Genomic DNA, 122,587 nt, shown 5'->3' on the forward strand with positions numbered 1-122,587 from the left:
GGATTCAGACATAATATCCTTCTTTGAGAAGACCAGACCACCTCTCTGGAGGACCACTTTTTAATTAAATTTTGGATGATCATCATAAAGAGATTACACTGTTCATAGGTTTTGTGTACTGCTGGAGATAAGATATAGATTATACACAACCACTTAATGATGATGGTGCACGTGACCTTAGTGTTTATGATCTATCACACTTTCTAGTAGGGGATTTAATGCATCCCGGAATGGCTCCATTACCAAACACTATCTAATAATCAGTTCTGTATTAGGTATATGTATTGATCTACAAATTTTTTTTATAAATATTTGCCAGGGTCTCAAATCAGGAATTGTATATGTCTGTGTGTGTATATATATATATATATATATATATATATATAGTACATTTGAGTAGTCGTATTAGTCCAGTGATGCACCTCGGGGTGGCGTTCTGTATTAGGGTAAGATGTCCGCTGTATGCCCTTGTGATGTGAGATGGGTGATTAATATTTGAGTCATATTTTCCAGGACCTTGGTGATTGCTGAACATTGGTGTATGGTTTAATCCCGGTTCCTGGAACTCTCTACTCTTTCACCCTTTTATCACTCTCATAATTGCATACTTTATTTTGTTCCGTGGTGCGGTCATATTTTTTCTCTCTGGGCATTGTGCAATACGGGATTTACATCTATATAGTTATCCTGAGTGTATATGTTTACATATGTTGGTATTTAATTGCTAGTATATTTCTGTACAGCCTATACCTTTTACATGTATATACACCCGGATGGGGGTCACTTCATTATCTCCCATTTCTTATTGATGTTCTGTAGCCCAGTTTTGCTTCTGTCCCTCATCCAGACGCCTTAGTAGTCTGTCCATTGTCGTTCCTTTTAAATTCTGTTTTTAAAAATCAGTCACTATTAATAAAGACTATATGTACTTTTTCACTATTTTATGTCTCTGTGTAATTTTCTTCGGTATTACTTGTATTTCTCTGTATACCAGAGACAAGGTTGGACCATAGGTCAGTATTTTGTGCCCCTCTTTTTTGGTTATTTTAAGATTGTAGATGTGCACCATGTCTGGTTTCTACTTGAGTACAAATCGAAGATTAGATCTGCTTTGGACTTGATAAAGGGAGGAATCCCAAAAGCTTGTCTCTACAAAATGCTGTTAGTCCAATAAAAAAGGTATTACAAGATACTGCAACATTTTATGATTTATATATATATATGTTTGGAATTAAAATTTATCTTGCACATTTCCATTTCCTCTTTCATGCTAAGACGGATATGTCTGGTAGATAAGGACTCCAGCTAAAATTATCTGGCCACTTTAGCAATGTCCTTTTATTTTCAAAAGAGCAGACCTGTCCCCTGAGCAAGGGGGCTTAGTCATGAAGTTGTCCTGTTATCAGGCATGTGTGGTGGGATGATGCGGACACAAAGCCTTCTTTGGTATGAAGTTCTCCTTATCTCACAAGAGGGGATGCTCTTCCTAATTTTCCAGCAATGTGTAGCTTAGCAGCTATTTTTATCAGGTTTATGGGGCCCTGAAAGGGAATGTTCCAGAAAGTAAGCAAGGATGGAGCACGTCGAGTTGAAGTTATGTGGAAGATGAAACCTGTAGTTTGTTGTCAACAATAGAAAGTTATGGGCAGCTATACGGAGCCCTATTCTAGGAATTGTATCATTTTACTGTCAGAATTAAGGTCTATGGAACTGGAACATATGTAGTCTTGCAATGTTACTCTTGTAAAGTCTAATAGCTTGTATAGACTAGTAGTATATTAGTAAGGCTTACATGGTGGTTTTGACCATATCAGGGGTCGTGTCACCAAAAAATCACACTGTCGCACTGAAGTAATTGGGGGTCAATGCAGTGTTGAAGGTAACTAAATGGGGTTGCATTGCAACTCACAAGCAGCAAGAATTGCATCATAAAGAGATTTCTTGCTACTGTCAGGTCGCAGTTGAGTCCACTTGTAGAACACAATGTAACCCATTCGGTTACCTTTGCCTTGACACAGCACGAGTGCAGCAGTGTGACACGGAGATTTTTGGTCAAGCGACTCGTTGCAGCAATGTGGCACACTCTCCAACAAGAAGCTGGTATTTTATTACCATAGTTTGGAGTTTTCTACTAGGAAACGTTTTTTTTGATGATAAACTGATCACCAGATATCCCACTGTTAGAATCCCAAAATACTTGGAGGAACCCAACTGCAAGTGTTTAATTCCCCTGCAGCGTCACCACAGGGGACATGAAACACATACCAGTTCTCACTGAAATCAGTAGGCTATCCATGGCTCTTTATAGCCACTTTCAGCCGAAGTGTACGTTCCCACCTGGCGTATTTGCTGCGTATTTGCTGCTGCGTATTTTATTTTCCCATTGAAGTCAATGGGTAGGAAAATACGCAGCAAATACGCAGCAAAATAAGCCAGGTGGGAATGCACCCTTAAAAGGGTATTTAAAATGGTCCCAAACAAGACAACCCCCTTTAAGACCAATACATTAAACAGTATGAAGACAATAATCTAAGGTCAGCCGCCAGATACTTAGCAACATCTGGGCACTGCAATAACTACAGATGTCTATGTGATATTGTACTGTGCATAGGTGAGAGAATCCGACCCTAAAATTGCACGTATAATAGCTTAGCCTAATGTCCTTGTGCCTGTGTAGACAACACTTAAGCCTTGTTTATGTCCAGACTATTTATTCCAAGTGCTTTTATACGTTTTTTTTTTCTTTGTTTCATTTTGTGCTCATTCTGATCATTTTGACAGATGTATTACTCTTTTCTTCCCTCATAGGGCGGATTAGGATACCTAAATGTTATTGCAAACATAGACAGTAATCTTCACATTGGATAGGAGGCTAATAGAGATCTTTGACTACAGAAACAGAGATTGTTACAATATCTTACTTCATATTAATATAGCTCCAGATAATTCTCATAAAATCGTATACTTTTTTTTACAATCTGAGGTTCAGATTTATATTAGTTTAATATAAAGGGGTTGTTTTGTCATTGACAATCACTTTCTGAATGCAGATGCCTTACTCCCAGATAACAGCTGAGTTTGTTGGAAGAGGCTGCAGAAAACTAAGGATACTCTTGAAGTAGCAGCTGCAGTGGAAATGTAGTGTCCTACGGCGGCCATTCAGATGAATGACCATAATGTAATACAAGGACGTCTTGAGTCCCTGAGATTCAGAGCCACCCCTAGGCTATGTTCACATGACTGAATTTTTGTGCAGACATTCTCCTGTGTGAACATAGCCTTACAGTGTCATATATTCATTCTGGCTCATAGAAGAGGTTCCCAAGCAGGGGTCCCCCTCTATGATACCTTTGTGCCCTATTAGGGCATGTAGAGAAGGGCACTCTTCATCAACCCCTTTTAAGAAAAAGGTTCATATGGATACAAAAAAACTTCCCCATACAAAATAGGCCATGCCTCGTGGCACCAAATAGCCCATCTACTGAATATTAATATTACTGTTTTGAAAATTCCTAAAGAATCTTCAGACTCTTTCAAGCAATATCCCTATGTGGATAAAACCTAAGAATATTGTATCCATGATAACATATGTTCGCTTAGGAGTATCTTGAAATGTTACACCAGGCAGCACACAACATTGGGAGCGTGACATAATAAAATGTAACAATCATACATACAGGACACAACTTATATAAAATTTTTGTGAAATTTATTTGGTGGAAATCACTAGGGGAAAAAAATCCCAAATAATTTACAACCGCACTTGGTATTTCCGAAGTGGGCAGTAACCTCTATGAGGACTCGAGGACATTCGAAGCGGCTTTTGGCCCATGATGAGTTTTCAGGTTCTTCATAGACAATTTGAATAAAGCAGTTGGGGGAGGGGGGGGGGAGTCGAGAGTTCATAGAGACCTGCATACAAATAGAACATAATTTAGAGACTGAATATTGGTTATTCATCCTTCATATACAAAAGCAAATGGGCAGTAGAAGGCATTACGTAGGGGAGAATTCAATCAGTGGAACATTACATTGATATAGGATTTAGATATAAGTAAAATTACCAAACACTTACCGCATTAACTTCAGCCAGACATAATGTGCTTGATAAAAGCTGAGGAAGAGAAAATATGAATGAAACGACATTCACAAATATTTTTTGTCACTTTGCCACTGCCAGTTGATTTCAGTGGATACTGTGCAATACCTCATCTCCCCTCTGAAGGCACTGCAGGGGAATTGAACACTTACTGTTGGGGTCTTTTGTAGATTACTAGCTGAATAATGGAAGCGCAAGCAACAGGATACCCTGTGATCTGCCTATGATTGAGGGACCCTTTTATTAGAATGCCTTACATTAGAAATGGCATTAAGTATGACCCTCAGCATCTCCTCGAGGCTAAGCTTCCTTAGTTTCATTTACAGTTGCATATGGATTGAAGAAGTGGTTCCTTTCTTAATACTTCATATTAGCATAAATTGAAACAACTTTGCTTGTACTGTATACATACAGTACAGACCAAAAGTTTGGACACACCTTCTCATTCAAAGAGTTTTCTTTATTTTCATGACTATGAATATTGTAGATTCACACTGAAGGCATCAAAACTATGAATTAACACATGTGGAATTATAGACATTACAAAAAAGTGTGAAACAACTGAAAATATGTCATATTCTAGGTGGAAAGTGTCCCCAAGTGCAGTCACAAAAACCATCAAGAGCTACAAAGATCCTGGCTGACATGTGGAGCGCCCCAGGAAAGGAAGACCAAGAGTCCCCTCTGCTGCGGACCATAAGTTCATCCGAGTCACCAGTCTCAGAAATCGCAGGTTAACAGCAGCTCAGATTAGAGACCAGGTCAATGCCACACAGAGTTCTTGCAGCAGACACATCTCTAGAACAACTGTTAAGAGGAGACTGTGTGAGGCCTTCATGGTAGAATATCTGCTAGGAAACCACTGCTAAGGACAGGCAACAAGCAGAAGAGACTTGTTTGGGCTAAAGAACACAAGGAATGGACATTAGACCAGTCGAAATCTGTGCTTTGGTCTGATGAGTCCAAATCTGAGATCTTTGGTTCCAACCACCGTGTCTTTGTGCAACGCAAAAAAGGTGAACAGATGGACTCTACATGCCTGGTTCCCACCGTGAAGCATGGAGGAGGAGGTGTGATGGTGTGGGGGTGCTTTACTGGTGACACTGTTGGGGATTTATTCAAAATTGAAAGCATACTGACCCAGCATGGCTACCACAGCATCTTGCAGCAGCATGCTATTCCATCCGGTTTGCGGTTAGTTGGACCATCATTTATTTTTCAACAGGACAATGACCCCAAACACACCTCCAGGCTGTGTAAAGGCTATTTGACCAAGAAGGAGAGTGATGGGGTGCGGCGCCAGATGACCTGGCCTCCACAGTTACCAGACCTGATCCCAATGAAGGCAAAAGGGCCAACAAGTGCTAAGCATCTCTGGGAACTCCTTCAAGACTGTTGGAAGACCATTTCAGGTGACTACCTCTTGAAGCTCATCAAGAGAATGCCAAGAGTGTGCAAAGCAGTAATCAAAGCAAAAGGTGGCTACTTCGAAGAACCTAGAATATGACATATTTTCAGTTGTTTCACATTTTTTGTTATGTCTATAATTCCACATGTGTTAATTCATAGTTTTGATGCCTTCAGTGTGAATCTACAATTTTCATAGTCATGAAGATAAAGAAAACTCTGAATGAGAAGGTGTGTCCAAACTTTTGGTCTGTACTGTATGTCATGTCTAAGTTCGAATAACTGAGAAATTTAGTATGAGCCATGACCATTATGATACCTTCGTAGTTAATGCATCCATTGGTATCTTCCTGTCCTGAAAGCAGCTGTTCCACTTCACTTTCTTGCAACTTCTCACCTGTATGTGGCAGACACAGATTGTGAATAGCATGTACAATACACATGTTTAACCTTAGAGAATGGTTGATACCAAGTTATGAACATGCAGCAATATTATTCACCTAAAGTGGCCAAGACATGGCGTAATTCAGCTCCCATCACAGTGCCATTGCTCTCTTTGTCAAAAACGCGTAGTCCTTCTACAAAGTCTTCATAGGAACCCTGGTCCTTATTTTTAGAGATGTGCTGAAGCATTGGAAGGAAGGTTTCGAAGTCAATGAGTTTGGTGTTTAATTCTGAAATAAGATAAATGTTTTAAAGTTGTATTTAGTGACATACCAAATGTAAAGCACAAGCAATAGAAGCAAACAGGTAAGTAGGGAACCGCCATGGAGTCACTAACTGAGCCAATTAAAATAACACAAATAAATAGTTATTTTGTTACATATTAATACTTTAAATTATGCTTTTTATATCTTCAGATTGTTCCATTGCCTTTTAGCCGTATCCAATACCCCTATCTTTATCACACAGTGATCCCATATGCATTATATATAGCAATAGTCTGATATAAACTTATTGAAATCTGGATGTCCTTTAGAATACCATGTACTTAATGGATCTAGATGCAGACAGCTGGCAGGCTTTGGTTATTTAGTCACCAAGTCTGAAATCTTCGATATGAGCAGCTTCTGAGATTTTCTGTACTCTGGCATTGACTGCGCATAACAACACACATACCACTGCTTAGTGAAATGTCAATGGTCCTCCCCTGGGTCAGCAGTAGGAATGTGATGCTAAATGTTGCGCTGCTAACCCCATGGCCATGAGTATGACCTTGTATGTCCTTTAAATACTAGGAATTAGATGATCAGATCCCCCACAAATAGAGTAAGTGAAATGGTTACAATCTTTCTGAGCCTTTTGTGGCCTTCATGCCCCCCACCCACCCTTTTTTTCATAGCTTGAAGTTGAGGGGGTGTAATCCCTCACATAAATAGAACAAGACATCATGCCAGGTGTAAGGGGCCGTGTTTGAACCAAATGGAAGGTATGTCACATAGAGCCAGAAAATCTTGGGACGTGCATATCAGTTTACCAAAGCAATACTATTTATAAGGTGGATTGTCTTATTCCGGCCATTTGCCCCATGCCTGGAGCCTTGCCATTCTCCTTCTATTTTCTACACTGCATAATAAAGATATATCGTCATCTACTTACTATAGCCATTGCATTGTTATGGCTATAAACCTACTCTGTCACACCAATTCTGAAGCAGTAGAGTAGAACACCCATAAAATCTCATAGAAAGAAGCCATGAAGACAAAAGACAAACCCTTTAAAGGGGTTGTGCGCTGCCCTAATTTTCAGAGCTCTGCTCTCAGCGTCTGGAAGTTCATTACTCCGAACGCTGTGTGCGGGCTTCCGTGTTCGCGGCCGCCGGGCACGATGTCACGCCCGGCCCCTCACCCGCCCCCTCGTGACGTCTCGCCCTGCCCCCTCGTGAAGTCTCGCCCCGCCCCCTCTAACAAAGTCTATGGGAAGGGGACGTGGCAGCGGTGACATCACGCCCGGCGGCTGCGAATACGGAAGCCCGCACACAGCGTTCCGAGTAATGAACTTCCGGACGCTGTGAGCGGAGCTCCGAAAGTCAGGGCAGCGCACAACCCCTTTAAAGGCTACATTTATTTTTATTTTTCGCATTGCAAGTATTATGCAATTTAATATGTTTTGTTTATACTATAGTTTTCCTGTACAGTGATCCCTCAACTTACAATGGCCTCAACATACAATAGTTTCAACATACAATGTTTTTTTCTGGACCATTGTAACTTGAAACCAGACTCAACATACAATGCTACAGACAGTCCAGATCTGTGAGACATGTCACAACTGGAGGAACTGACCAATCAGAACGGGCATTTTACTGGAATCACCTGTATTACTGAAGTGCATGGACTATAATTCGTCTGGTAGCGCCCCCTACAGTACAGGGAGGAACTACAAGTTCTGTACTACTCCTTACCTGTGCCAGGTTTAGCTGCTCCTTTGGACACCAAGTAAGGGTGGCTCCATTTGGGACACTGTGTGTACTGTATAGGACCCTGAAGAAGCTCCTGTCCTCTACTTAATCCTTTGTTTCCCAACCAGGATGCCTGCAGCTGTTGCAAAACTACAACTCCCAGCATGCCCGGACAGCCAACTGGGCATGCTGGGAGTTGTAGTTTTGCAACAACTGGAGGCACCCTGGTTGGGAAACACTGACATAGACAGTGATTTACAGTTCCCAGCAGCTCTTTCTTACTTTTATATGTAAGGATTTGCTTTATCTGTATTAGTTATCTACTTATTTTTCTTTATTCCTAGCTTTTTCCTATTTTTTGGGTGACATTTTGGGGCTTCAGAACCAATTACCAGATTTACCAGAGTTATGGTCTCAACATACAATGGTTTCAACATACAATGGTCATCCTGGAACCAATTAATAATGTAACTTGAGGGACCACTGTATTATAATACATTGCAAGCTTTTTGACGCCATTCGTTATCAATCCCATTCGCCATCTTTTTGTCGTATCAGTCTCCTGCCCCTCTTGTTTATTCCTGATCGCAAATTGTATCCTAATTCTGATCACATCAAATAAATTCAACTCAAATCAGATTTGAGCTTAGATAAATGTTAAGGAGGAGCTGAAGAATGAGACAAAAGCATGCAATGTATTATAGCACATGCGGAAACAATACAGTTTAATTAAAAAAAATCATTTTTAGTTAAAACCAAGAACAGATTTTTATTTTATTTGCATTCCATGTAATGGAATGAAAATCTGCAAAGAAGTCCCATTTTTCTAAGACCACCATCAGTAGGAAAAAAAATTATGATTGTTTATGTACTCCACCCCTTGTGTCTTTTCTTCTTTTTGTCATCCTATTAATGACTGTATTTTCCTCTTCCCCCTTGCTCAGTGCACAGTGAACATTGCCTTCCTTTAACCTAATGACGGCCATACAGCTTTATCAGATATGTGCAAAACACGTATTTAGTCGACAGATATTTCCCTTAACCCCTTAAGGACCGGAGGTTTTTCCGTTTTTGCATTTTCGTTTTTTGCTCCTTGCCTTTAAAAAATCATAACTCTTTCAAATTTACACCTAAAAATCCATATGATGGCTTATTTTTTGCGCCACCAATTCTACTTTGTAATGACGTCAGTCATTTTGCCCAAAAATCTATGGTGAAGCGGGAAAAAAAATCATTGTGCGACAAAATTGAAAAAAAAAACGCTGTTTTGTAACTTTTGGGGGCTTCCGTTTCTACGTAGTACATTTTTCGGTAAAAATGACACCTGATATTTATTCTGTAGGTCCATACGATTAAAATGATACCCTACTTATATAGGTTTGATTTTGTCGGACTTCTGGAAAAAATCATAACTACATGCAGGAAAATTAATACGTTTAAAATTGTCATCTTCTGACCCCTATAACTTTTTTATTTTTCCGTGTATGGGGCGGTATGAGCGCTCATTTTTTGCGCAGTGATCTGAAGTTTTTAACGGTACCATTTTTGCATTGATAGGACTTATTGATCACTTTTTATTCATTTTTAAATGATATAAAAAGTGACCAAAAATGCACTATTTTGGACTTTGGAATTTTTTTGCACGCACGCCATTGACCGAGCGGTTTAATTAATGATATATTTTTATAATTCGGACATTTCTGCACGCGGTGATACCACATATGTTTATTTTTATTTTTATTTACACTGCGTTTTTTTTTTTTATTGGAAAAGGGGGGTGATTCAAACTTTTAATAGGGGAGGAGTTAAATGATCTTTATTCACTTTTTTTTTCCACTTTTTTTTTGCAGTGTTATAGGTCCCATAGGGACCTATAACACTGCACACACTGATCTCCTATGCTGATCACTGGTTTCTCATAAGAAACCAGTGATCAACGATTCTGCTGCATGACTGCTCATGCCTGGATCTCAGGCACTGAGCAGTCATTCGGCGATCGGACAGCGAGGAGGCAGGTAGGGGCCCTCCCGCTGTCCTGTCAGCTGTTCGGGATGCCGCGATTAGCCGCGGCTATCCCGAACAGCCCGACTGAGCTAGCCGGGAACTTTCACTTTCACTTTTAGCCGCGCGGCTCAGCTTTGAGCGCGCGGCTAAAGGGTTAATAGCACGCGGCGCCGCGATCGGCGCTGCGCGCTATTAGAGGCGGGTCCCGGCTTCACTATGACGCCGGGCCCGCCATGATATGACGCGGGGTTACTGTGTAACCCCGCGTTATATCAGAAGAGCAGGACCAAGGACGTACCGGTACGTCCTTGGTCCTTAAGGGGTTAAAGGGATTATCCAGGAAAAAACTTTTTTTTTATATATAAACTGGCTCCAGAAAGTTAAACAGATTTGTAAATTACATCCAAACAATGTAGATAGAAAAAGCGGAGCACTCACCACATTAGGCTTCTTGATTGCGATCAGACTTTATTCATGTAGGGCACCCCCGCACCCCCGTCCGCACACCCCTGCTTGTATCCCCTGAAGACTACATGAATAAAGTCTGATCGCAATCAAGAAGAATGTGGTGAGTGCTCCGCTTTTTCTATCTACATTGTTTGGATGTGATTTATCTCTTACTACAAGCGTGGAAGCACCATTATCGGCATCTCCAGCGGTTGCAAGGGGACAGTACTATTTTCCGGTAGTTTTCCACCATACAGCGTTAATACAATAGTGCCGAGCATATTCTCTTTGTTTTATGTGTATAGATTTGTAAATGACTTCTATTAAAAAATCTTAATCCTTTCAGTACTTATGAGCTTCTGAAGTTAAGGTTGTTCTTTTCTGTCTAAGTGCTCTCTGATGACACGTGTCTCGGGAACCGCCCAGTTTAGAAGCAAATCCCCATAGCAAACCTCTTCTAAACTGGGCGGTTCCCAAGACAGGTGTCATCAGAGAGCACTTAGACAGAAAAGAACAACCTTAACTTAAGAAGCTCATAAGTACTGAAAGGATTAAGATTTTTTAATAGAAGTAATTTACAAATCTGGAGTGATGGTGGGACAGGACTTGATGCGAGGAGGTTGAGAGGCTCATCCTCACCCCCCCACCCCCCCGCTTCCTGCCCCCTCCATGGACCATACACATGCTGTTGGTCCGGGACACCGCTCAGCTGCGCTGAAAGCTGGGATGTGAGTGTGCTGGATGGCGGTGGAGCAGAGGGACCTGACCTGACACAGCAGTAGCGAGCGGGGAGCAGTGGACTGTGAGCGTAGTGGCCCCCACATGAACAACAGCACACACAGGTGCCGACAACGCTGTGATCTGGAGTGGAGGCCCAGAAGAGGCAGTGAGTGGGAGGAACCAGGATCTGTGTTGTGCTGAGAATGAGTGAGAGTGGGACCCAGCTGAGATTCGGGTGAGATCCTCTCATATCTGTGTTGTTATAAGGATGAAACCGCTGCCACAGTGAACAAACTGCACTAAAAGAATAGGTGTGGGGGCAAGTTTTGCTCGCTTAATAATAAATCCCCCTCGTGGCGATTATAGCTGTGGAGGTGATCGCTGCCACGTTCACCTTGTATGTTTAAAGCCGATAAAGAAGGTCCTTCTGCATAAGAAATAAGAATTTATCTATAAGAACTGGATTTGGGTGGAAAACCCTAATTGGGACAGTGTATTTTTTTTTCCTCTCCTGAGTATAAACGACACCTGGTGAAACACCTGTAGCACTGCAGGAGCAGGTCTATAGTCTGCAGATAACTGTGAAACACCTGTAGCACTGCAGGGGCGGGTCTATAGTCTGCAGATAACTGTAAAACACCTGTAGCACTGCAGGGGCGGGTCTATAGTCTGCAGATAACTGTGAAACACCTGTAGCACTGCAGGAGCAGGTCTATAGTCTGCAGATAACTGTGAAACACCTGTAGCACTGCAGGAGCAGGTCTATAGTCTGCAGATAACTGTGAAACACCTGTAGCACTGCAGGAGCAGGTCTATAGTCTGCAGATAACTGTGAAACACCTGTAGCAGGAGCAGGTCTATAGTCTGCAGATAACTGTGAAATACCTGTAGCACTGGAGGAGCAGGTCTATAGTCTGCAGATAACTGTGAAACACCTGTAGCACTGCAGGAGCAGGTCTATAGTCTGCAGATAACTGTGAAACACCTGTAGCAGGAGCAGGTCTATAGTCTGCAGATAACTGTGAACACCTGTAGCACTGCAGGAGCGGGTCTATAGTCTGCAGATAACTGTGAAACACCTGTATCACTGCAGGAGCAGGTCTATAGTCTGCAGATAACTGTGAAACACCTGTAGCACTGCAGGAGCAGGTCTATAGTCTGCAGATAACTGTGAAACACCTGTAGCACTGCAGGGGCGGGTCTATAGTCTGCAGATAACTGTAAAACACCTGTAGCACTGCAGGAGCGGGTCTATAGTCTGCAGATAACTGTGAAACACCTGTAGCACTGCAGGAGCAGGTCTATAGTCTGCAGATAACTGTGAAACACCTGTAGCACTGCAGGAGCAGGTCTATAGTCTGCAGATAACTGTGAAACACCTGTAGCACTGCAGGAGCAGGTCTATAGTCTGCAGATAACTGTGAAACACCTGTAGCAGGAGCAGGTCTATAGTCTGCAGATAACTGTGAAATACCTGTAGCACTGGAGGAGCAGGTCTATAGTCTGCAGATAACTGTGAAACACCTGTAGCACTGCAGGAGCAGGTCTATAGTCTGCAGATAACTGTGAAACACCTGTAGCAGGAGCAGGTCTATAGTCTGCAGATAACTGTGAACACCTGTAGCACTGCAGGAGCGGGTCTATAGTCTGCAGATAACTGTGAAACACCTGTATCACTGCAGGAGCAGGTCTATAGTCTGCAGATAACTGTGAAACACCTGTATCACTGCAGGAGCAGGTCTATAGTCTGCAGATAACTGTGAAACACCTGTAGCACTGCAGGAGCAGGTCTATAGTCTGCAGATAACTGTGAAACACCTGTATCACTGCAGGAGCAGGTCTATAGTCTGCAGATAACTGTGAAACACCTGTATCACTGCAGGAGCAGGTCTATAGTCTGCAGATAACTGTGAAACACCTGTAGTACTGCAGGAGCAGGTCTATAGTCTGCAGATAACTGTGAAACACCTGTAGCACTGCAGGAGCAGGTCTATAGTCTGCAGACAACTGTGAAACACCTGTAGCACTGCAGGAGCAGGTCTATAGTCTGCAGATAACTGTGAAACACCTGTAGCACTGCAGGAGCAGGTCTATAGTCTGCAGATAACTGTGAAACACCTGTAGCACTGCAGGAGCAGGTCTATAGTCTGCAGATAACTGTGAAACACCTGTAGCACTGCAGGAGCAGGTCTATAGTCTGCAGATAACTGTGAAACACCTGTAGCACTGCAGGAGCAGGTCTATAGTCTGCAGATAACTGTGAAACACCTGTAGCACTGCAGGAGCAGGTCTATAGTCTGCAGATAACTGTGAAACACCTGTAGCACTGCAGGAGCAGGTCTATAGTCTGCAGATAACTGTGAAACACCTGTAGCACTGCAGGAGCAGGTCTATAGTCTGCAGATAACTGTGAAACACCTGTAGCACTGCAGGAGCAGGTCTATAGTCTGCAGATAACTGTGAAACACCTGTAGCACTGCAGGAGCAGGTCTATAGTCTGCAGATAACTGTGAAACACCTGTAGCACTGCAGGAGCAGGTCTATAGTCTGCAGATAACTGTGAAACACCTGTAGCACTGCAGGAGCAGGTCTATAGTCTGCAGATAACTGTGAAACACCTGTAGTACTGCAGGAGCAGGTCTATAGTCTGCAGATAACTGTGAAACACCTGTAGCACTGCAGGAGCAGGTCTATAGTCTGCAGATAACTGTGAAACACCTGTAGTACTGCAGGAGCGGGTCTATAGTCTGCAGATAACTGTGAAACACCTGTAGCACTGCAGGAGCGGGTCTATAGTCTGCAGATAACTGTGAAACACCTGTAGCACTGCAGGAGCGGGTCTATAGTCTGCAGATAACTGTGAAACACCTGTATCATTGCAGGAGCAGGTCTATAGTCTGCAGATAACTGTGAAACACCTGTAGTACTGCAGGAGCAGGTCTATAGTCTGCAGATAACTGTGAAACACCTGTAGCACTGCAGGGGCGGGTCTATAGTCTGCAGATAACTGTGAAACACCTGTAGCACTGCAGGGGCGGGTCTATAGTCTGCAGATAACTGTGAAACACCTGTAGCACTGCAGGAGCAGGTCTATAGTCTGCAGATAACTGTGAAACACCTGTAGCACTGCAAGAGCAGGTCTATAGTCTGCAGATAACTGTGAAACACCTGTTGCACTGCAGGAGCAGGTCTATAGTCTGCAGATAACTGAGAAACACCTGTAGCACTGCAGGAGCGGGTCTATAGTCTGCAGATAACTGTGAAACACCTGTAGTACTGCAGGAGCGGGTCTATAGTCTGTAGATAACTGTGAAACACCTGTTGCACTGCAGGAGCAGGTCTATAGTCTGCAGATAACTGTGAAACACCTGTAGCACTGCAGGAGCAGGTCTATAGTCTGCAGATAACTGAGAAACACCTGTAGCACTGCAGGAGCAGGTCTATAGTCTGCAGATAACTGAGCTTCTCCTGTGATACAACAAGCTGAAAGTGTCCCTTGGAAATATTTAGTTGGTAATCTTCTCTGAATCTCCCTGCGCAGCGTATGAAATACACGTGACAGTCCTGGGTGGGACAATATATTGACAGCTGGAGAATAAGATGGCACCCAAGCTGAATAAAACACATAGCCCAACAAAGGACGCTAAAGCAGCTGGGAAAGTGGATAAATATTTTGTCTCGTCTCGGGGGTAGTGCCTAGAAATCGTGGACAAAATAAAACCAATGCAGGAGATCTGGGATTAGATGACTCTATAATGGAGAAGGAAGGGGGATGTTCCCCAACCTGCCCTAGATAAAGTATTAGCGGCAGTTGCTAAATGTAATACTTCCATAGATGTTCTGTCCAATCAAGTGGGGGTTATCGGGGTGGAAATCAATTTGATCAGGGAAGATCTAAAGAAAGTCAGGGAGAGGTGTACAGAGGTGGAGACGAGAGTGACGGGTGTGGAAGATGAGGTCCATAAGTTAAAATCTGAAGTACAGAGGATGTCAGGGGAGAACAAGTTATTAAATCAAAAAGTGACAGAATTTGAAGACCGCTCCAGCCGGGGGAACCTTAGAATCTTGGGTTTCCCAGAGGGAGCGGAAAGTAAAGATGTGATAACTTTTATCCAAACATGGTTGATTGCGCAGTGTGGGGAGGAAAACCTCTCTAAACACTTTAGTGTGATACGTGCGCATAGAATTACGTTCCAACCCCCGCCAGTAGGGGGCAGATGGAGGGGGGGGGGGGTTGAGGTTAGGGGAACCCAGGGGGAAGTTGTTGTTTTTTTCACACTTTTTTTATTTTTTATCTAAAAAAAAAAAAGCGATTTTTATTTTCACAAAACATTTTTTTTATTTAATTTTTTTCCTTTTTTCTTCCTTCTCACTACGGTGTTTATTGTGTTCAACTGGACTGTAAGAGAATGACCGCGGATGACTGTTAAGGCTGTGGTATGGAATGTACGAGGACTTGGGGATAAAATTAAAAGATCAGCGGTAATGGAAGTTATTATGAAGCACGCACCAGGTATAGTCGGGTTAGTTGAGACACATTTAACGAGAGAAACAGTAATGGTTTTGAAACGTAATGTTTGGGGACATAATTACCATTCTCTTCATACAGCATATTCACGGGGGGTTTCGGTGTTAATCCGTAGAAACTTAAATTGGGAATTAATTAGAAAAAGGGTAGATGATGAGGGGAGGTTTGTTTTTTTATATGGGAGACTAGAAAATGTAAGATGTGTATTAGCATTTGTATATATACCCCCGCCTTTCTCATCCGCGGTCCTTCTTAAATTATTTGATTTTTGTGTGAGTTGCGGAGAACGCCCTATGTTTGCCATGGGGGATATGAACTGCGTCCTAGATGAGAGGTTAGATAGATGGATGGCAAGCGGGAGTAAAGGAGAGGTGGGCTGCACCCCCCTGGCGAAAGTATGTAATCAACTGGGACTCAGCGATATTTGGAGGATTTACAACCCTCAAAAGAAAGAATATTCATGTTGGAACAAGACCTGTCAGACTATGTCCAGAATAGATATATGTCTGGGAAATGACTCTAGTTTAAATAAGGTGATAAAAATACATTATTGGGTTAGATGTCTGTCGGACCACGCGGCTCTAGAAGTACTGATAAAAACAGAGGAAGAGGTAGGAGATGGGTTCCAGAAAATTAACCCTCAATGGTTAAATTTGATAGAGAATGCCACAATAGAAAAAACTTGAGGGAGTTTTTTGCAAACAACTGGGGCACAACAAGTGACCGGGAGACCTGTAAAGCTTACCTAAGAGAGGAAATAATAAGAGCAATAAAGTGGGAAAAAAAGGAGTTTAAATCAAAAGAGGAGGGCTTAATAAGGGATACAGAGAAGGAATATACACAAAATCCATCAGAAGAGAGTAAGGAAAAATTAAATAAGCTACAAAATGAATTTAATGAATATATGTTGGAAAAGAGTAAAAATAAATAGATTTTTCAAGGCCAGCAAAGATTTGTACAGGCAGGGAAGCCTAACAAGTATTTGATGGCAATTGTCTCAAATCAACACACTAAGCAAAGAATTTCTGGGATAAGGAATAAAGAAGGAGATTGGTGTATAGAAAAAAAGGAAATAAGGGAATTTAGAGAATATTATGAGTTATTATATAGATCTGAATATAATAAGGAAAGAAAGGAAACGCTAAATTATTTGGACCAAATGGAACTCCCTAGACTCCCCGAAATGGAAAAACAAACCTTAGATGCTCCATTAACTAGAATAGAACTGAATAAAGCGCTAGATCAGATTAGGGGTAATACAACACCTGGAAGCGATGGACTACCCTTTGAGGTATATAGAAGGTTTGGCGGATTTTGATCCCGGCATTACATAGAGTGATTGAGACCAGCATGGTGACCGGGAAATTACCGGACTCAATGCGGGAAGCGGTTATAATATTGATCCTGAAAGAGGGAAAAGATAAAGAGGATATGGGGTCGTATAGACCCATATCGTTAATAAATACGGATATCAAGATTTTCGCCAAAGCATTAGCCATTAGATTACAGAGTCATATCACAGAGTTAATTCAGGAAGATCAGTGCGGGTTTATCCCGGGAAGAATGGCCCGACACAATATATATAGAGTCCTTACGAATTTAGATATGGGAAAATTACAGGGCGGGGAATCCCACTCCATCCTGTCTTTAGATGCCACTAAGGCTTTCGACAGGGTGGAGTGGGAGTACTTATGGGCAGTATTAGAAAAATGCGGCTTTGGGAAAACATATATAGACATGATCCGACTGTTATACTCCGAACCTAAGGCAAGAGTGTCGATCAATGGGAAATTATCGGAGCATTTCTCGCTCTCAAGAGGCACCAGACAGGGATGCCCTCTGTCCCCCTTGCTGTTTGCTATGAGCATGGAACCTTTGGCTGTTAAGATCAGAGAGGAGAAGGAGATTGGCGGGTTTGGTGCAAGGGGGAGAGAGGACAACATATCCTTATATGTAGACGATATCCTGCTTTTTTTGGAAAAACAGTCAGATCTGATAGGAGTGATGGAGATTATCAAGGAATATGGGAGTTTCTCAGGATTAGAAATAAACTGGTCCAAATCAGTACTCCTTCCATTAGGGGAGAATAATATATTCATAGAAAACGAAATAAACATATTAAAAAAAGACGAGCACTTTAAATACTTAGGTATACAAATCTCAGGTAAATTAGAAGATTATAAATTAAACCTAGAACCCTTAATACAGAACATGGAAAAGAAAATTAAAATATGGAGCAACTTCAAAATTTGTAAAGCAGACAATATTAATTAAAACTATTATGTTGCCGAAAATATTAAAAAAATTTTTTTTTTAAATAGTGTATTATTCCTTTTTTTTTTTTATATGTGGTGGTAATAAAAAAAAAATAAAAAATAAAAAAATAAGTAATTTACAAATCTGTTTAACTTTCTGGAGCCAGTTGATATATAAAAAATTTTTTTTTCCTGGATAACCCCTTTAATTCCCCCTCAACCCCTGAAACGTGCCCACTTAAAAAAAACTTTTTTTTTTTTAAATGAACTGGTGCCAGAAAGTTAAACAGATTTGTAAATTACTTCTATTTTAAAGAATCTTAATCCTTTCATTACTTATTAGCAGCTGTATGCTACAGAGAAAACTTTTTTGTCTTGTCCACAGTGCTCTCTGCTGACACATCTGTCCATGTCAGGAACTGTCCAGAGCAGCATAGGTTTGCTATGGGGATTTTCTCCTGCTCTGGACAGTTCCTGATATGGGCATAGGTGTCAGCAGAGAGCACTGTGAACAAGACAAAAAATAAATTCAAAAAGAAAAGAATTTCCTCTGTAGTATACAGCTGCTAATAAGTACTGGAAAGGTAAAGATTTTTTTTTATAGAAGTAATTTACAAATCTGTTTTATCTTTCTGGCACCAGTTGATTTAAAAAAAAAAGTGTTTTCCACCGAAGTACCCCTTTAACTCAGTTGTGTGTTCATATGTTTTCCAAAGGCCTAGGTGTATAAGTAGGGGCCTGGTAGTGTCTTACCTCATTTAAGGATAAAAAAGATTAGGTATATTGAACGTCCCATCCTCATCCCTCTCCAACAACTACCATTGAGACGCCACCAGAGAGTTGAGACGCCACCATAAACAGTATATGGATTGCCAGTCCTTCATCAGGTCCAGCCATTAACCATCTAATGTATATGGCCCACATAAGACTTTTTTTTACTGGAGTGGGTCTTCTCAGCCTTTGTGCCTCATAGCATCTATTAGCCTAATGCCATAATAATTACCTCCATTTTTCCAGGGCTACAAGCTATTTCACATTCACCACTAATGGAATTCTGAACTAGCCAGCTAACTTTCTACGTAATAAACATATCATTGAAAGTAAAATTTGCAGCAACTCATCTGGAGTCTCTTTTTGCTCTTACCTTCTGGTTTTGGTCTTCCTAGCACCTTCAGTACTTCTGCATTGGTGGGATTCTGTCCCAAAGCTCTCAAGACATCTCCACACTGCCCATATGTGATCTTCAGCTCCCCAGTTGGGGTACGGTCAAACAGCTGGAAGGCTTCTTTGAATTCTAGGAGTGTATGAAAGGAAAGATAAAAATAAAATGTCATCCCAAATGCTGTATCACTGATACCCACTTTACATAAACTCAAGCAGCTGGCAAAACTTCCCGTCCAGTTTGCTTTAGCAGATGAAGTACATTTAAAGGGGTACTCCGGGGAAAACCTTTTTTCTTTTAAATCAACTGGTGGCAGAAAGTTAAACATATTTGTAAATGACTTCTATTAAAAAATCTTAATCCTTCAAGTACTTATTAGCTGCTGAATGCTGCAGAGGAAATTCCTTTCTTTTTGGAACACTGATGACATCACGAGCACAGTGCTCTCTGCTGACATCTCTGTCCATTTTAGCAACCATGCATAGCAGATGTATCCTAAGGGCAGCATGGTGGCTCAGTGGATAGCACTTCTACCTTGCAGTGCTGGGGACTTGGGTTCAAATCCCACTAAGGACAACAATAAATAAAGTGTTATTATTATTATAATAACGTCAGCAGAGAGAACTGTGCTCGTGATGTCATCAGAGAGCATTCCAAAAAGAAAAGAATTTCCTCTGTAGTATTCAGCAGCTAATAAGTACAGGAAGGATTAAGATTTTTTAATAGAAGTAATTTACAAATATGTTTACCTTTCTGCCACCAGTTGATTTAAAAGAAAAAAGGTTTTCACCGGAGTACCCCTTTAATACTAAATAGGTTATTGGAATAAAGAAAGGAGGTCCAGCGCAGAAACTCGAGGAATACTGTGATTTATTCACATGCCTTATGGAACATCACAAAGAAACATCACAAAAAAAAATCAATAGGTTATTGATAGGACTTGTTTAAAAGAATATTTTTTTTTAAAAGAGTGTTTTTTTTTTTTTTTCGGAACAGCACTAGCCTTGCCCCAAATTCACTAAAACCATCTTATCCTTTTCACAGTGCAAACAAATATGGACAATCTTTAAATGTGTCTGATTTAGGCTAGATTTCCAAATAGGTTTTTTTCAGGTCATTTTTTGGAATACTGCCACTGCAGTTTTTGAGCCAAAGCCAGAAGTGTATATAAAAACAATAGGACATACAGTAACCCCCCCCCCCCCGACCTACGATGGCCCCGACATACGATCATTTCAACATACGATGGCCACTCAGATGCCATTGCATGTTGAAGGCTGCATCAACATACGATGCTTTTGTATGTCGGGGCCATCGCATAAACGGCTATCCGGCAGCGCTGACTGCTTCAGCTGCCCCCGGATAGCCATTTACAGTGCCCCGTGTGGTCCGCTGACGATCACTTACCTGTCCTTGGGGCTCCGGCGTGTCCTCTTCGGGATCCCCTGCATCGGCGGCGCTCTCCATCGTCGTCATCACGTCGCTGCGCACGCCGTCCCGTCATCCAATTGGAGCGGCGTGCGTAACAACGTGATGGCGGCGACGGAAAGAGAAGATGCCGGGGAAGCAGAGGCCTTGCCGGAGCATCGGGGACACCCCGGGGACGCGGCGACAGCGATGGAGGGCGACTTCCAGGACAGCGGTGACGAGCGGTGACGGTCCGGAGCGGCGGGGACAGGTGAGTACAACTTCCTCTACCAGTGGTCTTCAACTTGCAGACCTCCAGATGTTGCAAAACTACAACTCCCAGCATGCCCGGACAGCCGTTGGCTGTCCGGGCATGCTGGGTGTTGTAGTCTTGCAACATCTGGAGGTCCGCAGGTTGTAGACCACTGTCCTATACTTACATTGCACGGATCCCTCAACATACGATGGTTTCAACAAACGATGGTCCATTTGGAACGGATTACCAACGTACGTTAAGGGACCACTGTATACTTTTGACTTTGACATAACTGCAGTAACAGTTTAAAAAAAAAAAAAAAAAACGCCATAAAAAAAACACGTAGCCTTATCAAAGTGTCTCTGGCTGATTGATAAATCCAGTAAAATCCAAATTTTAGAATCATGCTTTTATTTTATTTATTTTATTTCATTTTATTTTTGTTACCCGAAATCACACCCTCTCAGAAAAGTGTTAAAAGTACGTAAAATCGAGCTTAAATGTGATGTGGTGTAAAGTCATGAGCCACAGTTTTTGGAGCAAAATTCCCCAAAAGCCCCAAAATTCAGGCTTATTTCATTGCAATAAAAAATCTGGGCGTGTGTCTGGTACTGCTGTTCAGCCCTATGAAGTAAATGAAATTCCAAAGATAATGTAGTTTTTGGGGAAAAATGCAACCCCCTTTATCTAATCCCAAGATTAGAAGAACTCTAGAGAATTATGGCCAAAGAAATATTATACCATTATCTAGTACTTCAACAGTGTGAGTGGGATAACAGAAGCAGCTGAACAATATCACTTACCCGAGCATTTACTCCCTTTGGGTGTCAGGTTACTATTATATGTGTTGGCTCTTAGCTAGAACTATTTATTTGTTCATTCCATTGGCCATTCCCTTCGTTTCAAATCCCTTCCATTGTGATTGGGGGGGGGGGGGGGGGGGGGTTCTAAAATAAACTCTCTCAGACGTTTACCATTAACCCCTCATAGGTGTCCTGAGTGATAAGACACTTTCAGTGGTTTTGTACTAGTAGTGATGTGGCAGCCCTAACTTCTGTTTCTGTTCAAAATATTTTTTGTTTAATTTTTATTAGAAATATTTTTGACAAATATTTTGTTAAAGGGGGTACTCCGGTGGAAAACTACTTCTTCTTTTTTTTATTTTTTATTTTTTTAAATCAACTGATGCCAGAAAGTTAAACAGATTTGTAAATTACTTCTATTAAAAAATCTTTATTCTTCCAGTACTTATTAGCGGCTGTATACTACAGCGGAAATTCTTTTCTTTTTGGATTTCTTTTCTGTCACGACCACAGTGCTCTCTGCAGACACCTCTGTCCAGAGCAGCATATAAGTTTGCTATGGGGATTTTACCCTGCTCTGGACAGTTCCTGACATGGACAGAGCTGTCAGCAGAGAGCACTGTGGTTGTGATGGAAAAGAAATTATAAAAAAGAAAAGAATTTCCTCTGTAGTATACAGCCGCTAATAAGTACTGGAAGGATTAAGATTTTTTTAAGAGGAGTAATTTACAAATCTGTTTAACTTTCTGGCATCAGTTGATTAAAAAAAAAAAGTTTTCCACCGGAGTGCCCCTTTAGGTTTTATTAGTGGTAAAATATAAAGTATACAATATTATATATTTTTTTACAATTTCTATTTTTTTATTTGCACATTGACACTTAAAGAAAAAATGCATTACCTATTTTGTTTCAGTTTCTTTGGAAGATAATATGTATGGTATATAGGTGGTGACTGTGGCGGGTGCACATTGGGTGCTTTAAAAATTTTTAAATTTGTAAATTTAAAAAGCAAACACAGAAGTGATGATAAGTCTGAGGGCTATCTTGACAGCTGGGTACTTGACCTGCTCATGCTAGTTTGCAGGTGCATGTGCTTTAACCCCTTAAGGACTCAGCCCATTTTGGCCTTAAGAATCAGACAATTAAATTTTTACGTTTTCATTTTTTCCTCCTCGCCTTCTAAAAATCATAACTCTTTTATATTTTCATCCACAGACTAGTATGAGGGCTTGTTTTTTGCGCGACCAGTTGTCCTTTGTAATGACATCACTAATTATATCATAAAATGTATGGCGCAACCAAAAAACACTATTTTTGTGGGTAAATTAAAACGAAAAACGCAATTTTGCTAATTTTGGAAGGTTTTGTTTTCACGCCGTACAATTTATGGTAAAAATGACATGTGTTCTTTATTCTGAGGGTCAATACGATTAAAATGATACCCATTATTATATATTTTTATATTATTGTTGCGCTTAAAAAAAAATCACAAACTTTTTAACCAAATTAGTACGTTTATAATCCCTTTATTTTGATGACCTATAACTTTTTTATTTTTCCGTATAAGCGGCGGTATGGGGGCTCATTTTTTGCGCCATGATCTGTACTTTTTTTTGATACCACATTTGCATCTAAAAAACTTTTTATACATTTTTTATATTTTTTTTTTAATAAAATGTATTAAAAAAGTAGGAATTTTGGACTTTTTTTTTTTCCGTTCACGCCGTTCACCGTACGGGATCATTAACATTTTATTTTAATAGTTCGGACATTTACGCACGCGGCGATACCAAATATGTCTATAAAAAATGTTTTTTCAGCTTTTTGGGGGTAAAATAGGAAAAAACGGACGTTTTACTTTTTTATTGGGGGAGGGGATTTTTCACTTTTTTTTACTTTTACATTTTTTTACATTTTTTTTTACACTTTAATAGTCCCCATAGGGGGACTATTCATAGCAATACCACGATTGCTAATACTGATCTGTTCTATGTATAGGACATAGAACAGATCAGTGTTTTCGGTCATCTTCTGCTCTGGTCTGCTCGATCACAGACCAGAGCAGGAGACGCCGGGAGCCGCACGGAGGAAGGAGAGGGGACCTCCGTGCGGCGTTATGAATGATCGGATCCCCGCAGCAGCGCTGCGGGCGATCCGATCGTTCATTTAAATCGCGAACTGCCGCAGATGCCGGGATCTGTATTGATCCCGGCACCTGAGGGGTTAATGGCGGACGCCCGCGAGATTGCGGGCGTCGGCCATTGCCGGCGGGTCCCTGGCTGCGATCAGCAGCCAGGATCAGCCGCGCATGACACGGGCATCGCTCCGATGCCCGCGGTTATGCACAGGATGTAAATGTTAAGTACCACCTCACCAGGACGTACATTTACGTCCTGCGTCCTTAAGGGGTTAAAGGGTCACTCTCATTAAAACTAATTTTTGCTATTGCACTCCTTATGGTAAATAAATATTTCTAATATGATCTGTTTAAAAAAAAAGAAGTTTTCTATGTTTTATTTGTGCTTAAAAAAGCTCAAGAGCCCATTTTCCCCCAACTCATACATAGACTTTGGACCGAAGTTCAAACACAGAAAGTGCAGCCTGGAGTGCTGATGGGGGGATGTCCAGCCTCATCCAATCATAGCTCCTCTCACACTTAACTGCCATATGCTGTTGTTTGGACACACACCCCTCAGCACTCCAGGCTGCACTTTCTGTGTTTGGGCTTTGGTCCAAAGTCTGTGTATAAGATGGGGGAAATGGGCTCTTGAGCTTTTTTTCTAAGCACAGATAAAGCATAGAAAACTTCATTTTTTTAAACAAAGTATATTAGAAATATTTTTTTATTTACCATAAGGAGTGCAATAGTAAAAATTAGTTTTAATGAGAGTGACCATTTAAGGCAGTGATGTCTGTACTGCCTACCGCCATATATCAGAATTTTTTTTTACTACCCATATCCCATATATAGTGGAAATAGAATTACAATGGCCAATGGAGGACACACAGTAGACTAAGGCTGTATTAAGCGCTGCGGAATCTGTAGGCGCTATATAAATAAATTATTGTTATTATTATTATTATTAACACATTGCATTTTTGGCTATGGTTAAAGGGGTTATCCAAAAATAGAAAAAACTGAGCTAATTTTTTTCAAAAAATGCTTACCGTCTATCTCCAGATTGGGTGTTGTTCTGCAGCTCAGTTCCATTGAAGTGAATGGAGCCAAGTTGTAATACCACACACAACCTGGAGACAGACGTGGAGCTGTTTTTGAAAGAAATTATCTCTGTTTTTCTATTCCTGGATAACCCCTTATGTGACATAACCCAATCCATGCTTTTCCTATAGATTGCTAAATTGAATTTTCAAAAGCATTTCATAAGCAGAGGACTGAAAATCAAATGGATTATGTGGACTTTGTAATGTGCTTAGCATTTTTTTTAATTTTTACTGCAGTTGTGAACCCAGACCAATAGTTCCCACACTGGACAGTGTGCAGGCTGGATTGTCGTGATTACGATATATATTATAACTGAATGGTGGGCCTATTGTATTAGATGGGCAGAAGTATGCCACTGATATTAGCAGAGGAAAGTGTAATATATATATATATATATATATATATATATATATATATATATATATATATATATAGCAACAGGAGAATACAGCAGCTGCTGTATTCTCCTGTTGTTGTATATTTAGTCCAGCAGCCTGCACCTGCAAGCCAGGTTTTTACAATAGTTTGGATCAATAGTGCTGGCCAATTTATTCTTTGGTTTTGTATATATATATATATATATATATATATATATATATATATATATATATGTATATGTATATATATATATATATATATATATTTATTATTATTATTATTATTATTATTTATTTATTTTTTTTTAATCAATTTTACTAATTGTAAGCCAGGCCGGCTGGTAATGTGTGTGGGTCCTGCCTGCTGCAGCACCTCTCTCCATGGCAGCATGCAACATGGGAAAGTCTATCCATGTCATCCCATTTCCCGATGTATATCCACCCTTGAACACTGGGGACAGAACATCATGGACGGTCTTTCTCATGTTACACGCGTGGTTTACAATAAGTCTAATAAACAGCAAAACTGGGAAAAATGATATATGACTGAGTTTCATATTTCCATGCCTATTAAACCTTAGTAATGAGTACCCCTAGGTTACCAACTCCTTTAAAGGGGTACTCCGGTGGAAAACATTTTTATTTTATTTTTTTAAATCAACTGGTGCCAGAAAGTTAAACAGATTTGTAAATGACTTCTATTAAAAAATCTTTACCCTTCCAGTACTTTTTAGCTGCTGTATGCTACAGAGGAAATTCTTTTCTTTTTTCATTTCTTTTTTGTCTTGTCTACAGTGCTCTCTGCTGACACCTGATGTCCGTATCAGGAAGTGTCCAGAGCAGGAGAAAATCCCCATAGCAAACCTATGCTGCTCTGGACAGTTCCTGATACGGGCATCAGGTGTCAGCTGAGAGCACTGTGGACAAGACAAAAAAGAAATTCAAAAAGAAAAGAATTTCCTCTGTAGCATACAGCTGCTAAAAAGTACTGGAAGGTTAAAGTAAAAATAATAATATTTTATTACTAGAAGTCATTCGCAAATCTGTTAAACTTTATGGCACCAGTTGATTTAAAAAAAAAAAAAAAAAAAGGTTTTCCACCGGAGTACACCTTTTAATCTAAACCAGTGTTTCCCAACCAGGGTGCCTCCAGGTGTTGCAAAACTACAACTTCCAGCATGCCTGGACAGCCAAAGGCTGCCCAGGCATGCTGGGAGTTGTGGTTTTGCAACATCTGGAGGCACTCTGGTTGGGAAACACTGATCTAAACGCTACTATGGGACCGCATTAGATTTGTTTATAGCAGCCTAACCCTTTAAGATGTCATCAATGAGCATCCGCCACTGACAAAAGTGTATCATTACAATAAAAAATATAATGCAAGAAATTACCTTCAATCTGATCTGCAGTGTACTCAATCTGTGGACAAAGGGAAGTACATGTTACTATTCATCAAGATCTGTCGTAATAGAGGAAGACAAATAGGCAACTGACCCTGTATCCATATACCGAGAAGCCAAAACTAACTAATCTTCTATCCACAGGATAGGGGATAAGTAGCTGATCGTGGGGGGTCTGACCGGTGGGACCCCATGTGATCTCCAGGACGGGACCACAGCTGTCAGTGAGGAGCGTGTGTCGTCTACCGGTACACGGCACCGGGCTCCATTCATTTCTATGGGAGCAACGATGATGCCTGGGTGCTGTACTCAGGTCTCTTCTGCAGCATGCACTCCTCACTGACAGCCATGTCCCATTTCACGGGGGTCCGAGCGGTCAGATTCCAACCAATCACATGAACGAGCCGGGAGAAGTCCAAGTCTTCTGGCCCTTTTTCAGAAGACCAAGATGGGCTCCCAATACAAATTATGGGGCCATCTTGCTCACATAGTGGGGAGGGAAAGAAGCATGTGGCAGCCAGACCCTGACCGATCAAAACATTTGACATGTCTCTAGGACTTGTCAAAAGATTATTATTTTTTTAAACTTGGGTATTTTTTAAAGGGGTACTCCACTGGCCAGCCTTCCAGCTGCATTCGGGACATTAAAGTTGTAGTCCAGTGGTGAAAAACTTATCCCCTAACCTAAGGATAGGGGATAAGTTTGAGATCGCGGGGGGTCCGACCGCTGGGGCCCCCTGCGATCTCTCTGTACGGGGGCCTGGCTCTCCGGCCAGACAGCGGGTGTCGACCCCCGCACGAAGCGGCGGCCGACACGTCCCCTCAATACATCTCTATGGCAGAGCCGGAGATTGCCGAAGGCAGCGCTCCGGCTCTGCCATAGAGTTGTATTGAGGGGGCGTGTCGGACGCCGCTTCGTGCGGAGGTCGACACGCCCCCTTCCTGCGCGCTGTCGGGGCTCCGTAGAGGAGATCGCAGGGGGCCCCAGCGGTCGGACCCCCGCGATCTCAAACTTATCCCCTATCCTTAGGATAGGGGATAAGTTGTTCACCACTGGGTCACCCCTGGACTACTCCTTTAAGTTCCAAATGCTGTGCACGCTGCGGGGATCGGCCACGCCCTCTCGTACTGCCAGGCCATGCCAATACAAGTCTATGGGAGGGGGCGTAACGGCACGCGCCGACCCCCACAGCGTTCGGAACATTAGATCCAAACGCAGCTGGAAGGCTGGTCAGTGGAGTACCCCTTTAAATCCCAGGACAAGCCCTTTACTCTACAAGGTGTGGACAGAATAATTCTAGATGATCACTTGTCCCCTTGATATTGTGTCTAAGTGTTACTAAACGTCTCTAAGTGATAGGATTCCCATCTACTTGTTGTGATATCTCATACATGGGCCAGTACCCTCTCTTGGCAAATCATCATGTGGCACGAGTTATCCTGTCATCCCCATATAAAACACCACAAAGGTATTCTCATTGGAATTGCAGAGGTACTATACAAAGTAAGTTTTTAAAGTTTATTTAAACAAAATGCATTATATTGTTGCGCAATTCATTTTTTTAATTAATCATGAACGCACTTTTTTTTGTGTGTGTGTGGTTTTTACACCACCTAATAAAAAAGAAAGAAAAAAAAGAAGAAAAAAAAAACAAAAACAAAAAAAAAAACCTGCAACACAAATTAAAACAACAAAAAATAACCACCATGGCAAAAAGAAGGCTTGACAAATACATCTAAAAAAAAATCAGACAGGAAAAATGATCCACCCGAAAAAAGGTACATCGTAAATTCCGACCAACTCCCTACAGTCTATATGACTTTTCAATAGAGATGAGGGAACTTACAGTAAATTTGATTTGTCACAAACTTCTCGGCTGGGCAGTTGATGCCTTTATCCTGCATAAATTAGTTCAGCTTTCCGGTGCTCCGGTGGGCTGGAAAAGGTGGATACATTCCTAGGAGACTCTTTTCTAGGACTGTATCCACCTTTTCCAGCCCACCGGAGCACCTGAAAGCTGAACTAATTTATGCAGGATCAAGTCATCAACTGCCGAGCCGAGAAGTTCGTGACAAATCGAATTTACTGTAAGTTCGCTCATCTCTACTTTTCAACATAAAAAATAGTAAAAACCCATGCTAAAATTCCTGGGATACTGCTGAATATTAAAACTACAACATTTTCTAATACAAGTTGTGTTTTCCCACCCTTCACAAGATCTCTGTTTGCTGTCAGTGAAAGTGAAAATTCTTGCTTGCTAAAAATCCTACAGGCATACTTCTCACAGCTGAAATGTTGCCACAGTTGTATGTCTAGACCAGTGTTTCCCAACCAGGGTGCCTCCAGCTGTTGCAAAACTACAACTCCCAGCCTTTGGCTGTCCGGGCATACTGGGAGTTGTAGTTTTGCAACAGCTGGAGGCACCCTGGTTGGGAAACACTGGTCTAGACAATCTTGTGTAATCCAAACAGTCTGGACTCCAGACCGATACATGTTACTTACTGTGATACATTGCACCAAACTATGATTTATGACAAAAAGGATAACCTACACTACATTGTATCAATTTTTATCAATTGTGTACCACAAAGGTCTATAACAGCTTTCAGCTTCTTTGAATAAGAACTTCCAGTGATGTAATTAAGTATTATCTATTCTCCACTTCAGTGTAGTCCTACAAATTTAGAGGGGCTGTATACTATCGTGCCCCCCCCCCCCCCCTTCCCCATAGTGTTGAATACTTACTGTGATACTTTTGGGGTCAAATGGAATCTCCTTTGGGGGCTCTGGTGGAGGAGGTGCGGGTGCAGCAGCCTTGGGGGCCTCCTTCTTGGGGTCTGGCTTCTTGGGGGGCATGGTGTGTGCGAGAAAGGGCTTCTTGGGATGCAATGAATGAGATGGGAGGAATGACAGAGCCAGGATGGTCACTCACCCCCCTCTTATAAGGAGGGAGAGGGAGCTGTGCTACTATAAAAGGAAGAGTGACAGACAGATGTCCCACATGACAGGTATTCCACATTGTTATCAGCCCCGACCTACCCTAAGACATTAACACTTCTCCTGCCAGATCACTGAGCTCATGGCCAGAACTGCACATACTACATATCTATTCTGTAATGGTGCTCATATTGGTTGTCACTCAGCTTTCTAAGGCCCCTTTCACACTCTAGAATTATCCATTTTAAAGATCTGTTATAATGATCTCTTAACAAAACCATTAAAAACGGAACGTTACAAAATCCCAATACACAGTTAATGGGATTTTTACATTATCCGTTTTAACCCATCATAGCCCGTTATTAATAACGGACGTTATTTTGTGACGGGAGAAGGTAACGGAAGAAATAGTGCATGCACTATTTCTTCCGTAACAAATAATGTCCGTTATTAATAACGGGCTATGATGGGTTAAAATTGATAATGTAAAAATCCCATTAACTGTGTTGGGATTTTGTAACGTTCCGTTTTTAATGGTTTTGTTAACGGATCATTATAACGGATCTTTAAAACGGATAATTCTAGAGTGTGAAAGGGGCCTTAGAGTTTTTGCACATCATAGAAATTATAGAATAAAAAGAGAATGTTCACTCACAGTCTGAGAGAGCTGGGTGAAAACCCCTATGGTATCTGTACGGCTAAGTTTCCACTAGTTTTTTTTTTTGGCAGTTTTTGGAATACCGCCGCTGCAGTTTTTGAGCCAAAGCCAGAAATGTATTCAAAAGGAATAGGACATATAAAGGAAGGACTTACACTTCTCCTCCCTTATGGATCCACTTCTGACTTTGGCTCAAAAACTGGAAAAGTGGAAACAGCCCAATGGTGATGATTGCCACCTAGCTTTCCTGGGGTCCTGGCCAATATAGAATTTATAAAAGTGATTGTTAAAGGGGTACTCCGGCACTTAGACATCTTATCCCCTATCCAAAGGATAGGGGATAAGATGCCTGATGGTGGGGGTCCGGCTGCTGGGGACCCCCGTGATCATGCACGCCGCACCCCGTTTATAATCAGTCCCCGGAGCGTGTTCGCTCCGGGTCTGATTATCGGCGACCACAGGGTGGGCGGCGTGTGATGTCACGCCTCCACCCCCTGTAATGCCACGCCCCCTCCCATAGGCTTGCATTGAGGGGCGGAGCGTAACATCACACGGGGGCGGAGGCGTGACGTCACACGTCGCCCACCCTGTGGTCGCCGATAATCAGACCCGGCGCGAACACACTCCGGGAACTGATTATAAACGGGGTGCGGTGTGCAAGATCACGGGGGTCCCCATTGGCGGGCCCCCCACGATCAGGCATCTTATCCCCTATCCTTTGGATAGGGGATAAGATGTCTAAGCACCGGAGTACCCCTTTAAATCCGTAGATAATAAAGAACAATGGGGGGGGGGGATATTGTGTTATTAGGGCTCTTTTTTTGCGCCTCAAAAAGTGTTAACTGTGTCTAATTTTCAGAAGTGTGTTTGGTCTTTTGAAAATTTGGTGCAAATAGCACTAGTTTTATATCAGGTATACTTGGTATTAACTGTGACATTTTTGTGCGCCAGAAAGCTGTGCTAAAATAGGGTGTTAATAGTACAAAAAGCCTAGCTACACCAATCCAAATCGGGTGCTAAATATCTGAATATGTGGCGCTAATAGTTTGCGCCACATTTTAAGCAAATATGGCACAGATAAAGCAAATAAAGTGGCTCTACTTCTTTGAATATCCGCCCCCAATGTCTACTAAAGGTTATGGAGAGCTTGATGAGAACCTTTATAGAGCCATAATGGTTGTCATATTGGTTGTCACTCAGCTTTCCTTGAGTCCTGCACATCATAGAAATTCTACAGCAAAATAAGAATGAATTAAAGTATGTTTACTTAGGGGCAGAATTGAGAATTCATTTTTAGTCTGGTAGAACTGGATCAAGGCCCCTACGGGAGCTGCAATGGTGGTACTATTGGTTGTCACCCAGCTTTTCCAGAACCCTAAACATCATACAAGTAATAGAAGTGTGGGATAAACCAATGCATACTTGTCAGAATATAGATTTTTGGTCCAGTAGAGTTGGTTCTGTTGGTTAACACCCAGCTTTTCAAGAAACCTTAACATCATACACGTTATATAAGTGTGGGATAAACCAATGTATAATTGTCATAATATAGAATTTTGTTCCAGTAAAGCTGCACCAACTGGTTGATACCCAGCTTTTCTAGTCAACAGAATATATTAGTAGATATAAAGAATGAAGAAATGCAAAACAAGGCAGACGTTGAGTCAGAGTCTGGGAGAGATAAATGGGCACAATAAGAGCTGTAATGGTGGCCACCTTGGTGGTCACTCAGCTTTTCTCAATACAACTAAGAAACATGCTGTATGCTGTAGTTCTGAAAGCTCAGCATCGCTAGGGGTGGCAGAAAAGAGGGGGTCACAGCTGTCTGTTGGTGTGGTGGCAATGCCAGACTTCCAAGGTCACACTGTATGAACAGCTGCGCCCATAAGTTATATAAATATAATATCAGCGCAGTATCCCATACGTGTGCAGACAGGGTGGTGGTGCGGAGCATGGCTCTGGTGAAGAGGGGGTTAGTCCTACAGGCATGTGTCTATTATTAGAGGTGGGATGTAAAGCATTATTCTCATTAGGAGCGTAGGCATGTTAGCTAAGGAGTCATCCCCCCCCCTTACTTAAGTTGAGATATCATTTACTGAAGGGAGGGGGTCATGTCCTCCAGCGCTGTGTGACAATGTGACAAAGAAGGTAGTACTCAAGTGACAAATGGCAAGAGATTAAGTGTGATCACATCTTGTCGGTGAGCATTATGCTTTAATTCTTTGGGCAAGGCAAATAGGAAGAAGCATAAAGATTTGTCAGCCATCTACTTAGGCGTTATTCTTTTCCAAGACACCAGATGTATGTATGGAGGCCACTTATACCTGGTGCTTATATAGATGTAGTATGCACATTCAACAAAGTGTCCCTGATAAACAGTGGAAAGACAGCGCCCCCTGATTTTGCTTCAGGAAGATCCCAAGAATAGTTTTAGATCAGTGAGAGCAGCGCTCAGATACCCTGTTTCCCCGAAAATACACCCTACCCCGAAAATAAGCCCTGGCTGGATTATCGGGGTGGGCTGCAATATAAGCCCTACCCCCGAAAATAAGACCTAGGGCCAGGGGTACTCAACTGGTGGACCACGGCCGCCAGTAATGAGGGCCCCCCATCCCCCCCCTCCCTCCCCCTTTGGCTGGTCCCTTGGCAAGTTAAATGAAGGGACGCTGCCGCATTAAAATGTCCGCGCGTATGCACACCGGACATCACGGACGTGTCCCTGCCCCGGCTGCTACCGGTAAGCAGCAGAAGGAGATCCCGCCGCCGCCGAGAGCTGCAGTTTCAGTTGCGGACGCTATGAAGGTGGGGAAGTGCTGGTTTATTATGGCAGAGGGGTGGGGGGCACTGTAGGAGTGTGGAGGATGACGGGAAGGGGAGGATGGGGGGCTGTAGCAGTATGGAGGATGGGGGGGCTGCAGGAGTGTGGAGGATGGGGGGGCTGCGGGAGGATGGGGGGCTGTATAGCAGTGTGGAGGATGGGGGGCTGTGGGAGGATGGGGGGCTGTATAGCAGTGTGGAGGATGGGGGGCTGTAGCAGTGTGGAAGATGGGGGAGGGTGTGGCATCCTCCACACTGATACAGCTCCCCATCCTCCACACTGCTACAGACCCCCATCCTCCACACTGCTACAGCCCCCCATCCTCCCATAGCCCCCATCCTCCACACTCCTGCAGCCTCCCATCCTCCACACTCCTGCAGCCCCCCATAAATAAATAAGCCCTACCCTGAAAATAAGCCATAGTGTGTTTTTTGTGACTAAAATTAATATAAGACCCGGTCTTATTTTCGGAGAAACACGGTAGTAGTAGCGTAGTCAGGAATATAAACAGTCAAGATGCAAAACAACAGGGGGCAAAAACGTGAACCTAGTCATGTGGCAATTGGTGAGAGTATTAGCATCTAAATCGCCGTTCATCAAAATTTCTGAAATGGTAAAAATTGTTAAAATTACAGATATCCTTAAAGAGGTACTCCCGTGGAAAACTTTTTTTTTTTTAAATCAACTGGTGCCAGAAAGTTAAACAGATTTGTAAATTACATCTATTAAAAAATCTTAATCCTTCCAGTACTTTTTAGGGGCTGTATACTAAAGAGAAATCCAAAAAAGAAATGCATTTCCTCTGATGTCATGACCACAGTGCTCTCTGCTGACCTCTGCTGTCCATTTTAGGAACTGTCCAGAGCAGCATATGTTTGCTATGGGGATTTTCTCCTGCTCTGGACAGTTCCTAAAATGGACAGCAGAGGTCAGCAGAGAACACTGTGGTCGTGACATCAGAGGAAATGCATTTCTTTTTTGGATTTCTCTTTAGTATACAGCCCCTAAAAAGTACTGGAAGGATAAACAGATTTGTAAATCACTTCTATCAAAAAATGTTTAACTTTCTAGCACCAGTTGATTTAAAAAAAACGTTTTCCACGGGGGTACTCCTTTAACCCCTTAAGAACCAAGCCCATTTTGGGCTTAAAGGCCTTAAAGGGGTACTCCGGTGGAAAAAAAAAACTGGTGTTAGAAAGTTAAACAGGTTTGTAAATTACTTCTATTAAAAAATATTAACCCTTCCAGTAGTTATCAGCTGCTGTATGCTCCAGAGGAAATTGTGAAGTTCTTTACAGTCTGACTACAGTGCTCTCTGCTGACACCTCTGTTCGTGTCACAAACTGTCCAGAGTAGGAGCAAATCCCATAGCAAACCTCTCCTGACAGGTCAGACTGGAAAGAACTTCACAACTGCCTCTGGAGCATACAGCAGTCAGTCCCCTCAATGTAAGCCTGTGGGAACAGGTGTGACACCTGCCACTCCCTCTCCCATAGTCTTGCATTGAGGGGGCGGCGTGTGAAGTCACGAGGGGGCGGGGCCGTAAAGTCACAATACTCTGGCCCCTGTATCGCGAGTCATCAGCATGGAGTGATATTCGCTTAGCACAGCTGAAGACAAGCGGTGCTGCAGGAAAGATTGCGGGGGATCCCCAGCGGCGGAACCCCCACGATCAGACATCTTATCCCCATGTGCCCCACAAAAGCCATACGCGCCGCATGGCGTTTCTGTGTCCAAATGTTAGCTGGGAGTCAATAGGGAAATATGAAATGCTATACCCCCATATATACCCACACCAGAAGAAACACTGTGTGTCCATATATGTTAGCGTTTTCATTGGCGTTTACCTCCTCTCCCAATCCTTCAATAGAAATCCTTGAGTCAAAAATGAAATAATCACATGACTTGTAATGGCAAAACACAGGGGATAAAATGCTGAATAAGAAACGGCTATACTAATACTTAATTTTAGGGAAAAACAAAACAAAAAACAGCATCATGGAGGAAATCAACTAAGGGACTGTTTTTGCAGTTTTTTTCAAGCCAAAAGAGGCCAAACAAAAAGTTGTTTCTGATCGTAGCCTTAAAGGTATCCTTCTCTATCCCCCTAGTTGCCTGATACCATCACGAAAAGTGGTTCCTTGTCTAAATATTTATACCATTCCTAATTAAGTCGGTGGGAATAATATACAGCAATCTACCCTAGTAGCACCTGCTAGAAGTCCTTGTAGGAGACTTGCCTGTGCTTCAGGAGATCTTCCTTATTTCGGATACTTAAAGGGGTACTCCGTGGATTATTATTATTTTTTTTAAATCAACTGGTGCCAGAAAGTTAAACAGATTTGTAAATTACTTCTATTAAAAAATCTTAATCCTTCAAATACATTTTATGGGCTGTATACTATAGAGGAAATGCTTTTCTTTTTGTATTTCTCTGATGTCACGACCACAGTGCTCTCTGTTGACCTCTGCTGTCCATTTTAGGAACTGTCCAGAGCAGCATATGTTTGCTATGGGAATTTTCTCCTGCTCTGGACAGTTCCAAAAATGGACAGCAGAGGTCAACAGAGAGCACTGTGGTCGTGACATCAGAGAAATACAAAAAGAAAAGCATTTCCTCTGTAGTATACAGCCCCTAAAAAGTACTGGAAGGATTAAGATTTTCTAATAGAAGTAATTTACAAATCTGTTTAACTTTCTGGCACCAGTTGAGTTAAAAAAAAAAGTTTTCCATGGGAGTACCTCTTTAAGGATAATCCAAATGAATTGTATTTTGAGAAGAGAGCCCTGTGAGTCCATGGTGCTCCTCCAGTCAGTACACAGGTGGTTTGGGGGTCTGTACAGCAGCAGCTCTGTGTGCCCGCCATTGTGATGCATCATCCTGGGTACATTTGCTATTCAGTTGCTAGAAGGTGACAACCTTTATGGGCGCTACAGTGATATTTATTTGTTCTTCTTTACAGATATAACTAAGAAACCACTGTAAGAACTTGACAAACAGGGAATGACTGAAAGACTGTCCGCATCCAGATGAAAATGAGACTTTCCGTGCTAAGCACGAGGGGCAGACACCTGACCCCCTACACTAAACTATTTCTCGGTTAGTATGACCTCTGCTTGGAGGACATAGCTGAGGGATGTTTCTGTCATCTCCATTCTGTAGCCACTACTTTCACAGATTTTTCTTCTTGGCTTAGCTATCTCTATGGTGTCCCTATTTTGTGTTAGCATACTAGGACATTATATTCCATTCTGCAGTTCTTACCAAAGCCAGGACTGAATTCCAGCAGAAGTATTACGAAAGGGAATCATTTCATTTGGGAGCCATTCCGCACAAAAAATAACTAACAGATCCATTGGAGATCTTGTAAATCATGGTCAGTTCTCTTTGCTTGTTTGGGTTTTTTGTTCTCCCATTGCAGTAAATGGATGAAAAACTGGAGAAAAGTGATGGAAACTGATGTTGTTCTTTCAGTACAGTGACCCCCCGACCTACGATGGCCCCGACATACGATCATTTCAAGATACGATGGCCTCTCAGAGGCCATCGCATGTTGAAGGCAGCATCAACATACGATGCTTTTGTATGTCGGGGCCATCGCATAAACGGCTATCCGGCAGCGCAGACTGCTTCAGCTGCCACCGGATAGCCATTTACGGTGCCCCGTGAGCTGCGGTGATGGTCTCTTACCTGTCCTTGGGGCTCTGGTGCATCCTCTTCAGGATCCCCTGCATCGTCAGCGCTCTCCATCGTCGTCATCATGTCGCTGCGCACGCCGTCCTGTCATCCAATAGGAGAGGCGTGCGTAATGACGTGATGGCGGCGACGGAGAGCGAGGATGCCGGGGAAGCAGAGGCCTTGCCGGAGCGTCGGGGACACCCCGGAGACGCGGCGACAGCGATGGACGGCGACATGCAGGGCAGCGGTGACGGTTCAGAGTGGCGGGGACAGGTGAGTACAACCTTTAATACCAGTGGTCTTCAACCTGCGGACCTCTAGATATTGCAAAACTACAACTCCCAGCATGCCCGGACAGCCGTTGGCTGTCCGGGCATGCTGGGTGTTGTAGGTTTGCAACATCTATAGGTCCGCAAGTTGTAGACCACTGTCCTATACTTTACATTGCACGGATCCCTCAACATGCGATGGTTTCAACAAACGATGGTCCATTTGGAACGGATTACCATCGTATGTTGAGGGACCACTGTGTATATCGTATCTGGGGCAAAATAATATACTGCAACCTGTACCAGATCATTGAGAAGGTTCTCACCACCAGTAACCCAACATTAGTGCCATTTCACTTCCGATTTTTGACCCTTCTGATGACCTTTGACTGATTCAATCCTATCTAGTCCCTAGATTAAAATAATTTTAATGGGTAGTGCTGGCTAAAGGTAGGCATACATTTTCGGCCAACAGTTGACACTCCTAAACTCTCCATAGATGTGAATGTTTGGCAGGGGCAGCTTATTTTACCAGAATAAGGTGGGGCGGTAAAATTCCTTACATCCTTCTCTCCACCAATCTTATGTGCCGGTGGAAAGTTGGGAGGAACCAATACACTTTCAACTGTTGTCTGAACCCAGAAGAGATTGAAGGTTAGCCAACTGTAGTCTAAGGTGTAAAGCCACCTTAATGGGGTATTCCAGTTTTTTGTATTTAACCCCTTAAGGACCGAGCCCTTTTTCACCTTAAGGACCAGAGCGTTTTTTGCAATTCTGACCACTGTCACTTTAAACATTAATAACTCTGGAATGCTTTTAGTTATCATTCTGATTCCGAGATAGTTTTTTCGTGACATATTCTACTTTAACTTAGTGGTAAAATTTTATGGTAACTTGCATCCTTTCTTGGTGAAAAATCCCCAAATTTGATGAAAAAAATGAAAATTTTGCATTTTTCTAACTTTGAAGCTCTCTGCTTGTAAGGAAAATGGATATACAAAATAATTTTTTTTTGGGTTCACATATACAATATGTCTACTTTATGTTTGCATCATAAAATTTATGAGTTTTTACTTTTGGAAGACACCCCATTATAAAAACTACACCCCCCAAAGTATTCAAAATGATATTCAGTAAGTGTATTAACCCTTTAGGTGTTTCACAGGAATAGCAGCAAAGTGAAGGAGAAAATTCAAAATCTTCATTTTTTACATTCGCATGTTCTTGTAGACCCAATTTTTGAATTTTTGCAAGGGATAAAAAGGAGAAAATTTTTACTTATATTTGAAACCCAATTTCTCTCGAGTAAGCACATACCTCATATGTCTATGTAAAGTGTTCCGCGGGCGCAGTAGAGGGCTCAGAAGGGAAGGAGCGACAAATGGTTTTTGGGGGGCATGTCACCTTTAGGAAGCCCCTATGGTGCCAGGACAGCAAAAAAAAAAAACATGGCATACCATTTTGGAAACTAGACCCCTCAGGGAACGTAACAAGGGGTAAACTGAACCTTAATACCCTACAGGTGTTTCACGACTTTTGCATATGTAAAAAAAATATTTTTTTTTTTACCTAAAATGCTTGGTTTCCCAAAAATTTGACATTTTTAAAAAGGGTAATAGCAGAAAATACCCCCCCAAAATTTGAAACCCAATTTCTCCCGATTCAGAAAACACCCCATATGGGGGTGAAAATTGCTCTGCTGGCGCACTACAGGTCTCAGAAGAGAAGGAGTCACATTTGGCTTTTTGAAAGCAAATTTTGCTTTGGGGGCATGCCGCATTTAGGAAGCCCCTATGGTGCCAGAACAGCAAAAAAAAAAAAACACATGGCATACCATTTTGGAAACTAGACCCCTCGGGGAACGTAACAAGGGGTAATGTGAACCTTAATACCCTACAGGTGTTTCACGACTTTTGCATATGTGAAAATTTTTATTTTTTTTTTACCTAAAATGCTTGGTTTCCCAAAATGTTTACATTTTTAAAAAGGGTAATAGCAGAAAACACCCCCCAAAATTTGAAGCCCAATTTCTCCCGATTCAGAAACCACCCCATATGGGTGTGAAAAGTGCTCTGCTGGCGCACTACAGGTCTCAGAAGAGAAGGAGTCACATTTGGCTTTTTGAAAGCAAATTTTGCTCTGGGGGCATGCCGCATTTAGGAAGCCCCTATGGTGCCAGAACAGCAAAAAAAAAAACACATGGCATACCATTTTGGAAACTAGACCCCTCGGGGAACGTAACAAGGGGTAATGTGAACCTTAATACCCTACAGGTGTTTCACGACTTTTGCATATGTGAAAATTTTTAATTTTTTTTACCTAAAATGCTTGGTTTCCCAAAATTTTTACATTTTTAAAAAGGGTAATAGCAGAAGACACCCCCCAAAATTTGAAGCCCAATTTCTCCCGATTCAGAAAACACCCCATATGGGGGTGATAAGTGCTCTGCTGGCGCACTACAGGTCTCAGAAGAGAAGGAGTCACATTTGGCTTTTTGAAAGCAAATTTTGCTCTGGGGGCATGCCGCATTTCGGAAGCCCCTATGGTGCCAGGACAGCAAAAAAAAAAAAAACACATGGCATACCATTTTGGAAACTAGACCCCTCGGGGAACGTAACAAGGGGTTAAGTGAACCTTTATACCCCACAGGTGTTTCATGACTTTTGTATATGTAAAAAAAAAAATTTTTTTTTACCTAAAATGCTTGTTTTCCCAAAAATTTTAAAAAGGGTAATAGCAGAAAATCACCCCCAAAATTTGAAGCCCAATTTCTCCCGAGTACGGCGATACCCCATATGTGACCCTAAACTGTTGCCTTGAAATACGACAGGGCTCCAAAGTTAGAGCGCCATGTGCATTTGAGGCCTAAATTAGGGACTTGCATAGGGGTGGACATAGGGGTATTCTACGCCAGTGATTCCCAAACAGGGGGCCTCCAGCTGTTGTAAAACTCCCAGCATGCCTAGACAGTCAGTGGCTATCTGGCAATACTGGGAGTAGTTGTTTTGCAACAGCTGGAGGCTCCGTTCTGGAAACAGTGGCGTACCAGACGTTTTTCATTTTTATTGGGGAGGGGGGCTGTGTAGGGGTATGTGTATATGTAGTGTTTTTTACTTTTTATTTTGTGGTAGTGTAGTGTTTTTAGGGTACAGTCGCACGGGCGGGGGTTCACAGTAGTTTCTCGCTGGCAGCTTGAGCTGCAGCAGAAAATTTGCCGCAGCTCAAACTTGCAGCCGGATACTTACTGTAATCCTCCGCCCATGTGAGTGTACCCGTACGTTCACATTGGGGGGGGGGGGGGAAACATCCAGCTGTTGCAAAACTACAACTCCCAGCATGTACGGTCTATCAGTGGATGCTGGGAGTTGTAGTTTTGCAACCGCTGGAGGCTCCGTTTTGGAAACAGTGGCGTACCAGACGTTTTTCATTTTTATTGGGGAGGGGGGCTGTGTAGGGGTGTGTGTATATGTAGTGTTTTTTACTTTTTATTTTATTTTGTGTTAGTGTAGTGTAGTGTTTTTAGGGTACAGTCGCACGGGCGGAGGGTTCACAGTAGTTTCTCGCTGGCAGTTTGAGCAGCGGCAGAAAATTTGCCGCAACTCAAACTTGCAGCCGGATACTTACTGTAATCCTCCGCCCATGTGAGTGTACCCTGTACGTTCACATGGGGGGGGGGGGGGGGGAAATACCTCCAGCTGTTGCAAAACTACAATTCCCAGCATGTACGGTCTATCAGTGCATGCTGGGAGTTGTAGTTTTGCAACCGCTGGAGACACACAGGTTGTGAAACACCGAGTTTGGTAACAAACTCAGTGTTTTGCAACCAGTGTGCCTTCAGCTGTTGCTAAAGCTACAACCCCCAGCATGTACAGACAGCAGAAGGGCATGCTGGGTCTTGTAGTTATGCAACAGCCGGAGGCATACTACATTGGCTGGGGATGCTGGGGATTGTAGTTATGCAACAGCTGGAGACACACTGGTTTGCTACTTAACTCAGTGTGCCTTCAGCTGTTGCAAAACTACAACTCTCAGCAGTCACCGACAGCCAACGGGCATGCTGGGAGTTGTAGTTATGCAACCACCAGATGCACCACTACAACTCCCAGCATGCACTTTAGCTGATTGTGCAAGCTGGGAGTTGTAGTTATACAACAGCTGAAGGTACACTTTTCCATAGAAAGAATGTGCCTCCAGCTGTTGCAAAACTACAAGTCCCAGCATGCCCATAAGGGCATGCTGGGAGTTGTGGTGGTCTGCCTCCTGCTGTTGCATAACTACAGCTCCCAGCATGCCCTTTTTGCATGCTGGGAGCTGTTCCTAAGCAACAGCAGGAGGCTGTCACTCACCTCCTGCTGCTGCTCCACGATGCCGCCGCACAGGTCAGTCCCTCGCCGCCGCCGTCGCTCCTGGGGCCCCAATCTCAACAGGGACGCCGGGGATCGGGGTCCCCAGCACCGGGGGTCGTCTTCCCGCACCCGCTCACGTCCTCCGGAAGAGGGGCGGAGCGGGTTGCGGGAGTGACACCCGCAGCAGGCGCCCAGATTGGTCGGCCGGGAATCCGGCCGACGAATCAGGGCGACCGTGAGGTGGCACCAGTGCCACCTCACCCCTGCTGGCTCTGGCTGTTCGGGGCCGTCTCTGACGGCCCCGATCAGCCAGTAGTTCCGGGTCATCGGGTCACTGGAGACCCGATTGACCCGGAATCCGCCGCAGATCGCTGGACTGAATTGTCCAGCGATCTGCGGCAATCGCCGACATGGGGGGACATAATGACCCCCCTGGGCGATATGCCGGGATGCCTGCTGAACGATTTCAGCAGGCATCTGGCTCCCCTCCGGCTAGTGGCGGGGGCCGGAAATGCTCAGGGCGTATCCATACGCCCTCGGTCCTTAAGGACTTGGAAACGGGGGCGTATGGATACGCCCTATGTCCTTAAGGGGTTAAATAAAACTTTCCCCCAAATATATATAACTTATTAATATAGTATACTTATTAATATAGTCTTATAACAAATTCTACTGGCTTCAGTATGGTTTTATGTAATTCACCCCTGATAGGAATTTGTGTATTTTTTTTCCATTTTTAATGTAGTATTGTCTCCAGGTCCTCCCCTGCTCTGAAGACAACACATCATCCTCTGCTGTGTTAGGAAACATGGCTGGATCATGTCTCTGATCTAAAGCCCTGATCCCTGAGTGATGTCATCACTTCTGTCCAGCCCCTTCAGCCTACATCACCATCTCCCTGTCATACAGATTTCTAAATATAACTTTATTGGGACAGTTAGGGACAAAATGGTGTGTTTGCAGCATCCTGCCATGCGCTGATTAATGCCACAAGCAGAGGAGCAGACAGGGTATGTATGACAGGTGCTCCAACCTCACTGATACAATGATATGCTGTAAAATGTTCTACAACTTAGACCCCCAAGACAGATGGATTATGTTCCAGAACTGGAATAGAAGGTAAGCAATTTTATATGCTTCCTCACCACTTTTATTTTTTTGACATGATGTTGCAGTGCCCCTTTAAGTCAGTACAGGCCACTGTTTGTCGCACAAATTCCACCATGTGCACAGTGCAGCAGAATCCTATTGAAATCAATGCAATTTCGCATGGATCCCAAAAGAAACAAAGGTGCTCTGCACTCACCACTAGATGCTCGATAAACGGCTTCCATATCGGGCTGATGCTCCGGCACGGTACACAGGACTGCGTGGCCACGGAGTCCTGTGTACCGTGCCGGAGCATCAGCCCAATATGGAAGCTGTTTAACCAGCATCTAGCGGTGAGTGCAGAGCACCTTTGTTTCTTTTGGGATACTTATTAGTGATTGTTTTTCCTTTTGTTTTAGCACCGCCGCTGCTGGAGATTACCTGGCCACCTGTTCAGTTGCTATTTTGTCCTGCTGAGGGTCTACATTTGAGAGGTATCAGTGCCACTTGTTTTTTCTATGGAATTTCGCATGGACATTCCGCCGTGTGGACATACCTACTCCTCACAGGTTCTGGACTGACCCTTAGAGAAACCAAGAAAAGTTTGTTTAATTCTGTGCAACCCCAACAAAGGACAAAGTCTACATTACAGGGTAACCAGTGCATGGAGCCATCTACAGCATTCATGATACCCCTGAATATATGTCAGAGAAAGTAGTGACCATGGGGGGGGGGGGGGGGGACATTTTTCAAAACATACTTTCAGCCAGCCCATTCTGACATGTATTCAAAGCAGGAAACAATAATCATTTTCCAATAGGATAAACTTTAGGTTAGATTTGATAAAGCATTTAAGGACAAGTTCCTGTAACAAACTAGAATGTTCTAGCAGCCAAGTGAGATCATGGAAAGTATCCTGACTGTCTCGTGAATGATGAGTACATCCAACCCCGGATCAGAAGATGGCCTCTCACTACCTCATCTGATCTGGTTTCATCCCTGGATGTAATATGCCCCTGCTGCTTTGGCCATGTACTGTCCATTGTGTCCGTGAATTTGGCAGCTTTGTCTTTGGAGGACGGACTAATTTCCCCTTAATTTGACCTTCCAGGAATTCACACTTGCTGTGTCAGAAGGCTCTCCAGAATGTCTTGTACCACCCAGGAGAGAGTGTGGTAACCAGATCCCATATAGGAGTGACTGGATTGCCTTCATTCTTGACATTAGACAGTGTGAAGGACACAGGTAGCATTACACTTTCATTAAAGGAGATGTCCGGTGCTCACTTTTCTTATTTTATCCGTTCCGGGCTGAAAAATAAAAGAAAACAAATTTTCTCTTACCTGCCTAGGCTCCCCCGGTGCTTCAGTACCGGTGTTCGGTCCCCGGGCTGTATTCTTCTTACTTCCTCTTAGCCCGGCACGTCACATGGAGCTTCAACCTATCACCGGCCGCAGCGATGTCCCGCCTCGCCCAGTGATAGGCTGAAGCTTCGTATGACGTGCCGGGCTAACAGGAAGTAAGAAGAATACAGCCCGGGGACCGAACACCTGTACCGGAGCATCGGGGGAGCCTAGGCAGGCAAGAGAAAGCTTATTTTCTTTTTTTTTTTGCAGCCCAGAACGGATACAATAAGAAAAGTGAGCACCGGACATCTCCTTTAAAGGGGTTGTCTGAAGATAGACACTTATCACCTATCTCTTGATTGAATAGAGTGACTGTCGAGCTCCAGTTCTATTCTATCTCTATAGGACTGATACATATAGCTGCATACAGTCTCCAGCAGTCCCAAAGAGATTGAACAGTGTGGCACACATGCTACCCCACTGCTCCATTTAGATGAGAGGGTTGGGACCCCTAGCGATCAGAAACTCTTCACATATCCTGTAGTAACTGGGTGGAAACACAGAACAACAACTCAAAACTATAAATGTAGTATGGTGTGCAAAAATTGACATGCTGGAGAAGTAAATGCATAGTTAAAGGGGTACTCTGGGTGAAAAGATTTTTTTTTTTTTTTAAATCAATTGATTCCAGAAAGTTAAACAGATTTGTAAATTACTTCTATTAAAAAAAATCTTAATCCTTCCAGTACTTATCAGCTGCTGTATGCTCCAGAGGAAGTTGAGATGTTCTTTTCTGTCTGACCACAGTGCTCTCTGCTGACACCTTTGCCTGTGTCAGGAACTGTCTGGAGTAGGAGAGGTTTGCTATGGGGATTTGCTCCTACTCTGGACAGTTCCTGACATGGACAAAGGTGTCAGCAGAGAGCACTGTGGTCAGACAGAAAATAACTACACAACTTCCTCTGGAGCATACAGCAGCTGATAAAAACTGAAAGGATTCATTTTTTATTATAACATTTAACATTACATTTTCTGGAGCCAGTTGATATGGAAAAAAAATAAATGTTTTCCACTGGAGTACTCTTTTCATGCATAATGAACCATTGGTGTAACTGTGCAGCTAATGTGCCCAAATAACTTTATGATAACAAAAAACTACAATGGAGGAAAAAAGTATTTAATCCCTGATGATTTTGTACGTTTTCCCACCAACAAAGAAATGATCAGTCTGACACCTCCGTCCGTCACGCCCCCTCTCATAGACATGAATGAAGGGGGCGTATCGTGACCTCACTAGGGGGTGGGACCGTGACGTCGCATCACCATCTGGGAAGTAGCGCCCAGCACAGAAAGGCGGGGGCTGCACCGAGATCACGGGGGTCCCCAGTGGCAGGTAAGATTAGATGTATTAACCTCTTTAATTCACTCTTGAGTCTCTTAGCTAGTAGTCAAATTATCAAGAGTATACAGGAAGATTTATTAAAACTGGTTAAGAGGAAAAGTTGACCGGATGCCCATAGCAACCAGTCAGAATGATTCTTTCATTTTTAAAGAGGGCTCTGAAAAATAATAGACGCAATCTGATTGGTTGCTATGGGCAACTGGTCAATTTTTCTTCTGCTTCGGTTTTGATAAACCTCCTCCATTGTTGCCTAGGCCTTTCCCCAAAATACATTGTGTAGTGCTTCTAGTAACCAATACAGTGGAGGGGCTTCACAAACAGGAAAGTATGCAGGACCATCTTTATTTATAATTTGACCCTGGGATCAGACCTTCAAGTGGATCACCCAGATACAGGTTGTGTTGTCCATATAGTAATACTCAATGACCTTCCCATGGATAAGGCACTTTGTTTTCCGAAGGAATGTTCTGTCAAGATGTGTTCTGCTGACATAACTATTCACAAGATACTGTATGGCCAATGATTTTATTGGCCGCACTTAAGATTTTGCTAGTTCATCAGCTCAGTGCTGGCCCTTTTACATGGGTCAATTATCAGGGAGTAGCTTGGCCTGTGTAAAAGGGTCTTAAAGGGGTACTCCAGGGAACTAAACCCATAGCCCATCCTTTCCCTCTCACCAACTTATGTATATGTCTAAATATCATTCATTAGCTATATACAACAGTTTTCCTCTTTCAGTTATCACTTACATGCAGGAAGTGAGAGATAAATGTAATTCTCAAATCCACCTTGTCTCCTCACTGAGACTAGCCCCCTCCCTTCAAGACAACACCACCTGATTTCTGTTTGGTCTAGAGCTCTGGCTGTACAGCCACACCTCCCCTCCCCCTCCCCTCCCTGTGTAAGAGCCTTGTGAGCCCTGAGAGAAGAGCAGAGAAGATTTTCAGTCACAGCTCAACACATAACGCTGTTCTTTTTTTTTTTTTTTGTAGATCTAATCCCTGACTGCTGCCATTCAGAGCACAACTTGATTTATTGCTGGGGGGGGGGGGGGAAGCATAGTCTGAAAGACAAGACCTGTACAGTGTGTGTGTATGTGTGTGTGTGTGTGTGTGTGTGTGTGTGTGCAGTATGAGCATGCACACAGATAGTGAAAGTTAAAGCAGTTGGCTGGCAGCCATTACACAGAGCTGCACTGACCTCTGTAAGTTGTAGTCTGTGCTGCAAGCAGGGAAAAGGTATTTAGGAGACATCAGGGGCCAAAGGAGCTGCCATATTCACATGGATAACTACACGGGACACAGAACAGGTATTGTGGTGGCTTTGGGGCATTTTTATTTTTCTTAACTTCCTTTTTTCTGGACTTAAAGGGGTACCTAAAAGTACCCCTTTAAGTCCAGAAACTCATTAACATAGGTGAGTAGACCTTTATTCTCCACACAGGTTAGTGTCCCAGAGATGACACCTGCAAAATAAGGCATTTTTGGTTGTCCTGTGGATATGCAAAAATGACTAAGTATAAAGCCTGATGGGCTGTGTTTGTGCGAGGGGCGGAAGTAATTATCGCTCCCTGCACTTCCAGGTGGGGCTCATTGGGAACAGGTGGGGGCGTGTGTATATAACTTCCCCCTCTCCTACAGGGGCGGAGCACGTGTCGTTTGTGGAACCCTCCCAACCCTCCCTTATCTTATTCCTTCACTATAGTGCATGCCCTCTATAGGCGTGCCCTCATTGCACGGTTATGGCACAACTCAGACCGCTATGCTAGGGTAAGATCTTGTATAGGTATGTAGGCAATCTTTCCTGTCACTAGTACACGTATGGAGCCCCGATCACAATTTAGGTATAAACCTTTAAAGGGGTTGTCTGGTTTAAAAAAAATAATTTTTAATTTTCAGATTACAGCAGCCAAGGGAATACATGTAGTATGGAGAACCAGTGGGATGGCTGACTGTCTGGAATAATGGGGCTAATAGTCTCCTGATTGTCATGACCGACTGGGGTTGGACAGGGAGAAGTGAGCCCTAAGCTTTCCCTAATAACCACTCTCCCTGCATACTTGCTATCCGCCCTAAATGGCGGATAAACAACCACGGTGCTGGTCCCTACCTGAGCTAAAGTGCAGTGGGCATAAGAACAAATAATAGACATAGTCGGTCACAGGCCAGAAACATGACAGGAAAACTACCAAACAAAGAGATATACCAGACATAATATAAACATACTAACAGGGCAGAATATAGTGTACTGACAAATATTTCAAAAACCGGAATCCAAATAAATGGCAATATGAATAAATGAACTAGACAAGGTATGGAATGAATAAACAGTAGAAACCAGGAAATGCAGGGGATGAACAGAAGAAATGAATGTTAAACACTAAACTGGTCAGGAACATACTGTAGAACACTGGACACACTGGACTCAGATAACTAACATAAACAGATTAAGTTCAGAGGACACAGATCAGTGAGTAAGCACAGAGGACACTATAGACCAATGGTAAAGCACAGATGAAACACAGTGATCATGTACTCTTTGATCAGTGCATGTACTAAAAACTCTAAAGATCAGCAAACAACTCTGGACACATACAAAGAACAAACTAGACACCCCACTCCATGAAAGGAGTAGACAGCAATAATAACTCCAGATAGACTTCTAGCCAGCAGGCACACTCCCCCGTGTGATCAGGATACTAGCCTAGAAGGAAACAGAAATATAATACAGGGAACACTAGACTGAGAAACGGATGAGTCTGAACAGACTCAACAAAACCAAACTCCAAACAACATGGAGAAACCAGAATACCAGAACAGGAACTATACAAACGAGACTCACAGTGTGAACACAGACTAAGATACAATGCTAAAGCAGAACGGACATACTATAATCCTAAAAACCGACAAAAGTACTACAGGCTAAAATCTATCATAAACAGAACTATTAACCATGGTTAAAACTATTAACCATGGTTAGAAATATCACAATATAAATACAAGGTGCATAATTAAAGGGGTACTCCCATGGAAAACTTTTTTTTTTTTTTTTTTTTAATCAACTGGTGCCAGAAAGTTAAACAGATTTGTAAATCACTTCTATTAAAAAAAAATCTTAATCCTTTCAGTACTTTTTAGGGGCTGTACACTAAAGAGAAATCCAAAAAAGAAATGCATTTCCTCTGATGTCATGACCACAGTGCTCTCTGCTGACCTCTGCTGTCCATTTTAGGAACTGTCCAGAGCAGCATTTGTTTGCTATGGGGATTTTTTCCTGCTCTGGACAGTTCCTAAAATGGACAGCAGAGGTCAGCAGAGAACACTGTGGTCATGACATCAGAGGAAATGCATTTCTTTTTTGGATTTCTCTTTAGTATACAGCCCCTAAAAAGTACTGGAAGGATTAAGTTTTTTAATAGAAGTGATTTACAAATCTGTTTAACTTTCTGGCACCAGTTGATTTAAAAAAAAAAAAAAAAAAGGTTTTCCATGGGAGTTTTCCATTTGACCCGACACTCTCCAACAACTATATACACAACAACTTTACAAGACATTTCGGATTGGGCTGCCTGAGGCCATCTACCCAATGCCTTGGCTACTGGGGTCCCTTGTTTTGACACACTTCCCCCCCAGAACTCTATACATAGACTCCAAACACCATGTTACATTTACATTTGGTTAACTCTGTCTCTTCACGTGTGTTGTGAAGCCATCAGGAATACCTTCTGGCCAGTAAAGTATCCTGCACGCTGGGACAGGAGAAAACATCAAACACACTCATTATAGACATGGGTGGACTGGAAAATATACAAGGCTACAGTCCTATCTAATCATTGACATTGGATTAGACTAAAGTAATAATAGTGTACTGACTACACTGGACTATGTGTGGTTCTTAACTTTTATTTATGAGTTACTCTTTGTACCTTGCTTGGAGTTATTCTTGGGTGGACCTTTGGGACCTATGCAACACCACTTCAGGAGAGTCTGGAACACTTGCATCTTCTGGAGCTCTCGGTACAGTTGGAACTATGACTGGTGTATAAACTGGAGCCAACGGTGACAGGACTGGAGCTGGAGTAGAAATTGATGTTGGTGGAACAGACCCCAAGGCTGGTGAGACACAGAAGACCGCAGGCTGGCTTTGGGAAAACATAGGGAAGTCCATAGATGGATGAATCCCCTCGCCTGGGACATACTCTCTTGCAGGTCTAACAGCTGGAGAAGATGATGCGGGGAGCACTGGCAGATCTTCTTTTAGACACAGTTTGATTCAGTTGTGATGAACAACTTGTGGCTCATACCCAGGCTTTTGTACTTCATACACGTCCGAGTCTGGATACGGCATGGCCTGTCACTGTGTATGGTTCAGTCTCCCAGATAGAGTCCAATTTATGGGTTCTTGGAGACTTCAGCAGCCACACTTTAGCGCCCAATTGAAGTGGTTTTGCAGAAGCATAATGGTTATAATCCTCCTGTTGTCTCTGCTGGGCCTCGCCCATCTTCTTGCTGACAATTTCTTTGGCCTCTTGGATTCTTCTCTGGTGGTCACAAACAGTCGCTTCTTTTGTTGCCACAGACATTTCAGCTCATAGTCACACTGTGTCCGGCGTAGAGGGGTTGGTACCTTTTTCGCCAGCAGGTAGTCCAACAGATCCCCCATGACTTGACTTTTGTCGAGTCTTCCAGGTGTATAGGTCTTCTTGAACCTTTTTGGACCTGGGCTTGCCATCCCTTAGGGCGGTCACAACATTTTGATTCATGAACCATTGATAAAATGGGGGCATCTCCCCATCTTCCCACAAGTCTTCGACAGGGAGTTCTTCGCCGGAGGTCATCTGAGACAGTACATCTGCATTGACATTCGACTTGCTGCTTCTGTACTTGATGGTGAAACTATAATTGGCTAATCTTGAAGCCCAACATTGTTCAATGGCACCCAACTTGGCGGTGTTCAGGTGGGCCAACGGGTTATTATCTGTGTAGACAGTAAATGGTGTGGCAGCCAAGTAGTCTTTGAACTTTTCAGTCACGACCCATACCAAAGCGAGAAGTTCCAATTTGAATGAGCTATAGTTTACATTGTTCTTTTCGGCTCCTTGCAGCCCACAAATCCCAGGAAGCTCCTTACATCTTTCACCGTGTGCGGGGTAGGCCAGTTCTTGACAACTTCCACTTTTTCAGGATTGGGCTGGACTCCCTCGGCACTGACAACATGACCCAGGTAGTGTACCTGAGGTTTAAGCAAGTGACACTTTTATGGCTTGATCTTCAGCCCATGCTTAATCAGGACTTAGAAGTTGTCTGACGGATGACTGAGATGCTCCTGGTAGGACTTGGAATACACAATGTCATCGTCCAGGTACAATAGGACACTTTGAAAATTCAGATGGCCCAGGCATCTTTCCGTCAAACGCTGGAATGTAGCAGGGGCATTACACAGCCCAAACGGCATACTTTTAAACTCGAACAGTCCCATGGGTGTCATGAAGGTTGTCTTCCACGGCCATGGGCACTTGCCAATATCCGCTGGTTAAGTCCAGGGTGGAGAAATAAGCAGCAGACCCGAGGGCTGTGAGTGACTCCTCAATCCTTTGCAGAGGGTAGGCGTCCTTATGTGTGACATTGTTCAGTTTCCTGTAGTCGGCAGAAAAGCGGATGGTTCCGTCTTTTTTCTTGACCAGGACAAGTGGCGCCGCCCAGGGACGCCGACTTTCTTGGATGACGTCTGCCTCTTTCATATCAGCCAGCATCTTCTTGACAGTCTGATACATGCCTGGTGCGACCGGGCGGTGTCTTTCCTTGATAGGTGCGCTGTCACCTGTGAGGATTCGGTGTTGGATCATTGACGTATGCCCGAAATCTGTGGGGTGTTTGCTAAAATCTTCATGTTACCTTTTGGCGACATTGATGACTCCCATGACTTCATCCCTTGGGGTAGTGTCGTCTCCAACTTGGAGTTGTGCCCACCAGGGCTCAGGAGGACTCACACTGGATCCTTCAGCCACTTGGACTGCACGCTGTCGGGCCACCATACATTCCGTTAAGATGTCCTTCGACTCCATGAGATACAACTGGGCTACTGGGGTGTATTTGGGTAACACAGTAGCAACATCAGACAAGTTGACTAACTGGACTGGAACTCTCCCATTGGTAACATTGATAAGGCTTCTCGCAGCTGGGACAAGAGGGTGGTCTTCTAGTTGCAGAGGCTCCAACAGGGCTTAATAGTCTCTATTCTTGACTCCGGGATGTGCACAACACCAGATGATAGTCTCTGTGTTGGGTTGCAAGGTCATCGACCTGATGTCTTGTACTCTAACGCTGCATATTTAACCTTGCTTGTTGGCAAACCTCCGCTCAGCTTGTAGACCCTTCAAGTGGTGCTGCGCAGCCTGCTGGCCTGAAGGGAACATATGGGGAATAGAGGCATGCAAAGCGTGTTCATGCCCAATATAAACTCAGCAGGCCCCTTATTTGTCATATTAGTTACAATCACTCCCTGCCCGCTAAGTACATGCTCTCCCAACTGAATGGTTGGCTCCCAGTATCCATGTCTGGGGACTGGTTGCCCATTACCCGCATCTACTCTGACAATGCCTCCAATGGTATACCTTCTACAATAATTTTTACATAGAGGCAGGAGGCGACATAAAGTGAGAGTCTTGACTTAGGTCGTTCTGGGATTGGACCTGAAGACTGTTTTCCTGAGGGCTGGTCCGCGACCTCAGGGGAAATCCATTTAAATCCCAACACTGTGTTATCCAATGTCCGGGTTTATTACAATTGGTGCAAAAGGGTCTTTTAGTCCCTGGGGGTCTACTAGGTGGAGGGTTTCAGGGGTTGCAATTGCGGGGAGCAGTAGCAAGGGTAGGTTTTCTATGCAGGGGTGGTTCACGGTCAGGTGGAACAGACCGGGTGGCAAGCTCCTTCACAACCTTAGTCAACAGTTCAATGTCTCGCCTAACACTCTGTAAATCCCAGACGGTGGTGAGCAGGGCCGCCATCAGGGGGGTACAACCCATACACCTGTATGGAGCCCGGAGCTCCAGGGGCCCGGACGTCCCAGGACCTTTTTTATTTTTTTATGGCTTGTCACCCCCCTGATGGCGGCCCTGCTTGTCAGTGAGTGACTGTGACTGTCACTCACTGACCGCTGGGTGCCCGCAAGGACTATGACCGGGCCTCATAGTCCTTGCGGGCCCGCACATTTATTTCTAGGGCGCGGGCCCCTTAAGAATGATGGCAGAGCCGGACAGGCCAAGGTCTGACTGGAGTAGAGAGGTCACGTACTCCGCGCAGGCACGCACGTCTACTCCAATCACCTGACCTGTCCACGTCCCTGCACGATCTCCTTCATCCTCCCCGTCCAGCACCAGGAGCAGCAGAAGCCTCATGTGGATTCTCCGATCCCGGCAGGGTAGGTGAACGTGTGTGTGTGTGTGGGGGGGGGGGTGTTATGGGAGTGATAAGAGGTGATGAGTGGTGCGGGGGGGGGGGGGAGTTGATGACTGATGAGTGGTGCGGGGGAGGGGGTTGATGACTGATGAGTGGTGCAGGGGGGGGTGATGAGTGGTGCAGGGGGGGTGATGAGTGGTGCAGGGGGGGGTGATGAGTGGGGCAAGGGGGGGTGATGAGTGGTGCAGGGGGGGTGATGAGTGGTGCAGGGGAGGTGATGAGTGGTGCAGGGGGGGTGATGAGTGGTGCAGGGGGTGATGAGTGGTGCAGGGGGTGATGAGTGGTGCAGGGGGGGTGATAAGAGGAGCAGGGGGGTGATAAGAGGAGCAGGGGGTGATGAGAGGTACAGGGGGGTTATGGGGGTGATGAGAGGTGAAGGGGGGTTATGGGGGTGATAAGAGGTGGGGGGGTTATGGGGGAGATAAGAGGTGTGGGGGGTTATGGGGGTGTTAAAAGGTGCAGGGGGTTATGGGGGTGATGAGAGGTGCAGGGGGGTTATCGGGGTGATGAGAGGTGCATGGGGGGGTGATAAGAGGTGCAGGGGGGGTTATGGGGGTATGAGAGGTGCAGGGGGGTTATGGGGGTGATAAAAGGTGCAGGGGGTTATGGGGGTGATGAGAGGTGCAGGGGGGTTATTGGGGTGATGAGAGGTGCATGGGGGGGTGATAAGAGGTGCAGGGGGGTTATGGGGGTGATGAGAGGTGCAGGGGTGGTTATGGGGGTGATAAAAGGTGCAGGGGGTTATGGGGGTGATGAGAGGTGAAGGGGGGTTATGGGGGTGATGAGAGGTGAAGGGGGGTTATGGGGTGATAAGAGGTGCGGGGGGGGGTTATGGGGGAGATAAGAGGTGTGGGGGGTTATGGGGGTGTTAAAAGGTGCAGGGGGTTATGGGGGTGATGAGAGGTGCAGGGGGGTTATCGGGGTGATGAGAGGTGCATGGGGGGGGGGTGATAAGAGGTGCAGGGGGGGTTATGGGGGTGATGAGAGGTGCAGGGGGGGTTATGGGGGTGATAAAAGGTGCAGGGGGTTATGGGGGTGATGAGAGGTGCAGGGGGGTTATTGGGGTGATGAGAGGTGCATGGGGGGGTGATAAGAGGTGCAGGGGGGTTATGGGGGTGATGAGTGATGAGGACACAGAGGATAAGAGGGGGTGTTTATGTATATGTTATGTGTATGCATGTGTGGCAGTATTGTATTCAGGGGTACAGTGTGTGGCAGGATTATATTTAGTGGGTACAGTGTATAGCAGTATTATATTCAGGGTACAGTGTATAGCAGGATTATATTTAGGTTACAGTGTGTGGCAGGATTATATTTAGTGGGTACAGTGTGTGGCAGTATTATATTCAGGGTGCAGTGTGTGGCAGGATTATATTTAGTGGGTACAGTGTGGCAGTATTATATTCAGGAGGAACAGTGTGTGGCAGGATTATATTTAGTGGGTACAGTGTGTGGCAGTATTATATTCAGGGGGTGCAGTGTGTGGCAGGATTATATTTAGTGGGTACAGTGTGTGGCAGTATTATATTCAGGGTACAGTGTGTGGCAGTATTATATTCAGTGGATACAGTGTTTGGCAGTATTATACTCAGGTTACAGTGTGTGGCAGTATTATATTTAGTGGGTACAGTGTGTGGCAGGATTATATTCAGTGGATACAGTGTGTGGCAGTATTATACTCAGGTTACAGTGTGTGTCAGAAATATATTTAGTGGGTACAGTGTATAGCAGTATTATATTCAGAGGGTACAGTGTGTGGCAGTATTATATTTAGTGGGTACAGTGTGTGGCAGTATTATATTCAGGGTACAGTGTGGGGCAGTATTTTATTTAGGGTACAGTGTGGGGCAGTATTTTATTTAGGGTACAGTGTGGGGCAGTAATATATTTAGTGGGTTCAGTGTATGGCAGGATTATATTCAGGGTACAGTGTGGGGCAGTATTACATTCGGGGTACAGTGTGGGGCAGGATTATATTTAGGGTACACTTTCTGGCAGGGTTATAATGATTACTGTCTTCATGCAGAGGATGAGGATCTGGTGAGTAGCCAATGATGTCTGGATGTCAGACTCTGCAGATGGAGCTGGAGGAAGACGTGGTCTCTGGACCAGATGAAGAAGAAAAGATAACAGAAAAGATATCACTCAAGTCAGAAGACGTCACTCAGGTCACTGATATCATTGTGTGTTCTCCTGACTGTCCCATCAGAGCTGTAGTCACTTGTAAGTTCTGCAGTGATGATGGGTAAAACTGTGTCCAATCTGTGTCTCTCCAGCTGTTACAAAACTACAACTCCCATAATGCCTGAGGCTCTCCAGACATGATGGGAGTTTTAGCTTTCCAACAGCTGGAGAACCACTTCAACCGAGGTGATCGGTGGGGGTCTCAGCAGTCGGACCCCCGCCAAAAAAATGGGCTGCTTATTATAAAATGCCCGGGCCCTGGGGGGGGGGGGGGGGGGTCAGGGGTAGGGGTAGGGAGCCCCGAGGTAATTTCTTTGCATTGGGGCCCTGTGGTTTCTAGCTACACCCCTGCGCACGGCAGCTGCGCATTGATACAGCATTGGGAGCAACGGTTAACAGCAGAAAGGGGCGTACAACAACTATATAGTAATACCCAAGAAAATTAGACATAATTAGAGACATAAAATAGTGAAAAAGTATATATAGTCTTTATTATTAGTGACTGATTTTTAAAAACAGAATTTAAAAGGAACGACAATGGACATACTCAGGGAGTATGAGGAAGCTTGTTGCGAAACAACGTTGTAGGGATGGCGTTCTGTATTAGGGTAAGATGTCCGCTGTATGCCCTTGTGATGTGAGATGGGTGATTAATATTTGAGTCATATTTTCCAGGACCTTGGTGATTGCTGAACATTGGTGTATGGTTTAATCCCGGTTCCTGGGACTCTCTACTCTTTCACCCTTTTATCACTCTCATAATTGCATACTTTATTTTGTTCTGTGGTGCGGTAATATTTTTTCTCCCTGGGCATTGTGCAATACGGGATTTACATCTATATAGTTATCCTGAGTGTATATGCTTACATATGTTGGTATTTAATTGCTAGTATATTTCTGTACAGCCTATACCTTTTACATGTATATACACCCGGATGGGGGTCACTTCATTATCTCCCATTTCTTATTGATGTTCTGTAGCCCAGTTTTGCTTCTGTCCCTCATCCAGACGCCTTAGTAGTCTGTCCATTGTCGTTCCTTTTAAATTCTGTTTTTAAAAATCAGTCACTAATAATAAAGACTATATGTACTTTTTCACTATTTTATGTCTCTGTGTAATTTTCTAGGGTATTACTTGTATTTCTCTGTATACCAGAGACAAGGTTGGACCATAGGTCAGTATTTTGTGCCCCTCTTTTTTTGGTTATTATTAACAACTACATAGTGGCAAATTGTGCCCCGGCCCATATAGTTGTTGTAGGCCCCTCTTTGCTAATAGTTTTCCCCCCTTTCTCTGAGAGGGGCCCAGGCCTACCACAACTATGGGGGCAACTATTAACAGAGGGCCTACCACAACTATAGGGGCAACTATTAACAGAGGGGCCTACCCAAATTAGATGGAGCCCCCTATATAGTTTGGGTAGGCCCCTCTGTTAGTAGTCTGGTGATAAGTTATAGATCGCAGGGGAGGTCCAAGCGCTGGGACCCAACCCCCCCCCCCCCCCCCCCCCGGTGTTCTCCTGCACAGGCCCCGGCGGTTTGGTGGAATCTGATGTCTGTACCCCGCAGGAAGATGCGGCCGGCACACCCCCTCCATGTATCTCTACATGGAACGGGGGGGGGGGGGGCTCAGGCCTTGAGCCGTGTGAGGGGCCCCGAAATTTCTGATGGCAGCCCTGGTGGTGAGTGGCAAAACAGGTGACACTGAAGCGGTGGATGGTGGTGGTGGTGGTATAGGTAAAGCTACCGCCCCTAGTTGTTCTTGGACAGATGCACAAGCTCCCTCTAACTCAGTCCCGGACTCAATCACTTGGATAGCCAGTCTCTTGAAAGCGGGGAATGACATGTTCGGGTTTTGGACCGCTAACATTCTCAGCTGGGCTTTTCCCCACTTATTATGAGCCCCATCAACAAATCTGTCTAGTAACACTTTATTGCCCTGCAAGGGAGATATATCGTCTAGTTTTTGAACAGTCTCTAGGGCATTCTGTAGAGCTACGGCACATGCTCTCAAGGTCTCACCTGACTTCTGTCGCCTTTCAAACAGATTTACCTCTAGGGGAGAATGTGACTCAAATACCTGGTACAGTGATGGATGTGATGGATGTGATGGAGATCTGGCAGCGATGTCTAGGTGCAGTGGAAGGTAAGTTGCTGTATATTTATTTATTTTTTTAACAAATAGTGCTAATATGGATGGGGAAGGAGGGGAGGTGTGTCTGTGAGTGTGTGTGTGTGTGTGTGTGTGTGTGTGTGTGTGTTTGTAGAGAAGGAAGCTAGCCAGTCAGCCTACCTGCCTGCCTAATCTAAAAAGGGGGGGGGGAGAGATCTACCTACCTAATATGAAGGGTGGAAAGGAGGGAAATCTGTCTATGTACATACATAACATAAAGGGGGGGTGAGATCTACCCAGGTAATGTGGCCTGCTTACCTACCCAGCTTATATAAGGGAACAGAGGGGGGCTAACTGCCATATGTGGGCATAGAAAGGGCTCAACTGCCACATGTGGACATATAGTGTGCCTAACTACTATATAGGAGCACGAAGGGGGCCTTACCTACAATATGTAGGCACAGAAGGGGCCTAAGTGCTATATGGGGGCACAGAGGAGGCCTAACTGCTAAATGAAGGCACTGTTACTATGTGAGGCAATATTGATGGGAAGTTTGAATAGATTTAACCCCTTAAGGTCCAAAGGCTTTTCGGTTTTTGCACTTTCGTTTTTCCCTCCTCACCTTTAAAAAACCATAACCCTTACAATTTTGCACCTAAAAATCCATATGATGGCTTAATTTTTGTGCCACCAATACTAGTTTGCAGTGACATCAGTCATTTTACCCAAAAATCTACGGCGAAACAGAAAAAAAAATCATTGTGCGACGAAATAGAAGAAAAAATTCAATTTTGTAACTTTTGGGGGCTTCCGTTTCTATGCAGTACATTTTTCAGTAAACATGACACCTTCTCTTTATTCTGTAGGTCCATACGATTAAAATAATACCCTACTTATATAGGTTTGATTTTGTTGTACTTCTGGAAAAAATCATAACTACATGCAGGAAAATTCATACGTTTAAAATTGTAATATTCTGACCCCTATAACATTTTTATTTTACCGCGTATGGGTAAAGGGGAGTAATTTGGACTTTTATTAGGGAAAGGGTTAAATGACATTTATTAACTTTTTTTTTACACTTTTTTTTTGCAGTGTTATAGCTCCTATAGGGGGCTATAACACTGCACACACTGATCTTATACACTGTTCACTGCAAAGCCATAGCTTCAAAAAGGGCTCTAGGTCTTCCCCAGGAAACTATAGACCGGTAAGTCTAACATGCATTGTGGGTAAATTGTTTGAAGGACTTATAAGGGATTACATACAGGAATACATAGGGGATAATAGTATAATAAGTGATAACCAGCATGGGTTTACTAAGGATAGAAGTTGTCAAACCAATCTAATTTGCTTTTATGAAGAGGTGAGTAGAAGCCTTGACAGAGGAATGGCTGTGGATATAGTGTTTCTGGATTTTGATAAAGCGTTTGATACTGTCCCTCATAGACGTCTGACAGGTAAGTTAAGGTCTTTGGGTTTGGAAATTTTAGTTTGTAACTGGATTGAACACTGGCTCATGGATCGTACCCAGAGAGTGGTGGTCAATGATTCGTACTCTGATTGGTCCCCGGTTATTAGTGGTGTACCCCAAGGTTCTGTACTGGGACCGCTGTTGTTTAATTTATTTATCAATGATATAGAGGATGGCATTAACAGCTCTGTTTCTATCTTTGCAGATGACACCAAGCTTTGTAGCACGGTACTGTCTATAGAGGATGTGTATAGGTTACAAGATGACTTGGATAGACTAAGTGTCTGGGCATCCACTTGGCAAATGAGGTTCAATGTGGATAAATGTAAAGTTATGCATCTGGGTACTAATAACCTGCATGCATCGTATGTCTTAGGGGGGATTAAACTGTCAGAGTCACTGGTAGAGAAGGACCTGGGTGTACTTGTAGATCACAGACTTCAGAATAGCATGCAATGTCAGGCTGCTGCTTCCAAGGCCGGCAGGATATTGTCATGTATAAAAAGAGGCATGGACTCAAGGGACAGGGACATAATACTCCCCCTTTATAAAGCATTGGTACGGCCTCACCTGGAATATGCTGTTCAGTTTTGGTCGCCTGTACATAAAAGGGACACTGTAGAGCTGGAAAGGGTGCAGAGACGTGCGACTAAACTAATATGGGGCATGGAACATCTTAGCTATGAGGAGCGATTAAAGGAGTTACAATTGTTTAGTCTTGAGAAGAGACATTTAAGGGGGGGGGGGGGGGGGGTATGATAAATGTATATAAGTATATTAATGGCCCATACAAAAAATATGGAGAAAAATTGTTCCAGGGTAAACCCCCCCCAAAGGATGAGGGGGCACTCCCTCTGTCTGGAGAAGAAAAGGTTTAGTCTCAAGGGGCGACACGCCTTCTTTACCATAAGAACTGTGAATTTATGGAACAGTCTACCTCAGGAACTGGTCACAGCAGGAAAATTTAACAGCTTTAAAACAGGGTTAGATACATTCCTGGAACAAAATAACATTAATGCTTATGAAGAAATATAAAATCCCTTCCCTTCCCCAATATCGCGCCACACCCCTACCCTTCAATTCCCTGGTTGAACTTGATTGACGTATGTCTTTTTTCAACCGTACTAACTATGTAACTATATGCATTTATCAGTGTTATCGGCGGTCGATTGCTCAAGCCTGCATCTCAGGCTTGGAGCAATCAATCGCCGAAGGGACGCGCCGGAGGAAGGGACCTCTGCTTGCGTCCTAGCTGATCGGGACACCGCATTTTCACTGCGGTGGTCCCAATCAGCCCCACTGAGCAACCGAAAGCGTTTACTTTTGTTTTAGACGCGGCGTTCAACTTTGAACGCCACGTCTAAAGGGTTAATAGCGTGCGGCATCACAATTTCTATTTTATTTTAAAATGATTTATTAAAGATATATAATTTTTACATGAATTTTTGTTATCTTCATTTTTTGTATAGTGGGGTCTAATTGATAGGTTTGTGCATTATTTTTGAGATTCCACATAGTGGTAATTACAACTAAATGGTCACTATATTTGTAGATTTATTAATCATTGGCGCTCCCATAGGAATAAATGGAGCGCGTGCAGTCTACCGGTAGACGACACACGCTCCTGACTGAGAGTGTCGGTGTCCTGGTGATCGCGGAGGGCCCAGCAGTCGGACTCCCTGCGATCAGCTACTTATCCCCCTATCCTGTGGATAGGGGATACGTTTTTTTTGTCGGCGTACTCCTTTAGAGGTGATATGACCATAGGCACCAGGAGATTGCTTTATCTTGCTCTTCCCTATAACCTGTGTCCCCCATCGTGCCTGATTTAATTAGTGTGTGAGTTATGTGATATATGTTTTGTTTTATAAGTCATTTGCATTATAAATGGTAATATGGAGTTACTGTGTCCTCCTATGACTTGTCTTGAATTTATCCTTACTCTTCCTTCCGCAATGAGGCAAATATGAATGAGTGTTGGAGTCAGACAAACATGACAAGTCTAAATGATCTGCTTTGTACTGTTGACTTCTGTATGAGAAACTTCACAATACAGTGTCACTGACATCCAGAGAGTATCCTCATGGAATGTGATCTTTGTCCTCCCTTCACCATGTTGCTTGTATTAACCCTTGTATTACTATGTGCAGGGAGGCATGATTTGAAGCTTTTAGGCACAAAATTTGTAAGAAACGGATGTCACTGTATGAACACATCTAACAGCAATACACACATACAAGGAACCTATGTGGACAGGCCATACAAACAAGGGCCTAAGGTGCCAAAATCAGTCAATGCTGTTGTGGCGGCTTAGGGTAGCGTGTATGGAGACTTATGGGTGATGTGACTATACTGAGAGTTTGTGACGCCAGGAGTGTTAACCACCACATTCCAAGGATGAAGTGGTTGCTGGTGCCAAGCACCGGGTAAGAAATATCACAAATGCAAGGCTAGGGTCAGGAGTGGCAACAGGATAATACAAGCAGAACAGTTAAAATTTTGTGCAATTTCGCTGAAGGATGTGTGGTGAGGGTGTTGGAAAGGGCAGATGTTTTTAAAGGGGTGATCCACCATGAGGTGATTTTAGTACGTACCTGCCAGAGAGTAATGGACATGCTTAGGAAGAATCTGCGCTTGTCTTGGGGCTAAATGGCTATGTTGTGAGATTACCATAACACACTGGCTATTTTTTTGTGAATTGGTATTTCCTGTTTGAGTTTTCTTTATTGCCTACAAATCCCATAATTCCATTTTCTTCCCTCTCGCACATCAGCCACCCCACCCATTGAAACATAAATGAGCTGCATCCATTCAAAAGACCTGTGGTTTTCAATCAGGGTGCCTACAGCTGTTGCATTAGTTGCAGATTGATCACTCCACCCATTGAAGCAGACAGGCTTCTTGTCATCAGCTGACTAGTGAGTCAGGTCTCAGCCGCATTGCAACCTAGGAAAAATCTGAGACAACAGTCATTTAGTATGCTGTTGAAAATAAATATTGGGGTGAAAATCACATAAGAATTGTGAGAAAACTGTCACACACAGGTACAGACACTATATTATGAACTACACTAAGTTTACAGCCACTGTAGCATAGTCAAATAAAAAAAATCCCTGGGATACCCCTTTAACCTTTAGGGCAGATGGTATTAACCCTTAGTGTTCGTGACGCCTGGGCTAGGTTATCCTCTACACCACCCGAAGTATGGCCGCTGGTTCCTGGGCCAGGTGCGGGGCAAACAATCACTCCGATGCAAGGTTAAAGTCTTTATAGCTCAGTTCAGGCCCAAGGAGATGCTCAGTGGACTTTAGCAGACCTGTTGGCTCTCTGGGACTTGTAGTGGACTTGGACTCAATGATGAAACCCATGCTGACTTTAGAGACTTGACAGACTTGGCAATACTGACTATACTTCTCCCCTGTATTTGTGCTTACCAGGCTTTGACTTTCACCTGTAGGGGTTACTGGTAGTGGCTGCATGGCTGCGTGACTAGGCCTTGGTCTCCCTCAGGAACACCAGACAACTCTCAGGTCTTCACTTGACTGTAACAGCACTCAGAACAGAACTGACTAGGCTACCTCCTCCCTGCTATATAAGGGAGCAATTTGGAGGAATCCCAACAAGTCACCTGTTCACTTGCACCTTCCCTGGTAACAGAGGTCTTAGTAACAATATTTAAAGGCACATTAACACATAAATGAAATACATTACCTTATTCATAACTTAATGGGTGAATAGAGTTCTGAGGAGTGTGGGGGCCAGGGGACTGGGACTGAGTCCACCTGATAGGACCTACAGGGTACAGAAGGGCAACTTCTCTACTGCACCACCACAGATGCTGTAAGGAACCACAGTTGCTATACTGGCACTTGTAGTCCTTTCCGACTAAGGCTTCTTTCACACTGCCGTTGCAATACAGCAGTGTGACATCCATCGGGGAACCCGCGGAGAATAGCGGGAGAAAAATTACATCATGCAATGTTTTTTCTTCCCGCTACTCCCATCAGAAAACAACAGAGCTCGACGGACCCAATAATAGTAAATGGGATCTGTCGGAACCCATTGTTTCCCATTGTGCCCCGTCAAAAATAACGTCTGTTAAGGCCAGAAAAAAAAAAAGGTGCCTAATGTACATTCCCCGGTGGGGCACAACGGCAGTGTGAAAGGGGCCTATGATGTGATTTGACTTTTCGGAACTTAACGTGGACAGACTTGACTGAGCTATCCTTGACGTGACTAGACTGACTGACTGAGACTTGACTTGAATAAGGCTTGACTTATCCGAAGGATAGGGGATAAGATGTCTGGGAACCCCCCGCGATCTCTCCTGCAGCACCCCCTGTCATCTGGTGCACAGAGCGGGCTTCGCTCCGTGCCTGAAGACTGTGATGCAGGGGCCAGAAAATTGTGACGTCACGGCCCTGCCCCCCATGATGCCTTGCCCCCTTAAAGGGGTACCCCGGTGGAAAACATTTTTCTTTAAATCAACTGGTGCCAGAAAGTTAAACAGATTTTTAAATGACTTCTATTCAAAAATGTTTACCCTTCCCGTACTTTTTAGCAGCTGTATGGTACAGAGGAAATTATTTTCTTTTTTTATTTCTTTTTTGTCTTGTCCACAGTGCTCTCTGCTGACACCTCTGTCCATGTCAGGAACTGTCCAGAGAAGCAGAGGTTTGCAATGGGGATTTTCTCCTGCTCTGGACAGTTCCTGATACGGGCATCAGGTGTCAGCAGAGAGCACTGTGGACAAGACAAAAAATAAATTAAAAAAGAAAAGAATTTCCTCTGTAACATACAGCTGTTAAAAAGTACTGGAAGGGTAAAGATTTTTTAATGCAAGTCTATGGGAGGGGGCGTGGTGGCCGTCACGCCCCCTCCCATAGACTTGCATTGAGGGGCCGTGATGTCACGATCTTCCGGCCCCTGCAACGCCAGTCATCAGGCACGCTCACTCCATGCACAAGATGACAGGGGGTGCTGCAGGAGAGATTGCGGTGGTTACCAGCTGCGGGACCCCCGCGATCAGACATCTTGTCCCCTATCCTTTGAGAACTTGACAGATGGACGACCTGGTCGATGGGACCCTGGTGAAGGGTGATGTCACTCAAGAACTGGAATCTTTACAGCAACTGGGTTTTTGGGCCTGTCCTCATCCAGTGAGGGATAGATCACACAGCAAAGGTGGGGGGAGCAGGGCAGGAGGCCCTGATTGGTCAAAGTGCTCATGTGATTCCCTATGCATCCTCTTACACAGTTGCAGTTAACACTTTACACGACAGAGAAAATACAAGTGAATTAAACAATAGAAATCACATCAGAATAAATTATAAAATGACATGATATTTAAACATGGAGTTGTGGGCCGGAGCACACACCATAAAGTGACATCCACCTGTCCATGACACAACATTGTCTGTAATACTCCTTGAGGAAGCCACACATTGTAGTGAAACATGTATAAGGTGGCAGTTTAGTGCTTTCAATTAGCAGTTCCAATGTCTACAATCACTAGCATAAATATAGCTACAGCTAACAGCGTGCAGATTTCAGTTGGCCACTGTGTAGTACCACTACAATCTGTCCGGTATCACAAAACTACGTGGTTCACCATATAACCAGTATAAGTGCTTTTATCTGAGTCTAGATTAACATACAATAAAAACTCTGGTTTCTTCCTACAGAGTCTAATGATAGGATGACCAGTTTGAGTGTTTATTACTGCATAAGGTTGTATACTACCTATCCACCTTGAGATCAACTGGTTTATCCACGTTAGATCTGCATAGTAATTGTATAAGAACAACAATAACAACAACCTTTTAGTCAAGTGACAATACATCTGGACAATGATTGCTGTTACCATAATAGCATGGTGTACTAATAGGATGTGTAAGTAAACTGACTGAGATTCATATATTTGGAATCTGCTGGCTTTAAAGGGGTACTCCGCCCTACCCCCCCCCCTCGTGATGTCACACCCTCCCTCTCAATGCAAGTCTATGGGAGGGGGCGTGACTGCCACCATGCCCCCTCCCATAGACTTGCATTGAGGGGGCGTGGCGTGACATCACCAGGGGGTGTGGCTGTAACGTCATGAGCGCCGACGCTCTAAACGAACACCGGGTGCTGCAGTCATTTTGTAGGCTGGTAATAATAAATATTGGAGTTAAAATCACATAAGAATTGTGAGAAAACCGTCACACACAGGTACAGACACTGTATTATGAACTCCCCTGCATTTTGACAGCCGGATACAAAAAGATACAGCATCAGCCTGATAGTACTAGGGTGTGATGTCACGCCCCCTCCCATAGGTTTGCATTGAGGGGGTCGAGTGTGACGTCACACTGGGGCGGAGCCGTGACGTCACAATGCTCCGGCCCCGTGATCGACAGTAATCAGACTCGGAGCGAACCCGCTCCGGGGACTGATTTTAATGGGGTACGGCGTGCAAGATCATGGGGGGTCCCCAGCAGCGGGACCCCCGCGATCAGGCATCTTATCCCCTATCCTTTGGATAGGGGATAAGATGTCTAAGTGCCGGTGTACCCCTTTAACAGTTGTGCATTCTTAGGAGGCCTTTAGCACTGGAACATAAAGAATTACATGCACCATAACTTTTATTATGTGTGTGGAGACTTGCTTTATTTGTACTCTGCGCTCATGGTCGTGGACGTTAGTATAACAATCCAAAGATGAATTCTATTAGGCTTAGATGTTGAACCGTCATGATGGGAGTTGTAGTTGGAGAGGCACAGGTTGCAGTTCACTGACTGTCAACCATGATGTTAATGAGAGTTAAACAAATAGTTGTTTCCTTCACCTTCTTCCTTTTGGTTGATTGTAAAACGTCTTAAAGTGTCTTGTACTGAGCAAACATCTCAGAAATCACATATTGCTGTAGCTGGAGAAGATGGGAACAGGGAGGGTCTGGCTCACAGTCAACACTCTGTAAGGATGCGCTAAACTTTGGACTGTCTTGAGCTCATTCATCACATGTCTCAGCATGGAGGAGATCTTCTGGGCAGTAGCAAAACTAGTGGCTCTATCAGTTGTCGCCTTCTCCCCTACACGGGCAGCGGTGAGTACCAGCAATCCATCCATTAGATGGCATAAGACGGATTGGAGTTGGCAAAACTGTGTGTATGTCTGATCAGAAGTGGACTGTGATATCCAAGGTGTTTTATTCATTACATTGCTATATGCACTGGGACACAATCCATTAACAGTCATCACTTCTACTGTCATGTTTATAGCTTATTGTGGTTTAGGCTGTGGGACTCTTTTTTAATCCATTATTTAGTTGTTTCAAATCTATCAATCTGAATTACTGCAGGAGCGTAAAATAAAAACACAAAACCTCAGAATGACCAACGTGCACTGACAAATCCAAAAACTGCTGATTTTAAGGGTTCAGTCATCTGTCAATAATAAAATCTCGTGTATAAATCTGCATTAAAATTCTAGTTGTCTGTATTGACCTTCGGATTGTTTATTGTGGATTTTAATGCTGATTTTGCTGTAGATATTGAGGTGTATTTTATTGCAGATATGATTTTTGTTATTTTTTTTAATGTTTTTTGGGGGGTTATTTTTTTTTCCCCCTTTTTTAATTAATTGGGTTGGTTACAATTCAATTCACTAACTTTTTGCTGTACTTTGATGCACAATTTCGGTGCAGATTCTAGAAGTGAAATTCGGTAACAAGTATGTGATATGTAAATCTGCCCCAAATATAATACTGGTGATGTTTCGAAACAGTCTGATTTGCAACAACCAATCACAGCTCTGGTTACATTTGATACGAAGATACGAAAGCTGATCTGTGATAGGTTGCTATGGGCAACACTGACAGTCTTTTATAAATCTGTTCTCTCCCCCCCCCCCCCCCCTAATAGAAAACTCTATTAGGAAATTGGGAGCTCTATCCATTAGGCTATGTTCACACTGCATATTTTTCCTGACAGGAAAAATACACCATGCCATGTGTGTCAGAAATTCCAAAGAAATTCAAAATTTTGGGACTAATCGGTGTCCTGCATCTCCAACACACATTCACAAGGAATATGCTCTGAATAAGTGACATGTCACTACAGATTATGCTATTGGCTACTGCATGTTGGTGCATACAGCGCCTGCAATATAGGCACCTGACCTATTCGTTACTCATATACTACTGTCAAGAGCAGGAGCAAATCCCTAAAGCAAACCTCTCCTGCTCCGGACAGTTCCTGACATGGACTATGCTAGAAATTTAACTCTGCGGGCCTCCTGTTTTTGAGATATTCTTAAAACTTAAAGGGGTTATCCACCATAAGGTGATTTTAGTACGTACCTGGCAGACAGTAATGGACATGCTTAGGAAGGATCTGCGCTTGTCCTGGGGCTAAATGGCTATGTTGTGAGATTACCATAACACTGTGGCTAGCTTTTTGTGAACTGGTATTTCCTGTTTGACTTTGCTTTTTTGACTACAAATCCCACAATTCCATTTTACTCCCTCCCACTTGTCAGCCACCCCACCCATTGAAACAAAAGACCTGTGGTTTTCAATCAGGGTGCCTTCAGCTGTTGCATTAGTTGCAGATTGATCCCTCCACCCATTGAAGCAGACAGGCTCCCTGTCATCACCTGCCTAGTGAGTCAGGTCTCGGCTGCATTGCAAGCTGGGAAAAATCTGAGACAACAGTCATTTTGTATGCTGGTAAAAATAAATATTGGGGTGAAAATCACAGAAGAATTGTGGGAAAACCGTCACACACAGGTAAAGACACTATATTATAAACTACACTAACTTTACAGCCCCTGTAGCATAGTCAAATAAAAAAACATCCTGGAATACCCCTTTAAACCCTTTTGTTTTTTCTTCCTTGCCTTCTACCAGCTATAACGCTTTCAATTTTTCATCTACAGACCCATATGAGGGCTTATTATTGCATCACTAATTTTACCACATTCTATGGTGAAACCCCCCCAATAAAAATTTGTGGGGCAAAATAACAAAAATAAAAAAAATCACCATTTTGCAATTTCTGAAGGCTTCTGTTTTTAGGCAGTACACCTTTTGGTAAAAATGACACATCATCTATATTCTGTAGGTTCATATGGTTAAAATGATCCTACATTTTTATAGGTTTTGTTTTATGATACTTCTTTTAAATGCTTAAAGGGGTATTCCAGGAATTTTTATTTTATTTGACTATGCTACAGGGGCTGTAAAGTTAGTGTAGTTCATAATATAGTGTCTTTACCTTTGTGTGACGTTTTTTTCACAATTCTTATGGGATTTTCATTCCACTATTTATTTTTAACAGCATACAAAATGACTGTTGTCTCTGATTTTTCCCAGCTTGCAATGCGGTCGAGACCTGACTCACTAGTCAGCTGATGACAGGGAGCCTGTCTTCTTCAATGGGTGGAGAGAGCAATCTGCAAGTAATGCAACAGCTGGAGGAACCCTGATTGAAAACCACAGGTCTGCAGCTCATTTATGCTTCAATGGGTTGGGGGGGGTAGCTGATGTGTGGGAAGGAGGAAAATGGAATCATGGGATTTGTAGGCAAACAAGAAAACTGAAAACAGGAAATACAAGTTCACAGAAAGCTAGCCACAGTGTTATGGTAATCTCACAGCATAGCCATTTAGCCCAAGACAAGCGCAGATCCTTCCTAAGCATGTCCATTACTGTCTGCCAGGTACGTACTAAAATCACCTAATGGTGGATAACCACTTTAAAATTGTCCTCTTCTGAACCCCTTTTCTGAGTTATTCTTTTCAGTCTGACCACAGTGCTCTCTTATGACACCTCTGTCCCTGTCAAGAACTTGCCAGAGTAAGAGAAATTCCCCATAGCAAACGTCTCCTGCTCTGCACCTTTTGCTGCGATAACAGCTGTAAGTCGCTTGGGGTATGTCTCTATCAGTTTTGCACATCGAGAGACTGAAATTTTTGCCCATTCCTCCTTGCAAAACAGCTCGAGCTCAGTGAGGTTGGATGGAGAGCGTTTGTGAACAGCAGTTTTCAGTTCTATCCACAGATTCTCGATTGGATTCAGGTCTGGACTTTTTCTTGGCCATTCTAACACCTGGATATGTTTATTTGTGAACCATTCCATTGTAGATTTTGCTTTATGTTTTGGATCATTGTCTTGTTGGAAGACAAATCTCCGTCCCAGTCTCAGGTCTTTTGCAGACTCCATCAGGTTTTCTTCCAGAATGGTCCTGTATTTGGCTCTATCCATCTTCCCATCAATTTTAACCATCTTCCCTGTCCCTGCTGAAGAAAAGCAGCCCCAAACCATGATGCTGCCACCACCATGTTTGATAGTGGGGATGGTGTGTTCAGGGTGATGAGCTGTGTTGCTTTTATGCCAAACATAATGTTTTGCATTGTTGCCAAAAAGTTCGATTTTGGTTTCATCTGACCAGAGCACCTTCTTCCACATGTTTGTTGTGTCTCCCAGGTGGCTTGTGGCAAACTTTAAACAACACTTTTTATGGATATCTTTAAGAAATGACTTTCTTCTTGCCACTCTTCCATAAAGGCCAGATTTGGGCAGTATACGACTGATTGTTGTCCTATGGACAGAGTCTCCCACGTCAGCTGTAGATCTCTGCAGTTCATCCAGAGTGATCATGGGCCTCTTGGCTGCATCTCTGATCAGTCTTCTCCTTGTATCAGCTGAAAGTTTAGAGGGACGGCCAGGTCTTTGTAGATTTGCAGTGGTCTGATACTCCTTCTATTTCAATATTATCGCTTGCACAGTGCTCCTTGGGATGTTTAAAGCTTGGGAAATCTTTTTGTATCCAAATTCAGCTTTAAACTTCTCCACAACAGTATCTCGGACCTGCCTGGTGTGTTCCTTGTTCTTCATGATGCTCTCTGTGCTTTAAACAGACCTCTGAGACTATCACAGTGCAGGTGCATTTATATGGAGACTTGATTACACACAGGTGGATTCTATTGATCATCATTAGTCATTTAGGTCAACATTGGATCATTCAGAGATCCTCACTGAACTTCTGGAGAGAGTTTGCTGCACTGAAAGTAAAGGGGCTGAATAATTTTGTACGCACAATTTTTTAATTTTTTATTTGTTAACAAAGTTTGAAATATCCAACAAATTTCGTTCCACTTCATGATTGTGACCAACTTGTTGTTGATTCTTCACAAAAAATTAGTTTTATATCTTTACGTTTGAAGCCTGAAATGTGGCAAAAGGTCGAAAAGTTCAAGGGGGCCGAATACTTTCACTATGCACTGTATATACCCACTGTACCAATGGGAGTCGGAAAGCACTACTGTTTAACCCCTTAACGCCGCAGGACGTATATTTACGTCCTGCGCCGGCTCCCGCGATATGAAGCGGGGTCACGCTGCGACCCCGCATCACATCGCGTCGGTCCCGTCGCTCATCAACGGCCGGGACCCGCGGCTAATACCACACATCGACGATCCCGGCAATGTGCAGTATTAACCCTTTAGACGCGGCGGTCAAAGCTGACCGCCGCTTCTAAAGTGAAAGTGAAAGTATCCCGGCTAGTCAGTCGGGCTGTTCGGGACCGCCGTGGTGAAATCGCAGCGTCCCGAACAGCTTACAAGACACCAGGAGGGCCCTTACCTGCCTCCTCGGTGTCCGATCGACGAATGACTGCTCCGTGCCTGAGATCCAGGCAGGAGCAGTCAAGCGCCGATAACACTGATAACAATAACACTGATCACAGGCGTGTTAATACACGCCAGTGATCTGTGTAAGAGATCAGTGTGTGCAGTGTTATAGGTCCCTATGGGACCTATAACACTGCAAAAAAAAAGTACAAAGTGTTAATATAGGTCATTTAACCCCTACCTAATAAAAGTTTGAATCACCCACCTTTTCCCATAAAAAAAATAAAACAGTGTAAATAAAAATAAACATATGTGATATCGTTGCGTGCGTAAATGTACGAACTTAAAAAATATATCGTTAATTAAACCGCACGGTCAATGGCATACACGTAAAAAAATTCCAAAGTCCAAAAAAGCGTATTTTGGTCACTTTTTATACCATTAAAAAATGAATAAAAAGTGATCAAAAAGTCCGATCAAAACAAAAATCATACCAATGAAAACTTCAGATCACGGCGCAAAAAATACCTGTACCACCCTGTACGTGGAAAACTAAAAAAGTTATAGGGGTCAAAAGATGACATTTTTAAACGTATAAATGTTCCTGCATTTAGTTATGATCTTTTCCAGAAGTACGACAAAATCAAACCTATATAAATAGGGAATCATTTTAACCGTATGGACCTACAGAATAATGACAAGGTGTCATTTTTACCGAAATATGCACTGCGTAGAAACGGAAGCCCCCAAAAGTTACAAAATTGCGTTTTTTCTTTGATTTTGTCGCACAATTATTTTTTTTTCCGTTTCGCCGTGAATTTTTGGGTAAAATGACTAATGTCACTGCAAAGTAGAATTGGTGATGCAAAAAATAAGCCATAATATGGATTTTTAGGTGGAAAATTGAAAGGGTTATGATTTTTAAAAGGTAAGGAGGAAAAAACGAAAGTGCAAAAACGGAAAAACCCTGAGTCCTTAAGGGGTTAATTGCGGCACGTAAAGTCCACAACTGGAAATGCATCATAGTAAGTGCCGTCCGTTGGTTCACTGCTGCGATCCTGGTTCTTTGCAGCCAGGCTCTCCTTCTCCCCTCTGTCAGCATTTTCCCCCAATGACAGCCGGTTCTATGTGTTTTTTAGCCAAGTATGTATATCCCCTTTGCTTTTAAGTCGCTGGAGTTACCAGCATCCTGGTTGCCATGGCTTGCGCTCTGCCCCCTGGTGATGCGCTGTTATGCATCGCTGGGGTGCGGAGCCTGGGCGGTGTGTGGTCGGGCTCCGCACTCCTGGATCCTCCTCCAAGACGCGCCACTTGTGGACATTTAGGCAGCCAGTTACCTTCCTGACAGCGCTTACTATGATGTATTTCCAATCGCGGACTTTATGTGCCACAATCAGCTGGTAGTGGTTTCCGACTGCCATTGGTACAATGGGTATATATAAATAAGAGAAGTCCCTATGATCACACCCCAGAAGAAGGCTGGAGCAAAACGTTGGGTAGTGTGAGGCTGTGTAAGTTACTTTGTCCACTATGGTTATATGGTTATTACTGTGATGTATTGTGTTTGTGGGTTTGTAATCTTTGTTGTTTGATTCACAGGTGTTCCATTTATTGGTTACTCATTATATTAATCGGTTGTCACTTGTTGGTCAGTACTTTTTAGGTCTGTTTGGGAATCATAACATGCTCTCCCTTTTTTGATATGTTTATACCCTGTGATTCACTAAGCTGCCACTGTTAGCTCTTGTCCACCTGGAACATTATCCATGATTTTTTTTAACATCATTTTAATGATTTTTACCCCTTAACCCCTTAAGGACCGGGCGTTTTTCGGTTTTTGCTCTTTCGTTTTTTCCTCCTTACCTTTAAAAAATCATAACTCTTTAAATTTTGCTCCTAAAAATCTGTTTTATGCCTTATTTTTTGCGCCACCAATTCTACTTTGTAATGACGTCAGTCATTTTACCCAAAAATCGATGGCGAAACGGGGAAAAAAATCATTGTGCGCCAAAATTGAAAAAACACAGCCATTTTGTAACTTTTGGGGGTTTCCGTTTCTAGGTAGTAAATTTTTCGGTAAAAATGACACCTTATCTATATTCTCTAGGTCCATACGGTTAAAATGATACCCTACTTATATAGGTTTGATTTTGTATCACTTCAGAAAAAAATCATAAGTACATGCAGGAAAATTTATACGTTTAAAAATGTCATTTCTGACCCCTATAACTTTTTATTTTTCCGTGTTCAGGGCGCTATGAGGGTTCATTTTTTGCGCCGTGATCTGAATTTTTTCGTCGGTACCATTTTTGCATTGATCTGACTTTTTTATCGCTTTTTATTCATCTTTTCATGATATAAAAAGTGACCAAAAATACACTATTTTGGACTTTGGAATTTTTTGCGTGTACGCCATTGACCTGCGGTTTAATAAGCGGTATATTTTTTTAATTCGGACATTTCCGCACGCGGCGATACCACATATGTTTATTTTTGTTTTTATTTACACAGGTTTTTTTTTTATTATTGGAAATGCCGGGTGATTCAAACTCTTATTAGGGGAAGAGATAATTCAAAGGGTTAATGATTTTTTTACACTTTTCTTTTGCAATATTCTAGCCCCCATAGGGGGCTATAACATTGCATTTACTGATCTTTAACAGTGTTCAATGCATCTCCATAGGGATGCATTGATCAGGGTTTTCGGCTATTGATTGCTCAAGCCTGGATCTCAGGTTTGAAGCATTCAATCGGTGATCGGACTGCAGGAAGAAAGGTAAGAGACCTTCCTCCTGTAGTACAGCTGTTCGGGATGCCGCGGTGAAATTCACCGCGGCGATCCCGAACAGCTCCCTGAGCTAATTGGCACTTTTTACTTTCACTTTTAGCCGCGCGGCTCAGCTTTGAGCGCGCGGCTAAAGGGTTAATAGCGCGCGGCACCGCGATCAGTGCCGCGTGCTATTAGAGGCGGGTCCCGGCTTCACTATGACGCCAGGCCCACCGCGATATGATGCGGGGTCACTGTGGGACCCCGCATTATATCACGGCAGCGGGACCAAGGACGTACTCATATGTCCTTGGTCCTTATGGGGTTAAGGACTCAAGGTTTTTTTGTTTTTGCACTTTCGTTTTTTCCTCCTCACCTTTTAAAAATCATAACCCTTTCAATTTTGCACCTATAGACCCATATAAAGGCTTTTTTTTTTTTTTTTTGTTTGCGCCACCAATTCTGCTTTGTAATGACATCAGACATTTTACCCAAAAATCTATGGCGAAACAAAAAACAAAAAAAATCACTGTGCGACAAAATTGAAATAAAAAAAAATGCCATTTTGTAATTTTTTGGGCTTCCGTTTCTACGCAGTGCATTTTTTGGTAAAAATAACACTTTTTCTTTATTCTGTAGATCCATTCGATAAAAATGATCTACTACCTATATAGGTTTGATTTTGCCTTCTGTAAAAAATCATAACTGCATACACAAAAATGTATACGTTTAAAAATGTCCTCTTCTGAACCCTACAACTTTTTTATGTTACTGCATACAGGGAAGTATGAGGGCTCATTTTTTGCACCGTGATCTGAAGTGTTTATCATACCATTTTTGTTTTGATCTGACTTTTTTATCGCTTTTTAGTCATTTTTTTATGGTATAAAAAGTGACCAAAAATACGCTATTTTGAATTTTTTTACGCATACGCCATTGACCGTGCGGTTTAATTAATTATATATTTTTACGCGGCGATGCCACATATGTTTATATTTATTTTTATTTACACAGTTTTTCTTTTCACTTTTTTTTTCACTTTCTTTTTTTTGCAATGTTATAGCCTCTATAGGGGAGGGAGGAAGTTCTCCCCTGTATGGCTTCAGATGATGTCACGCCTGCTGGGTAACGCCCCTTCCCAGTCTGTGAATCTGACTGAGACTGAGCAGAAAATACAGAGCAATATCAAGGTAGAAAACTAAAAAAATAATAAAAATAAAGGCAGAGGGTTTATCATGATGTGGGCAGTGAACTGGGAGGGTTAAAACATTTAACAAGATCATGAGAGGTACCCTTTAAAGGGATACTCAGGCCCCAAGACATCTTATCCCCTATCCAAAGGATAGGGGATAAGATGTCTGATCGTGAGGGTCCTGCCGCTGGGGACCCCCGCATTCTAGCATGCAGCACCCACCTGTAAGTACTACCGGAAGCACTGGAAGTTCTCAGTCTTTTGCCTTCCGACCATGGGGACAGATTATCATGATGTCATGACTCCGCCCCCATGTGATGTCACGCCCTGCCCCCTTTGTGTATTTGTTTGAAATGTGTTTAAAAAAATAATTTGATGTCTTGTTCCTATAATGCATGTGTTCTTCGGTTTCTATATTCATGCTTTGGGTGATGGGTCTGTTACGGATACTTTTTACGGATATGTTACGGATATTTTTTTAATAGAAGTAATTTACAAATCTGTTTAACTTTCTGGAGTCAGTTGATTTGCAAAACAAAAAATGTTTCCACAGGAGTATGGTGGAAAAGTCAGGAGTTCGCTCCAAACACCCTGAGCTACACCATGACAGACTAGATCTGTCATGTGTTGCGAAAGGGTTAATTTGAGTCCACCTGGCGTATATTAAAGTGTTTGGACATGACTTGGTAAGGTACAGCCCTGTTTATTTAAGGTCTTACAGCTGACAATGCATATCAGAGCAAAACCAAGCCGTGAGACAGGAAGAACTGTAGAGTTAGAAACAGGGGGGGGGATTAATCAAAACCTATGCTGAGGAAGAGTGGTGCGGTTGCCCATGGCAACCAATCAGATTGCTTTCATTTTTTAAGAGACCTGTGAAAAATGAAAGAAGCGATCTCATTGGTTGCCATGGGCAACTGCTCCACTCTTCCTCTACACAGGTTTTGATGAATCCCCCCCAGGATCTGGAGATGGGTTCAAGAAATTTAGCTCCACTGAAATTTCCCAAGAGCACAGTGGCCTCCATAATTCTTAAATAAAAGAAGTCTGGAACAAACAGGGGTCTTCCTTAAAGGGGTATTCCAGGCAAAAACATCTTATCCCCTATCCAAAAAATAGGAGATAAGATGTCTGATCACGGGGGGCCCGCCGCTGGGGCCCCCCGTGATCTCCCTGCAGCAGCCCGCCGGGCTTCCGAGACGGGTACGTGACGTCCCACCACGCCCCCTCCATTAATTTCTATGGGAGGGGGTGTAACGGCCGCAATGCCCCCTTCCATAGACATGAATGGAGGGGGCGTGACCGTCTCGGAAGCCCGGCGGTTTCCGAAACTGCAGATGCAGCTACGCATAGAATGCGGGATGCTGCAGAAGGGGTCACAGCGGCGCCCCCCCCCCCCCTCAATCAGACATCTTATCCCCTATCCTTTCTATAGGGGATAAGATGTTTTTGCCCGGAATACCCCTTTAGGGTGCGTCAAGTTAAGAGTGAGTTTTGGAGGCGGGGCAGTGTGCCGGCGTGTCTGTGACGCGCGGCCCCGCCTCCAAAACTCACTACACACACAGGGCTGCCGCCGGAAAGCCCTGTGTGTATAGTGAGCAAGGGATACGCAGCGTATTTCCCGCTGCTGCCATAAATTTTGCGCAGCGTCAAATACGCTGCGTATACGCCCTGTGGGAATGCACCCTTAAACCATCCACCCCTCCAAACTAAGTAATCAGGGGAGGAGGGCTGTGGTAAGAACCCAATGGTCATTCTAGCTAAGATCCAAAGATCCTCTGTGCAGATGGGAGAAACCTTCAGAACTCACTGCAGCACTCCACAATCTAAGCTTTATGGCACAGTGGCCAGAAAGAAGCCTCTCCTTAGTAAAATACACATGAAAGCCACCTGGAGTTTTCAAATAAGCACCTAAAGGACTCTCCGACTGTGAGAAACAAAATTCTCATGTTTGATGGAACCAAGATTTTGGCCAGGCACTGCTCATTACCTGCCCAATACCATCTCTACAGTGAAACATGCTGGTGGCAGCATCATGCTTTGGGGGTATCAGGGTTAAAGGGGTATTTCTGTAGAAAACAATTTTTTTAAATCAACTGGTCCAGAAAGTTAAACAGATCTGTAAATTACTTCTATTTAAAAATCTTAATCCTTCCAGTACTCATCAGCTGCTGTATAATACAGAGGAAATTCTTTTCAGTCTGACATTTCTCTGCTGACACCTCTGTTCATGTCAGGAACTGTCCAAAGCAGGATAGGTTTGCTATGGGGATTTGCTCCTACTCTAGACAGTTCCTGACATGGACAGAGGTGTCAGCAGAGAGCACTGTGGTCAGACAGAAAAGAAATTCAAAAAGAAAAGAACTTCATCAGCATTTTACAGCAGCTGATAAGTACTGGATTAAGATTTTTAAATAGAATTTACAAATCTGTTTAACTTTCTGGCACATGTTTTAAAAAAAGTTTTCCAGTGGAGTACCCCTTTTAACCCCTTAAGGACCTAGGGTGTATGGATACGCTCTGGCTTTCTGGTACTTAAGGACCCAGGACGTATCCATACGCCCTTGGGAATTTCCCAGACCGGGGTGACTGCTGATATCTATCAGCAGGCACCCCGCACAAATGCCCAGGGGGGTCATCAGACCCCACCATGTCAGCGATCGGCGCAAATCGCAACTGAATTCACACTTGCGATTTGTGCCTATTCCGGGTCATTACAGGTCTATAGTGGCCCGGTGACCCAGAATATAAGGGGGATCGCGGTTGTCTAAGACACCTACGATCCCCCTGAAGGGATAGCAGATCGGGGCGGGGGAGTTAACTTTCGTTTTCCCCGTCCTTCCCACCCACAATAGGCGGGGCAGAACGGGGAAACGAAGGGGACCGAAGATCCACTTACCCGTCCAGAGGCTGCGGGCGACGGTGATCGGTTGAAGAGGACGGCTCCCGGCATCCTACGGAAGCCGGTAAGTTGATCTGGAGGGCTACAGTCTGAGACCACCGTAAAGTGGTCTCTACATTGTAGCCCTCCAGATGTTGCAAAACTACAACTCCCAGCATGCCCAGACAGCTGTTTGGGCATGCTGGAATATGTAGTTTTGCAACATCTGGAGGTCCACAGTTTGTAGATCACTGTGCAGTGGTCTAGAAACTGTAGCCCTCCAGATGTTGCAAAACTGCAAATCCCAGCATACCCAGACAGCAAACAGCTGTCTCGGCATAATGGGAGTTGTAGTTGCATACCTCCAGCTGTTGCATAACTACATCTCCCAGCATGCCCTTCTGTGATCAGTACATGCTGGGAGTTGTAGTTTTGCAACAGCTGGAGGCACACTGGTTGGAAAATACTGAGTTAGGTAAAAGAACCCAACTGAAGGTTTTCCAACCAGTGTGCCTCCAGCTGTTGTAAAAGTACAACTCCCAGCATGCACGGTCTGTCAGTACATGCTGAGAGTTGTAGTTTTGAAACAGCTGGAGGTTTGTCCCCCCCCCCCCCAATGTGAATGTACAGGGTACAGGGTTTACAGTAAGTTTCCAGCTTCAAGTTTGGGCTGCGGCGCAGTGCAAACTCCTAGCGGGAAACTCACCGTAACCAGCCAGTGCGAATGTACCCTAAAAACACTACACTACACTAACACAAAATAAAGGGTAAAACACTACATATACACCCCCTTACACTGTCCCCCCCAATAAAAATGAAAAACGTCTTGTACGGCAGTGTTTCGAAAACGGAGCCTCCAGCTGTTGCAAAACAACAACTCCCAGCATTTCTGGACAGCCACTGACTGTCCAGGCATGCTGGGAATTTAGCAACAGCTGGAGGCATCCTGTTTTGCAATCACTGGCGTAGAATACCCCTATGTCCACCCCTATGCAATCCCTAATTTAGTCCTCAAATGCGCATGTCGCTCTTTCACTTCGGAGCCCTGTCATATTTCAAGGAAACAGTTTAGTGTAACATATGGGGTATTTTGGTACTCTGGAGAAATTGCACTACAAATTTTGGGGGCTTTTACCCCTTATGAAAAGGAAAAGTTGGGGGCTACACCAGCCTGTAAGTGTAAAAAAATAAAAAATTTTACACTAACATGCTGGTGTTGCCCCACACTTTTTATTTTCACAAGAAGTAAAAGGGAAAAAAAGACCCCAAAATTTGTAACGCAATTTTCTCCTGAGTACGGAAATACCCCATATGTGGGCGTAAAATGCTCTGCGGACGCACAACAAGGCTCAGGAGTGAGAGTGCACCATGTACATTTGAGGCCTAAATTGGTGATTTGCACAGGGGTGGCTGATTTTACAGCGGTTCTGACATAAACGCAAAAAGATAAATACCCACATGTGACCCCATTTTGGAAACTACACCCCTCACGGAACGTGGCAAGGGGTATAGTGGGCCTTAACACCCCACAGGTGTTTGACGAATTTTCATTAAAGTTGGATGGGAAAATGAAAAAATAATTTTTTTTCACTAAAATGCTGGTGTTACCCTAAATTTTTCATTTTCACAAGGGAAAATAGGAAAAAAATCCCCCCAAAATTTGTAACCCCATTTCTTCTGAGTAAGAACATACCCCATATGTGAATGTAAAGTGCTCTGCTGGCGCACTACAATGCTCAGAACAGGAGTGCCATTGGGATTTTGGAGAGAAAATTTGTCCGGAATTGAAGGCCACGTGAGTTTACAAAGCCCCCATAGTGCCAGAACAATGGACCCCCACCCCACATGTGACCCCATTTTGGAAACTACACCCCTCACGTAATGTAATAAGGGGTACAGTGAGCATTTACACCCCACAGGTGTCTGACAGATTTTTGGAACAGTGGTCCGTGAAAATGAAAAATTAAATGTTTCATTTGCACAGCCCACTGTTCCAAAGATCTGTCAAATATTTGCCAGTGGGGTGCAAATATTCACCCCTTATTAAATTCTGTGAGGGGTGTAGTTTCCAAAATGGGGTCACATATGGGGGGGGGGTCCATTGTTCTGGCACCACGGGGGACTTTGTAAACGCACATGGACCCTGACTACCATTACAAATGTATTCTCTTTCCAAAAGCTCAATGGCGCTCCTCCTCGTCTGAGCATTGTAGTTCGCAACCAGAGCACTTGACGTCCACACATGGGGTATTTCCATACTCAGAAGAAATGGGATTACAAATTTTGGGGGTCATTTTCTCCTATTACCTCTTAAAATTTAGGGAAAAAACTGCATTTTAGTAAAAAAAAAAAAATGTTTTCATTTACACATCCAAATTTAACAAAAAGTCTGTCAAACACCTGTGGGTAGTTAAGGCTCACTGTGCCCCTTGTTACGTTCCTTAAGGGGTATAGTTTCCAAAATGGTATGCCATGTGGGTATTTTTTGCTGTTCTGGCACCATAGGGGCTTCCTAAATGCGACATGCCCCCCAAAAACCATTTGAGCAAAATTTGCTTTCAAAAAGCCAAATGTGACTCCTTCTCTTCTGAGCATTGTAGTTCGCCCGCAGAGCATTTTACGTCCTAACATGGGGTATATCCATACTCAAAAGAGATGGGGTTACAAATTTTGGGGGGCATTTCTTCCCATTACCCTATGTAAAAATGGTAAATTTGGGGAAAAAACTGCACTTAAGTGAAATTTTTTTTCCATTTACATATCCGACTTTAACGAAAAGTCGTCAAACACCTGTGGGGTGTTAAGGCTAACTGGACCCCTTGTTACATGCCTTGAGGGGTGTAGTTTCCAAAATGTTATGCCATGTGTTTTTTTTTTCTGTTCTGGCACCATAGGGGCTTTCTAAATGTGACATGCCCCGCAAAAACCATTTCAGCAAAATTCACTCTCCAAAATCCCATTGTCGTTCCTTCCCTTCTGAGCCCTCTACTGCGTCCGCCGAACACTTGACATACACATATGAGGTATTTCCTTACTCGAGAGAAATTGGGTTACAAATTTGGGGGGGGGGCTTTTTCTCCTATTACCACTTGTAAAAATTCAAAAACTGGGTCTACAAGAACATGCGAGTATAAAAAATGAAGATTTTGAATTTTCTCCTTCACTTTGCTGCTATTCCTGTGAAACATCTAAAGGGTTAACAAACTTACTGAATGTCATTTTGGATACATTGAGGGGTGCATTTTTTATAATGGGGTCATTTATGGGGTATTTCTAATATGAAGGCCCTTCTAATCCACTTCAAAACTGAACTGGTCCCTGAAAAATTCCAATTTTGAAAATGTTGTAAAAAATTGGAAAATTGCTGCTGAACTTTGAAGCCCTCTGATGTCTTCCAAAAGTAAAAACATGTTGTCACGATTCGGCTGGCTGGAGGTGGATCCTCTCTGCCAGTGAGGGATTGGCGTGGACCGTGTCGGTGGACCGGTTCTAAGTTGCTACTGGTATTCACCAGAGCCCGCCGCAAAGCGGGATGGTCTTGCAGCGGCGGTAGCAACCAGGTCGTATCCACCGGCAACGGCTCAACCTCTCTGACTGCTGAGATAAGCGCGGTACAAGGGAGTAGACAAGAGCAAAGTCAGACGTAGCAGAAGGTCAGGGCAGGCAGCAAGGATCGTAGTCAGGGGCAACAGCAGGAGGTCTGGAACACAGGCTAGGAACACACAAGGAAACGCTTTCACTGGCACAATGGCAACAGGATCCGGCGATGGAGTGCAGGGGAAGTGAGGTATAAGTAGGGAAGTGCACAGGTGAAGGTACTGATTAAAACCTCATGCGCTAATCAGTGGCGCACCGGCCCTTTAAATCGCAAAGACCCGGCGCGCGCGCCCTAAGGAGCGGGGCCGCGCGCACCGGGACAGCACAGACGGGGAACGGGTCTGGTAAGGGAATCGGGATGCACATCGCGAGCGGGCGCGTCCCGCATCGCGAATCGCATCCCGGCTGGGAACATTATCACAGTGCACCCGGTCGGCAGGTCTGACCGGGGCGCTGTGAATAAGAGAACGCTGTGAGCGCTCCGGGGAGGAGCGGGGACCCGGAGCGCTCGGCGTAACAGTACCCCCCCCTTGGGTCTCCCCCTCTTTTTGGAACCTGAGAACCTAAGGATAAGACTCTTGTCCAGGATGTTGTCCTCAGGTTCCCATGATCTCTCCTCTGGGCCGCAATTCTCCCAGTAAACCAAAAATAATTTTTTACATCTGACCGTCTTGGATGCCAGAATTTCCTTCACCGAAAAAACGTCAGAGGACCCGGAAACTGGAGTGGGAGAAACAACTTTGGGAGAGAAGCGGTTAAGGATGAGTGGTTTAAGGAGAGAGACATGGAAAGCATTGGGAATAGGGAGAGAAGGAGGAAGAAGGAGTTTATAAGAGACAGGGTTGATCTGTCACTTGATTTTGAAAGGACCAAGATAACGTGGTCCCAGTTTATAACTGGGGACACGAAAGCGGACCTACTTGGCGGAGAGCCATACTTTATCTCCGGGAGAAAAAATGGGGGGAATTCTTCTTTTCTTATCGGCATGTTTTTTCATCCGGGATGAAGCCTGTAAAAGAGAATTTTGAGTCTCTTTCCATATGGTGGAGAGGTCCCGAGTCACTTCATCAACAGCGAGCAAACCAGAGGGCATGGGAGTGGGGAAGGGGGGAAGAGGGTGACGGCCGTACACCACGAAGAATGGGGATTTAGCGGAGGATTTGGAGACTCTGAAATTGTACGAGAATTCGGCCCATGGTAGAAGATCTGCCCAGTCGTCCTGGCGGGAAGAAACAAAATGTCGCAAATAGTCACCCAGAACCAGATTAATTCTTTCTACTTGCCCATTGGATTGGGGATGATAAGAAGATGAGAAGTTTAATTTGATTTTGAGCTGATTACAGAGGGCCCTCCAGAATTTAGACACAAATTGAACGCCTCTATCCGAGACGATATGCGCGGGCAACCCGTGAAGGCGAAAAATGTGTATAAAAAATTGCTTCGCCAACTGAGGCGCCGAAGGAAGACCTGGAAGAGGGATAAAGTGTGCCATCTTGGAGAATCGATCAACGACCACCCAAACAACTGTGTTGCCATGGGATAAAGGTAAGTCAGTAATATAGTCCATACCAATCTGAGACCATGGTTGTTCAGGAACAGGCAGAGGATGGAGGAGACCAGCAGGCTTCTGGCGAGGGGTCTTGTCCCGGACACAGACTGTACAAGCCCGCACGAAATCAACAATGTCAGTTTCCAGGGTAGGCCACCAATAAAATTGAGAGATGAGTTGGATGGATTTTTTGATGCCAGCATGGCCTGCGAGGTGAGAGGAGTGTCCCCACTTGAGAATCCTGAGGCTCTGGCGTGGAGAGACGAAGGTTTTCCCTGGAGGAGTTTGTCTGATGGAAGCTGGAGAAGTGGAGATCAGACAGTCCGGAGGAATAATATGTTGCGGGGAAGCTTCCACTTCAGAGGCATCTGATGAACGAGAGAGGGCATCAGCCCTAATGTTCTTGTCAGCAGGGCGAAAATGAATTTCAAAGTTAAAACGGGCAAAGAACAACGACCACCTAGCCTGGCGAGGGTTCATCCGTTGGGCAGACTGAAGATAAGAGAGATTCTTGTGGTCAGTGTATATAATAACTGGATATTTGGATCCCTCCAGCAGGTGCCTCCATTCCTCAAGTGACAATTTTATGGCCAGTAGTTCTCGATCACCAATGAAGTCGTTTTTCTCCGCCGGAGAGAAGGTCCTAGAAAAAAAAACACAAGTAACAGCATGCCCGGAAGAATTTTTTTGTAGGAGTTTTGCTCCAGCTCCCACCGAGGAGGCGTCTACCTCCAATGAGAAGGGTTTAGATGGGTCAGGTCTGGAGAGTACGGGAGCAGAAGAAAAGGCAGTCTTGAGATGTTTGAATGCGTCTTCCGCTTGAGGAGGCCAGGACTTAGGGTTGGCGTTTTTCTTGGTTAGGGCCACGATAGGAGCCACAATAGTGGAAAAGTGTGGGATAAATTGTCTGTAATAATTGGCAAACCCCAAAAAACGTTGGATAGCACGGAGTCCGGAGGGGCGTGGCCAATCCAATACGGCAGATAGTTTATCTGGGTCCATTTGTAGTCCCTGGCCAGAGACTAAGTATCCTAGGAAGGGAAGAGACTGACATTCAAAGAGACATTTTTCCATTTTGGCATATAATTGATTGTCCCGAAGTCTCTGAAGAACCATGCGGACATGCTGGCGGTGTTCTTCTAGGTTAGCAGAAAAAATCAGAATATCGTCTAGGTAAACCACAACACAGGTATATAGAAGATCACGAAAAATTTCATTTACAAAGTCTTGGAAGACGGCAGGGGCGTTTCACAGGCCAAAGGGCATGACCAGATATTCAAAGTGTCCATCTCTGGTGTTAAATGCAGTCTTCCACTCGTCCCCCTCCCTGATGCGGATGAGATTATATGCACCTCTTAAGTCCAGCTTGGTAAAGATGTGGGCGCCTCGTAGGCGGTCAAAGAGTTCCGAGATAAGAGGTAGGGGATAGCGTTTTTTTACAGTGATTTTATTAAGTCCGCGGTAATCAATGCAAGGGCGTAGGGAGCCGTCTTTTTTTGAAACGAAAAAAAATCCAGCTCCGGCAGGAGAGGAGGACTTGCGGATAAACCCCTTTTTTTAATTCTCTTGGATGTACTCCGACATGGCTTGAGTTTCCGGAGCAGACAGAGGATAGATTCTGCCCCGGGGTGGAGTAGTACCAGGGAGGAGGTCAATAGGACAGTCATAAGGCCTGTGAGAAGGCAAAGTCTCTGCTTGTTTTTGCAAAAAACATCAGCATAATCCAGATAGGCCTTGGGGAGACCAGATAACGGGGGAACCACATGGTCTTGACTGACAGTACAGGGAGCAGGCTTAAGACAGTCCTTGTGGCAAGAAGTACCCCAGTTCTTGATTTCCCCGGTGGTCCAATCAAGGGTTGGGGAATGGCGTTGAAGCCACGGTAATCCAAGAAGAATTTCTGAAGTGCAGTTAGAGAGGACCAGAAATTAAATTTTTTCGTGATGGGGTCCGATGCACATTAAGAGGGGTTCCGTGCGGTAACGCACAGTACAGTCCAATCTTTCACCATTAACTGAGGCGATGTAGAGGGGTCTGGCGAGACTGGTTACCGGGATGTTGAACCTGTTGATGAAAGAGGCCAAAATAAAATTTCCTGCAGATCCGGAATCCAAGAAGGCCATAGCTGAGAAGGAGAAGGTAGAAGAAGAAATCCGCACAGGCACAGTAAGACGTGGAGAAGCAGAGTTCACATCAAGAGCTGTCTCACCTTTGTGCAGAGTCAGCGTGCATCTTTCCTGGCGTGGAGGTCGGATAGGACAATCCTTCAAGAAATGTTCGGTACTGGCACAGTACAGGCAAAGGTTCTCCATGCGGCGTCGTGTCCTCTCTTGAGGTGTCAAGCGAGACCGGTCAACTTGCATAGCCTCCACGGCGGAAGGCACAGAAACGGATTGCAGTGGACCAGAGGAGAGAGGAGCCGGGGAGAGAAACCGCTTCGTGCGAACAAAGTCCATATCCTGGCGGAGCTCCTGACGCCTTTCGGAAAAACGCATGTCAATGCGGGTGGCAAGATGAATAAGTTCATGCAGGTTAGCAGGGATTTCTCGTGCGGCCAGCACATCTTTAATGTTACTGGATAGGCCTTTTTTAAAGGTCACGCAGAGGGCCTCGTTATTCCAGGACAATTCGGAGGCGAGAGTACGGAATTGGATGGCGTACTCGCCAACAGAAGAATTACCCTGGACCAGGTTCAGCAGGGCAGTCTCGGCAGAAGAGACTCGGGCAGGTTCCTCAAAGACACTTCGAATCTCCATGAAGAAAGAGTGTACAGAGGCAGTGACAGGATCATTGCGGTCCCAGAGCGGTGTGGCCCATGACAGGGCTTTCCCAGACAGAAGGCTGACTACGAAAGCCACCTTTGACCTTTCAGTTGCAAACTGGTCCGACATCATCTCCAAATGCAGGGAACATTGCGAAAGAAAACCACGGCAAAATTTAGAGTCCCCATCAAATTTATCCGGCAAAGATAATCGGAGGCTGGAAGCGGCCACTCGCTGCAGAGGAGGTGCAGGAGCTGGCGGAGGAGATGATTGTTGAAGCTGTGGTAGTAGCTGCTGTAGCATCACGGTCAGTTGAGACAGCTGGTGGCCTTGTTGCGCTATCTGTTGCGACAACTGGCAGCGGGACCTCAGCGGGATCCATGGCCGGATCTACTGTCACGATTCGGCTGGCTGGAGGTGGATCCTCTGTGCCAGAGAGGGATTGGCGTGGACCGTGTCGGTGGACCGGTTCTAAGTTGCTACTGGTATTCACCAGAGCCCGCAAAGCGGGATGGTCTTGCAGCGGCGGTAGCAACCAGGTCGTATCCACCGGCAACGGCTCAACCTCTCTGACTGCTGAGATAGGCGCGGTACAAGGGAGTAGACAAGAGCAGGGTCGGACATAGCAGAAGGTCAGGGCAGGCAGCAAGGATCGTAGTCAGGGGCAACGGCAGGAGGTCTGGAACACAGGCTAGGAACACACAAGGAAACGCTTTCACTGGCACAATGGCAACAAGATCCGGCGAGGGAGTGCAGGGGAAGTGAGGTATAAGTAGGGAAGTGCACAGGTGAAGGTACTGATTAAAACCTCATGCGCTAATCAGTGGCGCACCGGCCCTTTAAATCGCAAAGACCCGGCTGGCGCGCGCCCTAAGGAGCGCACAGACGGGGAACGGGTCTGGTAAGGGAATCGGGATGCGCATCGCGAGCAGGCGCATCCCGCATCGCGAATCGCATCCCGGCTGGGAACATTATCGCAGCGCACGCTGTGAGCGCTCCGGGGAGGAGCGGGGACCCGGAGCGCTCGGCGTAACACATGTCAACTTTATGATGCAAACATAAAGTAGACATATTGGCCCTGATTTATCAATCTGTCTGAGACAGAAACTGGAGTGATTTTTCCAAGCAACCAATCACAGCTCATGTTTTATATTTTAGGGAGCTCTGGTAAAATGAAAGCTGAGCAGTGATAGGTTGCTTGGGAAAATCACTCCAGTTTCTGTCTCAGACAGATTGATAAATCAGGTCCATTGTGTATGTGGATCAATGTATAATTTATTTGGAATATCCATTTTCCTTATAAGCAGAGAGCTTCAAAGTTTAAAAAAAATGCAACATTTTAAATTTTTTCATCAAATTTTGGAATTTTGGAAGAAATGAAACAAGTATCGACAAAATTTTACCACTAACATAAAGTAGAATATGTCACGAAAAATGAAAGGTGAAAGCATCCCAGAGTTATTAATGCTTGAAGTGACAGTGGTCAGATGTTCAAAAAATGGCCAGGTCGTTAAGGTATATTTTTGGGCTGGGTCCTTAAGGGGTTAAGGAAAAGCTAAATCAAGAAATGTGCTGAGATATTCCTAATGGAAACCTGATCCTGAATGTTCTGGACCTTAGACTGAGCTGAGGTTCACCTTCCAACAAGACAATGATCCTAAGCACACAACCAGGACGAAAAAAAAATTCTTTGATGGCCCAGAGACCTGGAGAGACCGGAAAATGGCTTTCAACATTAGTCCCCATCCAACCTGACAGAGCTTGAGAGGATCTGCAGAAAAGAATGGAAGAAAATCCCCAAATCCAGGACTGCAAACCTTGTAGCATTATCACCAAGAAGACTGAAGGCTGTAATCACTGCCAAAGGTGCTTCAACTAAGTACTAAGGGTCTGAATACTTATGTCACTGCAATATTTTAGTTTTTCCTTATCAACGAATTAGCAAAGATTTCTAACATTCTGTTTTCACTTTGTCATTTTTGGGTGCAGAATGATGGGGAAAACTTTTTGTTTTCTTCTTATTTTAGCACAAGGCAGCAACATAACAAAATGTGAAAAAATTGAAAGGGTATGAAGACTTTCTGAATGCATTGTTTACGTTGGCATCCAATTTTGACAGATTGCTGACGTATACTGTATGTCCAGCGTATTGCACAATCATGCTGTGTGCCCAGCCTAATCCTCAATATTACATCCCCAACACAGTAGCTAAGTAGATGTGATATATAAGATAAGGGGTGGATTGCTATGGTGAATTAGTGCTGTATTGAACTGTGGTGTCCCGGTACAGGACATGGTCCTGTACCCTTCCTGGGTCCCCTCAGGAAGAGTCCCTGCAGTCCATAGGGCTCTCCTGCAGGGCTTCCCCCCTTTCTCATCTGTTACTGCTTCATATAAATGCATTGTAAATGTATTGTGCATATTGTTCAGTGCATATAAAGTTTGTACAAATGTATCAAATGTATATGACCTTCCTGGATCATGTGATGTACTGTCATGTGATGTACCCAGAGTGCCATGGGTACAGGACCTACAGGCTTTGCAACCAATGAGCTTTAGTCCAGCCTCCCTAGTATATAAGGGGCTTTGGTCTCTCAGTTAGCTCTCTTGCTCTCTTCCTGCTGGACACTAAAGAAGCACAATCTCAGCATATACTATCTAAATTCATCTCCGCTAGGCCAAGGCCTAAAGAACCTGCAGCCACTTCAAAACGGGAGTTATCAAGATCTTTCTATAATTCTAGTGACTACTACTCAACTCAAGTATACAATTAGTAGCACAGTGGCCTGCATAAATCTCAATACTACAAGTCCCAGCAAGCCTGTGAGGTATCCTGCATCCTGGTTGCCTCTAGAGAAACTGCATAACTGTAAAGACTGTTCCATAAGAAGTTTAAGTAAAAGTTCCAGTTATTTGCACAATTCCTGCTGTGGACATTCCTTTATTGCCTGCCGCTTCTGGGTTGGTTGTTTGCAGGGCCTTATACAGAAAACAACCACATCCTGGCGTCACAACAAATCAGGGGTTAATAATAGGGATCGACCGATATCGTTTTTTTAAGGCCGATACCGATAATCGGTGGAGGTTAGGGCCGATAGCCAATAACTTATACCGATATTCCGGTATAAGTTATCGGCTATTTATCCCCCCTCGACACCGCTGCAGGTCACAGATTTAAAGCGGGCGCTTTAATTCAATGCACTGCAGTGGCTTTTGCGGTGCCATAGGCCGCTGCCGCCACCCGCTTCTCTCCCCTACCTGTCAGGGTGGTCCTGGCCATCCATCCTTCCTTCCTGTAGTGTCCGGCGGCATTCCGGGTGGAGGGTGCACCAGTCCGGGCTGTCCTTCTTCTCCGGCGGTCATCTTCTCCACTCCGGGCAGGCTCCGGCCTAGCACGCTGCATAGACGCTGCTGCGCAGTGACGCCCGTGCGCAGCGACGCACCTGACGTCACGGCGTCTATGCAGCGTACTAGGCCGGAGCCTGCCCGGAGTGGAGAAGAGGACCCCAGGAGAAGGACAGCCCGTACCGGTGCACCCTCCACCCGGATGGCGCCGGACACTACAGGAAGGAAGGAAGGAAGGATGGATGGATGGCCTGGACCACCCCCATTACGGGTAAGTTTATTTTTTTTTTTTTATTGACTTGGAGGGTGGGGGAGGGGCCCGACCGGTATAGTGCTATGGGCAAAAATCCATACCGATATATCGTCCAGCACTACGGTGGGGGTGGGTCGGGGGGGCAGTCGCGGTGCGGTGCGGTGGGTCGGGGTGGGCAGTCGCTATGCGGGGGGGGGGCGGTGCGGGGGGCGGGTCATTATCGGCTTATCGGCAAGGTAATTGCCGATACGATAATGCCCAAAATCGTGATTATCGGCCGATAATATCGGCCATACAGATAATCGGTCGATCCCTAGTTAATAACACCTTACCCCACAGGGTTAATACCACCAGACCCTGCTACACCATTGCAACACCCCAGACAAAACAGAACGATGTATATAAATAGAATAGAGATTAATAGAAGAGCTGTCCGGTCCCTAAACTTGTTGTTGATGGATTATGCTGAGGCCTAGTTAGGGCACGATGGATTGTTTTGTACAATATTGCTCCGTTGCTTGTCTGAGTCTCTGTGGGTATAGAGATCACTGATGTATTGTCCAAGTCATGCTCTGGCTGGGAAGGGGTGTCACTGACATTGTGATGTGAAATGTGCCATGTACCTGCAGAACACAGACTGTCTGCGGTGGGAATGAAGGATTATAGAGCGGTGAACACTGTGCACGGTCTTCTGTGGGACATACCACACATACAACAAATAGAGAACCCCCATATAGTTCTACTGATGCCAACTATAGTATGTGAATAACACATAATACTTTAGTCAGGGGCCAAGGCTAATAAACCAGCAGGGCCCGCACTTCCCTGTAAGCACAGTGGCCCTGATTTACTAAGAGTGAAATGTAGTTTTCTTTGTGGGTTTTAATCCCCTACAGGTTTTTTTCCATGGTATTTAAAATGTCCTACATTTTGTACTTTTCCCTACATTTTGCTTTTTTTTTTTTTTTTACACATGATCTGATCTGTAGGGTTTTCCTACACATTTTCTGTGGAAACCTTAGTAATGTGTTTTATAAAAAAAAAAAAATGTATTATAATTTTTTTTATTATAATTTTTTTAGTAGTGTTCATATATATATATATATATATATATATATATATATATATATATATATATATATATAACAAAAATCCAATGGGAAGCAAACAGCGGCACTCCAGCAGTTTCAAGACGAAGAAAATTCCTTTATTCACCCATATAGCGCTACGTTTCGACCCACTCAATGGAGTAGGTCGAAACGTAGCACCATATGGGTGAATAAAGGAATTTTCTTCTTGAAACTGCTGGAGTGCCGCTGTTTGCTTCCCAATGGATTTTTGTTGTTCATTATACCTGTGGTTGAGGTTGGAGCTGGCTGAGCACCCACATTGATACTTTATAGGCTTGAAGCCTTGTCACGGTGCTCCTTCATCATATTATCTACTGGATATATATATATATATATATATATATATATATATATATATATATATATATATATATAAATTCTCCCCCACCCTCCCCCTTCTTTTCCCCCCTCCTTTATTTTACTTTTTTTTTTCTTTCTTTCTGTGATTCTTCATTGCATAGTTTTACATGTATGCTAATCTGTGATTATATTCTGATGGAATATATTCATTTTTTTCATTTAGACTACTATGTGCAGCCAATTATAATCCAGTTTCCAGGTTTTTTGTCACTGGGCGAAATTTTCCATGTTTTGTATATGGTTTTAAATTTGCAATGTCATAGACACATGACCAGTTATAATTCCTATTTAAACTCTCTTTGTATGTGTATTTGCTATACCATGATTAAGGGTCCAGTTTGATCCAAAACGCGTTGGCTTCCTTTGTATATCCATGTGATCCTGTTTCATCCTACATGCTGCGCTGGACATCTTGTCTTGCCGTGCTACTCTATTGGGCCTGGAATCGCTGCCAGCCAGTCCGGACGCAAGTGATTGGATTTAGCAGTGGAGAGCTGTCAGCACCTTTTATTCTTAGTAAATATGTTGTTTTTTTGTGAAAATGTTGGGGGCACACCCCTTTTTGGTAGTCACGCCCCTTTTCCAGACAACAACGCCCCTTTTTCAGGTTTTCTCAGCAAAATGGAGTGTTGGTTGGTTTTTTTTCAATTCTGGCGCACAACCCAACAAAACATGTCAGTGTACAATAGTAAATCAGGGCCATAATCTTTCAATATTTCAATATTCATTTCACGTGGTCCAAGCATTTACACTTGTATTCGAAAAATGGTCTACGTTTCATAGGCAATGATGGGCAAAAATGGATCCCCCTCCCCAGGCACTCACCAAATGAATAGCATGGGCCTAAAATGGCTCACAGAGGTCATGTTATTTCTCCTGCATGAGACTGGCCCACCCAATCTGTAGACTGTTATGTGTAGGAGCAATATAACATGATTTTTACATTGCATTAAAATTACAGTGGGGCAAAAAAGTATTTATCCAGCCACCAATTGTGCAAGTCATCCCACTTAAAAAGATGAGACATCATCATCATAGGTATACCTCAACTATGAGAGACATAATGAGAAAAAAAAATCCATAAAATCACATTGTCAATCACACTGTCTGATCTTTAAAGAATTTATTTGCAAATTATGGTGGAAAATAAGTATTTGGTCAATAACAAAAGTTAATCTCAATACTTTGTTATATTCCCTTTCTTGGCAATGACTGAGGTCAAACGCTTTCTGTAAGTTATCACAAGGTTTTCACACACTGTTGCTGGTATTTTGGCCAATTCCTCCATGCAGATCTCCTCTAGAGCAGTGATGTTTTGGGTCTGTCACTGGGCAACACAGACTTTTTCCGTCCAAAGGTTTTCTATGGGGTTGAGATCTGGAGACTGGCTAGGCCAGCTCTCTGCAGGTCATTCACTAGGTCCCCCGTGTGGTTCTGGGATTTTTGATCACCTTTCTTGTGATCATTTTGACACCACGGGGTGAGATCTTGCGTGGAGCCCCAGATTGGGGGAGATTATCAGTGGTCTTGTATTTCTTGGATTTCTTCACACCAAGCTGCTTGCCTATTGCAGATTCAGTCTTCCCAGCCTGGTGCAGGTCTACGATTTTGTTTCTGGTGTCCTTCAACAGCTCTATGGTCTTGGCCATAGTGGAGTTTGGAGTGTGACTGTTTGAGGTTGTGGACAGGTGTCTTTTATACTGATAACAAGTTCAAACAGGGGCCATTAATACAGTAACGACAGAGGAGACTCTTAAAGAAGTTACAGCTCTGTAGGAGCCAGAAATCTTGCTTGCTTGTAGGTGACCAAATACTTATTTTCCACCATCATTTGCAAATAAATTCTTTAAAAATCAGACAATGTGATTTTATGGATTTTTTTTCTCATTATGTCTCTCATAGTTGTGGTATACCTATGATGGAAATTATAGGCCTTGTCTCATTTTTTAAAGTGGGAGAACTTGCACAATTGGTAGCTGACCAAATCATTTTTTGCCCCACTGTATGTTATATCCCCCCTCACTTCCATTTAGTTCTGATCACATAATTGTATGGGCAACCGATATTCGAATGGAGAATATACCTCTTGTTGTGTCTAACTGTGAATAGTCTATAGCAGTTTTCCAACTCCCTCAAGCCCTAAAACATCTTTCCTCTTTTACTGTAGGTGGATACTGATGATGTAATCACCAAAGATGAACAAATATTCCTGCTGGCACAAGCAATGCGTCGCTGTCAGGCTGAGATCATGGCTCACAAATCCAAATGGAAACAGCAGCCTTCAAATGGTGAATAGTTTTATAGATAGTAACGTTTCTCAATGTCTTTAAAGGGGTACTCCTGCGCTTAGACATCTTATCCCCTATCCAAAGGATAGGGGATAAGATGCCTGATCACGGGGGTCCTGCCGCTGGGGACTGATATCACTGGAGACTTAAAAAGTGTAAAATAAAAAAAAGCTTTTTAAAATATAACATTAATGATTCCACATGTGAATGGTGCTAACGTAAGAAAAAAAATGACTGCCAGAATTGATGATTTTTGGTCACATCATGAGAGAAAAATAAATAAAAAGTGATCAAAACAAATATGGTACCAATAAAAAAAAAAAAAAAAATAAACTACAGATCACGGTGCAAAAAAATTAGCCATCAAACAGCCCTGTATATGGAAAAATAAGATATACAGTATGTTCTCTGAATAGAGCAGTTTTGAACATGAATATTTTGTTAAAAATAGTTAGACTTTTTTTTTAAGTAGTGCAATAGTCGATAAGCATTTAAACATGGGTATCGTTTTTATCTTATTGACCCACAAATAAAGATGTCTGTTTTACCAAAAAGTGCACTGTGTAAAATAAAAACCATCCAAAAGTAGCAAAATTGCGTTTTTTTCCCACCACAAATAATATATACTATATATATTGTGACGATCCGTCTTGGGGATTAGCTCTGGGATCGTCCTGGACCACGCCACAGGATGCGTTTCTTCTCAATAAATCAGCAAACAAACGCTTATAATGCAAATCTGGCACCTTGCCAGTTTTATTAGACAGGTTGCAGGGAAAGAAATAAACAAAAAGCAGGAACAAAACAAAATCCTAGACCGTCTGGTCACTGACTAAACAGATCAGCTTGTCCTGACTAACAACCGCTGAGCTTCCCTCAGCCGGTTAAACATATGTCCCCTGCAACCTTCTACTCGCAATTCATGTCACTCTCTTTGAGCCACTCATAGCTCGGGCTGTGTACTCCTCAGCAGGCTCTGTCTCTTCCCTACAGCCCACATGCTGTCTCCTAGGAAGAGCCCACATTAGACTGAGTCTCCATCTCATATACACACCTCCCTTTCCCTCCTGCCTTATTACTTAAGAAGCAGGTGAGAGCTTCTGCAGGGTGAGCCAAGGAAATACACCCTTTCCTTGCCACACTGCCACAATATATATATATATATATATATATATATATATATATATATATAAACAAGGTAGAGCCGCTCACCACTCCTACGTCTACTGCACGTCCTCATGCTACGGACACCGATACCACTCCCGGCTCAATAGAAACCACAAAAGAAGACGTCCGGCACTCAGGGACTAGCAGGTAAAACTTATAGATGGCTTTATTCAAAATGCTGTAGGCAGGACAAATCTGACGCGTTTCGCACGCATGCGTGCGAAACGCATCAGATTTTGTCCTGCCTACAGCGTTTTGAATAAAGCCATCTACAAGTTTTACCTGCTACTACCTGAGTGCCGGACGTCTTCTTTTGTGATATATATATATATATATATATATATATATATATTTATTCATTTATTTTTTGCAGTACATTTTTTGGTAAGAACAAAAACAAGCCCTCATATGGATGAAAAGAAAAGTTATGCCATAGAAAAATGTTACTATTACGCACAATGGAGATTTATAAAGTCAAGTGAAGAGGTAGTCTTTTTGATTATATACAACATCTTGATTAAGACCAAAATCAAAATTTAAACGTACAAAATATTGTAAGGAGGAATTGGGTATTTTTGAATCAAAACACTGGGATAGATTCTATAGTAACATCAGCAAGGTAGCAGTACATATAAACCAGGTACATTTTATCCATAGACTCTATTATACACCACGCGTGTGGAATAAAATGTATCATAGTGTGGCCCTGCAAGCCACAGTGTTTATGTAACTCCCCAGTGGGGCACTTCCCTGCTTAGGCTGCTTTCGGATTTCCTGATGAACAGGCTAGGAGTGGATGAAAAAAGTAAAAAAAAAATGAGATGGACAACCCCTTTAAGTATTGGTGCTCTGAAAAGACACCTGAAGACCTAAAAGATCATGGATCCAACAAGTTAAAGGGGTAGTCCAGTGGTGAAAAACTTATCCCCTATCCTATGGATAGGGGATAAGTTTGAGATCGCGGGGGGTCCGACCGCTGGGGCCCCCTGCGATCTCTCTGTACAGGGCCCCGGCTCTCCGGCCAGATAGCGGGTGTCGACCCCCGCGCGAAGCGGCGGCCGACACGCCCCCTCAATACATCTCATTGGCAGAGCCGGAGATTGCCGAAGGCAGCGCTTCGGCTCTGCCATAGAGTTGTATTGAGGGGGCGTGTCGGCCTCCGCTTCATGCGGGGGTCGACACGCCCCCTTCCCGCGGGCTGTCGGGGCTCCGTACAGGAGATTGCAGGGGGCCCCAGCAGTCGGACCCCCCGCGATCTGCAACTTATCCCCTATCCTTAAGATAGGGGATAAGTTGTTCACCACTGAGTCACCACTGGACTACTCCTTTAACGCTATGATTGTATATAAGAGGCTTTATAATCACTCTTAAAATGTACAAAATAATAGGTAAACACTGGGGAAAATGGCATGATTGTTTTCCATATAGTAATCAAGACCGGTCTTATTAATTGGGTTGTTAAAGAGTAGGGGGGGGGGGGAAAGGTGAAGGGTGTTTAATGCAGAGTAAGATGATAGCAGGATAATGTTACATCAATATAGATCATTGTTAAAGGGGTACTGCAGCCAAAATTAAAGGGGTTATCCTCCATAAGGTGATTTTAGTACATACCTGCCAGACAGTAATGGACATGCTTAGGAAGGATCTGCGCTTGTCTTTGGACTAAATGGCTATGTTGTGAGATTACCATGACACTGTGGCTAGCTTTTTGTGAACTGGTATTTCCTGTTTGAGTTTCCTTCTTTGCCTACAAATCCCATAATTCCATTTTCCTCCCCCCGCCACACATCAATCACCCCACCCATTCAAACATAAATGAGCTGCATCCATTCAAAAGACCTGTGCTTTTCAATCAGGGTGCCTACAGATGTTGCAAAAATACGATTACAGTGGTCCCTCAACATACGATGGTAATTCGTTCCAAACGAGCCATCGTTTGTCGAATCCATCGTATGTTGAGGGATTCGTGCAATGTAAAGTATAGGAAGCTGTACTCACCTGTCCCCGCCGTTCCCGATGGTGACCCCGGGCCTCCGCTGGGCTCTCCTGGTCATCTCCGGTCCTCTGCTGGGCTCACCTGGTCTTCTCCGGTCCTCCGCTGTCTTCTCCGGTCCTCCACTGTCTTCCGCAAGGCCTTACTGGGCCTGCGTAGCAACGTCATTACGCCACTGCGTCCGCAATTCCTATTGGATGACGTGCGGAGCAGCGTATTGACGTCACCAGAGAGGGCCGAGAAGACACCGGAAGACCAGCGCTGGACTCGGAGGGCACCCCGGAGCATCGTGGAGGGGTAAGTAATACTTACCGCACCACAAGGGGAACATTAAGCTGCTATCCGACAGCAGCTTAAGCATTTTGCGCTGCCGGATAGCACCTAATGCGATGGCCCCGACATAAAAAAGCATCTTATGTCGATGCTGACATCGACATGCGATGGCCTCTGAGAGGCCATCGTATGCCGATTTGATCATATGTCGGGGCCATCGTAGGTCGGGGGGTCACTGTAGTTGCAGAATGATCTTTCTCCCACCAAGCGATCGTTCCACCCATTGAAGCAGACAGGCTCCCTGTCATCAGCTGACTAGTGATGTCAGGTCTCGGCAGCATTGCAACCTGGGAAAAATCTGAGACAACAGTCATTTTGTATGCTGTTAAAAATAAATATTGAGGTAAAAATCACATAAGAATTGTGAGAAAACCATCACACACAGGTAAAGACACTATATTATGAATTACACTGACTTTACAGCCCCTGTAGCATAGTCAAATAAAAAAAATCCTGGAATATCCCTTTAACTTATCCCCTATCCACAAGATAGGAGATAAGTAGCTGATCGTGGGGCATCCGACCGGTGGGACCCCCCGTGATCTCTGGAATGGGACCCGGCTCTGAGTGAAGATTGCATGCGGTACACGGTACGCTCTCCATTGATTTCTATGGGAACTCCAAACAGACCCAAGTCAAGCACTCGGGCATCATCAGTACTTCCATAGAAATGAATGGAGAGTATGTCGTCTAGCATTAGACAACACACGCTCCTCACTGAGTGAGACGGTTTGGACCCCCTGTGATAACCTTCTTATCCCCCACCCCTTTAAATACCTCTGGGTGAGGAGGGGCAACTGTATGGGTTGACACATTGCTGAAAAAGAGAGAAAATATATTGACTTGTTAATATAGTCCTTAGCCCCATTGGTCACCGGTTGTGTGTGGTCTGATGCTGAACTAGGCAGACAAGATGTGTAGAAAATGGTGACTTGGCTGGCAAGCTTGTCTACCGCTGACTGATGTGTTTGGGGATTATGTTACATTTTTTATAAGGATTTTAAGTACTGCCATATCCTGTACTGTAAAATAAGTATAACAATACAAAAAAAAAAAAAAAAAAGATTTTTCAAAAGATTTTTAAATAAGATCACTTGCAGTTGCTTCATTTTTTTATTTTAGACGCATTAGCCCTGATAAACTATATGATCCTGACCTGCTCGTGCAAGTCTGAAACATCTGGCCCTGATGAAAACCCAACACTCCTTTAAGTGGCTCAGTTAACTTCTAATTTGAGACTAATATATTTTATGACATATATTGCAATTTATCCTTGCTTCTAGGATCCGTCTGCCCTCCACAGTGGGATGGTATAATATGTTGGCCACTGGTATCACAAAATCAGCTGGTATCTGTTCCCTGCCCAGACTACATCTACGACTTTAATCACCAAGGTAATTACAATTATCTCAGACTACTTTCAGATATATAGCTCCTGATTCCATCTAAAGTAATAAGTTGACAAGAGTTATAGGTTAAAAAAAAAACAGGACTCAAACAAATTGGTATGTGATGATTAAGGCAAAATTAAGGCAAATCTTGATCAAATCATGATCAACATTAAGGCAAATCTTGATCAAATCGTGATCAAAATTAAGACAAATCTTGAAGCCTCATCTCATTGGCCTGTTGTGGGTTGGGTTACAGATTGGGCTCCTTGTTTTAATGCCAGTTTAAGAACAGACAAAAAGCTTTAAATTAGAATCTTAGACTCCTTGTTGGCTTTTTACCTCCTTTAATTCTGTTAGGATTTGCCCATCGGAAATGTGGATCAGTGGGCACATGGCTTCAAGTGCCTGGAGCCAACAGGACCTGGGCCAATTACAGTGAGTGTGTCACCTTGGTCAGCCCAGGGGACAGCATCCAGAAAAAGGTACAGAACACTTATGAAGAAAGTACTGGATATATACACTAGATGAGTGGTCTCCAACTTGGGGGGTTTTCAGCTGTTGGGACAACCATCAGCATTCTCAGACAGGCTGGACATTGTAGTTTCCTAATAGCTAGAAAGCCACAGCTTGGAGACCATTTATGCAGATCCATGTTTTTATACTGAATCTACAGTTCATCGGAAATGCTTTTTCTCTGCAGGAGGTGTTTGAACGGCTGCGGCTGATCTATACTGTTGGATATTCTATTTCTTTGGCAACGCTCCTTATTTCTCTCGGCATCCTCTGTTACTTCAAGTAAGCTCCTTGCTGGCTGTAACAGTAGTAAATCATTTTCTATCCATTGAAATCACTTTTTTTTCTTCTACTTTTCCCATCAGAAATGGTTTGGCTAGAACTGTGGCTATGATTTCCTTCAATTGGGGGCAAAATCTTGGTTCCCACGGTTAAAAATATCCTGAACTGACAACCAACACAGGTCCTACCAGACCCTCCTCAGCTATACCCCTGTAATGTAGTTTACATTACCACCAGTATTTCTAAATCCCTAATTCTCACAGATGCCTTTTTACATGCCAAGCATCGGTCAACAAAATATATTGGTAGATCATTAATAGACATCTCAGTAATGTGTTTCATTGCTTCCATTGTCTTTTTCTGTTGTTACGGGTGATCCCCATCTTTCTTCTCCTTCAACTCTTCTGAATATAATTGTCTCCTCCAGTAAGCTGGGTCATTTGATTATATGAGCACAATAAGATAAAGTTTTAGACTGGAAGTATTAGCTTTATTTGGTCAAGGATCAAGGGCATGAGCCATACTCCCCATTCACAGTGCATGCGTGGGATTTCAACATGCTGGGAGACAAAGTGTGTGTCAATCGAAGAGGGGGCAGGTGTGACATAAAATGGGACAGGCGTTTGGGCCTTTGGGCACAGTTGAAACTCTGGGCCCCCAGTTTTTATTTACTTAATAAAGGTACCAACATCATTTATTTGCCTGTGTCGGCGGTTTCATAAGGATAAACCATGTGACATCCATGAAGATCTTGAAGAGTTTTGGGGGGCTAATATAGTTGATGCCACCCCTTGACACCTGAGATGTAATGGCCTATACAGAGATGATCTCAGGAGGGTAGTGGCCCCTGCAGTAGTGACCTTATGGATTTTGCACTCAAAATGGAACCTGCTACCTGTTTTATGTTGCCCAAAATGGGTGCAGGGAGTAAAGTCCAGGAACCATCTAGTTTGTGTTCTGTAAATATGAATTGTGTTCATATTGTTGTCTCCACTCATGTAGACGGCTGCACTGTACCCGCAATTACATCCATATCCACCTCTTCACATCCTTCATTTGCCGGGCTGGAAGCATATTTCTTAAAGATGCTGTACTGTATTCAAGAGAGGATGAAGTAATTCAAGATGAGGCAGGGGCCATTGGGGCTTCAAGAGTAACAGAGTTCCACTGGGTGAGTCTTGTAGGCATGTTATCATTACACATATACTTATATGACATTAAAGGAGATCTCTGGCAAAAATTAACGTATCCCCTTTCCACAGGATAGGGGATAAGTAGCTGATCACAGGAGGTCCAACCACTGGGGCCCCCCGCCATCAACGGGATGGGACCCGGCGCTCAGTGAGGAGCACATGCTGCAGCTGGCACACGCTCCATTCATTTCTATGCTGAAAAGACCCAAGTACAGCTCTCGGGCATCATCGGCGCTCCCATAGAAATTAATGGCGCGTGTGCCGTCTACCGGAAGACAACACGCGCTTCTCACTGAGAGCGCCGGGTCCCATCCTGGGGATCGCAGGTGGTCCCAGCAGTCAGAATCCCGCGCGATCAGCTATTTATCCTCTATCCTGTGGATAGGAGATAAGTAAATTTTCACCGGAGTTCTCCTGGGCTGACAGAGCATGCTGGGGGTTGTAGTTTTGCAACAACTGGAGAACCACAGGTTGGAGAACACTGATCTATATGATCATATCTTGACCTACATTGTATCAGCAAAGCTTTTATCCCTGAGGATGTTCTTCATCTGTCATAGGCTGGATGTAAAGTGGCTGTCACCTTGTTCCTTTATTTTCTGGCCACCAATCACTTCTGGATCCTTGTAGAAGGCCTCTACCTACACAGTCTCATCTTCATGGCGTACCTGTCTGATCGTAGCTACTTCTGGGCACTGACCATCATTGGATGGGGTGAGATTGCTTGAAGGATATCTTATTTCTGATAGATGTAGATTGTTTTCTATATATGTAAATGTTTTTTTTCTTCTTCTTCTTCCCAGGACTCCCAGCAGTATTTGTGTCTGTGTGGGCGAGCGTACGGGTGTCTCTAGCAGATACACAGTATGTACAGAGTGATTACTATTTCCTTTAATGATCCTGATATCAAGCCATTGTGATGTTGGCCACTGACATCATTCATCTGACACATTACACTAGGTCTACACTTTTACAATACCACAATTGCATGATTGCAAACATTACTACACCCAACATGATATAACTGTCAAATGATAGAAGCAGAAGTATGTGTAGCTCCCTCTGGTATGCTATCCTGAGGTTAACTGGATTGGTCTAAATCCCAAAAGACCTAATATTCTGGAGGATGATATAACTATCGCAGATTATAAGTGACATTTCCAACAAAGGGTTGAATATAAGTCACATCTAACCTAACTGCAACATGTCTGCATTTTTATAGTGGCTACTGGAAGACAAAAATCATACAATGACCATAATATAGTCAAGTAGAAGACAAATCACACAATTCTATAAATGTTGTACAATATCCAAAATCACTGTGTTGCCCTGGTATTATACACTGCTCAAAAAAATAAAGGGAACACCAAGATAACACGTCCTAGATCTGAATGAATGAACTAATTGTATTAAACACTTTCGTCTTTACATAGTTGAATGTACTGACAACAAAATCACACAAAAATGATCAATGGAAATCAAATTTATCAACCCATGGAGGTCTGGATATGGAGTCACACTCAAAATCAAAGTGGAAAACCACACTACAGGCTGATCCAACTTTATGTAATGTCCTTAAAACAAGTCAAAATGAGGCTCAGTAGTGTGTGTGACCTCCACGTGCCTGTATGACCTCCCTACAATGCCTGGGCATGCTCCTGATGGGGTGGCGGATGGTCTCCTGAGGGATGTCCTCCCAGACCTGCTGACACACTCCAGCCACATGAGGTCTAGCATTGTCTTGCATTAGGAGGAACCCAGGGCCAACCGCACCAGCATATGGTCTCACAAGAGGTCTGAGGATCTCATGCTGGAGGATGTTGCAGGAAGCCGAATGTTTTAGAACAGACAACAGGTGGAAAATATAGGCAATTAGCAAGACACCCCCAATAAAGGAGTGGTTCTGCAGGTGGTGAACACAGATCACTTCTCAGTTCCTGTGCTTCCTGGCTGATGTTGTTTTGGTCACTCTAGTAGTAGCATGAGTCGGAGTCTACAAACCACACAAGTGGCTCAGGTAGTGCAGCTCATCCAGGATGGCACATCAATGCAAGTTGTGTCAAGAAGGTTTGCTGTGTCTGTCAAGGTAGTGTCCAGAGCATAGAGGTGCTACCAAGAGACAGGCCAGTACATCAGGAGACGTGGAGGAGGCCAACAACCCAGAAGCAGGACCGCTACCTTTGTGCAAGGAGTAGCAGGAGGAGCAGTGCCAGAGCCCTGCAAAATGACCTCCAGCAGGCCACAAATGTGCATGTGTCCACTCAAACAGTCAGAAACAGACTCCATGAGGGTGGTGTGGGGGCCCGACACCGTGCAGGACGTTTGGCATTTGCCAGAGAACACCAAGATTGGCAAATTCGTCACTGACGCCCTGTGCTCCTCTTTGAGGGCCGCACAGCCCTCCATGTGCTTGCCAGAGGTAGCCTGACTGCCATTGTCACGATGCCGGCTGGCAGGTAGTGGTTCCTCTGTGCCAGAGAGGGATTGGCGAGGACCGCGCTAGTGGACCGGTTCTAAGCCACTACAGGTTTTCACCAGAGCCCGCCGCAAAGCGGGATGGTCCTGCTGCGGCGGTAGTGACCAGGTCGTATCCACTAGCAACGGCTCACCTCTCTGGCTGCTGAAGATGCTGAAGATAGGCGCGGTACAAGGGAGTAGGCAGAAGCAAGGTCGGACGTAGCAGAAGGTCGGGGGCAGGCGGCAAGGATCGTAGTCAGGGGCAACGGCAGGAGGTCAGGAACACGGACTAGGAACAGACAAGGGAACGCTTTCACTAGGCACTAAGGCAACAAGATCCGGCAAGGGAGTGCAGGGGAAGTGAGGTAATATAGGGAAGTGCACAGGTGATCACACTAATTGGTAATTGGGAAGATTGGGCCAGGCACCAACATTGGTGCACTGGCCCTTTAAATCGCAGAGACCCGGCGCGCGCGCGCCCTAGGGAGCGGAGCCGCGCGCGCCGGGACAGGACCGACGGAGAGCGAGTCAGGTACGGGGACCGGGGTGCGCATCGCGAGCGGGCGCCACCCGCATCGCGAATCGCATCCCGGCTGGAGGCGGTACCGCAGCGCACCCGGTCAGTGGATCTGACCGGGGCGCTGCAGCAACGAGAATGAGGCGAGCGCTCCGGGGAAGAACGGGGACCCGGAGCGCTCGGCGTAACAGTACCCCCCCCCTTGGGTCTCCCCCTCTTCTTGGGGCCAAAGAACCTGAGGAAAAAAAAACTTAATTTTTCCGAGATGAGGTCCGATGCACATTAGGAGGGGTTCTGTGCGGAAACGCACGAGACAGTCCAATCTTTTATTGTTAAAACAATAGATGTAGAGGGGTCTGGCGAGACTGGTCACAGGGACGTAGAACCTGTTGATAAGAGAGGCCAAAAAAATTTTTCCTGCAGATCCGGAATCCAAGAAGACCATGGTAGAGAAGGAGAAGGTAGAGGCAGATATCCGCACAGGCACAGTAAGGCGTGGAGAAGCAGAGTTGACATCAAGAACTGTGTCACCTTTGTGCGGAGTCAGCGTACGTCTTTCCAGGCGGGGAGGACGGGTAGGACAATCCTTCAGGAAGTGTTCGGTACCGGCATAGTACAGGCAAAGATTCTCCATGCGGCGTCGTGTCCTCTCTTGAGGTGTCAAGCGAGACCGGTCAACTTGCATAGCCTCCGCGGCGGGAAGCACAGGAACGGATTGCAGAGGACCAGAGGAGAGAGGAGCCGGGGAGAAAAAACGCTTCGTGAGAACAAAGTCCATATCCAGGCGGAGCTCCAGACGCCATCCGGAAGAACGCATGTCAATGCGAGTGGCAAGATGAATGAGTTCATGTAGGTCAGCAGGAGTCTCTCGTGCGGCCAGAACATCTTTAATGTTGCTGGATAGGCCTTTTTTAAAGGTCGCGCAGAGAACCTCACTATTCCAGGACAACTCGTAAGCAAGAGCACGGAACTGAATGGCGTACTCGCCAACGGAAGAAACACCCTGGGCCAGGTTCAGCAGGGCAATCTCGGCAGAAGAAGCTCGGGCAGGCTCCTCGAAGACACCACGGACCTCAGCGAAGAAGGACTGGACTGTGGCTGTGGCAGAATCATTGCGGTCCCCATCAAATTTGTCCGGCAGGGACAAGCAGGGGTTAAGAACGGCCGGTTGCTGCGGAGGAGTTGCAGGAGCCGGCGGAGGAGATAGTTGTTGCAGCTGTAGCTGTGACTGAAGTTGCTGTATCTGCGGCAGCAGCTGCTGTATCTGTGACTGATGACGCTGTGTCTCGGAGATCAAGTATGCCAGCTGTTGATCTCGTTGGGCGATCTTTACGCCAAATTTGTCCGGCAGGGACAAGCAGGGGTTAGGAACGGCCGGTTGCTGCGGAGGAGTTGCAGGAGCCGGCGGAGGAGATGGTAGTTGCAGCTGTAGCTGTGATTGAAGTTGCTGTATCTGCGGCTGCAGCTGCTGTATCTGTGACTGAAGACGCAGTGCCTCGGAGGTCAAGTATGCCAGCTGTTGATCTCGTTGGGCGATCTTTAGGGCTAGCTGGGCGACCAGTGTAGGATCTTCAGCGGGATCCATGGCCGGATCTACTGTCACGATGCCGGCTGGCAGGTAGTGGTTCCTCTGTGCCAGAGAGGGATTGGCGAGGACCGCGCTAGTGGACCGGTTCTAAGCCACTACAGGTTTTCACCAGAGCCCGCCGCAAAGCGGGATGGTCCTGCTGCGGCGGTAGTGACCAGGTCGTATCCACTAGCAACGGCTCACCTCTCTGGCTGCTGAAGATGCTGAAGATAGGCGCGGTACAAGGGAGTAGGCAGAAGCAAGGTCGGACGTAGCAGAAGGTCGGGGGCAGGCGGCAAGGATCGTAGTCAGGGGCAACGGCAGGAGGTCAGGAACACGGACTAGGAACAGACAAGGGAACGCTTTCACTAGGCACTAAGGCAACAAGATCCGGCAAGGGAGTGCAGGGGAAGTGAGGTAATATAGGGAAGTGCACAGGTGATCACACTAATTGGTAATTGGGAAGATTGGGCCAGGCACCAACATTGGTGCACTGGCCCTTTAAATCGCAGAGACCCGGCGCGCGCGCGCCCTAGGGAGCGGAGCCGCGCGCGCCGGGACAGGACCGACGGAGAGCGAGTCAGGTACGGGGACCGGGGTGCGCATCGCGAGCGGGCGCCACCCGCATCGCGAATCGCATCCCGGCTGGAGGCGGTACCGCAGCGCACCCGGTCAGTGGATCTGACCGGGGCGCTGCAGCAACGAGAATGAGGCGAGCGCTCCGGGGAAGAACGGGGACCCGGAGCGCTCGGCGTAACAGCCATTAGGTACCGAGATGAGATCCTCAGACCTCTTGTGAGACCATATGCTGGTGCGTTTGGCCCTGGGTTCCTCCTAATGCAAGACAATGCTAGACCTCATGTGGCTGGAGTGTGTCAGCAGTTCCTGTAAGAGGAAGGTATTGATGCTATGGACTGGCCCGCCCGTTCCCCAGACCTGAATCTAATTGAGCACATCTGGGACATCATGTCTCGCTCTATCCACCAACACCACGTTGCACCACAGACTGTCCAGGAGTTGGCGGATGCTTTAGTCCAGGTCTGGGAGGACATCCCTCAGGAGACCATCCGCCACCTCATCAGGAGCATGCCCAGGAGTTGTAGGAAGGTCATACGGGCACGTGGAGGCCACACACACTACTGAGCCTCATTTTGACTTGTTTTAAGGACATTACATTAAACTTGGATCAGCCTGTAGTGTGGTTTTCCACTTTGATTTTGAGTGTGACTCCATATCCAGACCTCCATGGGTTGATAAATTTGATTTCCATTGATAATTTTTGTGTGATTTTGTTGTCAGCACATTAGACTATGTAAAGACGAAAGTATTTCATACGATTCATTCATTCAGATCTAGGATGTGTTATCTTAGTGTTCCCTTTATTTTTTTGAGCAGTGTAGAGTGGAACACAAATTACATCAATGCATAATATAAATTATAAAGAACCCACTAAAGTAGGTATTGGAGACGAAGGCTAATGTGCCAAAATGTGCATTGGAGTGGCGCCATGCTGGTTCCTGCTGTATACTCTCCTGTTGTACTTTAGTTGGTATTGGATAATTTATATTATGCACTGATGTAATTTGTGTTCCATTCAATTATGCTTAGTGGCACTTAATTCTATTGTGCACTGACCCCTACTGATGTTATGTATCGTGCCATTTGCTGTCCCTTATGCACTAGTATATGCTTATGTAATTGTTACCCACAGACAACCATCCATTATCCAAGCAGGTGTGTCGGTGATGTCGCTGTATTTAGAATGCTGTTTCTTCCTTTTTTTAATAGTGTTATTTTAATGCATACCAATAAAATTATGAATTTTTATAGCTATCCCAGTGACTCCATTATTCTTCTTGTTTTGGATCATATAAAATGCTATTGCAAAGGACAGGTACACTTTAACATAACGAAATGCGAAAAAAGTGAAAGGGTCTGAAGACTTTCTGAATGCACTGTGGTTTGCCCATGCTGGTTTATACCAACTGGAAATTAAGTGTTATCGTCATTTTCTTTCGTTGAATTTAGGTGCTGGGACCTCAGTGCTGGTCATATGAAGTGGATATATCAGACGCCAATTCTGGCAGCCACATTGGTACGTTGAATATCAGTCCTTCATATAGACTACTTTCACATTGTAGCTTTCTATGGGTAACAATATTCCGGACCCATCAGACCAGTCAAACTTACTGACGTAAACATGAAGAATGCCCGGGATTACAAGGCTTCATCACTATATCTTACCTGATTAAATAAGACCTCACAAGAATACATGTATTACTCACATGACAAAAATGTTTCTCGTCCTAGGTCAATTTCATCTTATTCCTGAACATCGTCAGGGTTCTGGCCTCCAAACTATGGGAAACCAACACAGGAAAGTTAGACCCTCGACAGCAATATGGGTGGGTATCTGCAAAATGGAAAGCATATTCTTCCAGAGTCTTCACAGATGTATCATAGATCTATAGATTTCAATTATATGAGATTTGAACACGGTGGCATCCCCCCCCCCCCCCCCATAAAATTGCCACTCTTTATTAAGGGTTGTGTCATTGCAGCTCAGCTCCAATCAAGTCTATGCAATACTAGACTTAGCCTACATACAAGAGTGGCACTGGTTTCTGGAACAGAATAGCCATGCTTTCTAGTTTTGCACAAATCCTGGAAACATAATAAAATCTTTGCATATCTTCATACAGGAAACTCCTCAAGTCGACACTAGTCCTGATGCCTCTCTTTGGTGTGCATTATGTCATTTTCATGGCAATTCCTTATACAGAGGTGACGGGGATGCTATGGCAGATACAGATGCATTACGAGATGTTTTTTAACTCTTCTCAGGTAACTTTTTGCATTGTCAATATGGTACTTCTATGGAATGGTAAAAGTGATATTCAGATGAACCTTTTGGAGTGGGGTGTTGAGTATACAGATAAATATAATCATAGAATTCAAACATTTTGTTATAATGGAAAGTTTATATGGTAAAGAGTAATTAGCTCCCCTATATAGTGACTTGTGCCAAATGTGTATCGTGTGCAGAATGTGTACCGTGTGCAGAATGTGTACCGTGTGCAGAATGTGTACCGTGTGCAGAATGTGTACCGTGTGCAGAATGTGTACCGTGTGCAGAATGTGTACCGTGTGCAGAATGTGTACCGTGTGCAGAATGTGTACCGTGTGCAGAATGTGTACCGTGTGCAGAATGAGTACAGAACCGTGTGCAGAATGTGAATCGTGTGCAAAACAATGTGCATCGTGTGCAGAATGTGTACCGTGTGCAGAATGTGTACCGTGTGCAGAATGTGTACCATGTGCAGAATGTGTACCGTGTGCAGAATGTGTACCGTGTGCAGAATGTGTACCGTGTGCAGAATGTGTACCGTGTGCAGAATGTGTACCGTGTGCAGAATGTGTACCGTGTGCAGAATGTGTACCGTGTGCAGAATGTGTAACGTGTGCAGAATGTGTATCGTGTGCAGAATGTGTACCGTGTGCAGAATGTGTACCGTGTGCAGAATGTGTACCGTGTGCAGAATGTGTATCGTGTGCAGAATGTGTACCGTGTGCAGAATGTGTAACGTGTGCACAATGTGTATCGTGTGCAGAATGTGTATCGTGTGCAGAATCTGTATCGTGTGCAAAATGTGTACAGAACCATGTGCAAAATGTGTACAGAACCGTGTGCAGAATGTGTATTGTATGCAGAATGTGTATCGTGTGCTGAATGTGTACTGTGTGCAGAATGTGTAACGTGTGCAGAATGTGTACCGTGTGCAGAATATGTATCGTGTGCAGAATATGTATCGTGTGCAGAATGTGTACCGTGTGCAGAATGTGTACCGTGTGCAGAATGTGTATCGTGTGCAGAATGTGTACCGTGTGCAGAATGTGTACCGTGTGCAGAATGTGTACCGTGTGCAGAATGTGTAACGTGTGCAGAATGTGTACCGTGTGCAGAATGTGTAAAGTGTGCAGAATGTGTATCGCGTGCAGAATGTGTACCGCGTGCAGAATCTGTATCGTGTGCAGAATGTGTACAGTGTGCAGAATGTGTACAGTGTGCAGAATGTGTACAGTGTGCAGAATGTGTACCGTGTGCAGAATGTGCATCGTGTGCAGAATGTGCATCGTGTGCAGAATGTGTACATTGTGCAGAATGTGTAGTGTGCAGAATGTGTACAGTGTGCAGAATGTGTACCGTGTGCAGAATGTGTACCGTGTGCAGAATGTGTAGTGCGCATAATTAGTACCGTATGCAGAATCTGTATCGTGTGCAGAATTTGTACCGTGTGCAGAATGTGTACAGTGTGCAGAATGTCATTGGCACAGTCAAATAGGGCAGGGGCGGTAGAGCCCCATATCCCCCAGCACTTTTCCAGATCATCACACAGCTCCCCCAAACAAAAATGGCAGACCCGGTGCGATCCCAACGGATCCACTTAGGGCTGTCCGGGACTCAACCACCATTCCCATTTGTCCTGGTCCTCCTCTCAGTCCAGGCGTGTGCGGCAACAACGTAATCCAATACCAGCAATTTCCCCCGTAGTCTGTGGGAAGGAGGCTAGCTTCCGAACCCCTCCCAAACAAAGACTCCATGCTTTGGCAATCAGAGGGGCAGGGGCCCGACTGCCTCCTCACCCAGTTGTAATATCTGCCACTGGGGAGCAGAACGGACTGTGCTATCCCCTGTACTGTATAAAATCCCATCCCTTCCCCAATATCGCGCCACACCCCTACCCCTTAATTCCCTGGTTGAACTTGATGGACATATGTCTTTTTTCGACCGTACTAACTATGTAACTATGTAACTATGTAACTATGTACTGTTCCACAACCGCTGAGGATCCGGACCAACTGCCTGGGATCCCGACTGGACCGGTGCAGGGATCACGGTCTCCTGTGTAGCTGCAGAGCTGCCAGTGTCTGATGCTGGACAGAGTGTAGAACTCAGCCCTGATGTCGGCGCTTTTGCCGGGGTGTCCTGACCGAGTGTTGCGGTCAGGCTTGCAATCCATTTTGCAATCCAGCGGTCTCGTCTGTGCAGGTTTCCTCCGCTGTACAGAGGAAGAACAGACATGTGAGGAGCGGTCAGAGCTCAGAGGTTCTAATTAAAATACACATCCTCTAACACGTTTCAGGCCTATACAGACTTTATTTCTAGCATTACTTCTATACAGTGCAATAAACTTCCAATCACTTAAAATGTATTTTTCTTCCAGGGATTCTTTGTGGCCATTATCTACTGTTTCTGCAATGGAGAGGTAATAAAGCATTGCCACAATAATATGTAATGTAGGAACTAATTCATCCATTAGCAGCTTCACATTGGCGCCTGTTATATACATCTGAGCTACAATCCTGTTAAGCATACAAAGAAGGAGGCAAGCTTCCTCTCTAGTGCCACCTATATATCTTGTTGAATATGAGAATGGATTCCATCATAGCAATGTATGCACTTTTACTTAAAGGTGTTAACCAGGAAAAAAACTTTTTTTTTTAATATATATATATATATATATATATATATATATATATATATATATATATCTCAACTGGCTCCAGAAAGTTAAACAGATTTGTAAATGACTTCTATTAAAAAATCTTAATCCTTTCAGTACTTATGAGCTTCTGAAGTTAAGGTTGTTCTTTTCTGTCTAAGTGCTCTCTGCTGATGACATGTGTCTCGGGAACCGCCCAGTTTAGAAGCAAATCCCCATAGCAAACCTCTTCTAAACTGGGCGGTTCCCGAGACACGTGTCATCAGAGAGCACTTAGACAGAAAAGAACAACCTTAACTTCAGAAGCCCATAAGTACTGAAAGGATTAAGAATTTTTAATAGAAGTAATTTACAAATCTAAATAAAAGGTAAATTGGGGCTCAAGGTCTTGAACAAATGGCCATAGGATATAGTTTAATATATAGACAACTATTTATTAATATATATAAATAAAAAACTAGTGGAGATAGGTGTACCACAGGGCCCTTGTGATGACACCACTCCAACAAGTGTAACAATAAAATGATATAACAAATAATAAAATGTTAAAAATGTGACCACTATAGGAAGGTAGATAAATTCATCTACCGTATATACTCGAGTATAAGCCGACCCGATGATAAGCTGAGACCCCTAATTTCAACCCAAAATCCCAGGAAAAGTTATTGACTCGAGTATAAGCCTAGGGTGGGAAATACATCATCCCCCCCTGTCATCATCCAGACCCGTCATTAACATCCTCATCATCATCACCGCCTGTCATCATCCAGACCCTCATCATCATCACCTGTCATCATCCCCTTGTTATCATCCCACACATTCCCCCTTCATCACCCCCTTGTCATCATCCCCACCCCCCTTCATCATCCCCTTGTCATCATCCCCACCCCCCTTCATCATCCCCTTGTCATCATCCCCACCCCCCTTCATCATCCCCTTGTAATCATCCCACACACCCCCCTTCATCATCCCCTTGTCATCATCCCCACCCCCCTTCATCATCCTCTTGTCATCATCCCACACCCCCCCTTCATCATCCTCTTCTCATCATCCGCCCTCAGTGGTCTTCAACCTGCGGACCTCCAGAGGTTTCAAAACTACAACTCCCAGCAAGCCCGGGCAGCCATCGGCTGTCCGGGCTTGCTGGGAGTTGTAGTTTTGAAACCTCCGGAGGTCCGCAGGTTGAAGACCACTGCGGCCTTCGACATCATCCAGCCCCCTCTCACCCCTTTTAGTTCTGTACAGTACTCACCTCCGCTCGGCGCTGGTCCGGTCCTGCAGGACTGTCCGGTGAGGAGGTGGTCCCGTGGGATAGTGGTTCCGGGCTGCTATCTTCACCGGTGGCGCCTTTTCTCCGCGCTTCCGGCCCGGAATAGAGGCGTTGCCTTGACAATGACGCAGAAGTACGTTGGCAATGAACGCACCTCTGCGTCGTCGTCAAGGCAACGTGACTATTCTGGGGCCCGGCCCGAAGCGCTTAGAAGAGGCCTCCCCGGTGAAGATAGCAGCCCGGAACCACTATCCCACCGGACCACCTCCTCTCCGGACAGTCCTGCAGCACCGGACCAGCGCCGAGCGGAGGTGAGTACTGTACAGAACTAAAGGGGGGTGAGAGGGGGCTGGATGATGTCGAAGGCCGCAGTGGTCTTCAACCTGCGGACCTCTGGAGGTTTCAAAACTACAACTCCCAGCAAGCCCGGACAGCCGATGGCTGCCCGGGCTTGCTGGGAGTTGTAGTTTTGAAACCTCTGGAGGTCCGCAGGTTGAAGACCACTGCGGGTGGAGAGTCCACTCGAGTATAAGCCGAGCGGGGTGTTTTCAGCACGAAAAATCGTGCTGAAAAACTCGGCTTATACTCGAGTATATACGCTCGTTTTTTTCTTTCTGATTGGCGCAAACTGTACAAATTGCAACTCAATGGCTGTAACCAGTAGCAACCATATATGAAAAAGTCAGCCGGCAGTAGTAAATCTTAATAGGTTCCCTCAGTCCTTAATCAACGATAGATATAGAAAAGGATATAGAAAAAGCTGGCCAGCATAAATATTTCGTTTCAACACATACTTTGAGTTCAAGTCTCTAGCGCAGTCAATTTGTAACAAGTTGTACAGATTTATACTGCTGCAGCAAATAAGATCTTTGATGATTGTCAACTATGCAAGAGATACTGGCAGTTATGACAGGTAATTTTGTATCTCACCACTCCCGGGTATGTTGGGTTGCGATCACCTCTGCGATCCCTTCTAAGATGCAGTCCTCGCAGTAAGTTGTATATATATCAGTGACGGTAGATGCCGGGTCGCGGACCTGCAGCGCCTGCAAGTGGCGTCAAGATAGCGGTCCTGCAGCTCCTACGCCTGGATAGTAGTAGGTGGCGGTGGTCGCCAGATGGTGAATCCGCAGCGCTGCCGCCAGCAGGTAAGTGGCATTGCTGGTAGCGTCCTCGTGGCAGCGAGGCGCGCGTAGAGATAGTAGGTTGATTGACAGGTATCTCCGCTACTGTCTGGTTGCTTAGAAATGGAATGTAACTATATTGATTCCACATGAAAGTGGTCTCAGTGGTCACAGGGGGACGCTGGACGCGTTTCAGGACTGTCTCAGTCCTTTCTTCAGCAGCTATGTATATCAAATATAGGTACTAAGTGTCGGAATATATACCTATAGCTCCTCCTCTACCGTTCTATGACGTCAGATCCAGAGTAAACATTGTAGTATTTAGTAAATTTATCAATGGAATTTGTCAATGGAATTGTTAGAGACTATACAGCATCAGTCACAGACATTAAAATTGGTGTGTGTATATATATATATATATATATATATATATATATATATATATATATATATAAAAAGCTAAATCATCGGTAGTTGCAGTATCTTGTAATACCTTTTTTATTGGACTAACAAGATTTTGTAGAGACAAGCTTTCGGGATTCCTCCCTTTATCAAGTCATAAGCATTTCTGAGCTCACAAGGAGAAAACACAGGTTCTATCTCACAAAATATGCAGGGGTTAATACAACATATGTGGAGAATGGACATTAAGTTGGGCCATAAATTGTATAGCTATAGGACGATAGATACAGATAAGGATGAGGAGGGGGGGGGGCTGGAAAGCAGAGGTGAGAATAGTGGTTACGCTGGACAGACAATTTTACTATAGAGCCATAGACTGAAGATAAGACTAGACAGGGGAGGGGGAGCAGGGGTGTGATGGTGTTAGAGCAGGGAGAGAGTAGAGAGTTTAGCAAAGGTTATAGGAAATTTTGATAATGGGATAAGAAGCTTAAATCCACATTAAGTCCTCTGTTCTTGGAGTCATAAAGAACTATCATTTTGGCTTCAAATGTCTTTCTTTCCTGGGTGTTCTTGAAGTTTCCTTTCAGGATCTTGATTTTGAGGTCCTGTAGGGAGTGACCTGTTTGAGTGAAGTGGTGTCCAACTGGGGTGCAATAGTCCTTTTCTCTATGGTTGTTGATGGACGATCTGTGGAGGTTCATCCTTTTATTGAGTGGCTGACTGACCTTTTATTGAGTCAGCCACTCAATAAAAGGATGAACCTCCACAGATCGTCCATCAACAACCATAGAGAAAAGGACTATTGCACCCCAGTTGGACACCACTTCACTCAAACAGGTCACTCCCTACAGGACCTCAAAATCAAGATCCTGAAAGGAAACTTCAAGAACACCCAGGAAAGAAAGACATTTGAAGCCAAAATGATAGTTCTTTATGACTCCAAGAACAGAGGACTTAATGTGGATTTAAGCTTCTTATCTCATTATAAAAATGTCCTATAACCTTTGCTAAACTGTCTTCCCTCTCCCTGCTCTAACACCATTACACCCCTGCTCCCCCTCCCCTGTCTAGTCTTATCTTCAGTCTATGGCTCTATAGTAAAATTGTCTGTCCAGCGTAACCACTATTCTCACCTCTGCTCTCCAGCCCCCCCCCCCCCTCCTCATCCTTATCTGTATCTATCGTCCTATAGCTATACAATTTATGGCCCAACTTAATGTCCATTCTCCACTAATGTTGTTTTAACCCCTGCATATTTTGTGAGATAGAACGTGTGTTTTCTCCTTGTGAGCTCAGAAATGCTTATGACTTGATAAAGGGAGGAATCCCGAAAGCTTGTCTCTACAAAATCTTGTTAGTCCAATAAAAAAGGTATTACAAGATACTGCAACTACAGATGATTTTGCTTTTTGCATCACTGGACTAATACGGCTACTCCTAACTAATCTATATATATATATATATATATATATATATAAATCAAGGATATCAGATGAGGTTATGTTTTTTACATGAAATATAGATAACAATGAAATATAAAAACTATATAAATTATATAAACTATATTAAGTTGTGGTTGTGATAGTGTGTAAATATTAATATATAAATAAATTCTGGTTGTGATTGTATAAATATCAATATATAAACAAATCTACCTAATAGGGAATGTTATAGCATAAAAATTCAACTTTATACGTATTAGAATAAGAGGTTAAAGGTTATTTATGTGAGCATACAAATTATATTAAAGAAGTCTATGAACTTTCATACAGGTCATGATTATGTATAAATAACGAATACCCTCTATGTATATATGGCCCCACATGTACTCCTGAACCAATACAATAATGTGAAGAATATATTGGTATCAGAATATGAACTATAAATATTAAAAAATTTAAAACCTTAAAAATCCAAAGTGATGGTATGAGGGATGATGAAAAGGAGAGAGCCCGATAAAGGGTCCATCGGGGTGCTGATAAACACCTATCTCCACTAGTTTTTTATTTATATATATTAATAAATAGTTGTCTATATATTAAACTATATCCTATGGCCATTTGTTCAAGACCTTGAGCCCCAATTTACCTTTTATTCACATTTAACTAATTTCATCACCCTGGGTATAGGTGATACAATTGGGTAGCCCAGGTCGTATGGTTATTTGATTGACAAGAGCCTCTCCAAACCCACATTGTAATTTACAAATCTGTTTAACTTTCTGGAGCCAGTTGATATCTATATAAAAATTTTTTTTTTCCTGGAATACCCCTTTAAGCCCTTCATCCATGTTCTGATAGCTGAGGAGACTGTATTACAGCTGCAAGACCTGGAACCCTCTGCGTTCAAAGGGAACCTGTCATCACTTTCATGCAGCCTGAACCATGAACCATCAGGCCATCCCCAGTGGTACCAGCCTTGAGTGATAAATCTCTCCCTGTATGAGTATAGAAATGAAATATATTTGAATTAATGAAAGCCTATTAATAAAAAAGGCTTCTTGGGCATCACAGATTTTTTTGCAGGGTATTCCCACCTCAACGCATGTAGTTAAACTTGTGGGTCATGTCAAGTTAAATGTTTTTGCAAGCATATACCATATATACTCAAGTATAAGCCGAGTTATTCAGCACAATTTTTCGTGCTGAAAACGCCCCCCTCGGGTTATACTTGAGTGAACAAAAAAAACGTTTCTGGCTTAGCTGTGAGGGGATGGTCCGGGCCGTCCATCTCCGCCTGTCAATCCCTTCTCAGTGGTCTTCAACCTGCAGACCTCAGATGTTGCAAAACTACAACTCCCAGCATGCCCGGACAGCCGATGATAGCTGTCACGCCCCCTCCCGTAGGCTTGCATTGAGGGGCGGAGGCGTGACATCACACGCCGCCGGCCCAGTGGTCACCTGTAATCAATCCCGAAGCAAACACGCTCCAGGGACTTATTACAAAAGGGGTGCCGCGTGCATGATCCCAGGGGTCCCCAGCGGCAGGACTCCTGCGATCAGGCATCTTATCCCTTATCCTTTGGATAGGGGAAAAGATGTGTAAGCACCGGAGAACCCCATTAAAGGAATACTCCACTGCTCAGCGTTTGGAACAAACTGTTCCGAATGCTGTAGCCGACAACAGGAGCTCGTGACGTCATAGCCCCGCCCCCTCAATGCAAGTCTATGGGAGGGGGCGTGACAGGTGCAGCTATGACGTCACGAGCTCCTCGCGCCGGCTCCAGCGTTCGGAACAGTTTGTTCCAAACGCAGAGCAGTGGAGTACCCCATTAACTTCCTCCCAGTGATAAGCAACCGCAGGGAGTTGGGAGCTGCCAAATCCCCACGCTGATCAGCTGAGACACGCCGCCGCACTGAAGCCGCTGCTGCACAGGACCGGGACATCCCTAAGCTGCCCTGCCTGTCAGCTGCCTTGCCCACTCTCATCAGTTGGGACACGGGACCTGCCGCAGCCCCACACTGAAGCCCCCGCTGCACAGGATCGGGACATCCCTATGGTACCTGGGGCAGATGAGTAGGGGTGGCCATTTTTATTAACTTCAATAAGCCACACCTACCACTATGGCTTATTTTCAGGGGTATGGCTTATATTGATCAAAGACGTGGAACTCCTGGCATGTCTTATTTTCAGGGAAACATGGTATTTGTTGTTATTTCCAGTCTGACCACAGTGCTCTCTGCTGACACCTCTGTCCATGTCAGGAACTGTCCAGAGCAGGATAGGTTTGCTATCGGGATTTGATCCTGCTCTGAACAGTTCCTGACATGGACAGAGGAGTCAGCAGAGAGCACTGTGGTCAGACGGAAAAGAACAACTCGACTTCCTTTGTAGAATACAGCAGCTGATAAGTACTGGAAGGCTTAAGATTTAATAGAAGTCATTTCAAATCTATTTAACTTTCTGGAGCCAGTTAAAAATTTTCCACTGGAGTACTCCTTTAATTAATTGTATAATTAAGTAGGTCAGCCTACAAAGCTACCTAAAAGACAGTAAATAGGCATGTTTTTTTCTTCTGTTTTCCTACAGGCTTAGTAGTGCAGGCATTAGAGATGCACGAAGTTACAGTAATTCGATTCGTCACGAACCTCGCGGCTTGGTGGTTGCGGACTTTAGCCTGCAAAAATTAGTTCAGCTTTCAGGTCATCCGGTGGGCTGGAAAAGGTGGATACAGTCCTAGGAGACTCTCCTTATCCAGCCCACCAGAGCACCTGAAAGCTGAACTAATTTTTGAAGGCTAAAGTCATCAACCGCCGAGCCGCGAGGTTCGTGACGAATCGAATTACTGTAACTTTGCTCATCTCTAGCAGGCATACTAAAGTTCTCCTTTGGTTCAGCTTTGGGGTCATTATCATGTTGAAATACTGCCCTTTGGCCCAGTTTTAGAAGGGAGGGCTTCATGCTATGCTTCAGTATGTGACAGTACATGTTGGCAGCAGTATGGTCCTGCCCACTGTGTTGGAGATAAGTTTCAGGGTTTTAGCAAACTTGTGATAGCATTGGCCATCTTTAAGTACAGCAACAATTCTTTTTTTAAAGGGGTACTCCGCCCCTAGACATCCTATCCAAAGGATAGGGGATAAGATGTCAGGCTGCTGGGGAGCCCCGGGATCTCCGCTGCGGCACTGTGCTATCATTACAGCACAGAGCGAGTTCGCTCTGCACGTAATGACGCGCAATACAGGGGCCGGAGCATCGTTACGTCACGGCTCCGCCCATCGTGACATCACAGCCCGCCCCTTTCAATACAAGTCTATGGAAGGGGGCGCGGCGGTCGTCACGCCCCCTGCTATAGACTTGCATTAAGGGGACGGGCCGTGATGTCATGAGGGGCGGAGCCATGACGTCACGCGGCTCTGTCCCCTGTATCGCCCGTCATTACACACAGAGCGAACTCGCTCTGTGCTGTAATGATAGCGCAGTGCCACAGCTGGGATCCCGGGCTCCCCAGCAGCGGGACCGCGGCGATCTGACATCTTATCCCCTATCCTTTGGATAGGGGATAAGATGTCTAGGGGCGGAGTACCCCTTTAAGATCCTCAGAGTTCTTTGCCATGAGGTGCCATGTTGATCTTACAGTGACCAGTAATAGAGAGTGTGAGAGCAATAATACCAAACTTATGACACATGCTCTCCATTCACACCTGAGACCTTGTTACAATAAAGGGCCACATGACACTGGGGATGGAAAATGGCTAATTGGGGCCAACTTTAACATTTTAACTTGTCCAAGCGTATTCACTTTTGTTGGGGTGTACTTTTATTGCCAAAGTATAGACATTAATGGCTGGGTGTTGAGATATTTTGAGGGTACAGCAACATTAAGCACGGTTATACAGGCTGTGCACTCACTACTAGCAGAGGGTCATTTCTTCATTATTATAAAGGATCTAATAAAATATTTACAAAAATGTGAAGAAGTACAGTGAGTGCACCCCTAAGTAGCTACTAGACATGAAGCTGCCTTCTGAGTTTCTTACAGATTATCTGTTGGACATGCTTAGGCTCAACTCTAAGAACATGACTTTAAACACCTTAGTGGTTATTTGGTTTCGTCGGCCATCATACCCGAATCTCTAAACGTGAAGAAAGGTGTTGATTTTCCACAAGTGTCTAGAAAACCGCAGTTTCTGCCTTTTCAGAGGCAATCCTGGCAATCCCCTCCATGAAGGCCGTTCAGACAGTGTGGTAGAGTACAATGCTCCAAGAATCATAAAGGTACAATATCTTTGGCCTTCAAGATGAAGCCCTGTCCGTGTCCTAAGGACCCTTATTTAATGATCCCAGAAGTCCAAGTCCAAAAGGTATGCACAAAATTGGGTTGCGCCTTGCCCACATGAGTAGAGACAGACTCTACCTTCAAGTCAATCTCTATCAATCATGACTGCCTTTCTGGGCACATCCTCTTGGGCCAGGGCTCCCATCTGACCCCTCCAGACCTACATTATTTAGGTGTGAAACCAGAACCCTTGGGGCCTGGACATGATCATAAACGTATCCCCATTGAAAATATGGGATCTTCGGTGGTGGCTTCTCTCAAATTCTGCTGACCCCTGATGCACCCAGTTTCAAGTGGGGAGCTCACCTTGGCACCTGTTGGATTCAGGGGAAGGTCATGTTTTACTCATATTGAAAAGAGTTGCGAGCAGTTCATTTGGCTCTTACCCACTTCCAGCCACTTGTCCATCACAACAAAGTCCTAGTTCAGTCAGACAACTTCCCAACTATGTACTACATAAACAAGAAAGGAGGGACCAGATCTGGGTAAGTTTCAGAAGAATGTAGTCTCCTTATGAACTGGGCAGAGAAACAACATAGATATTTGGGCAGTTCCTTCAGATGGATATACGAAAGTGTTCCAGAAAGTGGTGAGGAAATTTGGATTTCCAATGATGGATCCAATGATGGATGCAATGGCAACCAGGGAGAACAGACACAAAGAGTCCTTCTGTTCAACCTCCAGACAGAAGCAACCACTCTTGCTAAAACCCAGACCAGCTCCAAGCGCAGTTTTCTTTCATTTTCATTCTGCTCAGCTAAAGTGACCAGACCATAGACTTGCAGCAGGGCTCTGTGCACTTTTAAAACAAGCAGGGCTCTGTGCACTTAAGACAAGTGGGGCTCTGTGCACTTAAGACAAGCGGGGCCCTGCTGTGCACAGAGCCCCGCTTGTCTTAAGTGCACAGAGCCCCACTTGTCTTAAGTGCACAGAGCCCCACTTGTTTTAAAAGTGCACAGAGCCCTGCTGCAAGTCTATGGTCTGATCACTTTAGCTGAGCAGAATGGAAATTAAAGAAAACCGTGCTTGGAGCTGGTCTGGGTTTTAGCAAGAGTGGTTGCTTCTGTCTGGAGGTTGAACAGAAGGACTCTTCTTGTCTGTTCTCCCTGGTTGCCATTGCATCCATCATTGGATCCATCATTGGAAATCCAAATCTCCTCACCACTTTCTGGAACATTTTCGGATATACATCTGATGGAACTGTGCACTGAGGACAAGCAGGGCTCTGTGCACTGAAGACAAGCGGGGCTCTGTGCACTGACGACAAGCGGGGCTCTGTGCACTGACGACAAGCGGGGCTCTGTGCACTGAGGATAAGCGGGGCTCTGTGCACTGAGGACAAGCGGGGCTCTGTGCACTGAGGACAAGCAGGGCCCTGCTTGTCCTGCTCTCACTTCCTGTATTTGGTCTCCTCACAGAGACACACAGGTAATTGCCGCAGGGACAGCATTTTTTTCACCCAAAAATATACAAATTTTTTTTAACCAATGTATATTACAAATATACATATAATGGTATTATCTACATTATTAAAAAAAGTTTTTGTTAACGACCGGTACACTAAGTAAAATGAGCTCACCACAGAATCTTACTGTGTCAAAAGTCTAAATTACTTGACTCCCAAGGGTTAATAGACACTGAATAAAGCTCGCATTGTAAATTTTCTGTGTGTTTAATGCACAGGTAGCAGGTAACTTCTGATTTTGTTTCAATATATTGAATATGAATAATGGACCAACATTATTAATCTTACAAATAAAATTAATACACATATTTGGTATCAGCGTGAAAATATCTGACTGTTTTCCTTTAAAGGGGTACTCCGCTGAAACACTTTTTTCTTTTAAATCAACTGGTGGCAGAAAGTTAAACATATTTGTAAATTACTTCTATTAAAAAATCTTAATCCTTCCTGTACTTATTAGAAATTCTTTTCTTTTTGGAATGCTCTCTTCTCTGATGACATCACGACCACAGTTCTCTCTGCTGACATTATAACGCTTTATTTATTGTTGTCCTTAGTGGGATTTGAACCCAAGTCCCTAGCACTGCAAGGCAGCAGTGCTAACCACTGAGCCACCATGCTGCCCTTAGCATACAACTGCTATGCATGGTTGCTAAAATGGACAGAGATGTCAGCAGAGAGCACTGTGCTCGGGATGTCATCAGTGTTCCAAAAAGCAAGGAATTTCCTCTGTAGCATTCAGCAGCTAATAAGTACTGGAAGGATTAAGATTTTTTAATAGAAGTAATTTACAAATATGTTTAACTTTCTGCCACCAGTTGATTTAAAAGAAAAAAGCTTTTCACCGGAGTACCCCTTTAAGCACCTTAAATTTATCTGAAAAATTAATTATAATGGTGGCGATTCCCTAAATTCACTATAGACTGAAGTATTATGTTAACATACAGGTTTTGTGTTCAATGCATATGTTCTGTTGTTTCTCAAGGTGCAGGCAGAAGTACGGAAGTTCTGGCTCCGTCGGAGCTTATCTCTGGATCTCAAGCACAAGTCCCGCCTGACAAGTACAGGAGGCAGTTGTCACTATGGAGGGGTTTTGTCCCATACCACAAACAGCGTCTGTCTAAGTATGGCAGCCAGAAGCAAGCACATACCGGCAACAGTGCAGTCTGCCTCCTACCTGCCGGGATACTTCTCAAGTATATCCCCTTCTGACAACAACCCACTGCAAGGGGGTACTGAACAGACTTGTGGACTATCCCAGGTATACATTCAATAATTGTGTTGTGCCTATAAAGAGAGGGTGGCACCTAAAGTTTTATGACCAAGAAGATCTTATGGAAGGCAAGGTGCTCTTATCAATGTTATTGTACTGAATGTTGCTTTTTGCATCTCTTAGATTTCAGTATGGACAGGGTTTTGATTTAGGGCTCTTCCAATATCCGGGCTTCGGCATTTGAGAAGGACAAAATAAAACACAAATTGACTTTTAAATTAAAGGGAATATCCCAAGATTAAATGTCATTGCCTATCCAACAGATTGAGAACAACTAGCTAAACCATCAATGATGGTAAAAACAAACGAACTGTCCCCCCGACTAAATGGAGTGCATACTCAGCCACTGCTCCATTCACTGTCTATAGGACTCTAGAACAAGGCCAACACTAAATAGAGTGGCGAATGTGCATGAGTGCTGCAGCTCCATTTACTTAGTGGCAATTGACCTCTATTCTTGAGGTTTGTGGCGATCCCAGAGGTCAGATCACACAGACCAACTAGTTATATCCTATCTTGTGGAGAGGGAATAACTTTAAATCTTAGGATAAATTCCTTAAAGGGGTACTCCGCCCCTAGACATGTTATCCCCTATCCAAATGCCTGGTCACTGGGGACCCAGCTACTGGGACCCCCTGCAATCTCTGTGCCGGCGATGCAGCGTTACAGCCACGGAAGCCCATCCGACATGTAGCAGAGTTTGCTCTGTGCAATGGATGACTGGGGTGCCACAGCAAAGGGTGCAGGGGGGGGTTGGGGCAGTGGCCGGAACCCCGTGATCAGATATGTTATCCCCTAACTTTGGATAGGGGATAACATGTCTAGTGGCGGAGTACCCCTTTAACTAGTCTTCACCTAATGCAACCATGTCGAAGATAGCAAAAAATTTATAAATACATGTATGTAATGTTTCTACAAGGTTTCCACTCAGTATTTTTTGGGCTGGGAACAGGTGAAATTGACCAAAAACTAAATAATTGTGAAAAATAAGGACCAAAAACTGAGTGGGAACATAGCCTTAGGCTGCCTTCTGTTGGGCTACACTAGCAAAAATGGATAACTCATTATCTGATTTAGACAACCTACTATAAAATAGGGTGAAGGAGTTTTGTGATAATAGGGGGGACTGCAGACTGCTTTCCATAAGTGTGACCGGATGTCACAGCTACAAGTCAATAACGTGGATCTGGAGGGACAAAAACGGCAGAGCTTCCTCATGGAACAAGTATCGTCTGATACATAATATGTGTGTCGAGCAGATGGTGTGTAGTGAGTGTAGTTATACCACTCACCTTGCTTAGTTGTGTATAATGACACAACTGCAATTGCGCTTAGACAGTCAGATAGGTGATGCAGCCTCCTGGTTCCGGGTCTTGGAATGCTCCAGGCCGGTCAGTGGAATGGTAGGTTTAGGGATAAAAATACCAGGTTATTGGCGCAGACCACCAGCGATGGATAACAGTTTCTTCAAAAAGGAATTTTTATTGCCAAAGAAAACAATGCGTTTCAGAGCTTTGGAGCTCCTTGGCAGCCATGCTTACCTGATGAAGGAGCTCCAAAGCTCTGAAACGCATTGTTTTCTTTGGCAATAAAAATTCCTTTTTGAAGAAACTGTTATCCATCGCTGGTGGTCTGCGCCAATAACCTGGTATTTTTATCCCTAAACCTATCACAGCTACAAGTCAGACAGCTCAGCTGATAGTAGATCTGTGCATTATAGCTAATAATATTTTATATGTTTTAATATACACTGCTCAAAATAAAGGGAACACTTAAACAACACAATGTAACTCCAAGTCAATCACACTTCTGTGCAATCACACTGTCCACTCAGGAAGCAACACTGATTGTTCCATTTGCACAACAGCATGTGAAATTGTCAGACAACAAGTGGAAATTATAGGCACTTTGCAAGAAACACACAATAAAGGAGTGGTTCTGCAGGTGGTGACCTGCAGGTGCTTTCTGGCTGATGTTTTGGTCACTTTTGAATGCTGGCGGTGCTTTCACTCTAGTGGTAGCATGAGACGGAGTCTACAACCCCCACAAGTGGGTCAGGTAGTGCAGCTCATCCAGATGGCATATCAATGCGAGCTGTGGCAAGAATGTTTGCTGTGGCTGTCAGCGTAGTGTCCAGAGCATGGAGGAGCTACCAGGAAACACGCCAGTATATCAGGAGATGTAGAGGAGGCCGTAGGAGGCAACAACCCAGCAACAGGACCGCTACCTCCGCCTTTGTGCAAGGAGGAGCACAGCCAGAGCCCTGCAAAATGACCTCCAGCAGGCCCCAAATGTGCATGTGTCCACTCAAACGGTCAGAAATAGACTCCATGAGGGTGGTATGAGGGCCCGACGTC

At 44.3% G+C, this 122,587-nt stretch overlaps 2 protein-coding genes across 8 annotated transcripts; one reads left to right on the plus strand and one right to left on the minus strand.

The window, feature by feature from the left end:
- Nucleotides 1–3,722: 3,722 nt before the first annotated feature.
- Nucleotides 3,723–57,154, minus strand: LOC130296740 (myosin light chain 4). 6 transcript variants are annotated; one of them, XM_056548612.1, is made up of 9 exons: nt 57,111–57,154; nt 42,728–42,869; nt 29,236–29,457; nt 26,481–26,508; nt 19,006–19,155; nt 6,007–6,180; nt 5,826–5,903; nt 4,076–4,114; nt 3,723–3,912 (listed from the first exon to the last, which is right to left on the minus strand). In XM_056548612.1, the coding sequence occupies exons 3-8, from the start codon at nt 29,344–29,346 to the stop codon at nt 4,086–4,088; spliced, it is 570 nt and encodes a 189-aa protein (XP_056404587.1). In that variant the 5' UTR covers nt 29,347–29,457; nt 42,728–42,869; nt 57,111–57,154; the 3' UTR covers nt 3,723–3,912; nt 4,076–4,085. The 6 variants fall into 6 exon arrangements, with proteins under 6 accessions (XP_056404587.1, XP_056404584.1, XP_056404582.1 ...); XM_056548609.1 differs by lacking the exons at nt 3,723–3,912; nt 4,076–4,114 and adding an exon at nt 4,265–4,320 and having other exon boundaries at nt 29,236–29,367; XM_056548607.1 differs by lacking the exons at nt 3,723–3,912; nt 4,076–4,114 and adding an exon at nt 4,265–4,320.
- LOC130296739 (parathyroid hormone/parathyroid hormone-related peptide receptor-like) lies at nt 56,691–121,659 on the plus strand. 2 transcript variants are annotated; one of them, XM_056548606.1, is made up of 13 exons: nt 56,691–56,821; nt 91,877–91,997; nt 96,774–96,884; nt 97,239–97,363; nt 97,582–97,676; nt 98,679–98,847; nt 99,430–99,583; nt 99,673–99,733; nt 105,439–105,505; nt 105,721–105,815; nt 106,113–106,254; nt 108,636–108,677; nt 119,943–121,659. In XM_056548606.1, the coding sequence occupies exons 2-13, from the start codon at nt 91,934–91,936 to the stop codon at nt 120,231–120,233; spliced, it is 1,416 nt and encodes a 471-aa protein (XP_056404581.1). In that variant the 5' UTR covers nt 56,691–56,821; nt 91,877–91,933; the 3' UTR covers nt 120,234–121,659. The 2 variants fall into 2 exon arrangements, with proteins under 2 accessions (XP_056404581.1, XP_056404580.1); XM_056548605.1 differs by lacking the exon at nt 56,691–56,821 and adding an exon at nt 73,710–73,830.
- Nucleotides 121,660–122,587: the final 928 nt, after the last annotated feature.

This window comes from Hyla sarda, chromosome 12 (genome assembly GCF_029499605.1).
Source record: "Hyla sarda isolate aHylSar1 chromosome 12, aHylSar1.hap1, whole genome shotgun sequence".
In the NCBI taxonomy this organism is placed as follows: Eukaryota; Metazoa; Chordata; class Amphibia; order Anura; family Hylidae; genus Hyla; species Hyla sarda.

Bases quoted from the DNA above. Each gene is read 5' to 3' on its own strand.
- LOC130296740 (XM_056548609.1), bottom strand. From the start codon at position 29,346: ATGCCCCCCAAGAAGCCAGACCCCAAGAAGGAGGCCCCCAAGGCTGCT. The intron at 26,509-29,235 runs GTAAGTATTCAA...CTTTGTCCACAG, and splicing joins TTGACCCCAAAAGTATCACA to ATTGAGTACACTGCAGATCA. The intron at 4,321-5,825 runs GTATCATAATGG...CCTCAATCATAG, and splicing joins TGGATGCATTAACTACGAAG to GCAGATCACAGGGTATCCTG.
- LOC130296739 (XM_056548605.1), top strand. From the start codon at position 73,747: ATGATGTCACGCCTGCTGGGTAACGCCCCTTCCCAGTCTGTGAATCTG. The intron at 97,677-98,678 runs GTAAGCTCCTTG...CCACTCATGTAG, and splicing joins GGCATCCTCTGTTACTTCAA to ACGGCTGCACTGTACCCGCA. The intron at 105,506-105,720 runs GTACGTTGAATA...TTCTCGTCCTAG, and splicing joins CAATTCTGGCAGCCACATTG to GTCAATTTCATCTTATTCCT.